Genomic DNA, 144,179 nt, shown 5'->3' with positions numbered 1-144,179 from the left:
TCACACTTTTATAACCTTAATTTTATAAAGAAAATGATCCTATTTTGGCTTATGATTATAGGCTGATTAAACTTTGCAATATCATTTATAAAATTCTTTGTAAATAGTTGGCTAATAGGCTCAAACCTATCATTGAAAAAAATGCACTTCCCTTTTTTGGGCTTCTTTTATCCTTGGTAGACAATTTATGGACGATGTAATAATATCTCAAGAGCTTATCCATGTAATAAGAAAGAAGAATAAAAGGTAGAGGATGGTGGTTGTGAAGCTTGATATGTCCAAAGCGTATAATTTGCTGGATTGGTCATATTTGTTACATGTTTTAAAGGCTTTGGGTTTTTGTGAGGAATGATGTAATATGATTTTTTAAAATATCTTCTATGTATCATTTATGACCCATTGTTACCTTATTTGTTTTGGGAATAGAAGGGTTGTATGGGCTGATGTATAAGGCTTAAAGAGGGAGAGGCTCATAAATGTAGTGGTTATTAAATGGGGGTCTCCTAGAATTACTCACATATTATTTGCAAATGATGTTCTTTTATTTGATATCAATAATTTTAGGAAAAATTCTTTCTAATTTTGGAAATTTTTATGTTTGCTATCATTACTAAAGAGATTATATCTAAGGATGTGTTGTTTGTGTTGTGTTGCCAAGGTGTGAAGTCCACAAATTACTTGCTTTTGCATCTTGTGAGATGAACATTTGATTCTTAATCGGTTGGTCATTTCTTTTTATTGTATTTGGACTGCTAATAACAATCTTATTTTTCATGATATATCAAAATTTGTATGTAGTATGCTTGATTAGATTGATGTGTTGTTTTTTAATTAATTTTTGAAAAATTCTAAATTAGTACCTTATACTTTGGGCTAATGTCACTTTAGTTCCAGAACTTTAAAACGTGCCAATACAGTACTTGAACTTCCAAAATGTGCCAATTTAGTACAAAATTGTTAATTGTCGTTAAGTGGCATATGAAAGGACACAAGTGCCCTTTGAGTGTCATCTAGTTTTCTTTATCAACCATCAAAACTAGTTTTCCTCCTTTCTTCTACCACTCTAACAATCACTGATAAATCTAACTTCGTTAGCTTGCCACCTAAACTAGGCAAGTTGTAATTAGAATCAACCAAAAAACCAATGTATTACTCTGGATCCACTGAAAATAGCCTCCACTAATTCAGGATCCTCTTCGTGGAGTTCGACTAGAATTCAATCTCCAAAATAACGGAAAATCCCTCAGAGTTGAGCTCCTTGGCAATGTGGATTTGAAGCTCTCATTTGACCGTAAAGACGATTGCCTAAACACATTTCCTTGTAAATCTTATTTATGGCTCTCCTCCATTTATTCCTTCTACCTTATCACATTGAACAATTCACTAATATTGTTTGAATCAAATTTATTTTTCAAAAAAACCAAATAACTAACTTGTCCTATATAAAGTCACAAATTGCAGTACCACAAAAGACCTTCATTTACAGTTTCATTTAGAGCTTCTTCAATGTCAAACCTACATGAAACAAGAAAATCACTTAATCCTTACATTTTTCAGCACAAAAACAAAAAGCACCACTCAATGGTAAATTCACCAAGGAATATCTAAATAACTACTTCTGAGTTGTTCATTAGTAGATTCTTTAAGATCAAGAAACTAAATAGTGTTTCACATTCTTGACTTATAGTTTAAGATGAAGATTATACACCGAAATTATGAATTTGCTTAATTGATTGATCCAAGGAGCTATTCATAGTTCCAATTATTGGAGCTTAAATATACTCCAGAGAAAGAAAAAGTTTAAGAAAAGAATTTGATGTTTGATGCTGAATATGAAAAGAGCTACATCTTTTTTTTTTGTCATCATGAAAAGAGCTACTTCAATCTCCAACAAAATTGAGATTTAAAAGCTGAATATGAAAAAAGCTACTTAAAAACAGTTTAACTTGTGTCACTAGGTAGGCTCAAAGAGCTCCAAATGCTCTCTCGTAGCATCCTATTTGGGTTGTCCCATCAAAGGTTAGTAATTACAACTTTTTCATTTGGTTGTGGCTGGGAGAGAATAGGATTGGTGGTGTGGTCCCAAGAGACCCTGTCAGTGCCACCACTTGATGCCACGCGTTCGAAGGTAATGCTAGTAGACGAACCCGATCGACATGTTTTGAAGGGTAATTTTGTTATTTTCAAAATATTTAATTTGCACATGCCATCACATGATGCACATAACTAATGATCTGTTAACAATAGGAACTAGATTGGCACGTTTTAAAGTTTGAGGAGTAAAGTGACACTAGGCCCAAAGTGAAGGGTACTAATCTAGAAAATTTCTTAATTTTTTAAATCTTGTATGGAGGTGTATGATGGTTAGTTTTCTTTTGGTGTTACTAATAGTATGTTTGAAGTCAACAATCTTTAGGTTTTAGTAAGTGAATTTTATTATAAAATGTGATACAGGTTTGAAGAATAACACTTCAAGTTCTTATAGTCATGAGGTTTAGACCAATTAACGAGGGTATCTTTGTGGTTATTGCAGGAAGTTCTTTGGAAAACAAAGAGGGTGTTTTGGAGGTTGAGATGAAAACAATTTTCAATGCATCAAGTTTTGGTAGGGATCAACGATGGAATGATGTCGAGTTTTGTCAAATTTCATATTATTTGTTTTTGTGGGTAATAGTTTTGAGCATGTAATTCCTTGGTCTTTTTGGGCCTTTGTAGACAATAATTAAGTCTTTGAAGCCTAGTTTTAATAATATTTATTTTAGGCATGTAAAAAGATTCGGGAACAATACTCATGGGGTGGCTTGAATGTCTAAGGTGGCGTTTAATAAATCTGAAATTTGAAAAGTTAAAAAGATATTATTTGTGCCTGAAATATGAAGAGCAATATCGATGTTTTTCTACGTTTTAGAGGCTCTGAATAGATAAAGTTGTTTGTATTGGATTAATGCTTCATCATATGAAATTCTCTAATTTTATTATTTTACCCCTAGAGCAAACTAATTGGTAATTTTGAGTTCATTTTGCACTGTATCATAAAAATAATTTATTAAATTCAAAATAATATTGAAAAACATGAATAAATTAAAAGACAAAAAATAATTTATTAAAATAAGACTAAAATTGAAAATAGGTATAAATATATAAATTAAAATAAATTATTAAAAGTTAAAATAATAATGAAAATAGTAATAAAGTCCATGAAGCAATGAAATAAAATTAATAATTAGCAAATTAATATCTTAAAAACTATTAAAAATATTTAATAATTAAAAAAATTGAAATAATTAACAAATAATACAAATAAAAATTATAAATTAAAATAATAATAAAATTGGAAAATACATATAAATTAAAAAATTTAAAATAAAATATTAAGAATTAAAATAATAATAATAATAGTAATGAAGTTCATTAAGCAATGAAAAATATTTAATAATTAGCAAATTAATATATTAAAAACTATTAAAATATTTAATAATTAATAAAAATAAAATAATTAATAATTAATTTTACATTAATTGCAACAACAAAGAATGGAGCGGAAATGATGATAGTGGTGGCAAGTGGAGAAGAAAGAGAGAGAAGGAAATTGATATGAGGAGATACTGAAAGGAGAACACAATTAAAAAGTGGAGGAGCAATAGTATGGTTATTCCTCGACTCTAAAACAGAAGAGGTGACTGAGGAACACAAGCAACAAGTATCTAACATGGGGGACTCGTGCACAACTTCATTACAATAGGGCTTTTTTTGCTAAGTCTTGTACAGATCTTGGCAAGAAACGGGTTGTTGTATTAGACACTAATGGGACTGAAAGCAACCTGTGCTAAATGGTAAAGGTTGTTGGTGGAAGCTCTCGATGTTGTCACCAAAAAGGATTTGTTTCCATTTCGTGGAAGGACCAGTGGATTTGATCAAACAACTCAAGTAGATAAAGACAAAGGTGTTAACCACTGCTGCTAAGAGTTGTAACAATGGTGGTGGGAAGATGAGAGAGAGAGAGAGAGAGAGAGAGAGAAGAAAGGGATTTGAGAGATGGTTCTCTTTCTCCATTGTCATCGACCAAGCTAACGAGATCATTCTTTTGGCGAGTTCTCCATCACCTTATTCCCTTCTCGTTTGATGGTAACAAATCGAATGAGCTTCTATTGGGTTTAAATGGGGGTACAATGTCATTTGCAAAAAAACGTTGAGGGTACTTTAAACTTTCGTCCAAGTTTAAAATGTGTTTGACCACGTTCAGTGCTTGGCCTAGGTCTTACTAGTTCTAAAAAGTTGTTTTAGATCATCTATTCAAACACACATCCAAACACGTTTGGCGTCTGAAAAGCAAGTTTTTTAGATGTTAGACATCTAAAAAGTGTTATCAAATGCAACCTAAATCTTTTTGTTTGGTGGTTTGACCCACTAGTTTGGTTAGATAATCCTTTTTTTTGCCTCATTTTTTTTGAAAGCATTTAGATAATCTAAACTCTGATGAATACACTTCCTAATTAAAGATTAGCCTGGCCTAGTAGGTCTGAGCCTAGGGTTATATTTCAAGCTTAGATCTAGGTTGGACTAGATTTATGCCCAAGTCAAGCCCCTGGTATATGTGCTAAGCCTGTCCTAGCCCATGACTACCCATACTTTGTTTTTGGGTAATTTGCTGAAACTTCCCATGAAGTTTTTGGGCATTGCTGGAACCTTCCCTGAAGTTTCATAATTGCAATCACCTCACCTAAGCTTTTTGACACAGTTGAAAGTAGACCCCCTCTATTAGAATCCTCTAACAAGAGTCACTAAAATATCCAAAATACCCCATTTAGTTACTTTTGACAAAAATGTTTATTTTCCAATTTTTTTTCTTCATATCAATCACTACCCCAAGCCTCTCCAATATTTTTTTTCCAAAAGTTCCCTTCATCTCAATCGCTAGTTCAAAGGTAAAACTACAACTTTAAACTCTCTTTTTTTTGTTGTTCATAAAGTTTGATTTTTTTTTTTGTAGAAATCACTCAATAGTAAATGTATAGATATTTTAGACATTTTTGTGCTTCTTATTAAGGGATTTTTAATAGAGGGGGTCTACTTGCAACTACATCAGAAAGTTGATGGGAAGTGATTGCAATTACCAAACTTTAGGGGGGTTCCAACAATGGCCAAAAACTTTAGGGGAGGTTTCAATAATTTGCCTTTTATTTTTTGTAGCTAGTAATATTAGGGTGAATAACCTTCTGTCCTTGTGTTACACCACTTGGGATTTCCTACCGGTCGTGAATTGGAGCCACACATCTCTATTATGAATTAAGAGATGTGTGGCTGCAACTCAGGGCAGGTAGGGAGTGGGCAAGAAAAGTGAGTAGGAAATCTGGGCTAATGTTACACCTTTGCTATTTTAGTTGTAAATCCCAATTGTGGTACATTTGTTTCATGATAATTTATTTGTGGTTGCTGCATAAGGAAGCTTTGTGATATGAAGTGGACTGTCGAGGCAAAGCTATGGGCAATCCTAGAATCTTAATGCAATATAAATGAATTGGATTGATGTTCGTGTGGAATTGGATTTTTTAAGAGAAAAGCTTTAGTCCCTTGGGAGTGTGAATATTTGGTTGCTTATAGGAAACTATACAATATTTGTTTTATCTATACTAATAAAAAATGAACACATGCCTTTGGTTTTGATTTTTATTTTGATCCAGGTTGATGGTGCACGATCTGGCAGCTCCTTATTGGTTGATGACTTGGATGCCAAGCTGGAGGATTTCCTGTTAGAAAGTGACTTGGATGTCGAGCTGAGTGGGGCTGAGCTAGGAGGTAGCTTGAATGTCGAGCTAAGTTGATTGGCAAGCTGTGTAGTTCTCCAGGGAGACTTGAAAGAAAACATTATTAGAGTGCCTGTGTTGCTTTTACTTGGGGTGGACACTCCGATGCTTAAGTCAGTAAGTTAGAAGTTTTTGGAGAGAATTAGAATGCTAGAAGATCAGAGAGTGCGAGAGTTGAATCGGGTGTAACTTGTGAGGTAGGAGGCGAAGCCTTTATATAGGCAAGCTATCGTGGGCCTCATGATGCATGTTCGAGATCATCGACCCGCCTAACCCGAAGTTAGTTCCGCACCTGAAGATGGACTCCGAGTAAGCTGATAAAGCTTATCCTAGTCTGTTTGATTCGGGCAGGATGAGAATAAGATCCGTTGACATGTGGTGTGATCTCGAGGAGATCGGAGACAATTGGCTCACTTCTAGAAGGAGGCTACATAGCACATCGATAGGTCGATAAGTGTGGCAAGCTGCTGGGGCCCCGGTGTCTTGGTTGAGTGACTCGAGGTGACTAAGACTGCTGAGGTGTCTGGGGATGTTGAAGTGTCACCAAGTCGATGGATTGCTCCATGTGTCATCGTGTAATTAGACGGGCCAAATTATCCTTCATCACAGGTATAAAAAATAATTAAATCTAATAATATATTGCAACTTATATCTTTATCCTTAATTGTACACGTACATGACACATGCCCTCCACTCCAGATCCAGTGCGTTTGGAAGAGACCGAATATGCTCCTCACACATGGCGCCTCACACGCACATCCTATCATGCATTGAAAACATCTCCCGTACTTATTAGTTATTATTCACGGGAGATGTTCCCAATGCACAGTGGATGTGCATGTGAGGTGCCCATTTGTGAGTAGCAAATCCCGTCACCGTTTGGAATGGATTTTCTTAAAAATTTTGACACGTCATTCGCTACTCAACTGGCCATGAGGCCATCACCTGCAACTGATTGAAGCTTTATGACTTATTGTTTGATTGATAGTGGAAGCTTTATGACTTGATAAAAATAAGATAAAATTTTTATAAACAAAGCATAATACTGATAGAAAATCTTAAAGCCCTCACCTTCTTTGTTTTCTCTTTCTCTCGCTCTCTCCCAACCTCCGTTCTTCAACATCACGAGCTTCCATAGTCACTAGTTGCATCACCGTGTTTTATCTCCCCTGTTTTTTTTGTAGTCTCTCTCTCTCTCTCTCTCTCTCTCTCTCTTTCTCTCTTGCTCTGAATCAACAATCCAACCCTCCAATCGGTGCCGCTGCTACAATCTTCATTGCCTTTGCAATCGATGATTGAACCGCACCGATGCTGCCACCGGTTATTCTCAAAGGCCAAAGCACATGACAAAAAATGAACACTCCCCCTAGATTCCACTTGTATATGACTTTATAACTCTTTGTCGTTGAATGAAATTCATTTACTACCACAAAGAGAGGTGGTTTGTGGTAGTGAAGGTTGCAACAACAAAACCGATTGGAGGAATGGGTTGCTGATTTGGAGCAAGAGAAGAGAGACAGACACACACGCACACACACACATTGAGAGAGAGAGAGAGAGAGAGAGAGAGAGAGAGAGAGAGAGAGAGAGAGAGAGAGAGAGAGAGAGAGAGAGAGAGAGAGAGAGAGATTGAACACTGGTGACGGTGGAAGCTTGTGAGGTTGAAGAAATGAAGTTGGGAGAGGGTGAAAGAGAGAAAAGAATGTGAGGGCTTTAAAATTTTGGATTATAGCTGATAAGGGCAACTTTTGGCCCTAATATCAATAAAAACAATACTTTTAATATAAATTTTAAAATAGTTTTTTTTTAATATATCAAATACGAGCAAACATACTGTTCATCTTCTTCCTCTTCCAAACCACTTTTGTCCCAACCTAACCCTACAAACCATTCATCAGCGTCGTCGCCTCCGTCAACGCCTCCGCCCCAGCCCTACGAATCTCAATGACTACCATCCACCAGTGCCTCCGCCCACCTCTGCCTCTGCCGCCTTCACCCACCTCCGCCCCATCCTTGCAAATCTCAATGACTACCACCCACCAGCGTTGCCGCCGTTGCCTCCGCCTCTGCCTATCTCTAGCAATGCCAATTAGACAACATGAGGTGGCTAGTGGCATTGCCAGAGGTGGGCGGAGGATTTGCTACTAGAGGGTGGTGGTCATTGAGGTTTGTAGGACTGAACTAGGGCGGAAGTGGTTTGGAAGAGGAAGAAGACGAATAGTGTTTTTGCCCTTATTTGATATATATTTTTTAAAAGTTAACCTATTTTAGAAATTATATTAAAAGTATTATTTTTATTAATATTAGGGCCCAAAAGTTGCTCTTATCAACTATAATCCCTTAAAATTTTCCATCGATATTAGCTTTTATTTATAAAAACTCTATAACTTATTTTATTTAAAAATATTGTTATCAAAGTCATACCGCTTCAACCGATTGTAGGTGATGACTAGTTGAGCACCGAATGACATGTCAAAATTTTAGTGGATTAAAAAAGAAAATCCCTTGAATCGAAATGCACCAGATCCGGAGTGAATGCCCTCACAACAAATGAACAATATGATAGTGCATATAGGATTGGGAATAGACTTGACAATTGGGTCAGGTTGGATCAAGGTGATGTTAGGTAATTTTTTATTCGATAAATTTGGGGTTGGACTAGCAACAATAATTCACATCTGCACCCCACAGAGGGTGAGCCACAAACACCCCCTGTTAGACAGTGTAGGCCCTTAGCTCCAATCAGAATGATGTACATTATGGCATTTAATGTAAATGAATAATGTACATATTTGATTCATGTTATTATGGTGTGCTTCTGTGTAATACCCTTAAATTGGACACATACGGGATTCGTGTTAGTTTAGAATCTTCACAATCGTTGGATAGATCTAGAGAGATTTATCCTGCCAAGGCTGACACTGATGTGCCGCCAAGTTGGTTGGGGTGACTTGTCTCAGCTATCGGGTGAGACCTAAGGTACACACAGTGTGAATTTTCTTGAAACTCTGAACCGGACCAGAATTCCAGTATTGCCCTGGACCTTGGAGATAGATGAACAAAACTGGAATGTTACACCTGACCCTAGACTCAATTATGATACTACACTACATGTCAGATTGGGTTGTCTTTGATATTCCAATCAGTGAGATCTTTAGAGGGGGTCAAAACCTGGGTATGTTGGAACAGTTTGAGAATTCATCTAAGTGGGTGATCATAGTGACATGATCAACCCCTCTGTTGGACAAAGTGAATGATCAGGGATGCATTCTCTCTGATGGAAACCAAAACTGCTAGCAACTGATTTCTACCGTTGAAATTTGTTTTGCAAAATATATTTATTTAGAGATATATATTATGGTTTCAAAATGTTTGCAATAGGTTTTAATTCCCGGGATCCATATGATTAGAAAGTGCAACACTATACCTTGCAGCCAAGGGAGAAGTCCTCTCTTGTAGGGCAGTGTTTGATCATTATGGACTGAGAGATTAAGTGTAAGACCATTGAGGGTAATACCTGATGGGCTAATCTTGCATTTGCCCACAGTCCTTGGGTTTTTATAAGGTGTCTTGATCCAATGACCATTTAGTGTAAATGTTGAGCCCATTAAGAGCCCATGGTGATGGACTTAGGGGTTCACTGTCTCATACTGTGTATTCGGTCAGATCTTATAACAGAGGCTAGGATGAACCCATGTGGCTGATGTGTAGATCAATGTTTGGGTCCACACCATAAAAGGATATCCAACTAGGCAGCAGTTTAGAGGGTAAGTGAGTAGATGGAATTAATGGGCCTAAAGCCCAATTTGAATTGGCTTAATGAGATTAATTAAAAAGGGGCGCTTCTGGGATTTAGATTAGCAGATAGGATAAGATATTGTCCCTATTGACTTAGAGAGTCCAGATCCAAATAGAGATTTGGATCAAGAAGCTCCTAATTAGATTGGGAGGGCTGATCTTTATCTATAGATAAGATAATTGATTATCCTTATCTCTTAAAGAGAGTCCAGATTCAAATACAATATTTGGATTAGGAAACTCCTAATGAGATTAGGAGAAACTCTCTTTAAGGCTATAAATAGGAGAGCAGGGCGAAGCCTCAGTACAACAAAAACCAATATGACTGCTGAATTCAGAGAGAGACAACACAGTTAGACTGCACAGTTTCCTTCTCTCCTGCTCTTGTCGCCATACCAATTCGATCTCCACCTATGGGAGTGATCAAGAAGTGTTCTTGATGTTACCTTTTGGCAGAAAAGGTAATCAGAAGTCGTGCTCACTAGCCCTCCATTAGATTCTTGCTGAAGAGCCATTCTACTGATTCTACTTCATCCTGCACCATGTCATCTTTGGTGGAAGCAGTCTTTGGATCTTTCCTTGGGCGTGAACACCTTCATCGGAGGTTATTGTTACTTCGTATCAAGTATAACCTTCCACTCCCCTTTGGTTTTAGATCTGGTATGGTTAGGTTCAAGATTGATCATTGAAAATGCAATTTTCTAAAATAGGGAATGTGATTCCCACATGGGAGAGAGAGAATTTTTTGAAATTTCGCCCAACCTTCCTGCAGGGTTTGTCCATCCATATGATGGATCTCTCATCCCTTCACCCACAACATATCCCAACCGTGTATTTGAAACATCTTCCACTAACAACTTTGGGAGAGTTAGATGTGCATGAATGTGGGGCGCTTATAGGAAATGTGATACCCACGTGGGAGAGAGAGAAATTTTTGAAATTTCGCCCAACCTTCCTGTAGGGTTTGTCCATTCATATGATGGATCTCTCATCCCTTCACCCGCAACATATCCCAACTGTGTATTTGAAACATCTTCCACTGACAAGTTTGGGAGAGTTAGATGTGCATGAATGTGGGGCGCTTATAGAACACCCTTTGTAGAGGGTAGATGTGATCTCCGACAACGACTACACTCTAACCCCAAACATTCAGGTAGGGTTGAATGGTTGATTCACAAGTCTGATATCATACATGGTTATGGTTCAACCACCAAAGTCAATAGACTTTTATGCTTAGTTTTGGTAGGAGTACTAATACAAATGTGTGTTAGACAATGTATGTCCTTAGCTCCACTCAGCATGATGTACATTATGACATTTATTGTAAATGAATAAAGTACATATTTGATTTATGTTATTGTGGTGTGTTTCTGTGTAATACCTTTAAATTGGACAAATATGAGACTGTGTTAGTTTAGAATCTTTACAGCCGTTGGATAGATCTGGGGAGATTTATTCTATCAAGGCTGACACGGATGTGCTGCTAAGTTGGTTGGGGTGTCTTGTCTTAGCTACCAAGGTGAGACCTGAGGTACATGCAGTGTGGGTTTACTTGAAACCCTGAATCCGACCAAAATTCTAGTATTGCCCTAGACTTTGGAGATAGATGGACAAAACTAAAATGTTACACCTGACCCCTAGACTCGATTATGATACCGCACTAGGTGTCAGATTGGAATGTATTTGATATGCCAATTAGTGAAATCCTTAGAGGGGGTCAAAACCTGGGTATGTTGGGACAGTCCGAGAATTTATCTGAGTGGGTGATCATAGTGATAGGATCAACACCTTTGTCGGACAAAATGAATGATCGGGGATGTACTCTCTTTGATGGAAACCTAATATGTCGGCAGTTGATTTCAACCGTTGAAATTTGTTTTTGCAATATATATATATATATATATGTTTGCAAAATGTTTTAATTCTCGGGATCCATGTGAGTAGAGAGTGCAGCACTACACCTTGCAGCCGAGGGAGATGTCCTCTCTTGTCGGGCAATGTTTGTTCATTATGGGCTGAGAGGTTAAGTGTAAGACTATTGATGGTTATATCTGATGGGCTAATCTTGCATTTGCCCACAGACCTTGGGCCTTCATAAGATGGTTGGACCCAAGGACCATTTAGTGCAAATGTTTGGCCCATTAAGAGCCCATAGTGATGGACTTAGGGGTTCATTGTATTCAGTAGTGAATTCAGTGAGACCTTGTAACAATGGCTAGGCTGAACCCTTGTGGCTGATGTGTAGATTAATGATAAGGTCCCACGGCATACAAAGAGAGCTAAGCTAGCCAACATTAAAGTGGAAGTGAGTCTGAAAGCTTAATGGGCCTAAAAGCTCATTTCGAACTGGGTTAATTAGATTAATTAAATGGGGGTGGATCTGGGATTTGGATCAACAGATAAGATAAGGGATTATCCTTATCCACTTAAAGAGACCGGATCCAAATAAAGATTTGGATCAAAGGAACTCATAATTTGATTAGGAAGACTGATCTTTATTTGTAGATAAGATAAAGACCTATTCTTATCACTTAAAGTGTCAAGATCCAAATAAAAGATTTGGATCAGGAAACTCCTAATGAGATTAGGAAATTGTCTCTTTAAGGCTATAAATAAGAAAGCAGGGCGAACTTTGAATTTATACTCACTCAATACAAAAAGAAGACAACTCAGTTAGACTGCTCTTGCCTTCTACTCTTCTTCTTCTTGCTCTTGCTGCCCTACCCTGTTCGATCTCCAGTTCTTGGATTTGATCAATATTAGATCTTAATATTGTTTATTGCCAGAAGAAACAATTTAGAAGTTTTGCTCACTGTCCCATTCGATACTTGCTGAAGAATCACAAGTTCTTGGTGAAGAACTATTTGTTGATCCTGCCTTATCCTAAGCTGTGTCATCTTCAGTGGAGGGAGGATTTAATACACTCTTTGGGTGTGAACACCTACGTTGAGAGGAGCATTCTTGCGTGGATTCCGTATCAGGTATATCCCTTTCTTAAGTTGGTTTATAATTTGGTCTAGTTTGGTTACAAGAACAAACTTTGAAAATGTAATTTTCTAAACTGGGAATAGGATTCCCGGATGAAAGTAAAGAAATTTTTGAAATTTCGCCCAACCTTCCTACAGGGTTTGGCCACCCATATGATGGATTTCCCATCTTTTCAATATGTACTGTGAAAATACATAAAAAATAATACAAAATACAAGGTTTTGCACTCTACAAATTTGTATTTGTACTCCTTCCAAACTGAGCCTTACTAAAAATTTGGTTTAACCATCCGATTCCAACAATTAAGGTGGTGTGGAAGCACCACGAGATGTTGTGTTTTCAAACAAGCCACATCAAAACTATTAGTTTGATTGCACCGTGTTGTAGATTAAACCATACTATATCGTGGATTGGTCTACACCACAAGGCAAAATATCATCCATAGTTATTTCTCGTGGTCAGTCCATTGCTACCGTGGATATTTATCTCCAATTTGTTACTATATTTTTTGCACTACTCTATAATGTGTTTTTTTATGCTTCACACTATTCTCAATATATTACCATTGCATTTAGGGCTCATCACTATGAAGCCCGTGTTTGCCACCTCTCTATCTCACGTCGGGCACTACTACTACTCCGAACACCACTAAATCATTGGACTATGAAATGTAAGAACGATTTTCAAAATCAGACCGACCTCTCTATTACGTGACACGTGGCAGAAACAACAGCTCGGCAAAAGGGGCCAAGCCTAGGCGGGAACAAGGGGACACTAGCGGACTGAGCTCCCTACCGGGGCCCGAACTGACCCACCTTGTAACAGCTTGGGACACACTTCGCCGAACTGACCCACCTTGTAACAGCTCGGGATACACTTCGCCGAACTGACCCACCTTGTAACAGCTCGGGATACACTTCGCCGAATTGACCCACCTTGTAACAACTCGGGACACACTTCGCCGAACTGACCCACCTTGTAACAGCTCGGGATACACTTCGCCGAACTGACCCACCTTGTAATAGCTCGGGATACACTTCGTCGAACTGACCCACCTTGTAACAGCTCGGGATACACTTCGCCGAACTGACCTGCCCTATAGATACCTCCGAGCTCAAGACCGCCTCTCTCAGCACTTCGCATCACTTGGCACCAAAACCAAAACAAGTCGTACCACGCCTGACACTAAGGAAGTTCATGCCCAAGGGCGCCGCGCCTGACTGACTTGGGATCTGACGTTTGGCGGCAGCACCCTAAACGGCCACTTGCCACCGCCACTGACACTGCCATCTCCAGTTAGATGACGGTTAGGCAGCGATGGTTCTGTCTCAGCAGAAAGGACGATGGCCGAATTGACAAGCACAAGGGTAGTCACACTTGACCTGACAAGGGCCCCGGGACGAGTGCACGAGGTGACTATAAGAGCCCCCTGCCCCCCGACAATGGAGGTAAGCAAACTTTGCGCTATCTGGTATTACCTTGCTTTTGAAGGATTCTAACTTGAGCTTCGGAGCCTCTACACCGGGTCCCCCCTGGAGCTTCTCCATCTCCTCCGTTTCAGGTTCCCTACTACCCTGTTTGGAAGCAAGGCAGTGGACAGCTAAGACCGGCCGGAACGCGCTCCATCAATTGGTGCCGTCTATGGGAAAATGCTTAAAAAAGCCTCCCTCCAAACTTCGATAACCCCTTTTCTCCAAAAAAAAAAAACCCAACACTCATGGCCTCCTCCAGCAACACCGGACGTGGCACGGAGACAAACGCCACCGGGGAGCAACTTCAAGTCCCCGTAGTGTGCGTTGGACAGTTCACCATCCCCCTTTCGGCGGATGGGATCCCCAGCTTGAACGCGCCACAAGCAGTGGCACCTGTAAACCCTCCTACCACAAGCATCCCCTTTCCTCTCCCCATTGAGACAACCTTCACTGAACCGGCTGCCGTCCCCCTGGTAGCTAGCCAAAATCGGTTGGAGGACCTGATGCAGTGCATGCGGGCAATGCAATCCCAAATGCAACAGTTTCAACAACACCAGCTTCACCAGCACCAAGTACTGCACAACATCTCCCAGTATCACTATCAACAACAGTTCCCCCAATTGCCACTGAACCAACCACTACTTCTGCCTCGCCACCCCGCTCCGAGGCCGGTCAAGGCCTCCCGTAGGATGGGCGCCCCCACCAGGCGAAGGCCTCCCGGCCCCACCCCAACAGCCATGCCTCGTCCCCAGGCCGAAGAGAGAAAAATGTCATCCCTGCCTCGCAACCCGCGGGCGGGTCGGAAACCTACCCCGCGAGGTCGGCACCCCGACGCTCCGAGCCCGAGCTCCCGCTCACCGAAAATCGATTCAGCGCCCTGGCGGCAGACTACCAGCATTCCGGGCCCATCGAGCTCGGTAACACGGAGGCCAGCAGCGCCAGTACAAGGCCCGCTCAACGGCGAAGGCGCCGGCGAAGTCGCCGAACCACCACCCGTGCCTTGTCGGAATTCAGAGGCAAAGACATGAGCTCGGGCAAGGTAGGGGCTGCCCCGGCTCTCTCTGTTCCTTCCCCCCTCGCATCGGAACTCTTGGCGGTCCCCTTGCCCAGAGACTTCAAGCTCCCACCTCTGGACAAGTACGACGGGTCCTTCGACCCGAACGACCACGTTGACGCCTTTCAGTCGCAAATGCACCTCGCTAGGGCCAGCGAATCGTGCATGTGCATGGCCTTTACCACCACCCTCAGGGGGGTAGCCCGCACTTGGTACAGGAACCTGGCCCCCGGGTCGATAAAGTGTTGGGCCCAGTTCGTGCAAGTCTTCACCACACACTTTGTCACCAGCCAACGGTGCCCCAGAACGGAGGAAAGCATCTTCGGAGTAGTCCAAAGAGAAGGAGAATCTATTTGGGGCTACATCAAGCGATTCAACGAAGCATGCTTGCAGATACCGCGGTTGGACCCTGTAGTGCAGCTTGCGGCGGCCAAAAGAGGGGTGACGCACAAAGAATTGAAATGGCACATGGTGGCCAACCAGCCCGTGACCGTGGCCGAATTCCTCAAACTCGCGGATAAGTTCATGAGGACAGAGGAAGAAATCAACAAACGAACCGAAGGCGGGAACGAGAAAAGAAAGAGAGAAGGCGAGCTCTCCAACCCAGTGAATAGAAAAAACCCGACTCGGGAGTCGAAGCCGAACCAGTCCTTCCGGGCCCCCATAGCAGTTCGGACGGACTACACGCCGTTAAACACGTGGCGGACAGAGATCTTAATGACGATCAAAGACGCTCCGTACGTTAAGTGGCCACCTCGCCTAAAGGGAAATCCGAACGAAAGAAATAAGAATTTGTATTGTAGTTTCCATAGAGACCATGGTCATAGCACCGAACAGTGTAATAACCTCCGGGACGAGATAGAGGGGCTCATCCATCGCGGATACTTGAGAAACTTTGTACAACACAACAATAACAATAAAGCAGGTCGGCAAGAGGAGCACGAAAAGGATGCCCCCAAGTCTAGTAACAGACCTGCCGAACCGTTGCAGAAGCAGCCTCCGGAAGAGAGGCTAGTTCGGGGAACCATCCATGTAATAGTGGGAGGTTTGGTGGTAGCGGGGTGTACCTCGGCAGCATCCCGGACTTCAGTTCGCGAAGCAGCCCTCGAAGAACGGAACCCCCCAAAGAGACCAAAGACCGAAGAACCAATCTTTTTCACGGAGGACGACGCGCGAGGAGTCCACTACCCCCATGAAGACGCGCTTGTCATTAAACTAAGGATCAGCGACTTCGAGATCAGGCGCGTACTCGTAGATTCGGGCAGCTTAGCGGACATCCTCTTCAAATCAGCATTTGACCAGCTGCAGTTACAGAGGAGCGAGCTGAAGCCCGCAAACACTCCCTGGTGGGTTTCAGCGGAGAGGAAGTCAGGCCCCTCAGAAAAGTAACTGTCCTTGTGGAAGTCGGCACATGGCCTTGTGCGGTCAGACTCAACCATGATTTTCTGGTAGTCGCGACCCCCTCCCCATACAATGCCATAATAGGGCGGCCGATCACGCATATCCTACGGGCGGCAGTCTCCACCTACTATTTGGCCATGAAGTTCCCTATGGACTTCGGTATAGGGGTAGCGCGGGGCGACCAGCTCAAGTCCCGCAAGTGCTACGTTGCCGCCCTGAAGGGAAAAACCAAGGCGGCCGACGACCTCAAACTGGAGCGGCCTGCGGAGCAAGGTGAGGAGCGAGCTTCGCCCACGGAGGAAACTGTCACAATCCCGACTTCAGCTACGGACCCAACTCGCACACTAAGCATCGGAGCTTCCACCGAAGACCCCCTACGAGCCGAACTGGTGAGTTTTTTACTTCAAAATTTAGATATTTTTGCCTGGTCTACGACCGACATGCCCAGCATTAGCCCCAGACTGATAACTCACAAACTTAATACTGACCCTGTAGTCAGACCTGTTAGACAGAAGAAACGCAACTTAGCCCCAGAACGCTGGAGAGCGGTCGACGAGGAGGTCGAGAAGCTCCTCGCAACAAACTTTATAAGGGAAGTCCATTACTCGAGCTGGGTGGCCAACCCGGTGTTGGTAAAAAAGGCAAGCGGCAAGTGGCGCATGTGCGTCGACTATACCGACCTGAACCGAGCTTGCCCGAAAGATTGCTTCCCCCTCCCCAGAATTGACCGCCTAGTGGACGCGACCTCGGGAAATGAGTTGCTAAGCTTCCTGGATGCCTACTCGGGCTACAACCAAGTTAGGATGAACCCATCTGATGAGGAAAAAACTAGCTTCATAACCAAGTTCGACCAGTATTGCTACAAAGTCATGCCCTTCGGACTAAAAAATGCCAGAGCGACTTTCCAAAGACTTGTAAATAGGCTATTTCGGCCCCTGATTGGTACGAAGATAGAGTGCTATGTGGACGACATGGTCGTCAAGACTCAGTTTTCACAAGAATTAATACAAGACTTAGATTCTGTTTTCCAAATCTTGCGTCAGTTTAGCATGAAGTTGAACCCCAACAAGTGTGTCTTCGGTGTCACCACGGGCAAGTTCCTAGGCTACATTGTCAATCGGCGCGGTATTGAGGCCAACCCGGACAAAATAAAATCCATTCTAGATATGAAACCACCTCGGAAAGTAAAAGAGGTTCAGAGGGTAAACGGCCGCATAGCCGCTCTAAGCCGCTTCTTGTCTAAGTCAGCAGACCGCTGCCTACCCTTCTTCAAGGTAGTCAAAGGCAAAGGGTTTGAGTGGACCCAGGACTTCCAGTTCGCGTTCAACGAACTAAAAGGTTACCTCGCTAGTGTGCCAACCTTAGCCCGACCCGAGATGGGCGAGGTCTTAGAACTGTACCTCTCGGCGAGCGACGAGGCGGTCAGTTCGGTACTGATAAAAGAAACAGACCGGGTCCAACGACCCATCTATTATGTTAGTAAAATTTTGCAGGGAGCAGAGGCAAGGTACCCGGAGATAGAAAAACTAGCATACGCCCTAGTAATAGCAGCTCGGAAACTCTGCCCATACTTCCAAGCTCACACTTCCATCGTCCTAACTGACAAACATCTTAGACAAGTTTTACTCATACCCGAGGTCTCCGGTCGACTGACGAAATGGGCCATCGAACTCAGCGAGTACGACCTCCAGTACAAACCGAGAACCGCTATCAAGGCCCAAGCTTTGGCAGATTTTATTGCTGAGTGCACTTTCAGCCACGAAGCCCTACAGGTCGAGCCCGAGGTCCCCAGTTTGGGCGAACCCGGAGCTCCTAAGCCCATAGAGTCCGAACCCCGTGAAGTAGCAGCCAGTGTGGCATCTCTCATAGTCAGGCGAAGCGCGAACTGGGATGAGGAGCCCTGGATCCTTCACGTGGACGGTTCCTCGAACCGGCAAGGCAGCGGAACTGGAATAGTCTTGTGCGGCCCGGGCGGCACAAAATTAGAATGCGCACTACGCTTTGAGTTCGCGGCATCCAACAACGAGGCAGAGTACGAAGCACTGATCGCCGGGCTGGACCTAGCGCGAAAGGTAAAGGCAAAACACTTGGTCATCTGCAGCGATTCTCAGCTCATGGTGAACCAAGTTACCGGGGAGTACGAAGCACGTGATCTCTCCATGATCGCATATTTGGCCAAAGTAAAAGAAGCCCTGCTCAATTTCCGGTTACACATCATCAGGCAAATCCTGAGGTCAGAAAACACTGAGGCCGACGCCCTGTCCCGGTTAGCCAGTACGAGTCACAACAATATGAGAACTGTATAGAGGACTTACCTCGGCCTAGTATTCTCGGGAGGACAGAGGAGGTCGCTCCCGTCTTAGAAGCAGAGTCGAGCTGGATCGATCCACTTGCGAGCTTCTTGATAGACGGAACCCTCCCTGCAGAACACAATGTGGCCAAGAGGGTGCAGCGCCAGGCGGCCAAATACGTCATAATAGACGAACGGTTATACCGACGGTCGTACACGCTCCCCTATTTGCATTGCCTACGACCTACCGAAGCCGAGTTCGTACTCCGCGACACTCATGAAGGCCTGTGCGGCGGACACTTGGGGGGCAGAGCACTCGCCCAAAAGGCACTTCGACAAGGATACTATTGGCCAACGATGAAGGCAGAAGTTGTCGAGCTCGTCAGAAAATGTGACAAGTGTCAGAAGCATGCTAACATCCACCATCAACCTGCCTCCGACCTCAAATACCTCGCTAGCCCGTGGCCCTTTGCACAATGGGGCATCGACCTCCTAGGGCCATTCCCACCAGCAACAGGCGGAAGAAAATTCTTAGTTGTTGCAGTAGATTACTTTACGAAGTGGATAGAAGCCGAACCTCTGGCAACTGTTACGGCTCGAAACATACAGAACTTCTTTTGGAAGAACATAGTATGTCGGTTCGGGTTACCTCGGGTACTAATCTCCGACAACGGCAAACAGTTTGAGGATATCAAGTTCCAAGAGTGGTGCCAGAACATGGGGATTCGGCAAAATTTCACGTCAGTCGCACACCCGCAGGCAAACAGTTAGACGGAAATAATGAACCGAGCCATCTTGCGCGGACTGAAAGCACGTCTGGATCGAGCTAAGGGATTGTGGGCCGAAGAGCTACCAAGTGTCTTATGGGCTCACCGAACTACCGAAAAAGCAACCACGGGAGAAACCCCCTTCAACCTCACCTACGGCACCGAAGCAGTGACCCCGACTGAAATCGAAATACCAACGTTGCGATTAGAAACATACGACGATCGGACGAACGGAGACGAGCTACGTACCAACCTCGACCTACTGGACGAGGTAAGGGACCTCGCGCACATCCGAACAGCGGCATACCAGCAGCAGGTAGCTCGCTACTACAATAGCAGAGTTAAGCAACGAAGCTTCCGAGTCGATGACCTGGTCCTTCGTAAGATTATGGTGCCCGAACCCGGCATGGGCAAGCTTGGACCTAATTGGGAAGGGCCCTATAAAGTAAAAAGAGCGCTCGGGGGCACATACGAACTCGAAACTTTGGAAGGCAAACGAGTACCTCGAACGTGGAACCTCGTGAACTTAAGGCGATACTACCTATAAACCACCAAGCGAAGTGGACGAAATCAGGCCCTATGTGCCACAAGGCAAGCCAAGAGGAACTTCGGTGTAGACAAACAAAGAAGAGCACATTATCAGCTCGGCAAAAAATCAGTTCGCGGCATAAAAGACCACGGAAATTTAATAACCCGGCAAAGAAACAGTTCGGGGAAGATGAGCAAGGGGAAAAAGACAATACTCCATTGCAAGAAACAGTACATTGGCAAAAAAAAAAAATTTACATGCCCGGAGCCACTTCTTCACCATCGGAAGGCACTTCAACAACACCCGAAGGCCCTGCCTCTCCTTTAGAGTCCGGCTTGCCATCGGCAGCATTGGCCATCTCCTGAGTTATACGCGAAGTGGTTATGACACTTACATCGAGGTCGGGGTACATATTCCGGATCATCCACCGGCTCAACTTGAACCCCCTCTTGTAAGAGTCCACCATCAGATCGTCAAAACGTGGAGAAGCAATGTAATCTTCAACTGCCTTCTTCTTGGCGTCTTCAATGCCTTGGGAAAAAATATGTGTTCTTTCCCTGATGTCCTCTTGAAGATATTTGACTTGATGCTGCAAATCCAACTTCAAGTCCGCCATATGCTTGACAACTACCCCCATGGCCTCGGCGTCACGCTGAGACCTCGCCTGTCTGGCCATCGCGACGCGAGCAGCCTCTTCAGCAGCATAAGCAGCCGCCTCAGCAGCCCGGGTATTTGCCTCTGCAGCACGGAAGGCTTCTTCAGCAGCATGAGCGGCAGCCTCAACAGCTCGCGCTTGTCGCGAGCTCCTCTCCACTTGGGCCGCCAAGGCATGAATTGAAGAATTCACCTACCAAAAGAAACAAGTGAGCAAATGACAGCAGAAGCAACATAATAAAAAAGGAAGACAGAATCTAACTTACCACCATGGCATGTGTTACGGCGCGGCAAGCGACCTGATTAAAGGGAAGATCGGTCCATGCCGTGACCTCCTCAGGGAAAGTAGCATCCCTACTCTTTTGAAGAGCGTAGTTCGGCGTCAACACGCTCCTAAACTCCCCTTGAGCTCCCGAGCCTGAGGGCCCAGCCCGCGTATGAGCAGACCCGGAGTGAGCAGGAGCACTTGAGTACGCAGGAGCGCCCGTATGAGTGGTCTCAGCGTAAGGCGCCCCGACAGTTTCGTGCACCGGTGGAGTCACTTCGGGCTCCCTGGGCAGATCCTCCGGCGTATGGTCTGGGGCTTGGGGCTCCTCACCCAGGGGCAGCTCGGTACGAGTTCGCTTGGCGACCCGCTTCCTCCTCTTCATACCTTGGAACAAACACCCCCCACGAGTTCTCTCCGCGTCCATCACACCTGCAGAAACGAGTTCGACATCAGAAAAAATGAAAAGAACAGAGCAAGCAAGAACCGCATAGCTAGAAACCTACCCGAACTCAGGCCGGCTGCAATAACCTTGGCCTCCATTAAGTAGTGGTGGCATTTTAAGCCTTGCCGCGCCCATTGCCGGAGGCCCTTAACCGTTTCTTTATCGAGAGTCACGCCTAAATCGGGAGCGGCCTCACCCCACCTGGTCTGAAAAGGCCATCCTTGTGCACTTCGCACGCCGAAGTAGTCCCGCTTCCACGCCGGGACCTTGTTAGGAAGATCGTGCAGAAGTTTAAAACCCTGGCGAGGAGTAAGGTAATACGCCCGTCTCCCCCCAGGAAGAGGACCCGCCTGTCTCTTGAGCATCAAGATAGAGGAGAATATCTCTAGGTCCAAGGGGAAGTTCTGCTCGCAAAAAAGGGAAACTGTCCCCACCAGGTTCCGAATAGAGTTCGGATGAAGCTGGTCAATGGTGACACCGAAGTGGTTTATGACTTCGACGAGAAGGGGATGGAAAGGAAGTCGCAACCCTGCAGCGAGCTGCTCTCGAAAAATCACGATATCGTCGGGACCGTGTTCCCAAGGAAAGCTACTCGAAGGGATAAAATATGTGTACCCCCCAGGAAGATTGTAAGACAGAAGTATTGATTGAAGCCCCTCAGGCGTCATGGTCGAAGGACCAAACCTGTCTAGCATCCGACCTCGGCGGGAGGTAGACGCCAAACTGCTCGAAGCGACTCGACCTACTGGTTCGTAGTCCTCAAGCTCCACCTCAGGATCACTGAGGCAGTCTGGGGACACGACTCGGTTGGTGGAACCTACGTCGGCCCTACTCGAAGAATCATCTGAGATATCAAAGCTAGACATTGGGGAAAAGACGGATTCAAGAAAGTACTAACCGGAAAGTTTGAAGAACAAGCCAAAGAACCGTGAAGATTGTATAACCAGCCTTGAGTGGGGGGCAATTGATGAAGGAAGATTTGGCCCGACCTCTCTATTACGTGACACGTGGCAGAAACAATAGCTCGGCAAAAGGGGCCAAGCCTAGGCGGGAACAAGGGGACACTAGCGGACTGAGCTCCCTATCGGGGGCTCGAATTGACCCACCTTGTAACAGCTTGGGACACACTTCGCCGAACTGACCCACCTTGTAACAGCTCGGGATACACTTCGCCGAATTGACCCACCTTGTAACAGCTCGGGACACACTTCGTCGAACTGACCCACCTTGTAACAGCTCGGGACACACTTCGCCGAACTGACCCACCTTGTAACAGCTCGGGATACACTTCGCCGAACTGACCCACCTTGTAACAGCTCGGGATACACTTCGCCGAACTGACCCACCTTGTAACAGCTCGGGATACACTTCGCCGAACTGACCTGCCCTATAGATACCTCCGAGCTCAAGACCGCCTCGCTCAGCACTTCGCATCACTTGGCACCAAAACCAAAACAAGTCGTACCACGCCTGACACTAAGGAAGTTCGTGCCCAAGGGCGCCGCGCCTGACTGACTTGGGATCTGACGTTTGGCGGCAGCACCCTAAACGACCACCTGCCATCGCCACTGACACCGCCATCTCCAGTTAGATGACGGTTAGGCAGCGACGGTTCTGTCTTAGCAGAAAGGACGACGGCCGAATTGACAAGCACAAGGGTAGTCACACTTGACCTGACAAGGGCCCCGGGACAAGTGCACGAGGTGACTATAAGAGCCCCCTGCCCCCCGACAACGGAGGTATGCAAACTTTGCGCTATTTGGTATTACCTTGCTTTTGAAGGATTCTAACTTGAGCTTCGAAACCTCTACACCGGGTTCCCCCCGGAGCTTCTCCATCTCCTCCGTTTCAGGTTCCCTGCTACCCTGTTCGGAAGCAAGGCAACAGACAACTAAGACCGGCCGGATCGCGCTCCATCAGGATATGATAGGCAATGATTTGAATTCAAATCCGATCAAAAAGTCAGATATTCGGATCTAATTCGATCTAATTTATTTTCTTTAAAAAATAATAAATTATTAAAAGAAAAATAAAATATACTAATTTAAATAAAGAAAAACAAAAAATATAAATATTTTTTAATTATTTTCATCATATCTTTTCCCGAATCTCCTTTAACGGAAGAAATAGAAGCTCAAGAAGGAATACCAAAACCTAATTCACTCGCTCGCTCAAGCCGTTGCGCTAACACGCAACCAGCGCAACGGCAGCGCGCTAGCGCGTGCATCCGTTTTGAATCTTGCTGGATCTTCTCGGATTAGATAGGGTGTGAACCGAATCCAAATCCGAAATCGGATTTCTGATCAGATCCTATTATTCAATTCAAAGATCCAAATAGGGGTGATTCGAAATTTGACCAAATATGATCAGATCTCGAATAAAATCGGATCATAATTCGATCCATTTGCACCCCTACCCTCATTATCTATCACTGCAACAACTATCGTCACCATTGGTAAGAATTTATGCACCTGCTATTGTTAAATTAGCTAGATTTTGTGAGAAGCATTCATAATTTTCCATTACCGTCATATCGTGTGTTAACCCATGTTGTAACTGAGATGCATGGAATCATAACACAAGGTGTGGACTGAAATGCAACAATCCTTGTAGAACACATACAGAGGTGTGGTGTTGTTCAATCCACACATCTTTGCCCACAGTGCAGAACAAATACCTTGTTAGGGGGGGTGGTGTGTTTTCATCCACACCACACACCACCGAATTTCTCATCTACGCTGTAGAACACCCCCTAAAATGTCCATATCAGCGTCAAACCCTGGTGTGAAAAGTGGTGACCCATGATCCAACACAACCCGACCCTAAATGGATCATGGTGTCTAGTTCGGGTCACTAGACAGGGGACCCTAACCTGGGTTTTTTTCCCGGATTGGAAGGTGTTGGGTTGATTTTTTTACGGGTTGTGAGAGGTGGGGCTCCCTGCACCTCCCATAAAGGTTGATGGACATGGTTTCTGCTGTTCCTTCGTCTTTCAGATAATAACAAGATCTTTGCATAATTTAAGCTATGTCACTTCTCACCCTCCCACCCAGAAAAATGATAAAACAGAATAAGAAACCCTGTCACACACTCGCATCCACATTGCAATCAAACAAAAAGAGGTAAAAGAAAAAACCAGAGAAATACATGTGAAAGTGAAGCCACCAATATAGCAGGGAAGAAGGGAAAGAGGAGGGGGAAAAAGAATTACATGGGATTGGCCAGCCTGTTGATGACTATTAATGACTGAGTCAGTCAGTAAAAGATACACAAGTTAAATGAAGATCAGACCACCATCATTGTCAAGTGTCAACCTCCCAAGATGCGCTTGAGACCTGCTCGTTGCTCGGAAGATAATCTTGTTGGGAACCTCACTTCGAATTTAATCCTCAGGTTGCCCTTCTTTCCTGGCTCCTTTGTTATTGGCATTCCTTCCTCTTCAACCACAAGCTCATATCCTGGGCTCAAAATATCCGATACTGGGATTGCAAGGTCACGACCATCAAGTGTCACAATGTTCACTGTGGTCCCTGACAATGCTTCTGCTAGTGAAACCTTCTGGGTCAGAATGAGATCATTACCATCTCTCTTGTACACATTATGGGGCTTCTCGTCAATCACAAAAACAAGGTCAGCTGGCAGCTGGTTCACCTGTTCATTTCCCTTGTCCGGGAAAGTGATCTTTGTTCCCTTCTTCCATCCAGGCTTCACATCAATTGTTAAGATTTCTGATTCTTGAACAAGCTGTCTGTATGTATATGTATTTTAATTTTTAATAAGAGAAATGACAATCAGCAAAGCGAAACCATATATTTAAACTTTAAGTGCATGAATGAATGTGTGTAAATTGTAAGCCACCATGATCTACTCCCTTAGCAAACCATGCAATTAATGAGTGTTGGGATCTCCTAACCCACCAAAATCTACATTCTGAACATGTTACCAAACATATAACCAACCATGCCGTAGCATTGAACTATTATCGATTTTAAACACTACAGAAGCCACAGAAGTAATATTATTAAAATAAAGTTAATAAAAACCAAGTTCTGAACTGATTTCCATGTTACGTGTTTGAGAGCAATGCTGGACTTAAATGAGCAAAGTAGCTCCAATAAATCATATTTTAGTTTGGTGAACTGTAACAATCAAAGAGAAGAAATTGCTCCAGGTTTAATCTAAAATTTTGGTTGAGCTTATAATTTTGATTTCTTTTTACACCCTGTTTCTTTTCTGCCTTTATTTGGTTGCCCCAACCAAGCAGACAAAGTTAGCAACACAGATTTCAAGGGAAAAGATTCAGTCATGCTTTACAAGTCATCTTTGGAAGCACAAATCTGGATAATCATGTATGTTTTTTTTTTGCCCCATATATTTTAGAATTCTCATGATTCCTGTGTTTACCATCATATGAAAAGCGGCATCCTACAAAGTTGGTCAAGTAAAAGGGAGATCAGGGCATCTAATGAAATCTTCCAAGACACTCCAAATTAACAAGCTTTCATGTTAACCTTGGTGCAAATTACTACGCTATGTTTTGTAATTGTTATACTAGATATCATCTAGAAATGTCAACCATGGTGCAAATACCTCAAAAAGGCTAACTTTTTTAGATGAAATGTGGGCTTTCTAACCCTCCTTGGCTTATAGATATTTTAGACAATGGCCACCTACATATTATTGTTTTCCGTTAGTTAAGTTGCAGTTACCAAAAAGAACATCATTCTTACATGACTAAAGACTCAGATAATTTATGACCAGAATAAATGTTCAGAAAAAAAAAAATGAAATGATGCTTTTAGAAATATATAACTTTATATTTAAGTTTTGCTGGCCGTGTTTTTAAATATGAAAAATAAGTACATAACCCTGCTCCAGTTGAACGTAAACAACTCAGAAAGGCAATTTTTTAAGACAAGGATACTGAATTCAATACCAGTCCATAACTCATAAAAGGTGCCCTTGAAGTAACATGTCATCCAAAATCAAAACTAACAACATAGTTTCACTAAAGCTAAAAATATGCAGAGTTGTTATTGCAAACAAGAACCTAGCCGTAAGAAAGGTCTCCAGCATATCATAATCCAACCAACACAAGAATCTTAAGAAAAGAGGATGCTACGTTTACCATTTGATAGAGATAATTTTTATAATCTGCAAAACACCCTGATAAATATGGCAAAAAATGTAAAAATTTAAGTACTTCATGGAGAGTAATGCCCATACCCATTAACATCGACCACATTTCTAGAGATCTTCATCCTCCTTGTTGACCCAGTGTAGAGCTCCTCAAGGCTGCATGGTAGCTTGCTCTCCACCGGAGGGGGCTTCCGTGGAGTAGTGCCTCCCCCAAAAACATTATCGCTCCCACCAAAACCCCCAAAAACTCCATCTTGGAATCTTATAGGCTTCCCAGGTCCCGTTGAGCCAAACCCAAAAGGGCTGCTCCCAAAAAATTCGGCGAAGATGTCCTCTGCATTTCGGGGATTGAACTTTGAAGAACTTCCATTGGGAAATGGGAATCCACCACCACCGGTACCCGGAGGGGGGGCGCCCTTTAATCCTTCTTCCCCATATTGATCATAGACTGCCCTTTTCTGTGGGTCGCTCAAGACCTGGAGCAAAATGGACAACATATGTATAATCAGAATTCAAATATCGGTCATTGTAAATTATCCGGGAAAACATGTTCGTGCATGTCTGGTTTCAGTAGGTTTAATTGCTTATTCAGCTCAGAAACCTTAAAATCCATAAATAACTAAATAAATAAACCAAGTTATTCCTGTTAAATTAAACCTCCCAATGCCCAAAATGCGTAATGAAAGTGAACATTTGCAGAAGTAATGAGCTTTTGAAGGAAAAGGAAGAAGGTAAAATGGGAGTGATAGGGAAACTCACTTCGTAGGCTTCGGAGATCTGCTTGAATTTGGCTTCTGCTTCTTTTTTGTTGTTTGGATTCTTGTCCGGATGCCATTTCATGGCTAATTTCCTGTAAGATTTCTTGACATCATCATCAGTTGCATTCTTATTCACCTTCAAGATATCGTAGTAATCGACTCCCATCCCGACTCGGAACAAGAACAATGAGCACCCAGAGAAGACCGCAACGAAACCCCGATACTATTATAACTGTCGGACCTCCAATGACGTTATTCTTCAAAAAGAGATCTTCGATCACAAGTCACAACCGTGATCTCTCCCAAAAAAACAAATATTCGGGGATCCTCCGGGACTAATGAATCGTATCCTATCAAAAACAGATTGAACTTTTTTTTTGGGTAGAAAACAGATTGAACTACTGAGAAAGACAAAAGAAAGGTACCACCATACCCCGCTTTCCCAATACAAAACCTTGAATCTATTCAATTTCTGCCCAATATAAGACCAAATTCCTCATTTCTCTCCGCAAACTTCCTCCAAAAGCACACAAAAATCCCGAGCCACAAAGAATCCCTGAGGTTTCAGCGATTCTTTGAAGCAAAACAATCAGATTATCTAAGAAGCTTCAACAAAAAAGCACCTCTCGAATTATAAACTAGGAACGTATAAATTATAAAACCTTGAAAGCATGCAAAATTGAGATTACAGGAAAAAAAAGAAAGGATTTGATATTCGTAGATTCCCGAATAGGGAAGAAATCCTCCTTAAAATCTCCACGGAGCATGTAAACCGTTTAGAAATCTGTGCAACGGTTTGAGCTGCAAACAAAATAAGAATCCTCCCTGTGTTTGACAGAGTCTTCAATTTGAATCAGCGAATCAGAAAGAAAAAAAGCAGATTCTGGGGCGAAGAAATGAAACGCGAATTGAAAGGGAAAAGCTGGCTTCCTTGTAATAATAAAGCCAGATAAGAGGGAAGGCACGTAACGAACTGGTTATTTATGGGTGTTGGTGTTAGACGTCCAACCGGCTGGTCGGGTTCTGGACTTCTGGTCTTGGCTCTTGAATTTTCGCGCCCCCATTTCCACCGGATACGACCGGTTACATAGGTAAAATTACGAAACTACCCTTTCAAGGGCAACGTTTCCGCGGGAAGACGCTGCTCCGTCGACCGGGGCCCGGGTCGGAACGCGCGAACCAACCGTTTGGAAGGGCTGAGCTGGAGATTCAGTTAGGCTCTGCTGCTTTGAAGCGGATAAGGGCCTGTTTGGTTCTTTGTGAGGGTTGAGAGCTGTTTTCAGCTACCATGAAGTGCTCCGGATAATCTATTTTACATAGGGATAATAGACTTTTCCTACTTTTTGAAGGTAAAGGTAAGGAAAGAAAGGAAAAAGTAGGGAAATCTATATAATAGACTTTCCCTCATATGTTTAAACTGTTTGTCATTCTTTATTATTATTATTTTATATGGATGGACCTTCATCACTGAGTTGTTTAATCTGTATACAGATGTATCTAGCTGATGATTCTCCAGAATCTCCACGTCTTCCAGACACCTTGGACATTGGCGATGTGCCAGATGAAGGTCCAATCCACAGGTGGTTTCCAAACAGAATTGTTTAATCTGTGCGCATGATGTGTGCCATGATCTCTTAGTGCCTATTTGGGAGGGAGTGTAGAACTTCTGGCTTTCCACAGGTGGTTTCCAGGTACCAGGGTTTCATACCGAAAGTCTATTAAGTTATGTTTGGTGAAAATCCAAAGATCCCAAAGGGTCCAGATGCCATGGACCGGGCCTAAGTAGATGAGCTTCTCAGGAACGCGGCTGTCCAAGTGGCAATAGAGCAAACCATTTATGGCAAACAGAATGGTCCTGCTTCATTTGAGTTTTTGGATCATAACATTGATGATAGAATGGTGGAACATTGTGAATATTCCAATTCTGAACTTCTGAAGTGAATTGATGTAAGGTGTTATTGATGCCAACTGCATCAAAGAGAAACAAAAAGAAAGCCAAAATCAGAAGCAAAAATTCCATCTGAAGCTCAAGTTCTCCTTTGTGTCGCAGGCAGGGAGCTATTTTGTGTTATTTGATTCTTCATCGCTTGATTAAATCATTCTCATTTCTCTTTAGTATATAACTAGAAAACCGGTGTTGCTCTCTGCATACCATTCTCAAAGGTGGGGAAACGTAATAGGCCCACCAACGCCCAAATCTCTCTTTTGATGATGCACTTTTTTTTTCTTCTTTTGAAAATTTTGATGATGCACTTGGGTATTATTATTATTTTTTGTGGAACACTTGGTGGGTATTATAGCACAGACAATGACATGTTAATTTAATATTATTACCAATAAAATGCAGTTTAGTTACTAATAATTCAGCCACGTCCACAACCGATTATGTAATATAGAGTAGGAAATCACATGGCACACATCATGCGCACAGATTCCGGACCCCACCAATCAAAGTATCTCCATCTCACCAATGGGATCTTCCAATTTTGGTCCTACTTCAACTTTCACAACCACCCAATTTTTGGGGGTACTTTTTTTTTTTTTTCTTTTGCTTTCAATGAAAATGACTTTCTACCCAATTCACTTCTTTTTAGGATGGAACAGGACCTGTTCGGGCCCTCCGCAGGTGCATTGCAAGAAGTCAAACACAAACAAAAGAACATCAATCAAACGGATAAAGGGAGAAAAAACCATTCACTTTCATTCGAGAGGAGTGTAATCCTCACAAGGGATGAATTTACCCGGGTAAGTAACTTATCGAAAAGGACGGAGCCTAAAAGAAAAGGGAGAATGAACAAAACAGTGAAAAATTACAACATGTATCATTGTCGATATTCAACACCTCAGTTGACCTCTTTTCTTGCTTCTTATCCACACGATACAAAAACAGGAAAAAAAAAAGAGCAGAGATAACGCCTTCTTCACCATATCTTTCCACTTATTGCCCCCGATTGCGTCAGGAGGCAGATGGTGATTGACTAGATGATGATCCGCTGGCTTCCCCTAGTATTCTTCAGCCTTATGGATGGACCTTCATCTGGCACATCGCCAATGTCCAAGGTGTCTGGAAGACGTGGAGATTCTGGAGAATCATCAGCTGGATACATCTGTACATAGATTAAACAACTCAGTGATGAAGGTCCATCCATATAAAATAATAATAAAGAATGGCAAACAATTTAAACATATGGGGGGAAAGAAAATCTTGAGCTAAGCTTGAAAATGGAATGCGATTATCTAAATCTGGTTGTTCTAGACCAATTTATGGATTTAGATTGGAACATTTTGAATTGCCTTACAAAATTCACATGATATAGTTGATTGAAATAAGGCAGGAAAAGATATCAATCTAGAAAAAGATCCAACTATAAAATATAGATTAGCATGTATCCTGGTCAAATAATTAAGTGAAGAGTGCATTTTAAATAAAGCAGAACTAAATATGCCTAGTAGGTTGAGGTTAGAGTTAACAGGATAACATAAAATGTAATGAATACCAATTAGCTGCCTAATCCACCTACAATGTCAATTAAATGGATAGAAATGGTGTGCCTGGTATTATTATTTTTGTTGTTTAAATCTTCTAAGGCTGCTGAGGTGCATCATAATTGCATATACTTGCATATTCTTCCAAATCTTGAAACAGATAAATCTCCCACCAGAACAAAGAAAAAAAATGGAAAAAGGACAAATACTGAATCGAACCAGAGTAGCAAAATGGTGATTATCATGCTTTATTGGTTGAAGACATGCATATTCAGGTTCAAGGAACCAAAACACAAAAGAAAGAATTTTTTACAGCTTCCAATGAATTAGAACTAATCAACTTTGCTACTTTCCTTATTCCTATTTGGGAAATTGAAACAGGAGAGCTAGTTTAGAACAGAACTATAGTACCTCAAGTTGGCGGAGCATGTCAACAGAGGCTTCTAGGTCACCTGCATTTGCAGAGTATACATCAGCTAGTGACTGAGCTGATATACTGGGAAACATGGATTGTAGATATGCCAGATCCATCTCATAATCATCATGTGGGTTGTGCTTTTCTGTTGAATAACTGGGACTGCATGACCATGAATCACGAGAACCACCAACCATGTGGCTTTTCTTAGTTAAATCCAGGGAATTGAGTAATTCTTCAATACCACAAACATTATAGTCAAGAGAAGTTTTTCCTGGAAACTGGTTCTCTTCTGCATCCTTCTGGCTCTTATGTGCAGACCACACAGCTGTATCACCAGTATTAGAATCATCACTTGTTATCTCAAGAACTTTATTCTCAGCATCCTCTCGTTTGGAGAGTGGTACATATGATGCTGCATAAGGATTCAAAGAAGAATTTCCTGGCTTCATTGTCTCAGCTCATAGAAGAGATTCTCACTGCTCAATCATAATGGAAGCCATCATTATTAGAAGACAAACAGGTAATACACTAATTTAACAAAGAATACAGAGAATCAAAAAGCATAGGAGCTTTGACAAATAAAGCAATAGTCTCAACTATATGAATGTTCTCTGAAGATCCCGGACTACACACAAGTTGGCACATTGACTGCCCAGAATTTCAATTAGCAAAAATTCCTCTTTACTGATCTTCTGGATTTGAATACTGGTATGCATAATAGATAAAGTTACAGGTATGCTAAAAATCATGCTTACTGAGATATCATCCAGATCTTACTGAAGCCCCTCCAGAGGCATGTAAAGCACAGAAATTTTAAGGACCAAAGGAAAAAGGACCATGAAGACCAATCATATAAAGTAATGAAAAGGAGGACTAGAGCCCACCAGTATAATTAATTATCAAAATTCGCTTCCTTCAGAAACCCTGCTAATTTGAATAATGGTGCATATTTAAGATACAGAATAGCTAAAGATGTGCACATGTCATACCTAATAAAGGTGGTAGCAGAATCGCTTGAAAACCCCATCTTATTTATTTATATTTACATGTATGCAATATAAAGTTAAACCACATATATGCTGGTAAAGTAACTGTTTAATTAAGAAGAGTATCAAGGTTGAGTATGTGTAAAGGATGCCACCTGATAAGTCTATCAAGGCTCCAGAATAGATTCATGATTTTTCAAAGAATTTTCAGTCAGAAATAAACTCTAATATTGTGGTAAGAACTTAGAACTAAAAACAAAAACAATGAATTTTAGAAGCAAAAGAGTTCTTCCTATATATCTACCGTACTACAAGTTTACATGCTGTTCTGTCCATCAATACAAATCATATTGACATATACGCATGCACATGTAGACAAAGAGAAACTCTGATGATAAAGTGATTCATAAATTCAAATGAATAATGCTGATATGGGTTGAAAACGCAATTAGCATGTGATCGCATCATCTTGTCTTTCTGCAACAAATCAGCTCTGAAGAAAAAAGTTGGACAGGGAAAACATATTAATGTTCAAGATAACGACCTGCTACGCACCCAAGATCAACAAGAATATGATCCATATAGATGAAACATACTTCTCAAGTGAAATTGTACGTGAACAACATGAAATCTAACCAAAAGAAAGCAGAGAACTATATTCTTCGCATCGAAAGGTAATGGTGGCAAAACCAGGAAATTTCGGGAACAGAATCTAACTTTTTGCAACTATCTCCAATTTAAAATGTTAAACCAGACATTAACTTTTAGTAGATTAGAATCTCTTAATAAATAATGGCTGTCAAAAGAAAAAGGCACAAGTGCTCAGAAAATACACTTGCATTCAGAAATACAGGAAAAGAAGAAAGTCAATATAAAATGGTACGATTTTATTATCTCAAAGGAGTTCTTAATATAGCTTACTCCAAAATAGAGCACGAAAAAAATACAGTAATTCAGAACTTGTATTACCGCGGGAAGAACCACAATATCAGAAACAATTATAATTAACTAAAATATATAAAATTAAGTGAATTAATGTCTAGAATTCCAAGAAACCATTAATTTCTCGAGGATTCATCCTTTTCTTTCTTACTCTAAAGAATATCAACATCTGTATATAATCAATCATGGAAAAAGAAAAATTCAAGAAAACATCGCACATCAGGCACCAAGAAAATCAAAAGAATGAACAACAGGCACAATAAGGCGCCAAGACCTCCAAGATAAAAAACAGATCAGTCCCTCAATTATGTAAACGTTGGAAAAAGAACAAAAAGAATAAGCTAACAAATGAAACAGACGAAGAGGACGTTCGATCAAAACCTACCTGTACAGGAAGACGAAAAGCTTAAGACAATCACTCTGAAACCCTAGTTTGGCACCGTTTGATCCCGAAAGAACCAAAGATTCGTGAAAGTTCGCAAGAATTATTGGTTGCGTGTCGAAGAATTCGGTTTGGGGAGAGGATGCCGGAGATCACGCCAGGAGAGAGCGAGACTGCAAGAGTTCAAGAGGAGTTACGAGATGCAAAAAAAGTAAGAAAAAGAAGAGGAGAAGATTTGTCGAGGGAAGGATGAATCGAAAAGTGAGATGAAAATAATGGAAGTATCTTTCATTGATGACGCTGATATAGGAGTTGAGACTCAGAAGCTGGTAGATCTATATATATTACAACGAAATTGAAAACCCAAACTTTAATACCAAAAATATCCCTAGCCTTTCTACGTTACGACACATAAGTAATTAAGTATAATTTTGTAAGGAAGAATCTTAAGGGCATATATGTCATCCAGTTCTCGTGGGACCATTTGTTTGCTTGCTTATCTGAGACACTGAGAATTCGGTTTATCGAATGGTTCTTGTCCAGCGGTCCAAGTGTCCAACCAATTTGATGGTTGGTTATTTGGTGGGCCAGGGCATTAACAAATAACTGTCTATGATTATGGGACTCCTCGGATCATCGTTAATTTGTAGTCATAAACAACGGTCCAACCAAAGCAAAGACTTGGTCGAGAAGAGGTAGAGCATCAACAAAATGAGCTGTTTTTGGTTTGACTCATGCTATCAAGCGCGAAGAAGCTGTCAAATTTGGAACGTAAAATCAATGTTGTCAAATTTTGGAAAACAAAAAACAAAACTCGGATTAGACCGGATGGTTGAACAGTCATTTAAGAATCAGCTGTCAAAACAGTTTTTAGGCTGCCTAGTTGACTGGTTCTTAAAATTTAACTAAACTTGTTTTGATATAAAATAGCTTTAAAAATAACATAAAACTATTATTATTATTATTATTATTATTGTTATTGTTATTGGTATTATTATTATTATTATTCAAACGGTCGAACTGACAACTAGACGATTTTGTGTTCTGGTCCGAGACTGGTAACATTGCCATAAATTAAAGCAGATATGTTGATCTGGATATATAATGGGACCATCAACCAAGAGAGAGAGATGGTCAATGGAATTGTGGTTCCCATTGACCAATTTACGTACTCTGTGAAAGTGATACCTTTTTCAGATTTGGGTAAGTTGAGTTTACTAAGTAGAGGATAAATGATAAAAAAAAAATTAAAATGGTAAAATATGCCCTCACACAAGATATATTTACCCAGGTAAATTAAAAAAAATGGGTACGTGCATTTAAAGTAGGTTCCTAAACAAGACCCAAAACTTATATTTGGTCACTGCACAAAATGGTGTTCACAGTTCGGTTAATTGAGCCCTGAATAGATTTTGAAAATTGAACCGATCCTATTGGTTTTTTAAAATTTTAAATTGAAGCTAAATCAAATAAGCCAGTTACTAGTTTTTTGAGTTTTTCTTTTATTTTTTATAGTGTTATTAGTATGTGTGTACACGCTTTGAATGTGACAAATTTTGTGATAATGATAGTATATAATATGTTTCCAAAAATTTTCTAGAATGTTTTATATTTCTATGTCTATAAAAATTGTTCTTATTTGTCACACTTATTATGCTTTATTAATACAGAGATATGCCAAAATGCTTTTACATAATTTATATATTTTTCTATATTTTTGTGTTTTTATCTTTTTAAAATTTTATTATTTACTTACAACTTCACGAATTGACACATTTGACCCGAAATGTTGAATTTATCCACCACCAAATTGGAAAACAATTTCACTTTTGTGTTAACTTTGAGTTTTACTTAAATTATCAATAAAAAGCTAAAGATAATTCTTGCTTATCGTGTCTAAATTTTAATATGATTAACACAAAAAATTAGAGATGTGTCCAAATGTTTTTATATAGTTTCTATTTTTTTTTTCATATTTTTTTTTGTATTTTTATATTTTTTAACTTTATTATTTAATTATGAAATCAATGGTTGACAGATATGACTTAAAAGGTTGAATTGTTGACCCATCACCAAGAAAACAATTTCATTATTGTGTTGATTTTAAATTTTAAATTTTATTTCCAACATCAATAAAACAATTATTATTTATCACACTTATTTTTCTTTAATATGGTTAATATAAAATATTAGATAGGTGCCTAAATGTTATTTACAAAATTTTGTATATTACATAATATTTTTGTGTTTTTATGTTTTTTCATTTCTTATTCAATTATGATATCAAGGTTTGACACATTTGACTCAAAAGGTTGAATTGTTGACCTGTCACCACAAGAAAAATTTTGATTTTCGAATTGATTTTAAATTTATATTTTACTAGCGAAGACCCATGCGATGAATGAGATTTATCAAGGAAAAGTGAAACAATGAAAGTTGATTATTATATTAATAATTTTAGTAATTTGTTATAAAAATAATTTAATAATTTAGATTATATAATTTCCAACAAAAATAATAAATTATTATTAATTACTCAATAAATAATTATTTTTTTCATATTATCTGTTAGTGTTTTATTTTATTTATTTTACTTTATTCATCATTAAATGTTATACTTAAACTAATCTATAGATTAACTTCTTTAGTCATAAATAAATTAATCTAAACCCAAGCTCAAGGTTTAAGACTGTGAAACAAAACCTCATCCCCATCTCCGTCTCCATCATCAATTGGGTGTCATTATCAATCCCCATCCTTGCCAAGGCAATATCCATCCTTAGCCCCATCGAGTCGAGGAAGTTGAATATCCGATGGGATGGGGAACATTGTCATCCCTATTCACATTCAAATCCTATTAATTGGTTGATTGTCATAGAAATGAAATTCAAAACCTAATAAATAAAATTGAATTTTAGCAAATTTTATCTAACAACTATTAAAAATTAATAAATTAATAAAAACTACTAGTTCATAAAATAATAATAAAAAGTCAAACAACTTACATTTCATATAAAAACTATAAAGTTTAATTAAAATATTAAAACTAATAATGACCTAATTATAAATGTCTTAAGACTCCTACTTAGGGATGGCCACTTATAACTTAGCCTAAACCTGGCTAAACCAACAAAATTTTGGGCTCAAGCAACTATTTTCTTTTGAACTAGGTCTAGCTCAAATGTGCACCGACCCCACACAATTTAGATAGTAAGATTGTAAACGGTTTGGATTTAGATCAAAACCAACTGCATCCGCATCCGCATTCGATTATGAAATTTAGATCCACATTCGCATTTGACTATTATGTTGGGTTTTGGATCATCTCCACATTTAATATGCAACCATCTTATTGTGTTTAAAATGACAAAAAAAATAAAAATAAAAAAGTTAAAAAAACCAATTATTTTTAAAGTATATATGTATAATAAATGTATATAAATATAAAATATTAACTTATAATTATAAACTTTATATAGTTATACATAATATATATGTATACATAATTATTGGATTCCGATTGCAGTTGTTTGGTTCATTTGGAGCTAGAATTGGAATCAACTAACAATTGTATTAATATTTTATTTTTAATTAATAACATTAATATTTTTATTTTATTATTTACTTATTACTTAGTAGTAATATTATGACAACTAAAATTATTTTTCCTACCCCAAAATATATTGTATTAATATTTTATTTATACATTACTATTATTATAATATTTAATAATTAATATCTTTATTTATTATTATTATTTTATTATTAATTTAATAATATTTTATTACTTTATCAATATTAGGGTTTTGGGTGTTTGGTATCATGAGTTCTTTAGTTCTTAAGGGGGCCTAAAATACCCAAATGTTCTTACATGACCCCATCTCTCTTTAATAATATAAATTCTCTCTCTCTCTCTCTAACACACACACATTAATATTGTCTCTTAATTGCCTCTCTTTTGTAATATAATCTCTCTCTCTCTCTCTCTCTCTCTCTCTCTCCCTTATAATAATATAATATCTTCGTAATAGTGCATAACTTTAAATTTTAATGATATACAACTTTGTTAATGGCAATAATTATTATTTTATATTTTTAAAACAAAAGAAAATAAGAAAAATACAAAAAAAGGAGAAAATAGATAAATAACTATGCTGATTTTTATAAATACAAATATAATTATTATTTTATATTTTAATAAATGGTTATTTTATTATTTTTATAATTTTTTACTTTTTATTATTAATTTTAATTATCTTATTACTATTAATTATACTATTTTTTATAAATGGTCATCTATAAGTACAAATTAATACTAATTTTTATCAATTTCTTAAATTTTAATAGTTGTTAGATAAAAACTTGCTAAATTTTAATATTTGTATTAGCTTTGGTAGTTTTTATTAATTATAGTTATTAGGTTTCAAATTATTATTATTGTTGTTGTTGTTGTTGTGTATCACACGTTATACGTTTCTAGACAGATCAATTTAGCTTGTCTTCTTCGTATAAGTGATAAAATGGGTCTCTTGTGTAGTCTCAACTCATAAAAGTTGTTAATTTTAACAATATTATTAATTAATACAAAGTTATACAATAAAATAAGAAAGAAAAAAAAAGCAAAATACAACATTATATCAACCCATATTTAAGTCATAATATTATTAAAACCATCGAATATTTTTTCTATTTTTATTAATGTTTATTAAGTTTGATTTTTAAGCGGAATTGAAATGTATTTAAATCACTCTCTCTAATTTTCTTATTATTAAGTTTGATTTTTATTAGTGTTTTTAATTTTTACTAAGTTTTGTTAATATTTATTAGTTTTAAGTGGCAGTTCAGTGGATTTTTAAATTAATAATTTTTAAAATAATATTTTTAATTTTGTTATTTTATGTTTGATTGTTTAACCTTAACCTATTTATATTATTTGACTTATTAATATTTGACTTTATTATGTTGTATTACTATTTCCTCTTTCTCTCTCTCTCTCTCTCTCTCTCTCTCTCTCTCTCTCTCTCTCATGTCTTTTCTAAATGTAAAAATAACATGCATTAAAATAAAAGGCCTTGAAAAACTCAAAGGTCTCTCTTTTTGTGATAGTGTGCATCTTTATTAATCTAGTCAAAATAGGCAATGGCTACCTTTTTACATTTTAAAACAAAAGAAAATAGGAAAAAATGCAAAAAAAAAAAAATAAATAAATTCTCTCAAAGGAGAGATATGCTAACATGGACCTTCCAATTTTATCATACTTATTTTTCTTTAATTTGATTAATATACATAAAACATTAGATATGTGCTCAGTTTTTCTATATTTGTTATTTATTTATATTTTAAAAGTTTTTATTCCAATTTTGTGTGAATTAAAAAAAAAACATGTATTTTACACCGTTAAAAGTATTGGATGTAGATCCAATTGATAGAATTTGTTTGTTTTTATTTTGTAAAAAATAATATCTTAATTATATGATTCAATAAAAGAATGGGAGTTAATACCCTAAGATAAGACTTAATGAGAGGGAATTGAATGAGGAAAAATGTAGAAGTTCAAATTACATTTTGTGCCCTCATAATTAGAGAGGCACAAGGTTCAAAAATTGGGGTATTCTAGACAAGAAAAGGATTCAATGAATGTTAATGGGAGTTAATATTTTAAATAAGAGACTTAATGAGAGGGATTTGAATGAGGAGAAAAGTGATTTTTCAAATTACTTTTCCATCCTTAAAATTAGACAAAGGGCCTTTTTGCATATTAAATGACCAAGTTTGGTCATTTGACAAAGTCAGTCACGTTTTCAAAATAATTTCAGAACCAAATTGCCCTTAATTTAAAACCCATCCATAAGACCATATTCCTCTTTCCACCCAATCTCTCGTTTTCTCCCCCTTCTCACTCTCTTCGCCTTCTCATTCTGAGGGCTCTTGCTCTCGCTTATGTGAGTTTCCCTCTCTATCTTTGGATGCAAGATTTTTTCTCTCACATTTGTGAGGTTCTCTATTTTCTTCTTATTGGTATCTCATAGTGAAGTCCTCGTGGATCATTTGGAAGGGAGTCTTTCGTTTTCCAATGGTGCAAAGGAAGTATTAGGAGATGACTTTTGTTTTGGGGGTAGCATCGTTGGGTGTGTGCGGATGGAGTCATTGGGGGTAGCATCGTTGGTGCCTTTTGTTTTCCTTGTGATGCTTTTCTAGTTGCTGCTGTATCCGGAGTCCATAAAGCTGCTATTAGTGTTGGCCAATATTTGATCCGAATTTCAAGCCACTCTTCTCGTGATTGTTTCCAATGCCTTCTTTTCTTTTTAAGCCTAATGATGGATATGTTGTGCAATTGTTTTGGTATAGTTGGAAGATTATATGGCAACGATAATGGGCTGGTTACTGATAGGATTAATTGTTTCATAGTTTCGACAGAGGATTACTGAATTGGAGAAGATGACTTTTTTGATAACCTATTTCTTGATGTTTATTTTTTTGCGGACCTTAAACCAGGTGTCACCATACGCGTAGTTTGTGCCCATCTTTTTATTGTGGGAGGGTTCTAGATGCATTTGATAGTGTAAATACTATCAGATCACCTGGGTGATAGATGTTGCAACTATAATTGATAATTCAAAATTATAAGAAGCCATTTGTGCCGGATTGTTTCCAAGTCTATAAAACACCATCCAATCTCCACTATACCAGATGGCTTGTACACTTGTGAGAATCATATGCAACATTGTGGTCTATTGGGTTTTAGATGAATTTGAGGGTGTATTTATTATTTTATCACCTATGTAATTGATGAATCAAAATTGTAAGCAATCAGCCGACTTGTGTAATGTCGGATGGTTTCTAAGCCTGTAAAACACCATTTGGTCTTCCCCGTACTGGATGGTCTATACATTTGTGAGAATCATATACAACCTTACGAATTTGAAGGTGTAAATACTATTTTATCACCTGAGTGATGGATATTTGCAATTGCAATTGATGATTCAAAACTGCAATAAACCATCTAGATTTGGTGATGCCAAATGGTTTCTAAGTTTGTAAAACACCACCCGGTCCACATATATGAGAATTATATAGAACCATGCTATTTATTGGGTTCTAAATGCATTTGATGGTGTAACTACAAGTGGATCATCTAGGGGAAAGATGTTTGTAAGTATAAGTGATGTTTCAAAATTACAACGAATCATCCAGTTTGTTTAGTGTCAAATAGTTTTTAAGTTACAATCATCAACTATCCGACATTGTACAAGCTTGATGGTTCCTTGCACCTCTAAATTACCAACATTAGTGGTTAATATATATTAATATTGCACATACAATCAAATGTTAGATAGAGCCTTATTGATATTTAACATAAATCAAGTTGGTTCTTAGCCTGAATCACGGCATCTCAATCATGAGCCTTATTGATACAAACTTTGAATCACAACATCTCAATCTTGTTAGTTTTTCATAAACCTGGTTCTCAGTCTTAATCCAGACTCGGTCTTAGAAGCCAATACATAAAAAGAAAGAAAAAAAAGCACTTGAACAATAGATCAACCTTTGTGTGTGTGTGTGTGTGTGTGTGAGAGAGAGAGAGAGAGAGAGAGAGAGAGAGAGAGAGATGCTTACATGTACGAAGATAAGAGAAGATAGTGACTCTCAAACAATGAAGACAATGAGAAAAAGGAGAATGAGATTGAAAAAAGAAACATAAACCCAGGTTTCATTGGGTCACTCTTTTCAGTTAAGGTCAGTTTGGTTAGAAAAAAATAAAAAAACTCTCCTCACTCTTTTTGCAATAAGTTTGAAAGCGTAACAGATTTTGTTAATGTGGAAAACTTTTTTAATTTTCTTACAAAAAGCCCATTAAAAAATTAGGGTAATTTAGTCAAAGTTCCACACCATTATTCACACTTTTAATAATAGTATAAATAAGCATTAAATGAAATGTGAAATGACATTTTTTCTATAATTTGTTTTTCAATTATTGAACAAAAGTACTTTTTATGCCTTTTTATCAAATAAACAATACTAAATGAAGATATAAAATAACAAATTTGCCTTTGCTTATTTTCCAATTCAAACTTTAGAGAGAGGCATTTATTGTCCAATGAAAATTCTAGAAACTAGGGAGACCTATTCACACTTTTATAGATGGTATAGACATATAGATAGACAAATCAAATGGTTCAATTAATTAACCCTTTTTTAGGTTAACAATTGAATTGATCAATTTGGTTAATAGGATTTAGGGGTGGATTCGAGCCAAGCCAAAAATTGAATGTCTAGCTATTCAAGCTTGTCTCGATAGAAAAATATGAGGCTTGAGTTTGGACTTGAACTCAATAAAAACATTAACTCGAATTGGGTTCAACTCAAACTCATATGTCGAGCTTGGTTCAACTCAAGCTCAATAATGAGTAAGCTTCATACAAATTAAAAAGGGGAAATTCCCAACTAGTACCTTGTACTTTGGGCCTAGTGCCACTTTGGTCATTGAACTTTAAAATGCGACAATTCAATACCCAAACTTTCAAAATATGACAATCCATTACTTGCTATTAACCAATCCGTTAACCAACCATGACATTTGAAAAGACACAAATGCCCTTCAAGTGTCATCTAATTCTCTTTATCAACCATCCAAATATTAATAAAAAATGAACAATCCCAAATTCTCTCTTCTATTCAATAAAGTTAAGGTCATGTCTCAATGGGTATTCAAGAAGAGTTAAGAATTTGGGATTGTTTGTCTTTTATCAATGTTTGGATGGTTGATAAAGAGAATTAGATGACACTTCAAGGGCATGTGTCTTTTCAAATGGCACTTAAGGGTAATGGGTTGACACGTTTTGAAAGTTCAAGTACTGAATTTTCGTATTTTAAGGATCAAGGACCAAAGTGGCACTAGGCCCAAAGTACAAGGTACCAATTGAGAATTTTCTCAGTTAAAAATTTATACATATAAAAATTAAACATTAGGTATAACATAAGCTCGATTAGGCTCACAAGCTTTAGAAGCCAAACTTTATTGGACTTAAGATCAGTTTGATTATCAAATGAACCTATATATTAAATTCGAGCTCAGCTCAAAGTTTGATTTAAACCTAACCAAATCAAGCATTTCATAGCTCATAAAAGCTCGCTTCGTGTCCACCCCTAATCAGATTTTTTTTTTTTCTGTTGTTTCTCAGTTTGTAAATTTTTTTTATAATCAATCCTACTTGGCAGGCTTATTGTGCATGGCAACCAGTTATGAAACCTCAACAAGGACTGTCGAATCTAAGTGCAGTGCCGGCCATCTAGTTGCAGCGAAGACAGCCCAATGATGGACTAATCCAGAAGCACAATCTTGATTAAGAATCCAAATCACCTGATTAGGGATCATCTTGTTGCACTATATGGGAAAATGAAATCGGTTTAACAAGTAGTCATCAAGACTACCTACTTTCATCTTACTACATTGTACACCCAAGTGGTAAAAACAAAAGATGCCGCCATTATTGGTAAAACGATTTTCCTTAGGGGCAAGGCTTTTCATCCTCCTCTCCAGTTAAGAGACATTTCTATATGAATGAACTTTGACAAGGTCATATTTAGAGAAAATATTTGAATAGCCAAGTGACAAATAACATTAGGGGCTTACAAGCTTAAACTATCTACATGATGCTGATGTTAGAAAGCTGGGCCTTTGATGCATTGTGTACAAGTTCACTTATTTCTGAGAAAAACGATTTTTTATTGATAAGAAATAATGAAATATATTTACACATGACTTTACATTTGATTTAAAATTAAAAAGGAGAAAATATAACAGAAGAATGAATTGACATGTAGTACATTATACCAGTGATCACCATGCCAGTGTCTACCTTCTAAGGATCAATCCGCCCCATAGAGAATGTCAATTGGCTCGGATGGCACTATGAAAATCAGTCTTGAGATGTAGCAGAATACTCAAAAAGTAGACGTTTAGAAGGAGCAGATTGCAGTAGAACACGAAGGCGACTTGTAAGCTGGTAGATTAGGGTAAACTGCATCGCCATCTCTGAGTCCTTCATCTGTCTAACAACAGAGGCCTGGAAAACAAACCAAGAAAGAAAGGAAGTGGTTGAAGCAGAATTGTATTATAGCATTACATAGAGATGATCATGTTGATCGAATTTTCCATCAATAACTCATATCTATGATTACAAGATCCAAGATCAACAACAAACATGATCAGGGAACTCTCATCATGCAACCAGTACAGTGTAAACTATCTCCAAGAACATGATGGTAAATGTGAGGATCATATGATCAATTTAATGTTATGCCCAAGAAATCCCTTGGAGGACATCAAGCATATGAAATTTCTGGACAATCTTGGAAGTCCCAGACAAGGTTTAAAAGGTCGATGTCAGTGCAAATGTTGGTCATCCAAATATAACACGTCAGAAATGTCGGAAATATTGTAAAAAGTATAGACATGGTGGAAACATCGTAAAATATGCAAAACATAAAATGGTATTTTATTAAATGATAAAAGCATAGGCACACCTTTTTAAATTATTATCTTGTTCCAAATCACTAAATAAAGCTAAAAAACTAAGGTTATAGACAAAAGAATATGTTCTGAAGTTGCCCTGTAAACCATTCAGAGATTCATGATAGAATGAGATAAAGCAAAATTTGAATTCATAGAAAATGTACATGGTTGTAATAGATCAACCAAAAAATCTACTACACAAACAAAAACTAATATTTAACTTCATGTTTGAAATGAATATTGAGCTAGCTCGAAGTTGTAATCATGTAAATTAGGTGGAGACTATATTACTTCACATGTCTACAATATTGTCACCAACTTATGTTATAATACTATCTCTTGTACTCCACATAGTACTAGTAGTATTCACTAGGGAATGTGTCGATTCTAGTAAAATTTCATGTAGCTACCCATGGAAGTGGAAATGAAAATATGTTGTGGAAATCATCTCTTGTACTCCACATAGTTCTGGTAGTGTTCATTGGGAAAATGTTGATTCCAGTAAAATTTTGTGTCACTACCCATGGAAATGGAAATATTAGGGGAATTAGAGGCATTTTAAACCATGGTCCCAGATCTTAAAATCAAATTTCATGGTTTATTTTCTTTTGAAAAACTTACTGAATTGCATCAAACAAGGATTTAAAAAATGAAAGACTTGCATCAAACATACCTGGAGGCGTTTTCCAAGCTGGACTTCAACTTCAGTAACAAAAATAGTATTTTGGAACAATTTGACTGGATCAACTGTAGGATCAGCAGAGAGCAAACTAGGGATCTGTGGTGCAGAGAGTACCCTCCACCTAGCCTGTCCAATTTCCCACTTTCCTTCTATTTTTGGCATTAGGCTTTCTAGTGTTGCAGCAGCAAGCTTATTGAATGCAAGTTGACCATCACCTTCCAAGATAGACTGTGCCAGTTGACTCTCAAAGACTCTAGCAGCCTGAGCAGATAGGATAAACAAAGATGTCAGTTCATTGCAAAACAATCCGACAACTTTAATTAGGATGTAGTATTATGCATAGGTTCTGTATGAAACTACACCAGAAATCTCAGTTAAGCTAAACACTGCAGAATATGATGAAAGTATACCTTGTAGGAGTTTTATAGATACATTCAAAGACTAGATGTACATTCCTACCAAAAAAAGAGACTAGATTGACAAACATACTAGAAGAAAACTGCACAAATAAATTTAGTACCTCAGTAGGTGAGAGGACGTCTTGTTCAACAGAGCGTGTTGAGGTCACTACCAAATTATCCTGCCAATTACTGGCTCTACTCTGGATCCTGAATTGCCATTCTGAACCAACCAAAGCTAGGTCTAGAATAGGGTCTAGCCCCAGATCAGGCTCAAATTTTGCTACATTTAGATGCTCCCGTTTAAGTCTAACCTGAAATTAAAAATAGAAAAGTCTAATCAAAGCATGCAAACTTTGAATTACAAGAGAACAAATAGAAAACATCAAATTCACCTCACCTGTGTAGCGACAAGGTTGACATCACCATTCTCAAATGTTAAAATTCCTTTAGGTTTTATCCATTTAGGATGAGCCATGCCATTTATCTCAACTTCTCCACTAACAGAAAAGTTCAAAATCAGAGGATATACTATCCTCAACTCCGGTCCAAGTAGAAGTTTCAGGTCATTGAGGCGAACATCAAATTTTGGCTTGCTTGTTGCATCCTCCATTTCCTTTTCAACTTCAGCTTGTTTACTTGTAACTGCTCAATACAAGTCACTGATTTGTTAGATGCTCTGAATTGGTAGCTAGATGAGGATAAATACATTGAGGTCCATTTTAGAAGCTTGCCAAGAAAAATGAATGGATCCTGCAGTCCAGTGTTTGAGTTGCAAGGAAAAATTGTAATTTATTCAGGTTGTGTCTCCACATATTTCAAATACCAGATAGTGATCCATTGCATCCAAAGCCATTTGGGCATTTATCATAATATTTAAGTCATTGGAATGATGAAATCCCCTATACACTATAACTTCAGCTAGCATTTACGCTCATATCCGTCAGTTAAATTATTGAATAATAAAACTGCACCAGTTTCATGAACAATTTACATAAGGACCATTAACAACTATGCATGATGACTTTAGTTGACTGGCCACTCTCACATGGCAAAGATTTGAATTCTACCATGCTTTTAATATTAAGGTAAGAAGTTACTATCACACTCAGGTTGACTAAAAAGTTCTACAACAGCAGTTCAGGACCACCCCCTCCCTATCCCAAAGGCTTTGGAATTCCTTGTGCAGAAGCTTAGAGTGGTTCTTCAAGAGGCTCCTACTTGTCCACAAGCTTGGGTCTCCCACTCACAACGATCCTACCTGCACCTGCTCACAGGACACTACAGCTGTATATTGAGAACATTTTCCGCATTTACATGTTACCATTCATAGGGAGATGTTCCTAATGTACAGCTGTAGGGTCCTGTGGGTAGGAGATCTAGATGGCTTGCCCACATTTCATGACCTCAGTACTAAATTTTAGTAAATAGCCCTCTGTGACATGGTAAAAGGAGCTATCCTTTCTCTTTACTTTTTTATAAGAACCAAAATCTTGAAGGCTGCAATTAATGGGGTAGGGAGTATGAGTCTGAATGGATGTGATTACTTTGCATGTGACCAGTGTCAGATGAGTTGTGCCAAGAGGGTTCCTACACCTGTTACTCAAAACCCTTTTGCTTCCCACTGTATCTAGAATCATACATTACCTGATGATTGAGTAAATTTGGTGCTTGAAGTAGGTTCTGAACTGAAAAACTGTGAAACATGTCTAGAAGCAGCCATTCGGTTGTAAGTGCTACTTGGGAAACTTGAGCGGGTTGATGTCAATCTATTCATACCAGCAGCTCCACTACCCTTATCATGGGGTAAATATGCTTCTCCATGGCTCAATTTAATCATTCCAGAAATATTTGGTTGCAAGATCGAACCAGTTATTTGTATTTGGCTGTCAACCTGACCACTGTGATTTAAGACAAGTTAGATGGTTCTCTCTTTCCCATGCACACACATGCACATTCATTGCATATTACAATAAATGTGGAAAACATGTTTTCAAAGAAAAGGAAACATCATTAAGATGGCAAACAAAAAAACATCATGGTTAAAAGACAGTAGAAAAAAGTTATGAAATAAGAAATGAGTATCGGTATTAATCGTTCAATATTTAATCAACAAGTGGGAAATAGGTCTGCAAAAAGGGTAATTTAAATATTTCTTATAAGGTTCAAATGTTGGAAAGAAAGAAACCATACCTTAAGATATTTTTTGCCCGTACTTCCAAAACTTCACATTTCAAATCAATTCTATCACCAGGGAATGATTCACTAGTTCTAAGTGGCAAATTTCCTCTTATAGTTACCTTTCCCCTTCTGCTAACTCTGCTTTCCAAGGAACTTATGCACAATCTATTAGATTTCACATGAACTGTACCCCCAAAGTTCGTAAGTGGTTTTCTTAGTACAGGTGAGGTTACAGATGCCCTGTGGAATGACGCATAGCCATCAAGAACTGGCTGTTCAACTGTACCTCTGACCTATTTTCAAAAAGATCACAAATCTCAAAATAGTAAATCTGATCAACCACATAAACTCACTCTAATATCTTATGTACTAAATTTTAAAAATGTGGCAAACTAAGCACATTAAAGAACTTTCATCAACTTGACCTACCTGGAGCATAATATCAGCATTGCCATGAAGCCATTTGGCATAGGGACACAAAGCTGTTAACAACATCATACCCCCATCTTTAATATCTGCATCAACCCTAACATCTCCAACATCTAATATGTTCCAGTTTAAACCTTTGAGGCTTTCTGCCAGCTGAACATCCCAACCTTCTTCATTTCTATCTCTAGAGGCCTTTTTTTCATTGATTTCATCACCAGAACTTTTTACCTTTTCCTTTGCCCAACCAGGTACCCAAACCGATCTGTCTTTATCCATTTCTTTCTCTTCTTCCAACATGTTGTTTTGAATAGAAGCTACAGGAACACTTCCTTGAATATGTACATGACCACTTTGGATAATAGGCTCAAAGTTGGCATTGAAAAGAAAACGACTGGTTGAGGTTAGGGAAGCAACAATTTCAGCTCGTCCAAGATCTATACCACCAACAGCACCATCAAGGAGCCTTACTTGTACATCACATTCTGGCTTTGCAAGATTTCCTCTAAGATCCCCTTCCATGTGTAATATACCTTTAATGGGTGTCAAAAATTGTCGCAAAGAATGTATAGCATCAGAAGCTGAAGATTCTATAACCTGAACCAGAGTGGGGACAAGATCAACAGGGAAATTCAGGACAGCAAAATGAAGGTTAGTTTTTGGCCCAAATAAAGTTCCATCCGCATGGATAGTGGCATTATCTCTTTGGATAAACATTTTCTCAAGGCGTAGACCATCATCGTTGCTATATGCACCAACTGCCAGAACACGTTGAGTTTTGTATGTTCCCCACTCCCAATCTTCTCCATGAAAGTCAAAATCTGCCTGAGAAACATAGATATTAGGCCAAATTTAGTCAATTAACAAAGGAAATAAAGAACCTGAGAAAAGAAGGCAAGAAAAAGGTATTGATGAAATCTCTTCTTAATCTATAAATGATGCAGTAATTTTATCTTATAGGAAGACATCAAAAAAGCAATGTTCAAATATTCCTTCACAAACCCACAAATATAAGCATTTGCCATGTGTATTATTTCACAAAACACACTCTTATCAGAATCCAAGAAGTTTGTCATAAGGTAAAGAAGAAAGTTCAATAGTCCATGTTTAGGTCGCTGGCAACATTTAGGATGTTGAATGGGCTGAGTCTTTATTAATGGAGTACTCATTTAGAAAATTGAGTTTTTTTTTTTCCATATATTCTGTATTGGAAATCCAATGTGTAAGCAGACAGCCCTGGATTTCTTTTTTATCATAAGTCTTGGGGCTTTGTTAGTTTTTACATCCATGCTTTAGATTAATACAATGCTCCTTCCAGTTACAGATAAAAAGAGAACAAAATAATTATAAGTAAAAACATGACATTCTTTCCGCATTGGTAACTGTCAAAATTATGTTGATTGCAAAATAAAGAATTAAGTATATACATAAAATTGCAAAACACCTCTTCTTTGTTAGGTTAACGTCTGCCACCCAACCCCCTTTCGTTTCAATTAATGACAAACATTATGAAATAGCCAACCAGAAAAGCTGATTCCTAGTCAGTATTCACTGTTGTTTGGCCATTGTGTTGGCCAAACTGTTTGCTGATCTTTGGATCCATCTGAAGATAACTTTCAGTTCCCTCATAATATGTCTATATTGTCATAAATATTGACAATTGTTCTTTAGCCATCACACTGCTACAGTACTTCTCAGGAGTTTCCTTCCACCATTATATTTCTGAAATTGAGAGATATGCCCAACTTCAACCCCTGTTGGACAGCTCATAGTTCAGCTCTTGTTGAGCAACCAACATCTATTCGTTAAAATCTAACATTGTTAATTAGTTGAAAGTTTGAAGCAAATACTGCTTCAAATAGTTGAAAATTTAAACTGTTTTTGCATCAGGAAGATACATCGTATCTAACCCTCTAAATTACTTGCCTCAGACAGTCATCAGGATGAAGGAGAAGCCATCACCTGTATGTTGGAGGCAGTTAGTGGGTTTGGATGATGCTTGCATTGCTATAGATAACAAATTGTGTTGATGATGAAGAATGTGGGATCAAGAATGACACCTTGTTGAAACCAACTTCTCCTGAGAGGTTGACAAAATATAAACTCAGGAGGTTGGTTAGGACTGAGGAATTTAATCATAATAAAGATAAGGACACAGTCAATTTAAGGAACTGTTGGGCTATGCGAGAAGCTGGGAGTATCTTTGTAATGGGACATAATCAAGCAGTTGAATATTCCAATAAGTTTCAGTAACTGGATCATTGTAATTGAGAAGAAAAGTTTACCATTAGAGATGAAAGGTTTAGTTATGAGGATGATGAAGAGAGGATTGACAGCAAGCAATGGTTTGGCACTCCTTCAACCTAGTGATCCTGCTTAAAATAGAAATGGAATAGACAAGGCAGATCTACTTGTTGATGACTACCATTCTAAGAGTATCTGCCATGGTTTTGTCCCTCCCTCTCTCTTACTCTCTCCCTCTAAGATTTTAGTGATGAAGGGGTAATCCTTGATTTGAGTTCATGACATGTTTGACTCTAGAGTTCACAATATTAAACAAAGATGCATCCTAAATCAATTGTGATTCTTTGAATGGTTTGGAGTCAAAAAAAAAAAAAAAGAAAACAAAGAAAGAAAAACATAGTGCATAGGCAAATTTCTATTGTCTGGTTAGAAAATTTATAATTTTAGTTTGGTATAACCAAACATTTTATCTATGTTTTGGAATAAGGAAATCCAATAGCGGCACCTTCATTACCTAAAGCACACCAGGTCAAAACACTAATGCTGAAAAAAAAAAATGAAAGGTCAAAACCTATGATACCCAAATACTTCTATGTGCCAAGTGTACTGGTGAAGGACACGGTAAAAAATATTTTGTGTATATCTATTGTATAAGCTTATTTTGATTTAATAAAAGTTATTTTATTACTGATCAAAAGGGGAAAAAATAAAATCAAAGGTGATGTTTTTATTGCCCCCACCCCTAGCATAAATGCTTTATCCTACACAAGAGATGCAATTGTTTACCATTGTGTCTCCATTGCCCCCACCACTAGCATCAAGAGAGCCATTCCAGCGACCTTTAAGTTCAGCTAAACCTGGAAGAGTTATCTCTTCAAGAATCACTTCATCTGATGGAGCATAATGCCCCCGTACTACCTGTAGATACACCTATTTTATTTTCAAAGCAAAACAACTCAAAGACAAACTGAAACAAAATGATTCATAGAATGTTTCTAGTACAGTTCAAATATCAACATGAGGGCAAATAACAAAGTAATTCTGCATAAGCAAAACAGTGTATAATTTACTTTTGACATGAAATACCTCAAGCAGATCTCGAAGACTTTCAGCATACAATCCTACAGACTGCAAACTTTGTATAAAAAGATCCTGCAATGAAGTGACAGCACAACAGACAGAATCAAAATTTGTAGCATGCTAAAAGAAAAAAAAAGTGCATTCTTTCTTTGAGACACTGAAGAATACATAGTAGAATATTGAAACTGGCAGCTTTAAAACAAGACAACAACCAAATTTTGTATAACAAGCAGTGAGGCATCCACTACAACCTGGGAAACCAGGGTTCAGATCTTGGAAACAGCCTCTCTGCGTATCTGCAGGGGTAAGGTTGCATACATCTGTCCCTCTGCAGACCCCGCATTTACAGGAGTCTCATGCACTGGGCTGCCCTTATTTTAAGCAGTTAGGTTTTATAAGATGTAAAAATAATATGCAACATAGTTGATCATGATGCCAAAATTTGGATTTCATACCATACAACATCATGAAAGGGAAGACTATACCTGTTTATTTTAAACCATGATGAAAAATTAGAAAACTAAAAAAACAGCCTACTTAGTTTCAAATCAAAGGATGTATGCATGTATAAAATGGCAACAGCAATACTCACAATCAACTATTTAGAACAAGAGAAACCAACATCATAATAAATTGTCCATGATGATCATGATGATGTTATGCACCGACCATGAAGCATAAGAGTTGAGATAACCTCTCTGGAGTGCTATTATCATTATTATTATTTTTTACCATGGGTTTTGGGATATTCCTGTATATTTGTGGCTTCTAGGCCTCTGTCAAGTTGGAGGAAGAGGGGTAGTTATCTTTTATCCTTTGCACTTACTTCATTCTCAGTTGTATACAGTTTGTGAACTTTTTGTTTTGATACAAAGTATATTGGTACCCATGCACCAACTACATTTTACTTTAAACAGATAGGTCATCAAATCAATGCCTATTTTTGGAAAGGATCCAAACCAAGACCTTAAAAAATCACTTTCGTGTATTGGACATGTTCATCTGAACTTGTATTTCAACACATTCATTTTCATCTGGGTAGATATTATGCCAATTGGATTTGTAGAAGCTGTTTGGGAAGCAAAAGTTTTAATTGCCATTGTTGTTCTGATTTTTTTCTTTATTCCCATTTTCATCTGGTCAAAGTTTTTTTTTTCCCCCTTAAACTACATTGTAAAACTGGATATGCATGTTTAAACCCTGCAGAGCCTGAATTTCGAGATTCTCAAGCAGGAATTTGTAGTGCACATTTATGATCATAGAATTAATAATATTTTTCACATCACAATACTATTGTAATGGTGGTTTCAGAATATTGAGTTTCCAAGTGTCTGTCTTATTTGTACAGGGTTCCATGCGTTGGCTTCTATTACATAATAAAATACTTTCTATGAATTGTAGTTAATCAAAACCTTTGATCTGGAGCGAACAGCAGGATCTGTACTTCGAGAAAGAAGTCGTAAAAGGGGAAGCATTTCAGCAACTTCAGCTCTAGGGACTTCAAGCCTCATCCGCCACCTTCCCATGGAAGATATCACGCTACCCAATTGCCCAGCCATTGCCCTCTTCAACAAGCCACTCCTCTCTTTACCTGTTGGGTGTCGATCCCGTGTGCCAGGCAACACGTATTCACCTTGAAGTTCATATCGACTATTGTTCTGCTCCAAAACTGTCTTTTCAACAGTAATCTGCAGCACATTTTAAATATAATATCCCAGGTAAACAGGAGCACAATTTCATTTACTAGCATTGCAAAACAATCATCAACTAAAACAAACCTAAAGCTAACAGATAAGGATATAAGCACCATAAAGGTTATTTTCTTTTTCCATAACAAATTATAAGAGGGAAACAGAGTTAGTTTTAAGTTTATGTGGATCACAAAAGAACTTAGATGGTACTAGGTATATTTTAGTTTTCCTTGCTTTTGACGATCACTGTGTTTCCCTGATTTCTAAGAGGGTGAAGGGAGTGTACCTTACTCTTTTCCTCTTAGGCCTCATTTGCATCTTAGTAAGTCATTTACTTGGATAAATGCACTTATCTAGGCAACTGTTTCCTAGGAAACACTTACCAGGATAAGTGCATTGACCAGTGTTCTTTTATCCCCAAGTAAAGTTGTACAATGACTGTTTTATCCAAAAAGTGACTATTGAAAGGACAATATTGTCTCATAATGTATTAGCAAGTTTCTGTGCAGAAGGGTAAGTGATTTACCTAAGTCTCAAGAGGGCATTACTTGCCCAGGTAAATGAGCTGCTTGGTAATCGTTCTTTTCTGTGAGACCAACTAATACCAAAATATGAAGACGGGATTATTTCTTTTCCATGGGACCCACCAACTTACCCGCCACCACCCAAAAAACGAGTGAGGCCTTAGTGCCAGGGACGGGGTATAAGGTGCCTTCTACACATGATGGAGTTGGATACTATAGAAGTAATTTGGGCTGTTAATGGGTTAAGCCAACCCGAAAGACCCAAACCAAATTGTCCCAATTATATAGTCTGGGTCCGTATTATGTGTCCAGATTATAATTGGGTCAAGAATAGTCTTGGTTGTTCAAAACCGTTTAAGACCCAGATTGATAATTGTACATATGATAACACCAATGCTATCATATCAAGGTTGCCTCAAATCCATTATTTTTTCACAAAAGAGCTAAACATATTGAAGTGGATTGTCACTTTATTAGAGACCTATTTCTTGTTGGTTCTATTTCACTTCCTCATGTGGCCTCAGATATGCAAATTGTTGACACAATTACTAAGGCCATCACGGGAGCAAGACATCTCTTTCTTGCGAGCAAACTATTGCTTATGACTTCACAACAATTTGAGGGGGAGTGTAGAGAGTATTGATGTATTCCATTATAATAGTCCTATTGTATTGTATTTTATTCATTTATTTGCAATTATGCATAATATAATAAAGGCTCTTTGGGGGTGGGGATTGATTCATTCATTTTGACACCCTTGAAACCTTGTTTTAGATTCTCTTCAATTCATTCATTTTGATACCCAAGTCCTTCATATGGAACAAACTATGAAGAAGGGATTTAAGTTCTTTAATTGCATCTTCATCATCCCCAGTCAACAACATATCATCAATGTACAAGAGGAGGATTGTGATGCCTTGAGATCTTCTATGAACAAAGAGAGAATAATAAGAAAAACTCTGGCTATAACCGGTAGCAACAAAGATATCACTGAATTTTTTGAACCAAGTTTGGGAGCCTGTTTTAGACCATATAGAAACTTCTTCAATCTATAGACAAGAGAGGGGTCACTACAATACCTAGGATGTTTCATATACATTGTCACCTTTAGTTGGCCATGAAGAATAGCCTTCTTCACATTCAGTTGATAATAGGAATGGCAACGGGGTGGAGGTCATATTCCCCATCCCTGACCCCAATTCTGAAATTAATCCTTGTCCCTGTCCCCAATCCCTGATGGGGATAAAATTTGTCCTCCATCCTTGATCCCTAATAGGGACAGGTTGCCCACGAGGATCCGAATCCATGGAATTTTTTAGATAACAATATTTTTTGTAAAACAAATTTACTTACAATAGAAAGAGGTGGGGACCACATTAGTGGTTTCTACACTGCCCCTCAAATTGGGAATTATATTTATCATTTCCAACTTGCATAGATCTGCTTCTAACTTCATCTTTGAAACTGCCTTGGTGAGAAAATCAACGAGCTGCATGTTGGAGTTGATATATGGAAGACAGACTTCTTGAGATGCAACCCTTTCCCTAATAAAATGTCGATCGACTTCAATGTGCTTAGTTCTGTCATGTTGTACCGAGTTATGAGCTATATTAATAGTAGCCTGATTATCACAATACAACATTAGAAGTTTCTCATAGGTAATACCCAATTCATCAACAGTGATTTCAACCATAGTATTTCAGCCACACCATTTTCCATGGACCGATATTCAGCTTCAGCACTGAAACGAGAAACAACATTTTGTTTCTTACTCCTCCAAGAAACAAGGTTACCTCCTACAAAGGCACAATATTCAGAGGTAGACATTCTATCATCAACACAACCGGCCCAATCTGCATCTGTGTAAACTTCTATCTTCATGTGATTATTATCCTTAAATAGTACACCTCTGCCTGGACACCTCTTTAAATATGCCAATATCCTCTCAACAGCAAGTAGGTGGGTAGTTCTGGGAGAGTGCATATACTAACTAACAACACTGATGGCATAACTGATGTTTGGTCATGTAAGACAAAGATATAGTAGTTTACCAACTAATCTTTGGAACATAGCTTTATCTTCAAGAGTCTCTCCACCTTCTGCACTAATCTTGTGATTCTTTTCAATAGGTGTATCAGTTGGCTTAACACCCAACTTTCCTGTTTCTTCTAACAAATCAATGACATACTTCCTTTGAGAAACAAAGATTCCATGCTTGGACCGAGCTACCTCAATACCCAAGAAATATCGTAGCTCTCTCAGGTCCTTTACCTCAAATTCTTGATGGAGAAGTTTCTTAAGAGACTCAATTTCGTTGTTTTCACTCCCTGTTACTACAATGTCATCCACATATACAACAAGTAGAGTCAAGGAAGTATCCACTTTCTTAATAAACAAAGTGTGATCTGATTGAGCCTGCACATAGCCAAACTTTTCAAGGGCTTGTCTGAATCTATCAAACCAAGCTCTAGGGGACTGTTTTAGTCCATACAAAGCTTTATTCAACCGATAGATCTTCTTACCTATCTCTGTACTATAAAAGCCAGGAGGTAGCTACATGTACACTTCTTGCAAGTTTCCATTGAGGAAGGCATTTTTAACATCCATTTGGAACAAGGGCCAAGAGTAACCGGTTGCAAGAGATAATAACACTCTGATGGTGGTCATTTTTGCTACTAGTGCAAAAATCTCCAAGTAATCTATACCATAAGTCTGAGTAAATCCCTTTGCAACTAACTAGGCCTTACACCTTTCAATGGAACCATCAACATTATGTTTCACAGTAAACACCCATCTACATTCAACAGGTTTCTTCCCTTTGGGTTGATCAACTAGCTCCCAGGTATTGTTTCTCAGAAGGGCATCCATTTCTACCTTCATTGCATCTTTCCATTCAAGAATGGTCAGAGCTTCTTGCACTGTTCTGGGAATGGGAATGGGAATATCAACAATTGATGCAAGAAATGACTTATAAGAGGGAGACAGATGATCATAGGACAAGAATTGTGAGATACAATGGGTTGTGGATGAGGTGCAATGGCGTTTGCCTTTACGGACTGCAATGGGAAGGTCAAGGTCATTCAATGGAAGTAAGGGCTCAGAAGATGGAGAAGGCTCAACAGCAGAAGGCTCATCTGTAATGGGAGTTGGAAGAGATGTAGTACCTGGATTTGAATCTTCAGAAGGAATTGGGGCTGGCTTGGACTGTTGATGACCGAAATCAACCTGCCTCCACCGTTTGTGATAAACTCTCAAATCCTGACATTTTTGACAACCCTCCCCATTACACTCCTCTTCACTCAATGGAATAAGTAAAGGGACTTCTGATGTGTTAACCCCAACCGTACTACTCTTCCCCTGAGAAGAAACCCTAGAGTAATAAGATACATCCTCAAAGAAAGTAACATCCATGGATACAAATCTTTTTCCTAAAGTAGGTTCGTAGCAGCAATATCCCTTTTGAGTTTGTGCATAACCAAGGAAAATACATTTTGAGGCTTTAGGGTCAAATTTGGAATAGCGAGGGCCAAGAGTTTGCACAAAGCAAGTACAACCAAAGGTTTTAAGGGGGATAGAAAATAACTCTTTATCAGGATATAAAAGAGTGAATGGGGGTTTCATGTCAAGAACCCGTGAAGGAATTCAGTTGATGAGATACATAGTTGTGAGAATAGCATCTCCCCAGAAATGTATAGGCACATTGGAGTTGAATATGATACTTCTAGCTACTTCCAATATGTGCCTATTCTTTCTCTCAGCCACCCCATTCTGCTAAGGGGTATGAGGGTAGGTACTCTGATGGATGATCTCATGATCAAGAAAGTAAGAGGCTAGTGATGTTCTAAAAATACTCTCGCATTATCGAATCTAAAAATTTTGATTTTTACCCCAAACTGGGTTAAAATCATCTAATGAAAAGTCTGGGTTAGGGTAGGGACTTCATCTCGAGAACGCATTAAGTATACCCAAGAAAACCGGGTACAGTCATAAAAAAACAACAAGAAGTATCTATATCCCCCCATAGAAGTGATGTGATATGGTCCCCAAACATCGGTATGCACAATGCCAAAAGGAACGCTACTTCTCTTATTACTTAATGAATAGGTTGTTCTACAATGCTTTGCAAGCTCACAACTTCCACACTTTAAACTGGACATCTGGATAGATTCAAATAAACTAGGAAACAAGCTTTTCAAAGACCTAAGGGTTAAATGACCCAATCGGTTATGCCAAAGCATGTCTTGACCAATAGACTGAGAATCAAAAGACCCTCTAACTTCACTACCGTCCCACTGTGAACTTCCTCCAAGCAGATAGATTCCATATGTCCCACAACCAGTCCCAATCACCTTCCTTGTCTCCAAGAAAAACACATCGATCAGGAAAAAGGTTACTGAGCAAATTGGTGCTCAGTAACTTGGTGCTAAGTTACTTGATGTCACTAGACAACTTGATGTCTCCCTTGCCAGAAATGGGAACAAGTGATCCATCAGCAATAGACACCTTGTCTTTACCAGAGGATAAGTGATAGGTAGTAAATAGTGAAGGCAAACCAGTCATATGATTAGATGCACTTGAGTCTATTACCCAACAATGTTCAATGTTACCTGGAGCTGAAGCATGATAAGTTGAGGCCCGTGTACCTGAATGAGCAAATGTTGATGTGGGAGGAGCTGATGTTGTGACTAGCTGAGATGATGATGCTGAATTACCAATTTCCAATTAAGTCAAGGCAGCTCGGACAACAGCTAGAGTGTCTAGTGGTGCTGCTCTTGTGCCTGATGAGGTTGCACAATCAGTAGTAACAACTGTATTAGCATTCCCCTTTTTGTTCCTGAGCTTTGCGGGAACTAGATGATGATGTAACTTCCAACAGGTTTCTTTGGTATGCTTAGGTTTCTTGTAATGTTCACATATTAGGTCCTTGTCTTCCTTCTTCATACCTCTCCTTATCCCCCCCAAACTTGGGTTTAGTTGTTGCCAAGGCTGATTCAAGTGGCGAATGCTGTAACATAACTTTCCTTCTACTTTCTTCACTGTGCACTAGAAAGTAAGCTTGTGATAGAGTCACACTTTCTCTTGTTAGAAGTTGTTGTCTCAGAATGCCATACTCAGAATTCAGATCTGCTAGAAACTCAAATACCCTATTAGTTTCAACCTGCTTTCTGTAGGTCTATGAATCCTTCTGGCTTTCCCACTCAATTGTTTCTAAGTGATCAATCTCATGCCACAAGGATTTCAATGTGGAAAAATAAACTGAGACTGGCTTCTCTCCTTGCTTAAGGTTATTTACCTTACATTTTAGCTCAGAGGCCCTAGCAAAATTGAGGGGTTGGGAGTAGGTTTCTTTCATGATATCCCAAATTTCTTTAGCTGTTTTTGCCCATAAATAATTTCAGTTGATATGTGATTGCATGGAGTTACACAGCCAGGTCATAACCAAATAGTTCTCCTGAAACCATTTGGTATATATTTGGTCATCTTTGGCTGGTTCCTTGACATCTCCCAGTAAATAACTTAGCTTTCCTCTACCCCCAATAGCCATCATGGCTGATTGGGCCCACTCTAGGTAGTTTGTCCCATCAAATTTTACAGTGGTAATCTGAAAACTATTCTTAGGTATGCTACCTGCATCACCAGCCCCTAAATAGTGTTCCCCTTGACTCTTAAACTCCATTCTTTAAAACCGAACCTACTTTATCCTTCTAGGTCGACAATCCACCTAAAAAAGATAACCTTCCAAGTACAACTTGGAGTGCAGGGCTGAGAGTGCAAGACTGAAACTAACTACAACCCTAGAATTGGCGACAATCAAGAAACTAGAATCTTGGACCTACAACCAGTTCAGCCGCACCTCTTAAAGTAACCAAAAAACTATTCTTTTAATGTATCAAGAACAGTTCAGGAGGAAAACACTTTTAGTCAAACCTTCGAAATAACCAAAAAAGGTAATCCTTTTAATAGAAAAGATTGACTTATTTCAGCAAAACTCTAGCCGCAACCTTCAAAGATAAGTCTAAACCCTAATCTTGAGGGTTCTTCCTTCTGACTCTTCCTGATTGCTGATCATCCTCTGATGCTTCACCAACAATCTCCAAGACTCAACCGATGGTCCCTTTTGCTGGAAATTTTCTAACCCTAGGAAATTCTTATGCGGCCGGCCATGTCAAACTATCATAAGATTTCCTAGGTTGGCTCTGATACCATGTAGTCGTATGAGACTACTGACCGCCCAAGCTGTAGTGTATAATCAACAGAAAATTAAGAGGATGAGAGGAGATAATGAGAGGAGGAAGAGAAAAGAAGAGAAGAAGATTTCGAAGGAAGGATTTCAGAAAAGAAGAGGATGCTTAATCTGCCGCCCCCCTCTTTCTATTTATATTAATTCTGAAGTAAGGATAAGACTACTTACATGGCAAAATTAAAGTCCTAATAAAAGACCAAAAGACTAAAGTCGTAATAAAAGACTAACAACTAATTGTGGACTGACACTTAAATAACTAGTAGTTGTATGTGAGTACAATAGAAAGAGGTGGGGACCACATCGTGGTTTCTACAAGTACCATTTTCTTGCATATACCCCTGGGCAACAAGGTGAGCTTTGTATCAATCTAAGGAGCCATTAGGTTTCAATTTGATGGTGTAGACCCATCGACTCCCAATAATAAAGGCATTTAAGGGTGCTGGCACAAGATCCCAAGTGCTATTCTCATGCGAAACATGGTTTGAAAGGAATATTTGTAGAGGGTTGCTACTGATTTGCTGGTAGGTATGGGGAATATTTGTAGAGGATAAGACAATATACAAGGAACTATGGTTTCAAAGGAAACCATAGAAGTTAGGGGGTTTAGAAATGCGAGTAGAATGACGAAGAGGAATAGAAGCAAGAGAGGCATTTGAAACAAGAGGAGTATCACTTGCAGGCACAATTATGGGATGATTTTAATCGGCAAGAAAGGGGGTTGTAGATGTAGAGATTGGGGTATGCAATTGCTTGCGATAGAAGACAAGATCCTTCACAGCCACTGAAGAGGAGGTATCCTATGAATCAAAGTCATACAAGATAAAAATTGATGGAGAAAATAATCTATCAATCCTAACAAAGAAATATGTGTTCAAGAAAAACAACATTACGAGAGAGATACAAATACAATGGATGGATGGATCATAACATTAAATCCCTTGTGGTCAGAACTGTAGCCCATAAAGGCACAAATAGCAGACCGAGCAAACAATTTTGAGCGCTCATGAGAAGGGAGATGTACAAAAGAAGGAATGTAGTTGATAAAAACACAAGAATATAAGCTACCTCCACCCAAAAAGAAGGTGCATGCGACTCATGTAATAAGGTCCTCACAACACTGAGAACATGTCCATTCTTACGCTCGGCCATACCATTTTTCTAGGGAGTATTTGGACAGCTTCATTGAACTTGTATACCACTAATTTTCAAATAAGATGGAAAGTCTCCACCAGTATACTCTCCCCTAAATCTAAGCAAAGGATACGTACACAAGATTGAAACCAAACTCATACAATGGTGCATGTGAAATAACCAAAATGTTGGAAAAACTTCTGATTTGTGCTGAAGAAAATAAATCCATGTGTCCCTAGTGCAATCATCAATAAACAATGCAAAATACTTGTACCCTAAACGAGAATATAAGTCCAAACATTAGTATGTATAATATTAAATAGTAAAGTAACATGTGTAGACTTGGGAGAAAAGGCCAAAGTACAATTCTTACTCAAACAACAAGAAACACATGACGTATCAAAAGTTTGCAAAGTAGGAATTTTGTTTCTTATAAAACTATAGTCAAACAAAAGCTTTAATTTAACCACAAATCCAAAACATTGTTTCTTTGACCAAAAAAGGAACTAAATGAGGACGAGCTAAAATAGGCTGATGACTTGGTAGTAAGAGACTTCTTGAACTCCAATGCAAATAGGTGGCCCTACGCTCCTCCCCTTTTACCTTCCCAGTGCATTGTTCCTAAATCAAGCAACCATAAGAAGAAAAGGTAAGAATATAACCTTCATTAACAAGTTGAACTACCAAAATAAGGTCTATAGAGAGTATTAGGATTCGGCCTGCCCTTGAATCCTATTAAGCTGATAACAGTCAAGAAGAATGAAGAGAGAGAGAGAGAGAGAGAGAGAGAAAGAAGAGAAGAGAAGAAAGGGAGAGAAATAACTGGTTCGAATGAGAGAAAAAGATCACTCTCCCATTCGACCAGAATTGATTTATATTACTTATATTCAAGGTTCAAAGTATCAATACGATACGCCTCGTATCGGGCGTATCGTATCGTATCTTTTTCAAAAGATATGGTCCTAAGTGCCTATTTCCAAGTGTCTTGGACCCCTAACTTTTTTTAATAATAAAAAACATCTTGTAAGCTTCCTAAAAAACCAAACTTCGAAAAAAAAAACTAAAAAAAAAAAGTGTGTATCGGCCTTTTCTAAGTACCGATATGATACAGCCGAAATGCGTATCGTATCAATACTTTGAACCTTCTTATATTATGGAAAAGACACATGTGCCCCTACTTAAGTAAGGGACACTAAATCTAACATAATCTTACACATCAGCACATAAACATAAATATAAGGACAAAAATACCCCTACTTATTCGACACTAACACTCCCCCTCAAACTGGAGAATATATATCATACAATCCCAGCTTATTACATATGTAGTCCACTCTTCCCCGACTCAACCCTTTAGTAAACAAGTCTGCCCACTCTGGTTCCCTGTGTTAACATATGTAGTATCTATCACTCCACTCAGCACCTTCTCTCTCACAAAGTGACAATCAACCTCCATGTGCTTGGTTCTCTCATGAAACACCGGATTAGAAGAAATATGAACTACAACCTAATTGTCACAGTAGAGCTTCATTGGAGTGTCAACAGTGTATCCCATCTCCTGTAGAAGGTTCTTCAACCACACTAATTCACAAGTAGTATGTGCCATAGTTCTATATTCTGCCTCTGCACTGCTTCTTGCCACAACTGTCTGTTTCTTACTTTTCCATGTCACCAGATTACCCCCAAGAAAAGTGTAATAGCCTGTGGTAGATCTCCTATCAAACATAGAACCAGCTTAGTCAGCATCAATATATCCTTCTATTTAAAGTTTTCCACCACTCTTGTATATCAAACCACGACCAGGAGCCCCCTTTAAATACCTCACAATCCTTAGAACCGCATCCCAATGTGGAACCAAAGGATTCTGCATGAACTGACTTACCACACTAGCTACAAATGAAATATCTGGCCGAGTAATGGTTAGGTAGTTCAATTTACCTACAAGCCGCCGGTATCTGCTAGAGTTTTCCAGCAAATCAATGACACAAGTTAGTGTTTATTTCCATAGGTGTTTCAGCTGGTTTAACACCTAACAAACTTGTTTCTTCCAGCAAATCAATGACATATTTCCTCTGACACAAGTTAATACCATGCTTAGACCTTGCTACTTCTATTCCCAAGAAATATTTCAACTTACCAAGGTCCTTTGTCTGGAAATGTTCTTGCAGAAAAGCCTTTAACCTATCAATGCCAATTTTATCATTTCCGATAATAACAATATCATCTACATACACCACCAATAGGATCTTTCTTGCCTGAGAGGCATGGCTGAAGACTGAATGGTCAACTTGGCACTGTTTCATACCAAACTTCTTTACCACCTCACTGAACCTACCAAACCATGTTCGAGGAGACTGTTTAAGCCCATAAATGGCCTTCTTTAGTCTGCACACCTTACCGTCCTTCCCCTAAGCAACAAACCCTGGTGGTTGCTCCATATAGACCTCCTCAAGCAGATTATCATGCAAGAAAGCATTCTTGATATCAAGCTGATTGAGGGGCCAATCATACATAGCAGCAAGAGAGATCACAACACAAACTGAACCAATCTTAGCAACTGGGGAAAATGTCCCTATGTAATTAATACCATAGGTTTGGGAGTACCCTTTGGCAACCGGTCTAGCTTTCAATCGCTCTACACTACCATCAGGTAAGTACTTAACGGTATAAACCTACTTACATCCAACAACTTGTGTTGTGGATGCTTTTATTGGAAAGAAATATGGGCCCTTAACAGCCTGCTTACCAGGAGGAAGAGGAGTGAGGTCCCATGTATGATTATGAGTTAAACCTGAGAGTTCTTCTTCCATTGCACGATGCCATCCTGGAGAGGCAAGGGATTCTTGGACATCCTTAGGGACAACAACAGAAGACAACAAGGTGATAAGCTGGCGATGGGAAGCAGAAAGGTGAGTGAGAGAAACATAATTAGAAATAGGGTGAAGGGTACAACTGCACTTACCTTTCCACACAACAATGGGAAGATCAAGGTCAGATACTGGGGATGAGGTTGGTGTGGGGACAACTGTCGAATCTGTTGACGATGATGGAACTGGAGGAGACTTACATGTGTGCAATGTGTATACACTTGAGGATACGTGGCCGCTCAACAGGTGGTGGCACCGGAGGCAAGGACTTGGTCACAACTGGAACAAGAGGAACGGAACCCACAACTGGAAGAGGAAGGGAAGGAGGTGATGAGGAGGAAGAAACATCACTGGACCCCAAGAAAAACGGAGTAGACTCAAAGAAGGTAACATCAACACACACAAAAGAACATCAAGAGCTAGGATGATAACATTTATACCCTTTCTAAGTCCGAGAATAGCCAAGGAAGATGCGCTTAACGGATTGTGCATCTAATTTGTCCCTTCCTGGGCCTGGATTATACACGAAGCAGACACACCCAAAAACCCGAGGAGAAAGAGGAAACGGAGACAAGGTATGGAACAAAGTGGTGAATGGAGAATGACCATCAAGAATAGACCTGGGCATCTGGTTAATCAAGAAGCAAGAAGCACCGCATCACTCCAAAAGGGTTTGGGGACATTCATGTGATGCATGAGAGATCGAGCTGTTTCCAAAAGATGACGATTCAATCTCTCAACCACTCCATTTTGTTGTGGGGTGTAGGTACATGAAGTCTAATGGATAATGCCATATTGGTCCAAGTATTCTTGAAATGATGAAGAAAAATATTCATGGCCATTATCGAAACGAAAAATTTTAATGTGAATACCAAATTGGTTGTGAATCTCAGCATAAAGTTTTTGGAAAATGGTAAACAATTCACTCATTTCTTTCATTAAATAGAGCCACGTCATCATTGAATAATCATCAACAAAAATGACAAAATATCTAAATCCATTGTATGACATTACTTTATAAGGACCCCAAACATCTAAATGAACCAAAGAAAAAGGACTCGACATACGGTTACCAACCCTAGGACTAAAGGGAGCACAATGATGTTTCCCCAACTGACATGACTCACAATCCAAAACAGAAAGATGGCTCAACGAAGGAGTCAAAGACTTCAAAACTTTCAGTGAAGGATGACCAAATCAATAGTGCCATTGGAGAGGAGAGAGAGATGACTGGAGAGTTGTTGACGTTCTTCCACCACCGTCAAGATAATACAATCCATCGGCTTCATGCCCTCCACCAATCTTCATCCTCATCTTGAGATCCTGAAAAATACATGAAGGGTAAAAAGTAATAGAGAAATTAAGAGACTTTGTCAACTTACTAACTGACATAAGGTCAAATGGAAACTTAGTGGCATACAGAACTGAGGATAAAGGTAAAAGGGTCATGTTAACATTGCCAACCCCACAAATGGAGGATGTGGAGGCATTAGCAAGGGTGACAGATTGTGATGTTGAGCAATGAGAGAGGGAAGAAAACACACCTGGAGTTCCAATCATGTGATCGGAGGCTCCTAGGTCAATAATCCAGGGATTGGGTGTGGATGCCAGACAAGCCATACCTGAGTGTGCTAGAGTGGTCGTGTTCTACTGAGATGTGGCCTGAGCAAACCCCTCTTACTCATCACGGGGAACACTCATCATCTCCTTCCCGGAAACACCTGTGAATGTAGGCAGTATCTAATTAGCTGAACGACTCGCTTGTTTGAAGCTAAAGTCACTAGTCATGGCAAGATTGGTCCAAGTTGAAGGTGGACAATGCAAGTCATAGAAATAATTAATTGCATGTCCATCCATACCACAGTGTGCACCTCCTCGGACTTGAACTACATCCTCGGTCACGGGCTCTCCTTGAATCTCAACCTCTAGTATGACCACCACCACCACTCCGGCCATATACCATATACCGGTCCACTGCTACCACTACGGCCAAACTGAGCTCCACCTCTAACACCATGACCCCTTGATACTGCAAAGGCTGATCTATTGGAAACACTAGTGTTCTCGGTAGATCCAATGGAAATCTTCCTAACTCGAGCAAACACTTCTTCTAAGGAAGGGAGAGCTGATCCTCCTAGTAGCAGGGCCCGCACTGGTTCATACTCAGATCTCAACCCCACAAAAAGTTGAGTTACATCAAGTTGTTCTCTCTGTTGCTGAATTTTGACATCAGAAGTGAGGGGGTGATAAACATTCAACTCATTACGGATGTTTCTCATACTAGCATAATACTCCTTAAGACTCTGATTACCCTACTGTAGATTAAAGTATTCCTGATACAGCTGATATACTCCGGTTGTATTGTTTTGACCCGAATACAACTTAGCATGACCCCACACTTCTTTGGCAGTGTCAAGAAACATGAAGTTTACACTAATCTTGGGTTCCATACTATTCCATAACCATGTGATAATCTGTGTATCTTCTTGTTCCCAGTCATCATACTCATGAGAATCGGTAGAGGGTTTCTTCCCTTATGTGTTTCACCTTCTTCTTTGCCTTAAGAAAAACTTCTACAGGTTTAGCCCAGGGTACATAATTTTCTCCATTTAGTTTAATGGAGGTCATTTGAACATTCAGGTAATTAGTAGGGGCCATCACATTAGTCTTGCTATCACTACTGTCTCCCATAGCTGAATTCAGCACACTGCACACTAGACCACACCACACACTGAACACACTAGTTTCAACACTTAGTACTGCTGAAAATTGCACTCTTTACACCACAAACCCTACCCCACGACTACCTGAACACTCACCACACTGTTTGAAGACCACTCCCCTTTCGAATCACACTGAAAGAAACCATAAACCATAGCACACTACAATCTGAAATCCCACCATACGATCTGAAACAGACTTATGATTTGATTCACAACACGAAATTGCATAGAAATCTCTTATCTAATCACCCGGAAATCAGACCACACAAGACATCCACTACACCATACGAATCAGCCCTCTTCTCTTCATCGATTAGGGGAGGGCTTCTTAGAAAACATAGCAACCAACCACAAACAACACAACTGGAGGCATAGAAACCTCCAAGGGAAGAGGGCGACCACTCCTTTTCAGCCCTTTCCCTTATCTCCAACAGATGGCGAATAGACCAAGAGAAAACCTTCGACTGGGTGCGCAGAGAACAGAATTCTGGGCAGGTCTGATTTGCTCAGTTATGCTCTGATACCATATTAGGATTCAGCCTGCCCTTGAATCCTATTAAGCTGATAATAGTCAAGAATGAAGAGAAAGAGAGAGAGAGAGAGAGAGAGAGAGAGAGAGAAGAGAAGAGAAGAGAAGAGAAGAGAAGAAAGTAAGAGAAAGAACTGGTTCGAATGAGAGAAAAAGATCACTCTCCCATTCGGCCAGAATTGATTTATATTACTTATATTATGGAAAAGACACATGTGCCCCTACATAAGTAAGGGACACTAAATCTAACATAATCTTACACATCAGCACATAAACATAAGTATAAAGACAGAAATACCCCTACTTATTTGACACTAACAGAGAGATTGGTGACAGATAAGGTCTTGGTAAGGGAAAAGGAAGAAGAGTGTGAAAGCTTAAAGGACAAACCATTACTACCAATGATGCTTAATTTTTCATCATTGGCAATAATAATATGTTTATGATGGATTTTAGTATAATTACTTGAGGGTTCAAGGTATGCTTCGGTCATATGATTATTAGTTCCATAATCAATAATCCAAATAGAAAAAGGGGAACAATAGCTGAAAACTCACCAAATAAGCCAATAGCAAAGAAAGCAGAAGAGATAACAAAGGATACCATTTGCCGAATTTTCTCTTCATCCATAGGTGTAGATGACTTACCTTTAATAGAACAATCTGACTTAGTAGAAGTGATGTCAGAAGCCTGGCCCTCAAGCACCTGATATGTACGATGATGGTACTTCTTTTGAACACCCTTAGCTGGTCAAACAGAGCAATCCAGAACAATGTGACCATGCTGCTTACAGTAAGTACACATTTTTCTTCTTACAAGGCAAAACAATATGGCCAAATCCTTTACACTTGTAGCATTGAACCATTGAGACATCCTTATGGTTGGTTTCCTAATTCCATGTGCAATGAAAGCAGTATTAACCCCAGTATTAGCTAGCTTTCCATCAAGTTCCGTAATAGTCGAAAGTCTAGTCTCCTCCATAAGTAGTTCACCCATCACTAAGCCCAATTTTGGAAGGGTACCTCTGCTCAAAAAATTAGACCTGATTATTTCATATTCAGGTTTGAGTCTCATTAGAAATTGATGTACCTTTCGTTTCTCAAAATGTGTTTGAAGGTACTTGACACACTCAGCAGAATCCGAAGGATCAATGTGGACTAACTCAACTCAGCCCATAAGTTCAGAAATTTGGCATGGTACTCTTGCATTCTCCTGTCCCCTTGGCAACAAGCAACAATTTCAAACTCTATTGTCTGGACATGCTTGACTAGTAGTAAACTTTCTTTAGATATGCATACATGGCATATGCGGATTTCATTCTTCTCATACGAACAACAAAATGGGTCTTTATAGAGCTCAGAATTTAGGAAACTGACTTCTCATTGTCAAGATTTCATTGCTGAAAAGCCTTCACATCAGTTTCTTCAGGTTTTAGTAACCTTATGGTCTTACCATTCAGGTAGCCTTCTAAAACTTTTCCCTCAACAAAAAAAATTAAAGTGGAACTTCGACATGCTGTAGTTATTTCCATTGAACATTACAGGAATAACATTAATCTTTTCATCCATTTTAACAAGCAGTTCATAGTTCAACAGTGTAACAATAGTGAAGCTGAGTCCACAACTAGACAAATAACAACAGTTTTCCAAGCAAAAAAAAAAAAAAAAAAAGAATCCAGAATCTTTCTAGACACTTAGAAACAGTATCTCACAACTAAAGAAGAAAGATTTTCCAGGGAACAAGTCCAAATAGTAAGGTATCCAAACAAGATTCATGTAGCCGATCCCATATAGTTGGAATAAGGCTTCGATGATGATGATTGTCAAATTGCAGGACAGGAGTATAGTTTTCAATTATAATTGAATCTTATGGTTCAGACCTGATAGCCCAATTACAGACTCTATAGGATCAAATTCAGAACTGGTTCTGCATATTTACTAATGAGGTTGGGCTCGGTTTATGCAAACCTGGACCCAACCCGATCCATTGACAGCTCTAGAAGTAATCAACAACATACAGCCATTGGAGATCTGTTCTAGACTCAATAATAATAGACGGATCATAATTATTAGATTGCATCCTCACAGAGTGGAAGTAATGGTTTGGTTCCCGTTCCTCACAGAAAGAGCTCCATCAAATTAAGTTTGAGACTTGTTCTTTAGGTAATCCTTGACCTTCTGTGGTAGGATCTTTATCCACAGAGAGCAGCTATGTTATCAGATGTTGCATCCTGGACTGATTGGCACTATTTACTTGGAAGGAGCTGAATCTCTACCCCTTATTGAGGGGAGGATGCACAAGGGTCAGATGTATGCATCCTTAGCAGCTATGTTATCAGACATGATAGACAAGATCTTTGATATCCAGGGTGAAAACTCATTCTGTTGGATCTCTAAATCAGACAAACTTACAGTCAATAGCCTACAATCAAGGCTCAGGGGTGAGGTTCTAAATCCCCCACTGGGCCCACCCACCCCACCCCCGCATGTAACCCCACTTTCTACTTAAATAAAATTTAAGCTACATCCCAACCTGGAATAGATGTAGGAGTTTAAAAAACAAATTGGGGGTGTTGATAAACAATATGAATTTTCATTACCAATTTAAGGTTTTGTTGTTATTATAAGGTGTTTTGGTACTAGATCTTGGAGCCTTTTATTGGATAAGTATGCTAGAATATTATAACTAATGTTCACATAACTAAGTTCCATTAAAACCTTGTGCACAGGTCATCCATGTACAGTATACCTGGAGGTGAATAGGTGATTGAGTTAACAAACCCTGCCAACTATGGAACCAATTGTCTGGTTGGTTGAAATCATAATCAAAGAGCAAAAACTCTTACAGAATAGATAAATTTATAAGCTTATCTAAAAGGATCCTTGACTAGAAAAGAAACCAATATAATAACTAGTGTACTTGTTCAATGGGAACTCACAACATCTCCACTCCACCGAGCAGCCACATCAAGGGCCTCACCCAGGACACCACTAAATTTTGGATTAAGTACGGATAAAATTCCATGTCCCCTTCTTTTCTGAAAATTAAGCTGGAGTTCTGCCTGGAAATAAGCAAGTAGTTAATTAATGTCTGACAAACAATTTGGACTTGCCACCAACAACCAATAAAATAGCATTAAATAGAAAATCATCCTCAAAATTTTATATTACAAAAAATGTTGTTCAAAAGACAGTTATTAGTTTAAAGAATCAACCATAGCCTAAAATAATTGAGAACAAAAGAACTACAGTGTCAATGAAGTGAAATTTGCAGCCAGAAGCCCAGAATGTAGAGTTGCAACTTGCAAGTTTCTAGTCACCTTTTCACATAATGAACTTAAAAACCAATTAAGAAGATACCAGTTAGGTTTGATCTCTTGCCATTGCAAATAAGAAATACTTTTTCTCCAACCAAATAGTGTGAACAAGCTGAATTTTAATGGCTATTGAGGGGATAATCCTGGTTCCATGGGTGGCGGAGGTGTATTTTAGAGGGCAGAGTTAATTGTTTTCATGCATGATGTATTCCCTGGTATGTTTAGTGATAACAACTAATGAATAGTGGAGCCGTGGCCATTTTGCAGGGTCATAGGTTCATCCAAGCTCTTGGGCATGACAGGTTGGTAATGCATGGAGATACAGGTAACACCTTCCAAGGGCAACTCCATGGGGATTGGTGAATTTGTTACAGTAGGCCCATGCCTTGGATTGCCAACTGAACTTGTTTTTATGTGTCCCAAGGCTGACATACGTTTTTGCAGACATTCCTGTGAAATGCAAGGCTAGGGCTGCAAGTCCGGTTACCCAATTTAAAGAAATTCAATTACACCATGCTTGGGTTAGAGTCTGGGCCCATTCAAAATTTAACAAATTCTCAACCCTACTGAACCTAAGTTGCACCCCTATGCAAGGCTCATTTATCAATATCATAGTGCAGGTTTTCATTACCAGGTTTAAGATTATCATTACTAGTTTACATGTTACATTAAGCTTTTTTTTTTTTTTTCCATTCTGTTGAAGCTCAATTAGGGTAAAAGGAAATTTTCATAAAACAGTTACAAGCCCAGCACTTCTAGATTGAACAGAGTGTTGGGCAGTCAAAAAACAATATATCCAAAAATTAGTGTAGCAGAAATGTGAATAAGGAAATGGATGTGTGGGAAAAATATAAAGGATAGGATCAGAAATGGATTTGTTTGAAGGAACCTAGGAGAACCTCCAATAAGTGATAAAATGTAGGAAAGTAGACTAAGGTGGTTTGTTTACTTGTAGACAAGGACATCTATGGCAAAAGTTTAAGAAAAAAAATGTTACCTGTTACAACTTTAAGGGTCTACAAGAACTTAAGGGCCCATAATTTAACAATGGATAAGACACTGAACAAAGTGAAATGTGGGAACTGGATTCATGTACCTGGCCCCATATAATTGGGACAAGGCTTAGTTGATTTGAGCTGAGTTGATTCCTGCGGAGCTCACTCCCTAGTTTTGACCTGTTGTCATTCCTTGCTCTTCTCTTCCCATGCACATCAAGATCAGATGATGATGATCGGCTAAGCCTTATCCAAACTATATGGGACCGGCTACACGAATCCACCAAGATCAGATGATGAAAGTAGGAAATAAAAAGCAATTCAAGAAAAAAAATATAGCGTCATAGAAAAGTTGTGCATGATGAAAACACACCCTCTGTATTGTTCCTCGAAGTGAAGCCAGCTCCAATTCATCAAGTGGTAAATTCCGCACCTACCCACATAACATAGAAAGGTTAAGAGTTGAGATCAACAGTAATTCCAAGCAAACATAACAAGTCCACATTTAGAAGATTTAATTGATATAAAAGTCAATGTACATTTTATTTACAATAAAGGGTAATTTATAGATGAGAATAAGTACCTCCAAACTAGATGAATATTGTGGCTGGTAACAAACATTAGCTCTAAGTTGCCCCTTCTGAAGGGAAAACAACAACATTCCATTTTGCAAGTTTTCTTCTGTCAGAGGTTGTAATGGACCAACAACCTCAACTGCCAAACTTTCATCTGGCCTACCCATGGCATCCAACTGCATTGCAAAAAGAAGGATTTTTTTTTTTTTATAAATGACAAAAAGGAGGAATAAAAGGAGGTACTATTCAACCAAGAATATCAGGCAACAAGTAATACCAAATAGAGTATTTGCTCAAACATGATTTGAGACATCAACAATAGTAACAGCAAAAAGAACAGCAACAGAAGAAGAATGCAACAGCAGAAGCAACAATAATAACAGCAACAACAATATAATAAAAAAGCACAACCAAAAATAAATGTTAGTCTTTTGTAGATCATTTATAATCTGGAACTCGTGTTTATTGTACTGGTAATCCAATTAACTAAATATCACTTCCACTTGTGGACAATTTTCTAGCTCATGTTTTAGGTGCTTCTCTCTCAGACCACAAGCTCCCTAACATGGATCACTCTCCTGTGTCTATAGAGTTACTCTCCACATTGTATGATTAAACAGGAAAAGTGCTAAACTACAAGATCAAGAAAGAAATCATAAAAAAATGCAGGATTTAATTTATACCTTTATATTCTCACGAGAAATTGTCAACGATCCAACCAACTGAGGTGCCAGCATCAGCTGATTTAACTTGATGCCCGAAATTGAAACCTCCCCAACAAGACTAGTTGGCTTTTCTTTACCAGTCATCTGCACATCCAACACATTATTCATGCAATCAACTACTTCCTCAGCCAGTATACTGGCAGGCTTTACAATATTTCCTTGAAACTTGATCCTTCCAGTTGCTTTCAGATGCATGGGTCTTGGAGAATCAAAAGGATAAGAAGAGATCAAGCTGAAGAACTCAAAACCACGCATGCGGAAGTCCATTTCAACTTCCTCAATGACTACAGGCACAATACTCTTAACACTATAATCTCTTCTGTTTAATGAGTAATCATCAGGATATGATGTTTGAACATTCATATACAAATCAAAAGCAACTGATGAAGAATTGACTGTAATATAATCATGTGAAATAATAATATCACCACGTGCATCACTGAATGACCCTTCAGCTTTTGGTGCAGCCCATTTGATGTCAAATCTCCTATAACCCAATGACAAATACATCTCATTGAAATTAAAAGAACATTTAAGATTAAACAAATACATCAACTTCTTAATAAAATAAGAACATCAGATGTCAGTATCTTACGGTTTTAAAAGGGATCCTGAAAGCTTAGTTTCTCCATTCAGTTCCCCTATTTTGAGTGGCATCAGTTGAAATTGACCTGGTAGATACCGATACATAACTTTGTCAAAGGACAAATTTCCCGAAAAGTTCACATCCATCGCTGTGTCATCCACCTCACCCTATCAAAAACATAAGAGTTAAGGAAATGAAACTGTTATATAGCCTGACAAATAAAAGATCAGGGGTAAACAGATGCTTATGAGACCGTAAATCAAATAAAAGTTGTAAATATAAGAAAAATCCAAATCAGGAATAGAATAAAAGTGGGAGAAGGAACATATCATTCAATGTGGCATAGAAGAACATTCAGAAAAATTGTATAGAAACCAAGGTCTTATGGCAAATATTTATGCAAACAAAAAAATATTGCAAAACCAAATAAACAAATTGTGCTTACAATATATGTATAATCAAGAGAATTAGACTTGTGTTATCATGGTAAATCTACAGGTAGTCCAATAAAAGCACTGCCCAGGTAAACTCCTTGACAAGCCAGGAACCCTGTCAACTGTAATAGGTTTGTGCAGTTGCCTGGGCAATGCCCAACCACTATAGATCAAACATAACGGGTGTCAACAAAATTCATGGGAAACTAACTATATCTTTCTCAAGTCTAGCAAATAATGAAATAACTTTTTATTCTAGTAGGGGTTGTAATGACCAATGAGTAGAATCTTACATATGATACACCACACAACTGTGCTCCCAAATCCCCATAATACAAGGAAAAGTAAGAAAATTAGGGATCAGCCTAAAGAATCTCTACATTAAATAGTTCCTCCTGTTTTTATTTATTTAGTTTTTTATAGCAACTTGAAATTATATTGACTGGTAAGAAAAAAAAAAGTGTAATTAAATACTTCCTCCTGTTCCCGACTTAGGATTTTGTTATGAATTTTGGTTTTAAATGTGGGAGGATCAAGAATGAACTGTGGGGTATAAAAAGACCACACAGGTCGAGTATGTCAAAGGGGTTTAGCATAGGTGAATGCCTAAAGATTAAAGATAGGATAATGATATAGAATCCTTTTCTCATTAACTGCTACAAAGGAAGTTTGATGGAAAAATGTGCAATGGAAAAAAGGAAAGAGATAGGAGAGCCAGGAAGGAGGATACTAATGACTTATTTTCAATTAGATCCTTCTATGTCAAATTGATTAGGGAAAGATCAGTTTTTGCATCATCTTCAGTGGATAACTTTTTAGGAAATCCAGTTTCCCATAGGGTGGAGACCTTGTTTGCCTTGGCCACCTAAATACTTTGTTATGTGTAATGAGAATGAAGAAAATACTGATCATCTTTTTCTTAATTTCCTATGTTACAAAGAGTTCTTTGTGGTTTGCAGCTCTGCTTATTCAGGGTGGAATGGAAATGTAAAGGGAATCTGCTGCTGTTAATGTTAGGTCATTTGGATGCATTTTGCATAAAGTTCACATATAGCAATGTAGGTGGTATTTGGAAAGAAAGGGGAAAGAAGGACATTATCGTCATTATAGCTCGTCATTATAGCCTTATCCCAACTATGTGGGGTCAGCTACATGGGTCCTGTTTCACCATTCCATTCTGTTTACAGCACCATTTTTACACTATCTCCTAGGACCCATTTGAACGATTACTGGCTTCTCATGGACTGGGATTGAGTTCCAATAGGAGCTTTGGAACTGCCCAGACCAATCTTCAGAGTGATTGAAATGTACCTTAGCTTCCTTTGTATATTTTTGCATGTTTCCCTTTCAATAGAAGTTTTACCACTACTCATCCAAAGAAGACAGGATAGGGGATAGATGTTAACTTTGCATCAACTTCAAAATGTTGCTATTAGCGAGACATGTAGGCGAAGAAAGAAGAGGGATATCCTTAGATTGTCAAGTGCTAAGGATATGTGGAGATTCTTTATCTTCAAGGGGGATTAGAGGCTACCAGTTATGCCATTTCTAGAAATCAAGAGTGACTATCAAGACATTTTGAAGATAAAGTGCAAATTGTATGGAAGCTCACTTTACATGCAATATTTTGGTTTAATGTTGCCAGACTCAGACCAGATAAGACAATGGTTCAAAGTATTGATACACCCTGATATGGCGAAAGGGGTGCAGTGGTACTCTGTACCTAACGCATTATTCTTTTTTAGTTTTTTTCCCAAAATTTAAGGGGGTTATTTTAATGTTATTTAACTATTAAAATTAGTGTTTCCTTAATATACCTTAAAAAAGCTGTATCGGCCACCTGCTGATACAATATGATATGCCTGATATGAGGTGTATCGTGTAGATAATTGAACCTTAAGTGGACAGCTGGTCTGTTAGAACCAAGAACCAATGACCTTTTTTTCTGGTTTTAGATTTGCCAAGTTTTCAAGTTTTTGGAAAACCAGCTCACCTATCAACTTCTGTGAACCATTGAAAACTACCAGGGTTTCAGCAACCTAACCAGTTATTAACAACCTGCCCAAGTCATTGATTTAGGCCATTATCCAATGTTGGTCCTAGCTATCTGGGGTCTTCAGAGGGGTGAACTGGATATGATCCTAACCTTTGGCAGTGGTGAGATTCAAAAATATAACCTCACATTTACAAAGAATAGCATGCTACCATTGAACTATGGCCATTACACCACTTATGTTCATTGTCTTTTCTTTAATTTCTATATTGACTTAATATGTATATTACTTTTGACAAAAGAAACCTCGGTCACTTATATGAAAACCAAGAAAATAGCACTCAAACCACAAGTTACACATGTTTTTTTGATTTGTTTATGTGCAAGTTACACATGTCACAGGTCATTGGACTGAACAAGTGATAAGACCATTTGACCAATGACCCGTAGCCCTTCTGGGTTGGTGAACAGTCCCGAGTCTGACAACATTATTTTCGTGGACGCGGGTAGAACAAAAACAGAAGAAACTCCAGAGGAACTTTGAGATGGATATGTCAAGACATACCTCATGAATTGAACTCTAGTATTGAAAGACTTCAAGTATATAAAGCCAAAAAATCTCAAAAAAAATATAATACAAGATCACGAAGTATAGATACAGGATGCAAAAATACTAAGAGAATGGTACCTGATACAATTTTAGAGGAACTTTATTGCTTACTCATGATCTGATGTATATAGAGGGAAGGAGAGAAGAAAATAGAGGAAAGCAACATAAAATAACTGTTTATTGCTGACTTACCACAACACTTCCAAACTATCTAGCCATATCATCACTTGGACACTAAACCTACACTCAGTACAATGTTGCTTATAACAGACTCCCATTTTCCAAACTGAAGTAGAAAAAATGCTGGCATATAATGTTAATGGATAAGATGATCAGCAAATGCTATGGCTGATAGATTAGCCAAGCACGGGGAAAACAGGGAACAATTGTATTGGGCATTTCTGCAGTAAGCTCTTGTTTTTTATGTCTTGGAGAGGTCACAGCTTGTGCCTCTCCACGGGACACTTGTACCTGTTCTATAGACTTTCTAACAAAATTTTTCTTCATTTATCAAAAAAAAATGTTAATGGATAATATGCTATAAGAAAGAAAACATCCAATCAGATGCCGAGATTTGATTTTTAGTTTTTTTTCTTAGTCTCTTATTTCTTACTTCTAAGATCATTTATCTAATTGAAAATATTCATCTATAGTTGTGTCCCTGTATCCTGATTTCTAGTGGTTAAGTGCCTAATACCTCAGGATACCAAAACAGTTGGGACCTATCTGATGTACCAATGCAATATTGATTTCCAGACTGAGAGAAAAAAAAAGGTTAAAAAGGAAAAAAAAAAATAGAAGTATTAATTTCTTATGAAAACATAGCAAAACTAAGGACCAATAATATGCTTCTACAGCATAAAACCACATCTTAGTTACCACTTTCACGTGCCTGCAAGACAGATTATCTAGCTAGCAGTAGTACCTCTGGACAGACCCATGCGTTTCCGGCACCACGAATTTCACCACCATCCAATAGGCTTGCTCTAATTCCATATAAGTCAGCAACCTGAAACCCAAAATACAAAAACAAAAAGTTTGCGATTTTTATCACTTGTGATGAGAACAAATGACTGTTCACCATTTTAATATGCATGATTGGTGACTTAAATGAACTTACGCAGTTATCGGTGTTGAAAGTGAAATTGGCTGATACATAGGAAAATGGAATACGATCAAAAGCTGCCACTGCCCCAGCTTCTCTATTCTTAATCAATGCTTCAGAGGCAAAGGAAGCAGGTAACTCGGAAAGTGAGTGAGTTGTTTTTCTTGAAACCATTCCACTCCCCACAAATATAGGAGCATCCAGTGGGCCTTGACAGTTGAAGACAGCTGTTATAGACCCAGCTAACTGCAGCCAAACAAAAAGAACATTGAAGTAAAATATTAAAAAAACTATAGCTGAAAAAAAGAAGAAAACAACATAATTGTTAGTATTAAAAGGCCCAACAGGTGAAAATAAAAGAAATTAAAAAAAAAAGGACAAGAAGTTCAACAGCCAAGCTTGAATGAAAAACAAAACTGCAAAACGGGGCAGAAGGCCTTCATTTGGGGTCCAATGTAGAATCTAGAAATCTCTAACAATTGGATTCCCATAAAATATAAAAATAAAAGGCCCATCTTAAGGACAATGGTCTGTAAATTTGTTAAGTGTAAAGGCAAAAGTGTGTATCTAGCATAAGAAGCATAGACGTGTTTCTTCTGCAACATAGTAAAGCATAATGAAACTAAGTTTAATTAGAAATTAAGAATAAAATGCACAAAAAATAATAATATAATATAAATACCGGGAACAAAAGAGGCTTCATTTTGAAAGTCGTCATAAGGGCATTAACTTCAACACTGGGAACCTGAAACCAGAAGTATCAAATACAAGTTAATTGTTAGATGGAAAAGGATAATCAAACAAGATGTAAAAGACAGAATCTAATAGAAGAAACAGCTTTAATTGTCAATAAGTTATCCCAAGGTCAAATCCCCTTCAGGCAGCTAGGTTAAGCTTAAGAGCGATACCACCATCAGGGCTCATGCTTGTCACAAAGAAACCTTTTCAGCTTTCAATACATAAGCCTCTGAGAAGGGCTGTCACATCAACCATGAATATTATTCACAACTAAATAAAGGAGAAACAGTGTTCTGGGACTCATCAGTCAACTGATGTGTTTGGCACATGTTATTTCCCCCTTCATTGACTAATCAAAATTTTTTCCAAGGATGTATAAAAATAACAGAAGCAATCATTTTTTTTTTTTATCAATAACACTTTCATTAATCATCAGTAGAAAATTTACAGGAGGAAGACAAACACACTTATCTCCCAAGAGTCACTAAGAGCCTCAAAAAAGAAAGAAAAAAGAAGAAAAAGAGAAAAGAATACACTCAAGTTACAGCTTAGCCCAAAACAGTGAATCCCTTTCTGCCCCTTGTTTAGCTAAACCGTCAGCTAGGGAATTAGCCGATCTTTTAAACCAACGTGTCTTAACTTCCATCTCCCGCACCAGCCACATGAATTTCCTCCTCTCATTGTTATACTTCCATAAACCATTTTGATCTTTAGTCAGCCATCCTATCACCACCTTTGAATCCCCTTCAATTATGAGTTTCTTGATGTTCAACTCCTTAGCTTTCCGGGCCCCTTCCATAACTGCAAGGATCTCAGCTCTAAGGGAGTCACCCACTCCAATTGGGCCCGAGAACATGGTAGAGATGACCCCCTTTTCGTCCCTAAAAACACCTCCAATCCCCGATTGCCCCGGATTTCCCCTACTGCATCCATCAAAGTTTAATTTCAAGAATCCTCTAGGTGGGGAGTCCAAACCACTTTCATTACTGACTTGGTCTGTGTGCAATTTGCAATTTCACCCCACTTCCTCAACATGTCATCCACAGTGTAATCTGTGAATAGTTTCAAATATTTCAGCCACTATACCGCCCTAATATGTATGATAGCCTTCAGATCTGCTGCTCCTCTTTGGGTTTCTGAGAATATCCTGGAGTTTCTTTCCTCCCACAATGTCCAACATACTGCAGCCCTTAGCCCTCTCCACATTATCCTTCCCCTTTTTATCCGCCACCGGAAAAAGGTGGGGGAGAAAAGGCCCGGCAAGTCTGATGGGAGATTCCAACTGCGTCCAAATAAGGAGGAAGCTCAATCCCAAATTGACCTCGCAAAGTGGCAAAACACCAGTAGGTGAAAACCAATCTCCCCATCCGCTTTACATAGAACACACCACTGAGGTGACAAACAAATATTGGGTCTCTTCTTTTGGAGTAGATCACCAGTGTTAATTCTTTCCAGATAGGTTTCCCAACAAAAACTACCAACCCTAGGAGGTATTGCTCTGCACCAAACCTCACCAACAGGGAAAGGGGGGAAGGTAGGACTGGTGGACTGACTTAAGACTTTGAAGAGCGAGGCACAAGAGAAGATACCATTGGGGGTAGGTGTCCAAATTCTAGAGTCCTCCCTAGTGGGGTCTAAGACAACATTATCAAGAAGTGCAATAATGCTCGAAATACTGTCAAGGTCTGAGTCCCTCAAATCCCTTCTTAAACCCAAGTTCCACCCAATCCTAGAAGTGGAAGAGGACGGGGTGACGAAAGACAAGATCGGCTCATTTTTCAAATCAAATAGAGCATACAAAGAAGGAAATTGATCCTTTAAAGGGGCGCTCCCCACCCAGGTTTGTTCCCAAAATTTTATGGAATTACCGGAATTCAAGTCATACCTGATATTAGGGGAGAAAACTGATAGCAGGTCATGAAGTGGCTTTCCAAGGAGAGTTGCTTGTGGTCTTAGCTTTGATTCCAACGTCCCATCCATTGTCCTCCAGCCCATGTATACTTGCCACTATTTTAGCCCATAGCTTCTCCTTCTCCATAGGGAACCTCCACAACCACTTCCCCAACAGAGTCATATTCCTTCTCCTGATACTCCCAAACCCCACACCACCACAAGACTTATTCCTACACACTATCTCCCAGCTAACTCTGTGATCCCTCTTCTCCTCTCCTGGCTCCCACGGGAAATCTCTCATAAATTTCTCTAATCTATTAGTGACCTTCACTGGGATTTTAAACGCCGATAGGAAAAAGATGGGTAAGTTAGCAAGCGTGGCCTTAATTAGTGTAATTCTTCCACCGAGAGAGAGGTAATTCTTTTTACAGGATACCAGTCTTTTTTCAAACCTTTCCACCACCGGGTTCCAAAAGCTCTCTCGCATGGGATTATCACCTAATGGCAACCCTAAGTAGTTCAACGGCCACCTCGAGACTTCACACCCCAACAGTTCAGCACCCTCCCTGAGCTCTCCCTCCTCCAGGTTCACCCCCACTATACAACTTTTCCCAAGGTTAACCTTCAAGTTAGACATTTGCTCAAACAGTTGTATCACCAACTTCAAGTTCCTGATCAAGCTCACATTACCACCTTCACAAAATAGAACCGTGTCATCAGCAAACTGTAGGTGAGTGAGGGGGGTTTCCACCCTCCCAACTCTCCAGCCTCTAATGAACCGCCTATCATCTGCTCTGTGGATCAGTTTCCCCAGAACCTCCGCAATTAGAAAGAACAAGAAAGGAGACAGGGGGTCTCCTTGTCTTATACCCCTACTGGCTGGAAAGAAATCTACCACTATCCCATTCACTAGTACTGAATAATGACAACTCCTGACACAACCCATGATCCACTTGCACCATCTAGCCCCAAACCCAAATTTAGTCAAAACTCTCCTCAAGAAATCCCGGTCCATCAAGTCATAAGCCTTTTCCAAGTCCAACTCACAAACCACTCCCTTCTTCTTATCCCTCTTAAAGTTCTCCACACTCTCATTAGCAATTAAAATCTGATCAGTAATTTGTCTCCCACTCACAAAGGCTCCTTGATAGTGTGCAATGATATCGGGCAATACCTTCTTCAACCTCATAGACAACACTTTTGCAATAATCTTATACAAGCTATTAACTAGGCTAATTGGCCTAAAATCCTTCGGGTGGGATGCATCTTTCTTTTTTGGAATTGAAGCTATAAATGTAGAGTTCACACCCGGATTGACAATTCCTCTCCTAAAAAACCCCTCAAACACCCGCAAGGGATCATCTTTCACGATATCCCAACAATCCTGATAAAAAGCCATTGTGAACCCATCCAGCCCTGGAGCTTTTGTTCTATCCATAGAAAACACAGCCTCCTTGAATAGATTTGAAGTGCTCCACACAGGCCCTGGCAATCTCCTCTTGTTGTACTAACTCGACTCCATCTACTACCAATTTGGAGATAACGTTCTTCCTTCTCCTACCATCTGCTAGAGAATGGAAATACCTAGTGTTTCTATCTCCCTCTTGCAACCACTTACATCGAGATTTTTGCCTCCAACTAATTTCCTCCATTTGCAGACAATCCTCTAGCTGTCTTCTCAAATCTCTCCTGAGATCATTGTCTTCCTCTCCAAATTCTCCCCTTTCTTCTTTAGAGTCAAGGCATTCAATCTTATCCATCAAATCTCCCTTTCTTTCTTCTATCTTCCCAAACTTCATCAAGTTCCACTCCTTGATTCTTGCTTTCAAGAATTGTAGTTTCTTATGAAATCTCATCCCCTCCCAATCCACCAGTGGGTTACAGTCATGCCACCATTCCCTCACTTTGTTACTAAACCCTGGATGACGTAACCACATATTTTCAAATCTAAAGGGGGTAGGACCTCCGCACCTTCTTTCCTCCTTACATAATACTATGGGCCAGTGATCTGAGGTCACCCTTGGGAGAGCTCTAGAAGCCAAGGTTCCCCAATGTTCTTCCCAATCCAAAGAGAACAGGGATCTATCCAGTTTAGAGCAAATGAGTCTAGATTGGAGGTTTGACCATGTAAACGTCTTATGGGCTAAGGGAATCTCTTTAAGCTCAAAGGCATCCACAAAACTATTAAACTTCCTCTTGCTTTTTGTCACCCTCTGGTTAACCTTATTGGACTCCTTTGAGAATCTAATCACACTGAAATCCCCACCCATGCACCATGGCCCATCCCACAACCCTCTAACATCCGCCAGTTCCTCCCACAACTCCTCTCTCTCTCTATAGTCATTCAGTCCGTAAACATTTGTGAGCACCCATGTATAGTCATCCTCTTGCTGCTTAAACTTCAGAGACACCGAGTACTTTCCAATCAACTCCTCCAGACCTTCCACCACATCCTTCTTCCACATTTGTTACAATCCCCCCGGAAGCACCCCACGAGGGAGCAGCCACCCAGCTAATTCCCCTGGCTTTCCATACACTCCTTGCCCATTTACCATTAAACTGTATTCTCTTAGACTCTTGTAGCAGCACAAGGTCTGGGTCACACCGTTTGATTACCTCTTTTATTATCGCCTTCTTCCTTGCACTCCCAATTCCCCTCACATTCCAACTAAGAATTTGCATTCCGCTTCTTGGTGAACCCCTTGCCACTTACCACTACTTTCCCCTTTCCCCTTTCCTCCCGTCTCCCTTTACCCCGAGCCTCTTATCACCTTCTACATCTCTCTTCAATCTCTCTACTTCACTCAATCTCCTCTTCTTTATTCTGATCTTCTCCTTCCTCTTCTGTAAGTTTTCTTTCAGCACATTCAGATCTTTCAATCTGCAACCTAGCTTCCCTACAAATTCTGCTATCATGTCTTCTCTCACCGAGTCCACCAGCCCTACCCTTCCTACAGGATCCCCTCCATCTCTATCCACTCCCAATCATTGCTTTACATTATACCGCCTTCTACATCCAGATCAGCATTCCAATTAAATACAAAATCTCTTCTACAAAGAGCAGCAAAATCTTTTAGAGCTAATGACCAGTTTATAATGAAGTAACTAGCAATCAGTACACAGATCAGGGAAAGATTTCTCCATTCAAAAACTTGATGGTTCCTCCCTTTCAAATGCTCCAGAAAATAGCAGATGGAACCATAGCCCATGGACAATGTAGCTGACATGGGGAGATGTGGGGATTCTGAAGGCAGCACCTCATGTTATTTCTTCTCTAAGGAGTCATTGAACTTGGACATGGAGTTATTTAGCATGACCCCTTTGTTAATTACACATCAGTACAAGAGCTTATCAAATCAAATGAGAAAACAGAACTTTTACTACAGGTAGGGACGGCCAAGTGGAGGAGTTCTTCAAGCAGCTTGAGGAAGATGATGAAAAGGCAGAGTTGAAAGCATCAAAGCCAGGGTTGAAAGTGGAGATTCAGAGTGACAGTTTGCTTATTAAGATAGAGAGATAGGTAGGTACATTTTGAGACAAGATTTTGAGGATGATCAATTCTAAATACTTGAAGACGGTTCAATGGAAAGGAGCCAGTTCAAGAAGTAAAGTGATATCAGAGAGGGTAAATCTGTAAGGGAATAAATCTGACAAGTAATCAAGGATCCTCGCCATTCCAAACCCAGATTCCCATGCATAAGAAAGTGGAGGAACAAAGTGGAGTGGTGGAGGTTGAGGCGAGACAAATGGAGATGATTGTTGAAAGATTGAAGATCCTTAAGCAAGTCTGATTGGAAGGTTTGTTGGTCTAGATTTGGAAGAAGAGAAGTAGAAGATTGGACGGGATTCAAATGGGGGAAGGAAAGAGTTATGGGTGTTCAAAAGCTGAATGGAGGCTTGCTTCTGTTTATGTTCCATAGCAGAAAAGACGCAGAGTGGGCTCTAGAGTAGGAAGAGAGAAAGAACAGGGATTGCAATTTAAGATTAAGCTAGTGGTTTCCGGCGGCAGCAATGATTCAGAAAGGCAGAAGAAGGAAAGCAATGTGGATTGGGGTCTTGGGAATCCCACTCCATGCATGGTGTACCTTTACTTTTAAAGTAATTGGGGAATTGTGGTAAGTTCTTGAGTTTTGATGATAGAAATAGGAGGTGGGAAAAGATAGTCATGGCAGATACTGGTGGAGATAGAAAATATTTCTGCTCTCCCAAGTTTGACGGTGCTATGCTTCACAAGTGAAGATTATGAGCTGAGGGTTTTCGTTGAAGGAGAGGAGCATGCTTTTTTTAGGGCTGGAAAACGTTGAGATTGGAGAGAAGGCTAGGATGAAGAAGAGAAAGGTGTGAGGGGGCTAGAGTTTCAGTAACAGAGGCTTGAGGTGCAGGGGAGGGCAAAAGATCAGTTGGAGGATAAAGACGATGGGGAAGGAAGACAAAAGGGTAGGGAAGTAATTTCAGGAGGGGAGGAATGTTCTTCAGTGGGACACATGGAGGCTGGAGAGAAAGAAATGAATTCAAGGGATATCGAGGTGGGAAGGCCAGAGGAGGTTGTTGAAGAGTCGTTCAGGGCTTTAATGATGATGGTCTTGGAAGTGGGGTCCACCTCTTAAAGTTAAAGGTTTGGTTTAAAAATAGAGGTGTTCAATGGAACAAGTTGAGGATTTTCAAAGGAAAGAGATTCAAGGTTAATTTCCCAAGGTTTGGAAGGAGAAGGGTTCAATACAAAACTCAAAAAGGATGACTGAGGAGTCGGTTTGGAAAGTCATTAGATATTGTAAATAATCCTATCCAGTTAGGTTTGAAGTATGAGAAGAAGAAGAAGAGAAGAGAAAGAGGAGAAGAAGGGTTCGGCAATAGAGGAAAAGTCCTACCGTCTAGCTGACCCACTTTGTATTTATAATGAATAAGTTGAGTTACAAAAAGACAGTATTGTCCTTTACGAGAGATGGGACACTAACTTAAACTTGAATAAAACAAACCTTTCACTTCTAACTAGACAAACTAAAAAACCAAAATACCCCTGTACTATCGACTCTAACACTCCCCCTCAAGCTGGAGAGTATATGTCATATAGCCCCAGCTTATCACATATGTAATCTACTCTGCCACAAAACAGCCCCTTTGTAAAGAGATCTGCCCACTGGTTTCCTGAGCTCACATGAGATGTAGTTATCACTCCACTAATCACTTTTTCTCTTACAAAGTGGCAATCGACTTCAATATGCTTTGTTCTCTCATGGAAGACTAGATTGGAAGAAATGAGTACAGCAACTTGATTATCACAATATAATCTCATGGGTTTGTCAACTGAGAATCCCATTTCTTGTAGCAAATTGTTCAACCATACTAGTTCACATGTAATATGAGCCATAGCCCTGTACTCAGTTTCTACACTGCTCCTTGCCACCACTGTTTGTTTCTTGCTCTTCCAAGTTACCAAATTGCCACCAAGGAAGGTACAGTATCCTGTAGTTGATCTCCTGTCTGATACAGAACCAGCCCAATCAACATTTGCAGACCCTTCTATCTCAAGAGTTCCTCCACTTTTGTATAGTAAACGATGACCTGGAGCACCCTTCAGATACCTAACAATTCTTAGAACTGCTTCCCAATGAGGAATTCGAGGATGTTCCATAAACTGACTCACCATACTTATAACAAATGATATATCTGGTCGTGTGATAGTCAAATAGTTTAGTTTTCCCACCAACCTCCTGTACCTTCTAGGATCATCAAATTCTTCACATGCATCAACACTCAGCTTAGCATTTGGTTCCATAGGTGTCTTGGCTAGTTTAGCACCTGACAACCCTATTCTTCAAGTAGGTCAAGGACATATTTCCTTTGACATAAATTAATTCCATGCCTTGACCTTACAACTTCTATTCCTGACAAGTACTTCAACTTACCCAGACCTTTTGTGTTGAAGTGATCTTGAAGGAAGTTCTTCAACCTGTCAATCCCATTACTGTCACTCCTAGTTATAACAATATTGTCCACATACACCACTAGCAAGATTTTCCCATCTTTTGAGTCATGGTTGAACACGGAATGATCTACCCAACACTGTTTCATCCCAAAGTTCTTCATTACTTCACTAAATCTACCAAACCATGCACATGGAGATTGTTTTAGCCCATAAATTGCCTTTTTAAGTCTACAAACCTTACCATCCTCCCCCTGAGCGACAAACCCTAGTGGTTGCTCCATATATACCTCCTCAATTAGATCGCCGTGCAGGAATGCATCCTTGATGTCAAGTTGCAAGAGAGGCCAATCATACATTGCTACTAATGAAATCAATACCCGAACTGAGCCAATTTTAGCCATAGGAGAAAATGCCTCCATATAGTCCACACCATACAACTGAGAATAGCCCTTGGCCACTAACCTGGCCTTTAATCGTTCCACACTACCATCTGGAAGATACTTCATTGTGTAAACCCACTTACATCCAATAACATGCTTACCAGGAGGGAGAGTAGTAAGTTCCCACGTGTGATTGTGTTGTAAAGCAGACAATTCCTCTTCCATTGCTTGTCGTCACCCTGGAGAGGTAAAAGCTTCCTAGACAGTTTTCGGAGTGCAGACAGAGGATAGCAAGGATATAAAATAGCGATGGAAAGCATAAAGGTGAGCAACTGAAAATAATGAGAAATAGGATGAGATGTACAACTACGTTTACCTTTCCACAATGCAATAGAAAGATCAAGGTCCGAAGGAGGAGGTGCAACCATAGGATCTGTCAACGAGGACTGAATTGGAGGAGGGACCGGTGCTCTTCTGTGAGTATACATACACTTGTCGGATTGATGGCCTCTCAATAGTAACCTACACGGGAGAGGAAGGAGAAGGAACAGGGAACCACGGGGGAAGGAGAAGGGACCTCAGTACTTGAGAAAAATGGGACTGATTCAAAGAAAGTGGCATCCAAACACACAAATGACTTATGAGAGTTAGGGTTATAGCGCTTATAGCCTTTTTGAATCCTGGAGTATCCAAGGAAAATGCATTTAGTAGCATGTTGTTGAGGGCCCGGGAATAGGATCTCGTCACGAGTCGGCCCACGGGGAAAACCTCCTGTTTTCCCTTGTTCCTTCCTGCTCGTGATGAACCTATCTTGGCACCTTCGGTGATTTGTCCAAGAGATCACCAACTCTCCTGACTCACTCTTGACTGAATAATTTGATATCTCATTCAATAATGGGGTCTCCTTAAATAGGAGATTACAAGAGTCCTAATCAAAGGGAGTCTCCTTGCTGAATAGGGAGACTTCCAGTTTTATCTTGCTAAGGATAAGATAAGCTAATCCTAATCTGATAAGCTACTAACAAGATAAGATAAGCTAAGCTAATCCTAATCTGATGAGCTATTAACAAGATAAGATAAGAGATAAGAACAAGATAAGAACAAGCAAAATGAGCTAATCTAATCTAGATAAGGCTGATGTTGCCGAACTGGGTAGGATGCGCATCACTGAATCCTTGTTGCTGCTGGCGGTGGGCCTGGGGCCTGTTGCTGCCGGCGGCGATGGTACGTCTTCCCGAGGAAGGCGTCCATAACATTACTCCCCTCCTGGACTACGAGCTTGTCCTCAAGCTCGAAAGCTAGATATGTGGCTTGGAACTCTGCCAATGGGATCCATGTGGCTTCTATTGGTGGTAGATCACACCATTCCACCAAGACTTCAAGGATTCCACGATTAAAACGAGAGCGGGTGACAGTTTTAGGCTGGGGGACCAGTTTGCCATCTTTCAAGGGTGGCAGGGAGGGAACTTGGTTCGGGGGAACACCGGTAAATGGTTTTAGCAAGGAGATGTGGAAGACATCATGAATTCAGCTAGTCTCTGGCAATTCCAGCTGGTAGGCCACACTGCCAATCCGTCGCAGAACCTTGTAGGGCCCATAGTACTTAGGGGCCAGCTTCGGGGCAGCCTTGTGGCGCAAGGAGCGCTGCCGGAAGGGCTGGAGCTTCAACCAAACAAATTGTCCTAGATCGAACGACAGTTCCCGATGGTGCTTATCATAGTGGAGCTTCATGCGGAGCTGGGCCTGCTGTAAGCGAATGCAGACGTCGGCGAGGAGTGCGTCGCGGTCCTGTAAGGAGTGATCGATTGCGTCCAAGCGAGTAGATCCAGGCTCGTAGGACAGCAAGCGGGGAGGATCCCTGCCGTAAACGACGCGAAAGGGAGTCATGCCGAGGGAGGAATGGTAGGTTGTGTTGTAGCAGTACTCGGCCCAAGGAAGCCATTCCAACCACCGTCGAGGTTGATCGCCTAAGAAACAGCGGAGATACATCTCTATAGTGCGGTTAACCACTTCTGTCTGACCGTCGGTTTGTGGCCGGTAAGCTGATGAGTAGGCCAGGGTGGTGCCGTGTAGTCGAAATAACTCTTTTCAGAAGGCACTAGTGAAGATCGGGTCTCTATCGCTGACGATGGATTCCGGCAACCCATGTAAGCGAAAGATATGTGTAAAGAAGGGGAGGGAAACCGAAGTGGCACTGTACGGGTGTGATAGAGAAATGAAGTGCACGTATTTAGAGAAGCGGTCGACTACCACAAAGAGAACTGATTTGCCCCCTACCTTGGGAAGTCCCTCAATGAAGTCCATGGAGATGTCGGCCCAGATCTGCGATGGGATGGAAAGGGGCTGAAGGAGGCCTGCCGGGTGTAGGTTTTCCCATTTGTATTGTTGGCATGTGGAGCAATTCTGGACAAAATCTCGAATAGAAGTCTTCATACCTCGCCAATGGAAATCAGTCCGGACGCGGTATAGTGTTTTTTGAATGCCCTCGTGGGTGGAGTTATGGATGCCGGTGATGATGGTGGGAATCAACGGGCAGTCTGCTAGAAGATGGACTCGTCCCTTATACAGTACCAACCCGTCGTGAAGTGACCAATCGGGGTCGGATGTGCCAATCTGGATCTTCTGCAGTAAGAGCGACCATTCTGGGGACTGTGGTGCTGCCTTCTTAATGTCGTCAAACAGAGAGATCCGAGATTGGGAAATGCTACATAGAACCATCATGTCTTCTTCTCGCCTAGACAAGGCATCAGCTGCGCGATTAGAGGATCCCGCTTTATATTCCACCCGGAAGTCAAACCCGAGCAGTTTGCTAAACTATGCTGCTGAGGGGATGTGGTGAGACGCTGCTCTAACAGGTATTTGAGGCTGTAATGATCAGTTTTGACGATGAACGACCGCCCCCACAAATACAACCTCCAGTGCTGGATGGCTCGGGCAAGGCCGATTAGTTCGCGCTCATAGGCTGGAAGCTTCAGATGCCGGTCAGCCAATCTGCGGCTGAAGAAGGTGATCGGGTGCCCTTGCTGCTGTAGTACGGCCCCGATACCCACTCCGGAAGCATCGCACTCGACTGTAAATTCGAGGGCAAAATTAGGTAATTGCAGGACAGGGGTTGAAGACAGTGCATTTCGCAGTGACAGAAAAGCTTCATCAGCTGCGTCGTCCCACCGAAAGGAGTTTCTCTTCAATAGGTTGGTTAACGAGGCTGCCAACACTCCATAGTTCTGTACAAATTTGCGGTAGTAACCCGTTAAACCGAGGAACCCGCATAAGGCCTTGGCGGATTGAGGTTTGGGCCATTCTGTTATAGCCTGAATCTTGGAACTATCAACTGTTACACCATGCCCATGGATGATGTGGCCGAGGTAAAGAACCTGTCGCTCCCCGAAGGAGCACTTGGACCGTTTCAGGAATAAGCTGTGTTGGCGTAGGAGTACGAAAACGGTCCTCAGATGGTGGACATGCTCTACCCATGATTTGCTGTAAACGAGGATATCATCAAAGAAAACTAAAACAAATTTGCGCAGATGGGGCTAGAATACCTTGTTCATTAGTGACTGAAATGTAGATGGTGCATTGGAGAGTCCGAATGGCATGACTAAAAATTCGAAGTGGCCATGGTGGGTGCGAAAAGCAGTTTGCTTCACGTCACCGGGAGCCATGCGAACTTGGAAATATCCGGACATGAGGTCCAACTTAGAGAAATACTAGGCACCATGCAACTTGTCCAGCAGTTCGTCAACAACGGGAATAGGGAACTTATCTTTGAACGTCCGGTCATTGAGTTCTCTATAGTCAACACAGAACCTCCACGTTCCATCCTGCTTCGCCACCAACAGAACCGGTGAAGAGAAGGGGGAGTGACTTTTGCGTATGATCCCTTGGTTTAGCATCGCTGTACATTGTTTTTCTATCTCATCCTTCTGTAAGTGAGGGTAGCGATAAGGCCTGACAACGACTGGTGCTGAACCCGCCACCAAAGGAATACGATGGTCGCAAGCTCGGAAAGGGGGAAGGCCCTTCGGTTCCTGGAACAGATCTGAAAACTCGGCGAGAAGTTTTTCCATGGCTGTTGGTTCTGTCTGGAGTGCATGAACCTGCGGTGTCTTTTCTTTAACCCTGCAACCGTGCCATGAAACTTGCTTGCCATTCAGATGGAAGGTCATGGTGAGTGCGCTGAAGTCCCACAAAATAAGGCCTAGGGTAATTAACCATTTGACACCAAGAACAATATCGAACCCATCCAATGAGAGTACAAATAGATCAACAAGAATTAGTTCAGAATTGACCTGTACTGGGACGTCCTTACAAATCCCTGGACTGTGAACTTTTTCACCATTTGCGACGGCTACCTGTAGTCGCGGCTGGAGTTCCATTAGTAGTTTTAATTGCAGGGCTGCATGTTCACTTATGAAGTTGTGTGTGCTCCCTAAATCGACGAGAATGCGCACCGGCTGACCTGCGATCTGTGCCTGTAACTGCATGGTCTGAGAGGTTTTAATACCGGTGATCGCATGGAGAGAGATCTCTGGTTCGAATATGACGGGTTCCCCTTCCTCCTCCTCTTGCTCATCTATGAGAAGGCAAAAAAGCCTCTTACATCTATGTCCTGCCGAGTAGAGGTCATCACAGTTGAAACATTGACCTCTCGCTCGGCGCTCTGCCATTTCTGCCCTGGTCAAGCGCTTGATGGGAGGAGTGACCATGTTACTGCCTGTACTTGTCACTACTCTAGAGGTGGTGGTCGTGGGAGGCTTCATTTCCCGGCTGGTAGCAGAAGAGGGGGTCGTTGTTGCTGGTCTTGGGGGTACCCACGAGTTCGGTGGACGACCCACATTAAAGATTCCGCGGCTGAACTGCAGCTTGCGCTCAAATGCGCGGGCTAAGTTCATGGCTGTGACCAAATTTGGGGGATTCTGCATCTCGACATCCACTCGCAGGGGTTCTGCTAACCCTACTGTGAACATATCGACCTGCTGGTCTGGTCGCACGGAGGATGCCCTCGCGAGGAGGGTTTGGAACTGTCGCTGGTATTCAGCAACTGTTCCGGTCTGTTTAAGGTTAATTAGCTCGCCCAGTGGGTTGTTGGTCAATGGGGGTTCGAACCGAAGAAGGCAATAGGATTTAAACTGGGGCCAACTGAGCCCGGGTTCTTCTTGCTCTAACCGATAAAACCAAAGTTGTGCTTCTTATATTAAATGAAAGGCGGCTAGGCTTACCTTGTCCTGGTCATTTGTCAGTTGATTCCGAAAGAACTGCTCACAGCGATACAGCCAGCCTAGGGGGTCTCCGTTGCCGTTGTACGATGGGAACTCTAGCCTGCTGTACTTGGGGATGATGGTTGCTCCATGGCCGACGGACTGCTGTTCGCCGAAAGACTCTGGCAGATCTGGCCGGCGGTCGTTAGATGATGTCCCTCCGTCAGAGTTCCTTTCCCTGCTGGAAAGAAACATCTCCATTAGTCGTCGCAGTTCTCGCACTTCACCTTTGATCTCACGAACTTCGGAGCTGATCTCCACAAGTTGGTGCTCGAGGTCGTGGACCCTGGAAGGTAGCTGTTCCAGATCTCCCATGACGCCTTGCTCTGATACCAAGTTGTTGAGGGCCCAGGAATAGGATCTCATCACGGGTCGGCCCACGGGGAAAACCTCCTGTTTTCCCTTGTTCCTTCTTGCTCGTGATGAACCTATCTTGGCACCTTCGGTGATTTGTCCAAAAGATCACCAACTCTCCTAACTCACTCTTGACTGAATAATTTGATATCTCATTCAATAATGGGATCTCCTTAAATAAGAGATTACAAGAGTCCTAATCAAAGGGAGTCTCCTTGCTGAATAGGGAGACTTCCAGTTTTATCTTGCTAAGGATAAGATAAGCTAATCCTAATCTGATAAGCTACTAACAAGATAAGATAAGCTAAGCTAATCCTAATCTGATAAGCTATTAACAAGATAAGATAAGAGATAAGAACAATAAGATAAGAACAAGCAAAATGAGCTAATCTAATCTAGTTAAGGTTGTTGTTGCCGAACTGGGTAGGATGAGAATCATTGAATCTTTGCTGCTGTTGGCGGTGGGCCCGGGGCCTGTTGCTGCCGGCGGCGATGGTACGTCTTCCCGAGGAAGGCGTCCATAACACATGTGCATTTAACTTGTTTAAACCAAGCCCCAAATTTTGAACAAAACAAACACACCCAAAGACTCTCGGGATAAGAGGAAACGAAGACAAAGTGGGAAACAAAACTGAGAAAGGGGATTGACTTCCAAGTATAGACATGCGCATCCGATTGATGAGGAAACATGATGTTAGGACAGCATCACTCCAAAAACGCTTTGGAACATTCATATTAAGCATAATGGACAGGGCAGTTTCAAGTAGATGTTGGTTTTTTCGTTCAACCATACCATTCTGTTGTGGGGTATAGGAACAAGAAGTTTGATGAATTATCCCATGGTGCTATAAGTATTGCTAAAATGGTGTTGAGGTGTACTCTTTTGCATTATCGGAGCGAAGAATTTTAATATGAACTCCAAATTGGGTACGTATTTCAGCATAAAATTTTTGAAAAATAGAGAACTATTCACTACGATCTTTCATAAGATAGAGCCATGCCATCCTTGAAAAGTCATCAACAAAAATTACAAAATACTTATAACCATTGTATGACATTACTTTATTTGGACCCCAAACATCAGAATGAACTAAAGAAAAATGACTCAAGACACGACTATCAGCTCTTTGACTAAAAGATACTATATGGTGTTTCCCAAGCTGACACGACTCACAATCCAACGATGAAAGATGACTTAAGGACGGAACCAGCAACTTTAGAGCCTTGAGAGATGGATGACCAAGTCTACAGTGCCATTGGAGAGGTATAAGAAACGAATGAAATGCTACCGGCGGGCCACCACCATTAAGGTAATACAATCCACCTACCTCATGCCCTCCACCAATCTTCATCCCCATCTTTAGATCCTAAAACACACAGGAAGATGTATAAAAAGTTATAGAACAATTAAGTGACTTGGTTAATCTACTAACAGACATAAGGTTAAACGGGAACTTGGAAACATATAAAACATATGATAAAGATAAGGAGGTTAGCAAGGGTAACTGTTTCAGATGTGTAAGACTGAGAAAGTGAAGAAAATTCATTTGGAGTCCCATATGATCCAAGGCTCTAGAGTCAATGATCCAGTGTGAAGGTTTGGAAGCCAAGCAAGCCATACCTGAATGGGCAAGAATAGTTGTGTTCTGCTAAGAGGATGTCTGAAGGAACTTCTCATATACCTCACGTGGTACACTCACCATCTCCTTTCCAAATGCACCAATAGATGTGGAGGGAGTTTGATCAGTTTGTTGATTTTCACTAACTGTACCACTGCCACTAGTCACAACATGGTTAGCCTAAGTGTTGGGTGGACCATGAAAATCATAGCAAAAATTAACAGTGTTCCTCTCTATTCACAGTATGTGCATTTTCTAGGTGCATTACTTCTTCATCTACCACGACCTCCCCCTGACTCCTGACCTCCGTTGTGGCCACCAAAACGATTAAACATAAGACCACCTCGGTTTCCTAGAAACCCACGACCACCACCTCTATTTCTACGACCTCCCCCTCTAGTCACCACAAAACCAGATCTGTCCGAGAGAAAAGAAGACTCTATAGACTCAATAGATATCCTCTGAAGACGGGCAAACACTTCTTCAAGCGAGGGAAGAGCATACCCCCCAAGTATTTGTGCTCGAACAAGTTCATACTCAGCCTTCAAACCCACTAGGAACTTTGTCACATCAGGTTTCTCTCGTTGTTATTGCTGAACCTGAACATCCAGTGTCAGAGGATGATATACATTAAGCTCATTTCGGATATTTCTCATGCTTGCATAGTATTCCTCCAAGCGTTGGTTACCTTGCTTCAGATTAAAGTACTCTTGGTACAGTTGATATATCCTAGTAGTATTATTTTGGCCAGAGTAAAGTTTCTTAGCACGGTCCCAGGTTTCTTTAGCTATATCTAGGAAAATAAAATTCATACTGATTTTGGGTCCCATGCTATTCCACAACCATGTCATGATTTGTGCATCCTCCTGTCCCCAATCACTAAACCCTAGAGAATCAGAGGGGGGGGTTCCTCTCTCACATGTTTTACCTTTTTCTTGGCTTTTAAAAACACCTCCACAAATTTGGCCCACAGCACATAATTCTCACCATTCAAATTAATAGATGTCCTTTGAACACTTAGGAAGACTATGGGCGATGGGAAAAGAAAAAAAAAATGGTTTCTTATTGCTCTAATACCATGTAAATAATCCTATTCAGTTCAGGTTTGAAGTATGAGAAGAAGAAGAAGAAGAAGAAGAAGAAGAAGAAGAAGAAGAAGAAGGGTTCGGCAGTAGAGGAAAAGTGTTACCCTCTAGCCGGCCCACTTTGTATTTATAATGAATAAGTTGAGTTACAAAAAGACAGTATTGTCCCTTACAAGTGATGGGGCACATAACTTAAACTTGAATAAAACAGACCTTTCACTTCTAACTAGATAAACCAAAAGACCAGAATACCCCTGTGCTGTCGACTATAACAGATATGATAGTGCAGGGAAGAAAAAAAAGTGCTCTTGAAGCTAGAGATCACTCGAAGCAGTGGTGATAAGTACCAAAGCTCTATGTAGAGAACAGAGATAATTAGCTTGTGGCCCCACTAGTCTGTTCGTCTTTTATTTTTTTTAATGTTATTGGCGGCAGGGGTATTCCTATCACTGTAACCTTTGATTTCTTGTTTAGTATAAATAGCAACAAATGGGGCAGCAGAACAAATTAGATTTCTGCACCCTTCTCTCTCTCTCTCTCTCTCTCTCCTTCCTCTTCCTCTGTTTCTTGCAATTTTTTTTGAGAAAGGCAAATTGATAGTATTCTGTATTAATATCAAAATGAGGTCCTTTGTACAATGAGTGACTGTACATAACAACCATTAGGAACCCCCAAAAAAGTCCACTCTCAAAAAAAAGAAAAGTTTTCACTTCTCAATACATTATGGACAGACAACCAGCTCTTCAAAAAACCTACTGCTCCATTGATTACTACTGTCTCTGAAGTCATCTTCTGTTCAAAAATTCTGCAATTTTTTTCCCAGCCAGATGGCCCACAAAACTGCAGCTGGAATTGAAGACTAGCATATCTTCCCCGTTTTAGACATACCCTGAATTGGCCAACCTTCTAACAGGGCCTTCACGGATCCTGGAGCACACCAGTTTAAATTTACAGTATTAATGAAGTGGTTCCAAATTGAAGCACTGAAACTACAGTGCAGAAATAGGTGGCTCGATGTCTCCATCTCTTGATTGTAGAGAGCACAGAGCATGTCAGGGACATTAAACCCCTTCTTCATCAACACGGCTTTAGTCAGGCATTTGTACAAAGCAGCCACCCACAGGAAGAAATTTACTTTAGAAGGGCCTGCTGCTTCCCAAATTAATTTGCTCAGAAAGGGCTCTCTTGCCTCTGCCTCTCCTACAAGGGTCCAAGTAGAAGGGCTTGACAGAGAATTCTCCAGAGCTTGCCCATTTCCAGCATCTTCTTGCAGATTCAGCTGCTCATTCTGAAGGATTTCAAAAAGATGGGTCACCGGATCCAGCTCCCAACCATTGAAACCTCTCCTGAAGGAGGGTATCCAAGTGATAATATTATTCTCCACCACAAAAGAGTCTGCCACTAAAGCTGACTTGTCTGTAGCCGCAGCAAAGAGGGTCAGGAAAACATCTTTTGCAAGAAGTCAGATTTCTCTGTGATTATTGTCAACTTGGTATCAGAGCCAAGTCTAAAGATTGATTAGGGTTCTCATGTAGGCCTTGTCCAGCCAGCTACATGAGAACTATTTAGGGCTGGAGTTTTCAGTTCTTTCTTGCCTGATTCTTGGAGGTCATTGGAGATTGCTGAAGGTGCCCAAGGTGAGAGAGATTTGCCCAGTGGCCAGGAACAGTCAGAGAAACAGGTCGGTTTGTATTCTAGGGCTTAAATCAGTGGTTGGAAGTGGTACTCAGACTTTTCTGGGTAAGTTTCACATTCTTTTTCAGACCAACAGCTATTAGAAGTGTTTTTGAGTCCTCTGGAGAGAGCGGTTATCAGTTTCAGGTTTTCTCCAAGGCTGATTGTAGGGTTTCAGCATGAAAGAGATCAGATAAGGGCTGTAACCTTCTATTCATCTCCTTACTCTTCTCTTTGGGATTCCAGGAGAAGCTTGTGAACTGTTTCTGTTGTGGAGATTCAGAACAGCTCCTGACAGAACTGATTTGTGAGAAAGGGCGAGTAAATTTGTGCTGTTTTTCACTATCCTATGTTTTCTTTGGGGTATATTCAGCATGAAAACTATGACTCTAAATCCTATGGAGAAGGATCTGTGGGGGCAGGAAGTGTTGTTGACAGCAACTTTTCAGATTACAACTGTGAAATTTCATGGAACAAATTATTTAGAGTGGACTCAATTGGCTATGATGGCCATTGGTGGAAGAGGAAAGTTGGGATATGTGACAGGAGACATTAAAAAAAAAAAAAAAAAAAAAAAAAGCAAAGGAGGATCTATCTCATGCTAAGTGGATTCAAGAAAATTATCTTGTCATGACTTGGTTATGTAACTCCATACAGCCCCATATTAGCAGGAACTACCTTTGAGCAAAGACAGCTAAAGAAATTCAGGATAATATGAAAGAAACCTATTCTCAGCCCCTTAATGTTGCAAAAGAATATGAGCTGAAAAGTGAGGAAAACAACCTTAAGCAGGGGAAGAAATCTTTTTCTGTTTATTTCTCCACCCTAAAATCATTATGGCACGAGCTAGATCACTTGGAAACAATCAAATGGGAAAGCCAAAAAGATGCAGCAACATACAGGAAGCTAACTGAGACAAATAGGGTGTTTGAGCTTCTTACCGGATTAATTTCAGATTATGATATTGTGAGACAACAATTTCTTACTAGGGATAGTATCACCCTATCTCAGGCTTACTCCATGATACACAGTGAGGAGAGTACAAGGAAGGTTATGCTTCAAATTCCACCTATAGAATCAGCTTTAGCTGCTATGAAGCCAAAGATTGGAGGAAATAAGGAAAAGTGAAGGAGGAGAAGAGATAGGTGTTTTGTGATTACTATAAGAAACCAAAACACACTAGGGATACTTGTTGGAAGCTTCACCCTCAACTTATTCCAGCAAAGCCAAAAATAAGAAAGGGAATGCCAACACAGCCGTGACTACAGAGGCTCCATCCACATCCAACACAAGATCCAGTCCTCTTGATGCCTTGGCTGTAGTCAGAACTGCCTTGAATCAGTTGAAGAATGATTTTGGTATTACTGGACAGCCCCAATCAGTTACTGTTCCTCCTACTCCCACTTACTGCTTTTGCTCACTCAGGTACAAAGGCTACTGCCTAGCATGCCTCTGCCCCAAGTAACACTAGTCTTTTTTGGATTATAAATTTAGGTGAATCTGATCATATGACTACTTTGTCTTCCTTCTTTTCTTCCTATTGCCTGTCCTTTGGTATAAACAAAGTATCTATTGTTAATGGCTCTCTTGTCCCTATTTCTGGCAAGGGAGACATCAGAATCTCTGATGCCATTTCTTCATCCTTAGTTCTGCATGTTCCTAATCTAAGTACTAATATACTTTCAGTCAGTAGTATCACTAAAAATCAGAATTGTTCAGTAACATTTTTCCCTGATCATTGTGTTTTCCAAGATCTAGCGACAAGGTGATTGGGACTGGTCGTGAGACGAATGGGATCTATTTGCTTGAACATCCACCTGGGAGAAATAAAGAAGTTGGGAAGTCTTATGTGTCATAGTCTATGAGTCAGATTATGCTTTGGCATAACTGATTGGGTCATTTGTCTTTTGGGTCTTTAAAGAGTCTTTTTCTTGCTTTGTTTGAGTCAATCCAACTGTCCAATTTGAAGTGTGAGAGTTGTGAATTGGCAAAGCATTGTAAATCAACTTATTCATTGAGTAGTGAAAGAAGTATTATTCCTTTTGAAATTGTGCATACTGACATTTAGGGACCATACCACATTATTGCTATGGGAGGGTACAAATACTTTCTGTTATTTGTTGATGACTACTCTCGGTTTTCATGAGTTTACTTTATGCACTCTCGAGATGAAATTCCTACTTTGACCCATGCTTTTCATCAAATGGTTCTACCCATTTTAGAACTACGATAAAAAAATCTCAGATTTAATAATGCCAAGGAGTATTTTGCAAAGCCCTTGGCCTCATATCTTCTTAAGCATGGGGTTATCCATCAGAGCAGTGGTTTTTTAATCTAACTGTAAATCTCTGATAGACAATCCTTTTTATTCTGATCTGAACTGTCACCGTGATCTATTGTTTTTATGCATGGATGTAAGGAAGCTGATTCAAGGAAGATCTTTTGATTTTTGTTGGGTGCCTCGCTCTGCTAATGGGGTGTTACATAAGCTAGCTATCCATGGTTTGTCTTCTTAGAGCTGTTTCGCTGAAGCTATGCCTAGATGGTTGGCGGACTCTGTGGTGTTTGATCAAGTTAGTAAAGAACCTTAGTTTTGGCGGTAGTTGTTGTGTGCGTCTCTTCTCTTTTCTGTTTTTTTCTGGTTATGTTTCTCTTCCTTGTTTGTTGCGGGTGTGTTGTCGTTTCTTTTCCTGTGTCACAAGTTTAGGTCTGTGAGTGTCTTGCTTTTGCCTTTTGTTGTATCTGTTTCTATTGTTCTCTTGTTTCTGAATGAATCGCTCTTTTCACCCAAAAAAAAAAAAAAACATTTCTTGCGCCAGTCTTCAAGATCCTATCAGGCTATTAGCTTCCTCTACGGAAGGGAAAATGAAGAGATATTTGCCTCTGTCCATCCTTCTGATCCTCACCCCCAAAGCCACTTTCCAAAAGTCACCGTCCACCTCTGCAGTTCGCTGATTGAGAGTCTGGTCACTATTTCCCCCACCAGATCAGCTTCCAAATACTTCACCTATGCATTTCTCCCTTTCCATCTGGAACCAAGTAGAAACATTTGCTTCCCACACCCCACTTTTAATCTGGCCTATCTGTCAGTTGTCCACTTCTACAGTTTTTGCCTTCTCCATATAGGAGCTTCTCTCTCCACTTCTCTTATCCCCACCTTTCTCAGTATCACGTTTTCAGTATAACCACCAGCAAACCTGTTTCCCCAATTCTAAACCATGAATTTCGATAAGTATATTTCAGATAGCAAGGAAAAAAATGGGAAGATTGGTGTAGATCAAGGATTTCGTTGCAATAGATGCAGAGTTGGGGCGGCAAAGAGTTTGGTAGACAAGCTTTTGAAGCATTTGAAAGGAGAAAGAGGGAGAAGAATCTAAAGAAGGGTTCAGTAGGGAAAGGAGGAGAGGCATGGAACGAGAAAGGAGACGGGCAGGAAGAGGTGTTTGAAGGAGATGATCAAGGTGTGGACAAGTTGGCAAAGGTCTTCATGCATTGGTCCGTGAGTCTGTGGTTCCAGAACTATTAGGAAGAAGATTAATTTTTCGGGAAGAGATTTGGAGTCTGTTTTTCTTTTCCTCTTGTTCGATGTAATTTTGTTGTGATTGGGTATTTCTGGTGTTGTCTCAACACCCTCTAATGATTGTATTCAGTTTTTATTTAAATGATTTCTTTTCTTTCTACTTTTCAAAAAAAAAAAAAAAAAGCAAAAGGCTATCAATCTAATATGTTAACTGTAGTACAAACTGGATATAAATTTGACTTGGTAGGCATGGAATAAAATCCTTCCATAGCTTCAAGCACATAGTATCTTAATGTCATGATGTATGATAAGTAACTGTCATTTTTTATGGGCATTAGTTTGTTCTGATTCAAGTATGGAAAATGTTCCCCCCAAATCTAAGAGCATGCAGATATCAAAGATTATGACCTGGCACATCAGATGGAACTCCCCATATTCAGGATTAATACCAAAATCTCCAGAAGCTTCTAAAGGAACATTGCCAAACCAGCCACTTGCATTGTGCAAAAATATTCGTTGACCCCGAAAACATAAACTTGCTGCCATGTCCTGCATGTACGCAACCACATACAAATATTATTAGTGCTTCCAAACAGGCCATCAAGTAGTTTTAGAGTTCATACTTTTTTATAGAGAAAGCATCAACCATTCTCTAAAAGCAATCATCATGTACAGTTCTGAGCACAATCCTGAAGACTTGCATGGAAGTGGAAATACCAACTTAAGATATAGAATAATAATTGTGTAGGCCACTTAAACAGGGAACGCACAACTATGCAGATGGTGGATTTATGTAAATAGATAATAAGAATGAATTCTAAAATGAAAAATAGAAACTATTGGGAAATTTTCAATATAGGATTTGCTAGTTGGGTCATCTTCCACATGGCAATGTTAAAATAAAACCATGAACTGTTAATATTACTCATGGAAAAAAATCAATATAAAGTGTATTCTAGGGTTGATGCATGTGGATTTAGGGATGAAGACATTGATTCAAAGGTACTACAATTTAGTACACAGTTCAGATCAATCACATTGACCGTCCATATGGCTCATTTAGGGGATTTTCCCACTTGACTTGACTAAAAATTTTTTCTACACAGAACATGAGTGATAAGATCTAGCATGAGTGATAATTCAAAGAAAACAAATGTTAGTTCAACAATATAGCTTAAAAGTCATGGTAAGAGCTTAAGCCATTGGATCCAATGAGATTTTCCTTTTCGTTGATAATAACAAATATATTATGTATAATTATAGAAAGACGTACAACAGGAATATAACAAGGGATCCACCTTTGCATATTGAACTCTTCATATAAGTGCCACAAAAACATAAAAAAAAGGATGAAATAAATTACTGCCTTGCTAGTACTGCCATATGAACAACTTTTGTCATTATTGCAAAGATTTAGGTTAATGTATTCACTACATAATGACTACCCCGTACTAAATCCGGAGGCATTATTCGGACTTTATCGACACCTATTATCATTTTTTTTATCAATCACCTATTACCATTATGTTAGGCTTTTTTTTTATAGGTAAAAAACGAAAATTTCATTAAAATAAAAGAAAATACAAGAAGGTGACGAGTCATCACTCATTACAATCAAGAATGTAGGACCCAAACTCAATACACATTTTTCCAGATTAAAACCTGAATTTCCAGCACTTCCCCTAAATTTTCCCCCAGATCCCTTCTATCAATATGTCTAAACTCTGGATCCATAACCCAAACAGCAATCGACTTGCTTACAGCAGCCACAATCCTATTCATGTTATAGATTTTGGCTTCAAAAATTCTTCTATTCCTCTCCTTCCACAAGTTCCAACATATTGCAAAGGGTATGCAGCTCCAAAACACCTTAGGATTTTTTATATATAGGTTTTTTTATTTAAGAGATGAAATCAGGTTTTTGTTGTAAAAAATAACCCACTTTATTGAATTCACCATTTATCTATTACATATAATTTGAATTCCTTAATTTTAAAAATTAAAACAAGTTTGTAATTGATAAGCTATTTAATTTAAAAGAATGGGACCCACACCATTGAAAGTCTTTACAATGAGTCCTTTATTTGAATGAGGAAATTAAAATAGAAAGATTAACATGGATCCTACATCTTTTGAAGTGTGTACTTTTATTGATAGGCAGCCACATGTCTGAAGTTAGCTTTTTTTTTTTGAGAGTGGGTAAACACATGTCTGACGAACAAAGCTTCTATTTGAGAGTGGAAAGAACCACTCTCTGAATACTCTTTCTTAAGAATATATGTCACTTATCTGAAGTAGAAACCCTCTAGGCTCCCACATTTCTGAGGTTAGCGTTTTTTTTTTTTTTTTTTTTTTTTCTGAGAGTGGGTAAACACGTCTGAGGAACAAGGCTTCTATTTCAGAGTGGAAAGAACCACTCTCTGAATACTCTTTCTTAAGAATATAGGGTGTCACTTATCTGAAGTAGAAGCCCTCTAGGCTCTAGTCTGAGGGCTTTCCTTTAATATATATACTAGATAATGACCCCCCATATGGTCACTAATTTGACTATTTTGTTTGACATCCATTATCTATACTGTAAATTTAGGTTAGATTCTCATTTGATTGTTTTTAGTAAAGGATTTTTTTGATAGATAGGTTTCTTGTTTGATTTAAGAGATTAAATCAGGTTTTATTAGTAATTTATAACCCAGTTTCTCTATAAGAATGGGTCCCACAAGACCTGTTCATGGACCAGGCTCAGGTTTAGCTTTTGCCAAATTTAAATGGGCCCAGCCTGAAGCTCGACCCATGAACAGATTTAGGTCCACACTATTTATTATTTCGTTCGAGATACCCTACTTGTGCTTATGTGCTAAATTTGATTTGGGTTTCTTATTTCATTTAATAAATTAAATCAGGTTTAATTTATAACTGATGACCTATTTCATTTAAAAGAATGATCCTTCTATTTGAATTTCGAAAACTGAATTAGAAAGGTTAGTATGGGCCACAATCATTTTAAGTTTTTTTTTTTTTTTTTTTTGATAAGTAGCCATGAGTCTGGACTCTGGAGTACTTTTTTTTTATCAACAACAGAATTTCATTGGAATTAATTAGGAGGTATTACAATCAAACAGAGGGAGGTAAACTGTCTTAGCTCCCCCACAAGCAAAAAACAGAATTAGAAAGAAGCCCTATACACCCCTTGCTTAGCTAGCCCGTCAGCAATGGCATTTGTAGTTCTTTTAACTCAGCTGTACTTAACTTCAATATCCTTTGCCAGCCATTTAAATTCTTTCCTCTCATTGTTGTTTTTCCACAAACCAGGCTTGTCTTCTTTTAACCAACTTACTACTATCTCCGAATCTCCTTCAAGAATCAGTCTCCTAATATCCAGTTCTCTTGCTCTTTGGATCGCTTCCAGGGCTGCTAATATCTCAAACCTGAGGGAATCACCCTCTCCAAATGGACCAGAGAAAAGGGCTATAGTATTTCCTTCCTCATTTCTGAAAACCTGTTAAGCCCAGAGAAGGAGACAACCCAGATGGAGAAACTCGGGCCCAGCAGGCCCAAGTATCAGCCCAGAACACCACACACATCACGCGTATGGCACCACCCGTTAAATTCGTGTATACCCGGCGACGTCCACGTAATGGGAAGAAATCAGTCTGTGTAAGACGCTCAGAGTCGGTTACAAGTTGTTAGCTGGCCATGCACTATATAGGCCAATCAGCAAATGCATGAAAGACAGTGAATAATTCCCTCTCTCTCTCTCTCTTGTCTTCAAACTCACGTCCATTTCAGGAGGGCAAGCTCCCTCGAACCAGCTCACCAAAAGCAGAACAGAAGTGAAACCTATCAACTGGTATCGGAGCCCAGCTGCAATGCCAACCACCAGGTCTTCGTCTGCAGAAGAAAGGATCGACCGCATCGAAGGAGAAGTGTGGCAGACCACCAGCGAGTTGAGAGAAATCAAAGAGACCCTCTCGGCTCTGGTAGGTCAGTTCGAACGGAGGTCATCAGCTTCAAGACCCACTGATATTGAAGGATCTAGCAGCAGCGGCGTTAGGAGGGGAGGAGTGTTTCCAGTCAAGGCTGCCAAAATTGATTTTCCTCTTTACTCAGGTGATGATGATCCCATTCCTTGGATTTATCGGGCCAAATGCTACTTTGAATTCCATGAGACGCCAGCAGATCAGAGGGTCTCCATTTCCGCCATACACATGGATGGAGAGGCTATTATGTGGTACCAATGGTAGTAAGACCCACCCCCAAACCACCTGGTTGGATCTAACCAAAGCCTTGCGCGTGAGGTTCGGTCCTTCTAGTTATGAGAACTTCAACGAGTCACTCTCCCGGGTGAGACAGACAGGAACAGTGAGGGAGTATCAGAATGAATTTGAAAGGTTGGCCACCCAGGTTCATGACTGGCCGGAGGCCACTCTGGTGGGAAGTTTTATAGGGGGCTTAAGGAAAGACATCCGAATAGAGGTGAATACCATGCAACCGACCACCTTGATGGCAGCAGTGGGATTGGCTAAGCTCCATGAGGAGAGACTGGACCAGCTTAAGAAGCTAGGGAGTCCTATTGGGCCTCAAGCGGGCCTAACCCAAAAGGGACCCTATCCCAAGACTAAGTCGAAACCTGGGCCTCTTCTTCCAACCCCAACCTCGGCTACCCTCAAACCGGTTCCCTTACCAGTTCCACCTAACAAGAGGACTGGAGCTCTAATCCTCCCTTACCGGAAACTATATTGGACGGAAATGCAGGCCCATAGGGAGAAAGGCCTCTGTTATAATTGCAACGAAAAATTCATCCCGAACCACAAATGCAAGACCCATCATGTGTATCTTCTACAAGTAGAAGGAGAGGATGATTTTGAAACCCAAACCGGTGACCCAGGGATTCAGCAGATGGAGGTGGTACCGGAGATAGAATACTGTGTTATATCCCTTCAGGCCCTAGCTGGTTACCAGGTCCCAAGAACCATGCGGACACGGGCCAATATCAGGGAAGAGAGTGGCTGTCTTGATTGATAGTGGAAGCTCTCTAAATTTCATTACTCCCCGAATAGCCAAACAACGCGGGTTAATGATAGAACCCGTCTCCATTTGCAGTCAACGTGGCCAATGGCCACCAAATCACTTGTGATGGGAGGTGCAAATCAGTAGAATTAAAGATTCAAGGGTACCAATTTAAAGTGGACCTACATCCGTTAGAATTCACAGAGGCAAATGTTGTCTTGAGCATACAACGGCTACAGTTGTTGGGCCCTATGGTTTGTAATTGGTCTGACTTGACAGTGCAATTTACTTATGGGTGGAGTTCCTACACATTAAAGGGGATTAAGGCCCAACCCATAACCACTAACAGTTTGGAGGTTGTACTTAAGACCTATCAACATGACTCTATTCCAGTATTGATGAGCATGGGCTCTAGGCCTATTATTACTCCCCTCACAGGAAACACTAGCCCATCCCCAAGCCAAGCCCAACAGCTCCAGCTATTACTACAGACCTACTCCAACAATTTCCAAGAACCTACCTCATTGTCACCCACTCGGGCCCATGACCACCAGATTCCCATCCAACCCGGAGCCCCACCTGCCAACGTCAAACCTTACCATTACCCCCATTACCAGAAAGTTGAAGTGGAGCGTATGGTGATGGAACTGTTAGACAAAGGTTTTATTCGGCCCAGCAGCAGCTCATTTTCATCCCAGGTAACTTTGGTACGAAAGAAAGATGGTAGCTGGAGATTCTATGTGGACTATAGAACCTTGAACCACATCACAATCAAGGACAGGTATCCAATAACTCTGATTGAAGAACTATTTGATGAGTTGGGGCAAGCTAAATACTTTTCCAAGATGGACCTACGGTCAAGCTACCATCAAATCCGGGTCCACCCGGCCCAGCTCTCCACGGGCTCTTAGAGGGTTCATTGGGTTAACAAGCTATTACTGCCAGTTCATAAAGGGGTATGGGGTCCTTGCTACTCTCACCCAGTTGTTGAAGAAGCACTCCTTCAAGTGGGATCAAGAAGCTGAAGAAGCCTTTCAGACACCCAAGGAAGTCGTAACCACCCCATCTACATTGGACCTCCCTGATTTTGACCTAGAGTTTATAGTGGAGATTGACGCCTCAAGAAAAGGCATAGGTGCAGTTCTAATGCAGCAGGGCCGACCCTTGGCCTATGTCAGCAAGGCTCTCTCTCCACAAGCTCATGCTAAGTCCACTTACGAGAAGGAGCTCATGGCCATTGCTCTGGCGGTTCAAAAATGGAGAGCATATCTCTTGGGCCAAAGGTTTATTGTCAGGACGGACCACCGCAGCATTAAACACCTTCTGGAGCAGTGAGTGGCCCTGACTAGCATAAGTGGGCCTACAAGTTAATGGGGTTCAACTTTGCTATTGAATACAAGCTCGGGCCCTCTAATGCGGTGGCGGATGCACTCTCCAGAGCTGATAACTTTCACATAATGGGCTTGTCACGGCTGAATTACCAACTATCGGCCCACCCAAAACAAGAAGCCCACAATAACCCCCATTTAACCCAAATCCGGGCCCAGATCCTTGAGGATTCTGCATAAACTTCAGGATACACAGTCCATAATGGCATTCTCTACTACAAAGGTCGTATGGTGGTGTCCGGAGAATCCAAATATCATCAAGAGCTACTTCGGCTATTCCATAACTTGGCCCAAGGAGGACATTCAGGAGCTCTCCACACCTACAAACACCTGGCAACCCACTATTATTTGAAGGGTATGAAACGAATGGTACAAGAGTTTGTGGCCCAATGTACTATTTTCCAACAGCAAAAAAATAGCACCCAAACTCCGACCGGGTTACTGCAACCTCTACACATCCTAGAGAGGGTGTGGGAAGAAGTCACCATGGACTTCACCCACGTCCCAAAGGAAATCAGTGGTGTTGATGGTGGTGGACCAACTAAGTAAATATGCTCACTTTATAAGCCTCTCTCGACCTTACTCAGCAACCACAATGGCCTAGGCTTACATTTGGGAAGTAGCCAAGCTCCACGGAACACCACAATCCATTTTAACATATCAGGATCCTCTCTTCATGAGTGCTTTCTGGAAGGCCTACTTCACAGCTCAAGGGGTTCAGATGTTGCATTCCACCAGTTGCCATCCTCAGACGGATGGGCAATCCAAAGTGGTCAACCGCTGCCTAGAAACATACTTGAGATGTCTTGTGGGTGATAGACCCAAACAATGGGCCCAGTGACTACCTTGGGCTGAATATTGGTATAATACCACGTTTCAGATTTCAGCCGGAACAACTCCCTTTAAGGTGTTGTACGGATACGAACCTCCTTCTATCTTGCCTTATGAGTCGGGCACTTCGCTAGTAGCCAAGGTTGAGGCACAGTTACAGGCGAGAGACAGCACACTTAAGCTCCTCAAATTCCACTTACAACAGGCCCAGCAACAAATGAAAGCCTATGACAAGAAGCATCGGGAATTGGAGTTCTCTATTGGGGACTGGGTCTGTCTACGGCTCCAACCGTCTAGACAGGCATCTCTGGTTCGGAGAGCATCCCAAAAACTATCTCCAAGATACTTCAGCCCATTTCAGGTGGCAGAGCGAATTGGGCTTGTCGCCTACCACCTCCACTTACCTGCAAAATGCCAGTTGCACCCCATCTTCCATGCCAGCCTTCTGAAGATGTGCTTGGCTTCCACTGATGTTATCAGCCCCACTCTCCCTCAATTCATAGAGGCAAGAGAAGTAATGTTTGAACCTCTAGTAATTAAGGATTTACATTGGGTTCGCAAGGGCAGCAAGGTTCATAAGTAGGCTCTGATCATGTAGAGTGGCTTGCCTCAAGAAGACACCACGTGGGAGGATTATGACCAACTCCGGAAGCAGTTTCCCACCCTTGACCTTGAGGACAAGGTCATTCTTGAAGGAGGCAGGAATGTTAAGCCCAGAGAAGGAGACAACCCAGACGAAGAAACTCGGGCCCAGCATGCCCAAGTATCAGCCCAGAACACCACATGCATCACGCGTATGGAACCACCCGTTAAATTCGTGTATACCCGACGTCCATGTAATGGGAAGCAATCATAGTCAGTGTAAGATGCTCAGAGTTGGTTACAAGTTGTTAGCTGGCCATGCACTATATAGGCCAATCAGCGAATCCATGAAAGACACAGTGAATAATTCCCTTGATATTTCTCTCCCTCTCTCATCTTCAACCTCACGTCCATTTCAGGAGGGCAAGCTCCCTCGAACCAGTTCACCGAAAGCATAACAGAAGCGGAACCTATCCAAACCCCTCCAATTCCTGATTGTCTTGGATTCCCAATGTTGCTGCCATCAAAGTTTAACTTTATATACCCAGCAGAAGGGGGGATCCAAGAAGGACTAATGACCCTCTTGACCTGAACTCATTTTGCTATTTCTTTCCAATTTCTCAACAAAACATCCACAGAAAAGTCTGAAAACAAATCCATGGATTTCATCCAGTGCACTACCCTTAAGTGGATCATCTCCATAAGTTCTCAGCTTCCCTCTCCTTTTCTGAGAAGATTCTGGAGTTTCTTTCTTCCCACAAAGACCAGCATACAGCAGCCCTAACACTCCTCCACATGATCCTACCCCTCTTTGCAGGCCAACTGAAAAAAGATGGGAAAAATAAACTCTGCAAATTCAAAGGGGGGATCCAGCTACACCCAAAGATGGACAAAGCCCAAGCCCAAATAGTTGTTGCATAATGACAAGACACTAATAAGTGGTACCCAGTCTCTCCATCAGCTTTGCAAAGAACACACCTGTGCGGGGAAAGACAAGTCTTGGGTCTTTTTCTTTGAAGAAGATCACAAGTGTTTATTCTTTCCAGAAAGGTTTCCCAGCAAAAACTCCGAACCTGAGGTGAGATAGGCTTGCACCAAATTTCTTTAATAGGAAAAGGCATCCCAAGGGAAGTAGGATGCTGAGAAAGGGACTGAAAGAATGAAGCACAAGAGAAAGAGCCCAAGGGGGATGAGGTCCATATTCTGCAGTCTTCCTTTTGGGGGTTCAGAAACACATTTTCAAGGATTGCCAAGAGGGACATAGTATCTTTTAAGTCAATGTCCCTAACAGCCCTTCTCAAATTAAATTCCACCCAAAACCAGAGGAATCATCTAAAGGGACTATGGAGTACTTTTTGTGAGAGGAGTTTACTACAACCACATCCACGTTATTTAAGAATGGAAAGAATCACTCTTTGGATACTCTTTCTTGAGAAGATAGGCAACTACTTGTCTGAAAGAGAAGCCCTCTAGTTTGCATATATATACAGAGAGAGAGAGAGAGAATCAATAGATACACACGTTAACCACATATGGTATATGGAATTTGGATTTAACAACTTCTATGACATGCAATGAAACAATGGCAAGTATCCTCTTTATATAATATACATACATGTATGCATGAATGCATGCATAAATATACATATACATACACATATGTATGTATATATGTATGTATAGGTGGAGGGGAATTGGGATCTGCTCCTCACACAGGGCGCCTCACACCGACTTCACATGCACATCTCACCATGCATTGGAAACACCTCCCGTGAATAATAACGTATAAGTACAGGAGATGTTCCCAATGCATAGTTGATGTGCCTGTGAGGTCAGTGTGAGGCGCTCTACGTGAGGAGAAGATCCTTTCTTGGTGGAGGGACCTTGGGAGATGGAGTATAACATTTGGAACCTCCCATCTAGAATGAATATCTCATTCGCATGGGTGAGGAGATCAACAAACACTTCAACCAATAGCTTAGCAGGATTTATGGTGGATAGCACAGAATCATTTTATGGGAAGGCATGGGATCATTTTATCCATTGGGCCATGTTTTGTAACTTGTGCTCTGTACTTTTCATTCTTCAATAAAGAACACCGTTACTAACTTTTTTAATCCCAAACATTTTTACTAATTAAAAGAGTTGGCATCTAACCAATTCCTCCCATTTTCAAACCAGCATTTTATCCAGCTCGTTTCCTGGAATTTTTTTTATCAATAACAGAATCATTTCATTAATGAAAGATGAAGAAAAAGTACAATGGTAGGGGGAGATAAACTCTCATAACTCCCCCAAGGAAAAAGAAAAATTACAAATTGGCCTAGAACAACTGATTTCTTCCCACCCCTTGTTTGGCTAGTGCATCTGCAAAGGAATTAGCACACCTCTTTACCCATTGTAGTCTCACTGTCATATCCCGAGTCAGCCACTTAAATACTCTTTTTTTTTTCATTCAGGTAGCTCCCCATGCTACACTCCTTTTGTAGCCAATCTAGAACTAACCTCGAGTCTCCCTCAATAATTAACCTCCTTAAGTTAAGCTCCTTAGCCTTTTTGGCACCTTCCAAGACTGACAAGACTTCAGCTCGAAGTGAGTCTCCTTCCCCAACTGGACCTGAAAACATAACAATAATCATACCCACCTTGTTCCTAAATACCCCTCCAATGCCTGAAGGGTTTCCTTCACTGCTACCATTGAAGTTCAGCTTTATAAAGCCGAGAGCTGGAGGAGTCCACAGTGGTTGAGGGACAGTCTTCTCAGGAGCTGAACAGGCCACTTCCTTCCAATTGTTCAACAGAGCTGATGTGGATATGTCTTCAAATAACTTCAAAGACTTCACATTGCATTACCCTTGTTGTAGTTACTTCAATTATTGTCGCTTTGTACCTTTTCTTATCAACAAATGTTCTTTGATTTCTTTCATCCCAAACTGTCCAACATACTGCAGCCCTTGTACTTTTCCATAAAGCCTTCTCCCCTTTCTTTGTACAGCAACCAGTAGCAGGACCAAAAAGGCATTGAACATCTGGTGGAGGAATCCATCTGCAACTAAACAAAGAGAGAAACCATTCTCAAATAGAAGAAACAAACAGATAGGACATTAAAAAGTGAAAGAAGGACTCACCATCAGCTTTACAAAGAACACACCAATTAGGAGATAAGCACCAAAAAGGCTTCCTTCTTTGAAGGAAATCACCAGTGTTAATCCTTCCCAAGAAGGCTTTCCAACAAAAAGCCCCAACCCTAGGTGGAACAGTTTACCCCGCACTTCTTTAACTGGAAAGGTTTGCCCAACACTATCAATAGGCACAGTTAAAGCTTCAAAGAAGGAAGCACATGAAAAATACTGGAAGAAGAGGGGATCCAAATGTGTGAATCCGACTTTGAAGGGTCCAAGCAGACTCCTTAAAAGTAGGGGAGGATTTGAGCCGAGCTGAGCCGAATATCTGCCTATTCGAGCTCGGCTCGGTCATAAATTATCAGGCTTGAGCTTGAGCTCGAGCTTGGTTCGAACTAGCGGCTTGAGCTCGAGCTCTACTGCCTCTGATTGCAAGTCTCCCTATCAATCGAGGTCTCCCTATCAATCGAGGTGTTGAACTGAGGTCTCCCTTAGTTGCCGAGGTGCCGAGCCGAGGTCTCCCTTAGTTGCCAAGGTGCCAAACCGAGGTCTCCCTCAATAGTCGAGATCTCCTTCAGTAGCCAAGCCAAGGAGACAACCTATGTACATATACTCAACTAGGCTCGTGAGCCTCACGAGCTGAGCCGTATTAAGCTCGAGCTCAGCTCGATTAGAAAACGAGCCCATATGTTAGGCTTGAATTTGTCTCGAAGCTCGGTATAGACCGAGCTGAGCCGAGTTCAAACAGCTCATGAACAGCTCGACTCATGGCCACCCCTACTTGTAAGATATGAAGAAGAGACAAAAGGCTATTTGGATCTGAATCCCCGGTTCCCCTTCTAAAACCCAAATCCCAATCAAGCACAAGACCCTCAGCATGAGAAGAAAGGAAGGTGGAAACCGGTTTATTCTTGTAATCAAACAATGCAAAGAGAGAGGGAAAACAATCTTTCAAGGGTAAGTCTCCCACTCGCAAGTGTTCCCAGAAATTAACCAAGTTCCCAGAGCAAAGATTATACCTGTTAAAAGGTAGGATGGCATCTATCGACTTCCAAGGAGAAGCACTTGTAGCTCAAGCCAACACTTCCGCATCCCAACCTTCAGTCGTCAACCCATGAATACTCAAAACCACCTTGACCCATAACCTATCCTTCTCTATCAATAGCCTCCACAACCACTTCCCTAATAGAGCCGCATTTCTTTTCTGAAAATTGCCAATTCCTAATCCTCCAAAGTCCAAGCCTTTAGTTACAGTTCCCAATTGACCCCGTGGTCCTTTCTTTCCTCCCTTGGTTCCCATAAAAAATCTCTAACTATTTTCTCTAAGCTTTTGGAAACCCCCACTAGCATTTTGAATACCAATAGAAAATAAACGAGTAAACTGACCAAGGTCAACTTGATTAAGGTTATCCTCCCTCCCAAAGAAAGGTAATTCCTCTTCCAAGAAGCTAATCTCTTTGTGACTCTCTCCATCATTGGGTTCCAAAAATTGCCATTTCTTGGATTGTCTCCTAGAGGAAGGCCAAGTAATTCATGGGCCAGTTTGACACTTCACAACCCAAAATGGCTGCACAATCTGACATCTCCCTAGCATCCATATTCACTCCTACTACACAAACTAAGATCACCTCCTTCACAAAATAGAACCGTGTCATCAGCAAATTGCAAATGTGTGATAGGCACTTTATCCCTTCCCACCCTCTCACCAAGTCCCTAGAATCTACTTTTTGGATTAATCTCCCCAACACATCAGCTACCAAGGTAAAAAGAAATGGATAGAGGGTCACCTTCCCTGATCCCTCTAATGGCTGGAAAGTGATCAACTACAGTCTTGTTCACCAGAATTGAGTAGTGGCAAGTCCTCAAGCAGCCTCGAATCCATTTACACCATTTCTCCCCAAAACCAAAGTTTTTCATGACTTCCACCAAAAAGGACCTCATTTCCTGGAAATTTTTGTGAACCAAATCCCAATACAAAATGATTCTTCTCATGCTCCTCTTTCTTCAAATCTCTTGGTTGCACCTCCAACTCTTCAAATTTTCCAGCCAAAGCAATATGGTCAGACTCTATCCCATTAAAACTGGGAGTTTTTTGTTTTTGTTGAAAAGCAGTACAAAAGTAATGCATGTAAAATGCTCTAATACAAGCAGAAAACTTGGGTTCTGATTACTGAATTCTATTACAGCAGACAGCCAGGAAGCTAACCTAGCAACAGTACAATAAATCAGCTCATCAGGACTCGATCTGTTATTCCTTTTTGTCCAGAACTCCAGATGGAGCCAATCACAGCAGCTGGAATAGTTTTCTAGATGCATTTTCCTTTCTTAGATCCTTCACCAGGCTTGGCATTACCCAACAAATCCCAACCGCTTTCAGGAAGTGAGACCATTATACCCAAGCAGTCAGGCAATGAATGCACATTCCTCATCTGCCCGCACACCCCCCAACTCAGATCTTCAATGGGAACACCTCTCCTTGCTAAGTTGCCTCTAGTCAGACAAGACATTTGCCAAGAGCTGCTGCCCAAACTAAGGAGTTGATTTTTGAAGGAGAAGGAACCAATACTTGTTTTACAGGAAACTCATACACCCTCAAATCACTTAGACTATCAGCACTCCGTTTCCAAGTCCACTGATCGTGTAGAAAAGGATCAAAAGAGAAGGCACTTAAGCAATTGAGACACTTCCTCCAATTCCCAGTCCTGAAAAGCTCTTCAGGACCTGGGACTCTAACCACCTCTCCCCTGACCAGATCAAAACACTCAGCAACTGTGGCCTCTTTGTTATCCACCAAAGAGAACATATCACTCAGGAGGAAGCAGAACATATTCCATACCAATTCATCATTGAGGAAGCAGAACATATCACTCAGGAGTGGGGCTTTCCTTCCAAGGAAGCTAATAAATCATTTCATATGGTTGATTCGTTAGAAACTTGAATCTTTCTGGTATAAGAGGGACTATGGATGGTTCTTGCCTCCTTGGAGCCTTAAAGCACAAAATAAGGGAAACAAGATCATTGTGTCTAAATATACAAGCAGAAATTATTCATCAAAAATATACAAGCAGAAATTGACTGGGTTTAGAGCTGAGCTAACTCACTGGATGACTCCCTTGGAGCCTTAAAGCACAAAATAAGGGAAACAAGATCATTGTGTCTAAATATACAAGCAGAAATTATTCATCAAAAATATACAAGCAGAAATTGACTGGGTTTAGAGCTGAGCTAACTCACTGGATGACTCCCTTGCCCCAACAAGGGTAAATAGACAGAAATTAAGGTGGAGAGAATAACCCTTGGCGCAAAGCTGTAATTGGGCATGCTATGTATATTTGATTATGTTATTCTATCTTCTGCACTTGTAATTCTTAAACTGTTTCTATCTTTGATGTACATCTTGTACACTGTTTTAATATCAATGAAATCTTTCCTGTTGCTAATTAATAAAAAAAAAATCATAGGAAAACACAAAGAATTTCAAAACAACAAATGTAATTAGAACATACCGAAAAAGATGATGGAGCATCATGTATCTGGAATCCCAGTCCCTTCACATCAAGCTGCCCATGAAGATTAGGAAAAGCTTCTCCTCTTGACATGCATATGTGAACCTGTAAAAGGTGAAGCAGATGAAGTTAAAAAAAATGTTGGACACCAGTCACATAGACAATCTTCTATTGGAGTTTTGTTACTCAATTGAATATTAGCCATGGGGCCATTACCCAATGATGGTCCCAGGTCCCAGCTGTGTTAGGAGGGTAGACTGGATACAGGCCCAACAGTTGTTTTTTTTTTTTTCATAGTGGTCATTGTCTGACTCAGAGCCCATGTTCTCATGATTGTCGGCCCAAGATTTTACCATTGCACCATGCAATGACCCCCTATATTATGTAGCCATTTTGTTTTTTGGAAAAAGGTAAAGTAATTTTATTCAATGAGAAAGCCAAATACAACAAGACTCGGGCCAACTAGGCCTTCCTGAGCCCAAAACATATTACAAGAACATCCATGATTTAGTACAAAGAAGGAGAGAAACATTCTGACTTTTAAACTCCTCATTCGCCGACACCCAGGAGCAAATCTTTCCCACCACTTTCTGCACAATCTCATCTGGACTTTTAGATTGATTACAGAAAATTCTATTGTTTCTTTCCATCCAAATGGACCAAAGAACAGCCTGCGGAATAATATTCCAAACAAGCCTGCCTTTCATGCTAAGACCATCCAATCTCCAACTCATAAACAGCTCCTTCACAGACTTAGGCATAGCCCAACACACCTCTAGTTTCTTGAAGAAACGTCCCCAGATTGAAGAGGAGATCGGACAGTGAATGCACAAATGACCTATAGATTCAGCACCCATGCCACATAAGACACAGGAGGGATCAGGAATCTGCATACCCCTTCTCTCCAAGTTGACCCTAGTTAGACATTTATTCAAAACCATTGTCCAAACCAGGAAGTTAACCTTGGAGGGGCAGGTGGGGTTCCAAATCTGCCCATCCGAGAAGTTCTCCTGACCTGAGCTGCACATCTTAAGGAAAAGGGATTTAACTGTGAATCTACCATCTGCATTCCACTTCCAAGTCCATTCAGCTTCCATACTCGTATCAATTCTCTGATTTTGAATCTGCCCCAACAGACCTACATACTCCTCCACTTCCCAATCTAGCAAATTCCTCCTACATAGGGGAGTCCAAGAGAATGAGCCCCCAACAGTACTAATGTTATCAGCAACTGAAGAATCTTGATTCACTGCAATTTGGAACAGCCGGGGAAAAGCATCAGCCAAGGGGCCTTCCTCACGCCAGGAATCCTTCCAAAACTTGATTCTATCCCCTTTTCCAACTTTAAACTTGACCCCGTTCATGAAAAGAGTACTGATCTTAGAAATACCAGATCAGAGAGAACTACCCCCAAATGAAAGGGGACCGAGAGTTTTCCAATTTCCCCAATCCACACCATACTTAGCCGCAATGAGGCACCTCCACCAAGCATTTCTCTCATAAGCAAATCTTCGTATCCATTTGCTAAGAAGAGCAGCATTGAAATCTTTTACTTTCCTAACTCCCAAACCACCCTTCTCCTTAGGCTTACACACTCGCTCCCACTTAACAATGTGAATTTTCTTCTCATCCTCCCATCCCCTCCATAAGAAGTTCCTTTGAAGCTGTTCCAACCTCTTTGCAATTTTATTTGGAATTGGAAAGAGAGAAAGAAAGTGTGTTGGGAGATTGGACAGAGAGCTCTTAATCATTGTAACCCTACCACCAAAAGATAAATATTTAGCCTTCCAAAGAGCCAACATCTTCTCCATTCTCTCAATGATTGGACTCCAGATTGAAGAAGAGGAACATTTTGTCCCAAGAGGCAACCCCAAATACTTAACCGGAAGGAGCTCCATATGGCAGGCCATTATCTGTGCACAATCTTCCAAATTTACAACTTGACCCACTGGGATGATCTTACTTTAGTTCAGATTGACTTTGAGACCCGTAACCACATCAAACCAACTCAGAATTCCAAGAACTGTTTCCAACTGAGGCAGAGATGCATCCACAAAGCAGAGGGTATCATCAGCAAACTGAAGAATATTAACTTTCTCTTTACCTGGATAGATAGTAAACCAATTCCATAATCCCGATTCTGCAGCCTTCTTACTAAAAAGAGTGTGAGGATTTCCATAACACAGATGAACAGCAAGGGTGACAGAGGACCTCCCTGTCTCAGCCCCCTAGAACTACCAAAGAAACCCATGGGCTGCCCATTAATTAGGATTGAAAATTTAGAGGTCTTAGTACAAACACTAACCCAATTGACATTGTCATAAGCCTTCTCAATGTCAAGCTTACAAACAACCCCCGGAATACCCTGTCTTCTCCTTGAGTCAATTAACTCATTAGCAACTAAAATTGAGTCTACCATCTGTTTGCCTGGAATAAATGCACTCTGATTATTTGAAATAACATTACCTATCACCCCTTTCATTCTTTCTGCCAAGATTTTATAGAAACCGTGAAGTAAGCTAATAGGCCTAAACTCCTTAATATTCACAGCCCCCTCAATTTTTGGAATAAGGGAGACAAAAGTGGCATTTAGACTTCTTTGTAAGGACGCATTTGCATGAAACTCCTGGAACACCTTCGTCACATCTTCTTTCACAAAGTCCCAGCACTTCAGATAGAACAGATTGGTAAAACCATCCGGCCCAGGTGATTTATCACCTTCAAGCTTCTTAATTGCTGCACTGACTTCCTCTTCTGTAAAAGGCCTTTCAAGCCAACTTTTCTGGGTCTCACTCAGTTGCCTAAAGGAGAGATTGAAGGGAAATGATCTCAGCTTCCACTTTTCCTTGTAAAGTGCTTTATAGAAAGAGGTTGCAACTGCTTTAATCTCTGAATCAGATTCACCACATCTCTCATTCCATGTCAACTTCTTAATAGCTGAAACTCTAGCTCTAGCATTAGCCACTTTGTGAAAGAAATGTGTATTTTTTCACCTACCTTTAGCCAATTAACTTTAGCCCGTTGTCTCCATTTCACTTCCTCTTTCACCACCAATTTTTCCATGTTTTTTGCTTTAAGTCTTTTCAGCCCTAACTCTTCAGAAATTGGACCCATTTCTTCTGCTTTATCAATCTCTTCAATAATACCCAATAAGGCTTTTCTTTCAGTCTCCGAACTTAACTTATTCTCCAAGTTCCAAATTTTAATTCTTTTTCTATAGCCATCATTTTTTTTTCCAGAGCAAAGGAACTGGATCCCTCCACTTGAAGTTCTTCCCACACTTTCTTCATCAATGATCTGAGAGTTTCCTCCTCATACCAAGAGTTTTCAAATTCAAAGGGAGTTTTGACCTTCTCCCTCTCCCCACAAATAAACTGAATAGGACTGTGGTCTGAGACAGGTCTGGGTAGAGATATCTGCCTAAAGTCCAGAAAGATGTCCTCCCAATTTGAGGAAACAAGAAATCTATCCAATCTGATCAGGGTAGGGGTATCCTGGTTATTTGTCCAAGTGAACCTGTTACCTTGAATGGGAATGTCCATTAGATCCATATTATTAATGAAATCTGCAAACTGCCTCATCGATACAGTTCTGCCACTTCTTGTATTCTTCTCTTCCGCCGACAATGTGACATTAAAATCTCCCCCAATAACCCAAGGATGAGTCAAAGTCCCCCTCATATCAGCCAGTTCCTCCCAGAAACTCCTCCTAAGATTAGAAACTGTTGGACCATACACGTTTGTGACTTGAACTATATTACCATCCTGCAGCTTAAAGACGAGAGATCGAGAAATTCCCACTTCTGCAAGAAATCAATCTACAAACTAGGGGGTCCCAAAGACATAGCAAGCCTCCCGCACTCCCATTGGCTGCCTTTGCCCTCCATCTTACCTGACCATCTCCCCAAATACTCCGAATAATACCAGAATCAATTTTCTCCAATTTGGTTTCTTGAATCAATACAATTCCCGAATTTGAAGCCTTTATGGGATCACAAACCACCATTCTTCTTCTCCCAAACCCCAGCCCTCGAACATTCCAAGAAAGAATTTTAATATTCATTGATATAACAAAAAAAGAGCCAACACCTCCCACTCCTAGAACTCACTACCCCCACCCTCTCAGTTTTTCTTCAACCCCCTAACTGCCCCAACACTGCTCCCAACCTTCTCATTCAAGCCCCAAGAGAGACGCATCATTTCTCTGCTCCTCTTGGAGTTTGTCCCCCCTCTTTTAGCCCCCATATTACCCCTTTCCAACAGAATTCTTTGTTCTATCTCTTCCAAGAACTTCACTGTCTCTGCTTCCATTCCCTCCATTGAGACCCCCAAAAAGCTCCCCAACCCTAGAAGTTTAGAAGTGACCTAGGAAGAGGACTTAGAAGTGCTGCTACTAGACTTACCTGCTTCAACAGTCCCAAGATTTGAATTTCCCACACTCACTATTTGGCCACTTTCTTCTCTCCTCTCTGCCGCAGCATGACTTAGCTCATTTTCCTCCGCCACTCTATGTTGATTCTGAGCATCGCTCTTAATTGCAGACTAGTCTTCAACTTCCATTACTGCCAGCGGCATCACCTCCATCAACTGCTCGTTCAAAGGAACCATGGAAAGGGGAGGTTGGTTCAGCCTTCTGCAATCAGCTTTCACCTTCTTCACCATTTCAGAAGGACAAGATTGGGGGGCCAAATGCTCCAGGCTATCATCACCAGGCTCTACTTCAGGGGAAGGAGAGGTCTGAATCTTCGAAGTGGCAAGCCCAGTCCTCCCCACCTGTACACAAGGTCGGGTGAGCCATGTCAGTTCAAACCGGTCCGGAGAAAAGGCTGGATCAAGGCTAATCAGGCTGAAGTGTCTTGGTCTACTTCCGGCCCATCTTGGTTCACTTGCAGCTTTAAGGTTCTTTTTTCTACTAGGCTTCTGATTAGGCCGGGTAAATGGATTTAGCTGACCCGAATCTAAATCCTAGACCCTCTTTGAAATTCCCACATCTGCACCATCCCCAACTTCAGAGAGAAGTCTTGCCTCATTAATTGTCGTCAACGAGCATTCTTCCATAGGCACCAATTTTAGGTCTCTTAGGCACTCTTTTATTAAATTTTTAATATTATCGACCAACTCACCATCTCCAAGAAGACCCATTTTCAAAACAGAGGCACTTCCCTCAAGGCCCACCCTAACTTTTGAATCTTGGCCCTCTGTTAGTATTGGGATCAAACGGTTCCTATCAGAACAGCAGGATCGATCTTCTTCTTCTTCCTTCTTCGGCAATCTGACCCACTCCAATCCTCCTCCCCCTAGATTAACTGGATGAGCATGCAGTGGGGAGCATTCACTGACGTCCTCTAAGACTATTGTCTCCGAGTCCATCGAGTCCTCCCTGACCTTTTGAGTTCCCTCTTCTATGAGCCCTTTCGTCTTCCACCTCCGAACTGACGGAAGGACTTCTGATCAGATGGAAACTGAGAAGAGAACTTCCCCAGCAACAATCTCCACCTTCTCCGGAATCAAGCCACCCTTCTTCGCCTTCATTCGAATCCATTCGCAAGTAGCCAGCTCAGAGGGAGAATCATCTGTTTCAAGGAAACCACCGCACGCATCCCCGATTGCTCTGATGACACTCAGACACCATAGAAGCAGAGGCAAGCCGAACACCCTAATCCAGATATCCTCCGACCAGTCAAAGTGCTTTTCCGACTCTGGATAAAAACAGCCCGCACTAGCTCCCCACCAATCGAGAAGAAGAGGATTCCTCCCCATTGACCATGGACTTTTTTCAAGGAATCATCGCGCCTCTGATCTGGAAGACAGGATGAACAAGAAGAGCTCATCCGCCAACTTCTTCACCTTCACTCCCCCCACCTCCTTCCAGAATTGATTAGCCCAGATCTCCACCTCCTTTAACCCCACCTTCCACCCAAATCTACCAACTAAAGAATCCCTTAAAAACTTCCTTCTTGCTTCCACCCCGTTCATCTTCGTAAATATCATAAGCTTACCTTCGACAGTTTTCAGATCAGAACGTTTCAAGTCCGGCCAAACTCCTGCTTTCAACACTTTTCTGTAGGAGAAATTTGGTCTTGGCCATGCCCCCATGCCTTCTCTCTTGTACCAGTTCTGAGCTTCCCATCTCTTTCCTCCCCTTTGGACACTCCTAGGAAAACTTTTTTGGAACATTTTCATCGACCACCTTCTGCAACTTTCAGCCACGACTCCCAATCCTGGTTTCTTTTCTTGCTTCCATATCTTAGTCTGATTCGATCTGCTACTATGTATCCTCTAACCTGGGAATGAAACGGAATAAAAGATTAAGGAGGTGAGCTAGAGGAGCTGAGTCAGAATGGGAAGGGATATCTTGATGCTAAAACTGGTTCTGCTCAAACGGGGAGAGAAGAGAATCGAACAGCTCTGGTTCACCGCTGCTGGTTCCGTTGGAACAGGGAGAGAAGAGAATGAACAGTTTGGGTTCGCCGCTACTAGTTTCATTCGAACAGGGTGAGAAGAGAATGAACAGTTTCGCCGTCGCTGGTTCCGTTCGAACAGGGAGAGAAGAGGAACAGTAGCTTCGCCGCTGGTTCCATTCGAACAATAGCTTCGCTGCTGCTCAGATGACATGTTTTTAATTTAAGAGGAATTATAGTAAACAACAACTTTTTGCAACCCTTGGAATTTTTTTTTTCTACAAATGTGACGAGACCCATGAAAAGACACATTACAAGACAAGTTGGTAATGTTTACTAGGTTCCACCTTGTCTATAGGGCAAGAAATTTTGAAGTTGCACAAACTCATTGTTTACTAGCGAGTAGTACCTCTTCATTTAAAGCTTACTTATAAAAGATGTTTACTTTGAACACAAGGCAAAATACCTAAGGCCAAAATTTCTCCATACGGATACCCCTTTTTAGCTCCAAAATGAATTGCCTTTTGAAAGATTACTGGGTTGTTTAGGAAAACTGACTAAATGACCTCACTAGCAAATCCATCTGCATGGCCATTTCTGACCTTGTGGCTGTAAACATGAGAAGAGAACACATGCATTCAAAAAGGAAAATGTGAAATGAAACAAAAAGATGTTTACATATGAGATGGTGTACAAGAATGAAGAAAAGGTATAAATGTTCATCACCAACCAACCACCCAAATACAAATAGACACTCATAAATACATATATATAGACATATTCAAAAAATATATATATATTAAAATACAAGAATATATGTGGGACCTAATTGTGGAATGGTTTGAACTTATCCACTTGGAAATCAAAGTATGTCTTGAAAGGGTGGAAGCTCACATTGATTAAAGCACACTTGATAACCTCCCTATGTATTATTTTTTTCTCCCTTTATTTCCATTCCTGCAAAGGTGGAAAAAAATGCTAGAAAGAACTCTTAAGGGAATTCTTGTGGAAATGGTGCAGGGAAGAATATAAGTACTACCTGGTATGCTCCCTGACAGAGGATGAGGGATCTAGAAATCAAGAGATTGAAGGCAATGACATGGCATTGTTGAGGAAGTGGCATTAACAATTTAGAAATGAATATGAAGTTTGGTGGAGGCGTTCATTGAAGCTAAATATGGCTTCCAAAATATTTGAGATATTTTGGAACTTAAGGATAATACTTCGCACACAAACATTTTTCTGTATTCAGTGGGCTATAATTTATACACAGGGTGCAACCCCAAAACTTCCTTACACCTTGTATATTTCCATTTTTTTTTTGTTAACCAACAGGGTGAATTTCATTAGATAAGTATAGACAGTGGACCAGACCTTCTTGTGGCCCCATTCATTGTGTTTTTTTATCATTTTATTATTTTGTTATTTTCTTTCATCTTTTCTTGCTGTTTAATGTACTGTTATAGGTGGCAGGGTATTTCAGTCTTTTTATATGTTAGCACATATAAATAATACTGTTTAGGGAGGCAGCAACATAACATTCTCCCCCCCCCCAAAAAAAAAAACATTCTGCCCCCTTTCTCTTCTCCTTTTTTTTCTCTTGTACTGTTATAGGCGGCAGGGTATTTCAGTCTTTTTATATGTTAGCACATATAAATAATAATGTTTAGGGAGGCAGCAACATAACATTCTCTCCCACGCCCCCCCCCCAAAAAAAAAATAAAAATAAAAATCTTCCCCCTTTCTCTTCTTCTTCCTTCTCTCCTTTTTTTCTCTTTCTCTCTTCTTCTTCTTTTCTGGATTGTTTTTCATCCTAAATCTGTTCTGCTAACAACAGTAAATCCAAGTATAAGAAAAAAAAAACACAATGCTCAAAACCAAAGCAGGCGGGCAAACTTACAAAAGATCCTCAGCACAGGCCAAAGAAAGCACAAAAACAACCTTGTATATTTCCGTCTTTTAAATGAAATCTTTCTCAGCATTCATCAAAAGAAAAGTCAAAACAGCAATAACAATATCCTACTTTTTAAGATGACCAAAATTTGTGGAGCAAATGAGCAATTGTTGCTTTTATATCAAACTTAAAATGTTTCGTATAACCATAAAAATAGAAACAACTATTCCCACATTAAAATTCTTAAAGACCAGGAGAATTGAGGATACTAGTACATAAATGACAAAACCCCCCAAAGGTTTACAGTCAAAAATCAAATTGAAGTTAGAGAAGCACCTCACCACTGGCTCTCCCTTTAGACCACATAATTGGAATTTCTAAAATCCTTTCAAAAAGCTGCACAACAACACCATAAAAGTTTCAGAAGTTTATAGATGAGAAGGATACTCATTATTTTTACTTTTTCCATGTAAAAACCAGCAGAGAAGCACTAAATACCTTACCGGAGCAAAGAGGTTTTCAATCTTTAAATTAGCATGCCATTTCTGCTCAATGCTGTCAACAAACACATCTGCAGACAACCAACCACCATCTCCAGAAATGATATCTGATCTCCACTCCTTGCAGGCACCACTCAATTGTACGTGGACACGGCCATAATGATTTTGAAATTTTACATGCCCATTGACATTATCCATCTCCCTAAAGACACCAAAACCAAAAAAATATATAAAGTAAATAAAAGGGGCAACAAATCAAAATTTCAAACTGCATTTTCTAGTGCAAATCATTACACAATAGTAGTTTCCTTAAAAAATAAATATATCCACTTAATTGAAAGGGAAATTCAGGTTAACAGCCTTCTAAACAGTACATAGATTATTGAAAGATTGGTTGTGTTTGAGTATGGCCTGGTTTAAGAAATATCATGGTTTTTTACTTTCCCAAAATTTCAGAAAATTCTTCCAAAACTTCAATCTAATTTGCACTCATTGATCAAAAATAAAAAAAGAAAAATCTTATTTGCACTTGTCAAAAAGGAACTTCAATCTTATTTTCCATGAACAAAAAAGGAAACAGCATGAAGATTCTTGAAAAGTTGACAGTGCTTGAGTATGGCATGGCTTAGGTAAGATTATGGTTTTTATTTTCGCCAAAGTTCCATAAATTCTTGCAAAACTTTGATATTGTTTGCAGGGAACAAAAAAAAGGAATCACAAGAGTTTGGCCTGAAAAGGTTTCAAAGAAATTTTGAAATTTTGCACAATTTGTTGATGCAACTAAGGTAAGATGTTTGCAATAATTAATAAAATAACCAAAAAAGATCTAATATTAAATAATGAAAATACAAACATATGTTGAATAAATAAATATGTAAAAATATATAATGTTCAACTAAGGTATATATAGAAAACATAATTAAACAGTAATATCAATAAAAAAGGGCAGACCAGTTCATGAGGCTTCCACCAATGGGGGCTCTGGGGAGAGACAGATGTACACATCCTAACCCCTGCACATACAGAGAGGCTGTTTCCAAGACTTGAACCCTGGTCACCCAGGTCGCAATGAACGACCCAACAATTCTGCCAAGGCCCACTCTCAGGAATATCAGTATAAAGATAGAAATAATAAAGGTTACAGGAGATATGGGGAAGAACATTAAAGTCTCTAGAGGAAAGTCACCCATGAGAAGTACAGTAAGCCTGTGATTAAGAGTGAGCCCCATCAGGAATTCATATGGATCCAGCTTACAGAAAGTTATTATGAGTGGTAGTAATCTTTTTTCATCGTTATCATCAAAAGTGATAGAAAGGTATTACAAATGGTGGTAATCCTTCTTCTCAATTCATTTGGCATGAACCTGGAATTGGAGATCACAGCTTTTTTTAGATATTTCCTGTAGTGTGGGACAAAGATCTCTATGTGAATCATACACCTCTGTTCAGCTTGGCGCAAAAACAAAGGCGTTACCATCAAAGAGTACCATGAGACTATTGGCAGCCAATTGTGTAAATGCCAACTTTAAGGTGTAGCAGCTTTAGAAGGGGTTTAAGGGATAGAGAATGTGAACTTGTGATAGAGGGTCAGTTTTCCTGGATTCAAGGGTGGATGATAGTAGAATCGGGAAACCTTCACCATCTAGTTTGTTTTCTTGTGCCTCTTTCCTTGACTCCCTAGTTCTCCTAGGTTCAAGGGAGGTGGATGAACTTTTCCCAGCGGAAGAGATTTGGAGCAAGCCTATTCCTCCAAAAATTCAAGCCTTCTGTTGGGAAGCTTTCCTTGGAAAGATAAATACCTGTGATGTGCTTCAAAAAAGGGCAAACAAGTGCCTGACTCCTCATATATGTATCTTATGCAAGGTGAATGGTGAAACAATCCCTCATTTATTAATTCCTTGTCCCTTTGCAAATTGTGTTTGGTCGTGCATTTCTTCTCTCTTTGGTTGGGACCCCCACAAGATACCACTATGTTGTTCAGACTTGTTCAGACCAAGTTTCTTTAGGCAAGCAAAAAAGAGACGAAGATTGCTGTGGAAGACAACCAGGGAAGCAACTATTTGGACATTGAGGGAAGAAAGAAATGAAAGATTGTTCAAAGAAAAATCCAGGAGTTTAGAAGACATTGTAGAAGGTATCAAGATCAAAACAGCAAATTGGGTAAACATCTTCGAAGCTTTCCAATTGGTGACAGTGGCTGATATTAGTAGAGTTCGGGTTGAAGTAGCAAATTCAGCTTCTATGAAGGACAAAGTAGTAATGGACTAGAAGCCTCCTCAGCCTAACAGACTAGAGTTCAACTTTGGTTGATGCTCTGTAGGAAATCCAGGGCTGTCAGAGATTGGAGGTGTCTTCAGGGATGATGCAGGATAAGTGGTAACCTTGTTCTCAGGGCTGATTGGGGTAGGGAATTCTGTAAGAGCAGAAATAATAGCCTTATATCAAGGTCTGAAATTAGCAATGCAGCAGGGGTTTAAGAATTTGGAAATAGAAGGTGACTCTAAATTAGTAATTTCTTGGATGAATGACGGCAGCCCAGATGTGTGGAAGTTCAGACATCTAATCAGATAAATCAAGAGTTTAGCAAAGGACCTTGAGGCAAGCTTCAACTGGGGCAAGAGAACAGCAAACGGATTTGCAGATACTTTGGTAAAACAAGGTGTACACAGGTATCAATTCTTTTGGGCAGATTTGGGTTAATATGTATCCTTGGATAAGTGGTCATGTTTCTAATCTGTTCTTAATTCTGTGATGTAACTTCTTTCCTCACACCTAATTAAAATTACTCTGTTCACTGATCAAAAAAAAAAAATGATGGCAGTTTATGCAACATAGTAGAGGAATCACCCAATCACATTTCGATGCACTGCTCTTTTGGGTAGGGTATCTGCCTACACTTTATTCAGCTACTCAACAGAATCTGGGTGATACCCAGGAACTTGGCAGATTTGGTAGCAGCATAGCCAGCTTCAGATCTTTGTAGCAGAGGCAAGATCCTTTGGAACTTGACACCATATGGCATAATGTTGGGCACTTGGGAGTGAATGAAATAGCAGGATATATTACAGGATATATTATAGGAAAGCCAAATCTAAGGAGAATATCATTGCTAAAGCAGAGACTTTGTACAATGGGTTTGCATCTTAAAGTAATTCAGATGCCTCAGTTCCAACATTTCATGGGTCAATGAGTAATTGAGTATATATAGTTTTTTTTTTATATTCTAGCTCTGAAAGCTGATCAATAGTTTGATACTTCTCCTTTTGTTTTTCTTTCATTTTTCTAAGATGCTGTTTGATAAAAGCTCAAATGGCTGAACTGAAAAGCTTACTGGTTTAAACCATACGCTTGAATATTTTATTATTTTATTGTTTTATTATTTATTATTTATTATTTTACCCACTAAAAGACAAAGCAATAGGTTGTTCAGTTCAGCAACTTCAGCTGTTATCAGATGACCCCTAAGATGCATAGACTGGTTTAAACTTGTATCTTTCTGCACAAATTTTATGGAATCTCTCACTTGTTTTAATACATAGATCAATACAATTTTTTTGATAGGTAACATAAATCAATACACTTACCATTTATCAAAAAAAAGGATAAAAACTAATTAAAAAACATTGAAAAGTTGGCAAAGTACCCAATACTTCAGAGAAGTTTCTTTTACACGGTCCACAGAAAATGCCAAGTTTTTATGGAATTAGACACCACGGGTAAAATAACTCGGGTAACAAACAACTGCTTTCAGAAATAAAGACAGTGAAATTGAAAAAAGAAAGCATCAAAGATTTCTTTGTTAATCTAATTGTTATCTCGTATCTGGAATGTTTGAAATCAGTATTTTTTTTGTCTGCAAAAATACCACATGACCCTATTCTTCTGCTTTAACGTGCTGATATACCAGATAAGAGATTCTGACAAGCAACATTACTTCACAGCAGATCAGCCTACAACTAATATCAGTCTAATTCATTCTGTATTTGTTTGATTTATAACAAAAAGTTTAAGAAAAATAAAGGAATTAGATAGAAAATCCTGAAACAAGGGCCCAAAATTCCAAGGATGGGCTGCCAGTTCTATCAAAAAATGTGATCTACCGAGAAAGAGGAAACTCCCTCCTGAAATCATCTCCTATAGTATGCCCAATCAGGTGTCAAAACTAAATGATTTAAGAACTGTAGTGAACAAGGTCTTCAAACAGGAGACCAATTACTAGATTGTGTACTCATTGCTAGTGAGCATACAGATTTAGAATTTAGAAATGACAGGAGAGATGGGCCTAATTTGAAATAATTGGTTGTAAAGAGGCAAATGACCATATGGAATAGGGTTTCCTTGAGTAGGAGAGAATTGGCTCTAGGAGAGGTGGAAGATAAAGATATCAGTTTCTTCTTTTTTTATCAATAACAGAGACCTCCTATTAAGAAATCAGAAGATACAAAGGATACTCCAAGGAGAGATAAAATGTCTTAACTCTCCCCAAGAAAGTCAAGAAGCAAAACATTACAATATAGCCCAGAACATTTGTTCCCTTCCCACCCCTTGTGTTGCTAGACTATCCGCAAAAGCATTTGCACTTCTCTTCACCCATAGAATCTGAATTTCTAGCCCTCTGGTTAACCATTTGAACTCCCTTCTCTCATTGGAAACTTCCAAAGTCCACTGTCCTTCTGTAGCCAACCAATAACCCTCTGGTTAACAACTTCATAATCAAAATTACCCCTACACTCAATACTGTAATCTCCCAAGAAAACGGGATATGGAATTGATGCTACATCAAACTTTCAACTCCAACCAATAAATAAAAAGCTACAAAAGAAAAGTTTCTTATACCCTCAGCAATGTTTTGTTATTGAAGAGAAATCTCAGATTGTCTGAGAGGTAAATCAAGTTGCCCATGGAGAGATTAACTTACTGGATTAGAGAAGTGCAGACTCTGAGTTTGGAATGCATTCCTAATCTTTTGGCCTTCAGATCCACCAATTCAACAATTCTTTAACCAATTTACTATACTGTTAGGGGTATTACATTGCTGGATTAAGGTTTTTAAGGACTCAGTTGGGTATACTCTACCCATATGTTTTGATAATTAACACTTTAAATTACCAAAAAATAATGAAATTAAGAAAAAAAAAATAGATAGTAATCAAACACCGAAATCCAATTAAATAATATTACAAAACATAACCATGAAGAACATTGATCTTATTTTCTGAAGAATGAAGTTTTGAATATAACTGAGATGACCCGCACCTGGGCTCCCTGTCTCCGTATGCTAATAGCATCAATGTTCCCCCAGTGAAATGCACAGAATCCAGCGTAACTGGAAGTGTCTTTCCAATACCCTCAGTATGCACTTCATCCATCTCTTCTGCAAGTTCAGCAACAAGATCTTCAACTTTTAGACCCATGATTGACTTCAGCTTCTGAACATTACCAGCCAGCCGATCAGATATAACTTCTCCAATAGCTCTGGAGAAAAAGGGTAAACCCGATTTCAAGCCCAATGGCCAAATGGGAATTGAATGGTTCATTGTTAGCCATGGCTCAGGTTTAATGGAAAATGCACCTTGAGATTTAAAATTACTGTCTTTCTCAGAACTGTCATTGAAAGACTTCAACATTTGGTCTGGTAAACCATCAGAACCAACTATGGACTCATATGGAGTATCCCCAACATTAAGTCCTTTTAAGTCCTTGATATTTGCATCACACTTATCAACTTCCCCTGCATTGGAAATGCTGCTACTGAATGGCAAATTTTCACCAAATGTTCTCAATCTGCTAATTTTTCCAATAGTTGAAAGGAAAGGATTCCCCATGAAACTAAAGCCATTAATATTTACAGTCTTATGATTGTCTCCTTTGTGATGTTGATTCCCTGAATCAGCTCCGTATCCAAAACTATTACCCAAGTTGTTCACTAACTTTGCATTTCCCTTGCTTCTGGTGTATCTAGCAGCAGTCTCTAAGTTTGTGTGCTCAAATTCTTTCTCCTTTTTCATGTTAGATTCCCCATAAGGGTCAACAGACCTTCTATTTCCATCAGTACCACTCAGTTCAGTTTTACCAGCAATAGCAGCGTCCTCATAATTCCCAACAAGAGCCTCAAGATGAGTAGCACCATAGCCTCCTGATGAAGGTTCTATGCCTGATTGGAATGGTTTGCTATGCTTCCCATCAGGTAGTCCTCTGAAATATGAAAGTGCAGCTGCAGCACTTCGCTCAAGGTTTTTCTTTTTGGTAGTAAAAACAGCTGCAGAGATGTATTTTCCATTGGCTCTGCGTTTAAATATGTGTCTGATAGGACGTGATATCATTTTAGACCAGAACTTAAGCCCAGTTCCAGGAACTTTCACACCAAATGATTTCTCTATATCAGCATGCTTCATGCTATATTCAATTCCAGTGTCCATGCAATGATGATCCCTCCAGTGCATCCGCTCATCCATGCAGAAAAGTGACTCAGGTTTTGTTGGGCCAGTAGAATGACCTAAAACCTCTATCTGTACATCAGCTCCCAATGAACTGGAACTGTGTTGTGGAACAATATAACCAGTCTCTGCAGCTTCCCTCGCTGTTTCAACCCTTTCTTTTGCCCAGCAAGCAGCAACTTCCTCTCTAGCAATTCTCCTGGTTTTTGTACGATAGTCTATCCCTTCTTCAGTTGAGCAACGCCTCTGCGCATTACCTTCAGAGAAAGGAATACCTAACCAGGAAAAATCCTCCTTTTGCACAATCAGCACATTCGGATGAGACAAAACTGCATCAATCACAATCTTCCCCCTCTTCAAACTCGCAAAAGGACGGACACGAAGCTTCATAGTATGGACCTCACCACAGGAAAACTCGTTGTTATGAGGCCCAATAGAACATGACTCCAGTGTGATGCTCAAAGGTGATATCCTTCGAACCTTACCAAAATCAAGCTCACGCTGAAGGTATTCACCCAGTGTTGAACAAACTGAAGGCAATAGCCTGGCTTCAATAAAACTCCTGGCTTTGACCTGTCCACACCATAACAACATCCCTATTGCAGAAATCACAGCGAAGAAAACAGAGCACCTGATGAACAGCAACCCCTCCTTCCAGAAGGGGACAAAATATCTAACCACAGCGCTGCTCCCGGAAAATGGCTCTCTTACACAATTCATCTTAAACCTATCTCTCAACCCAAAATTCTTCCTTGCACCCTCATCATTTCTCCCATAGAAATGTGAAAACCGAACCCTTTGATACCTTCCATGGTTCTTATATGTGCACAAAAAGTTGGGGAAAACCCTTGTACCCAACTTCCCTCTTTCCACAAAAGATAAGTTACCATTGCTTATCTGCTTCGCGGAGCTTATGCGTGGAAACCCTATAAATGGGCTACGCAGATGCTCAATGCTCATTATTTTCCCTTATAAATAACTCCACCAAAGTGCACTCATCTGCCGGGGACCAAGACCCAGATCTCAGTCCCCTCCAGCTTCAGAAAATTACAGGGTCCCCAAACATTTACACCCTGCAGAAGCAGAAAGAAAGAATTAGTAAACAATTTTTCAATTAACCATATTTTGACTGTTGGGTGAAACTCAGAAAAAAAAAAACGCACCAAATATCAAGGAGAAATATAAAAACCTTAGAAATCATGATTAGACCAAAAACATACTGAACACGGTATTTAAGAGGGAGAAAAAAAGGTAGAAATCCCCGTGGAACTAATGTGCATAATAGGAATTTATTAACAATAAACTGCAAGAAAGAGGTAGAAGATGATTCGTCGAGTGATCAAACAACCTAAGTCTTAAAAGCTACAAAATAAGCAAGCGTAATCTGAGCTTCCAGTTGCGAGTATTAAAAACAAAAACAAAAATACTGTTGTAGAAAGCCTACCCTTCGAATTGCATTCTGAATCTTGAAATTATGATCAAATTCTTTCTGAGGTCTCCCTAGCTCGCTCGCTCTCTCTTTCTCTCCTCGTTTTGTCTCGTTTTATGCCCTGTGTCTCTCCCGCTCGGCTATGTGAAGAAAGAACGAGAAGGAAAAGCTGGGGAGAGGAACTGCTGTGCTTGGCTCGTTCGCTCGTTGATTGAACATTGATTCGTTACTCAACTGACGAGAAAGAGCGAAATATTCAGTGTAAATTACAATCCTACCCTTGAAATTGTGAGGCAATATCAAATGTACCGTTATCTAGTGTATATGTAGCGCCAAAATAAATCACGCCACCTTTTGAACCACTGATCGATATTTGCCGCTAATTTTCCCGCTTTGTCAGGAAAACAGGGCCACACGTAGCTGCGCTCGACCGCTGACGAACGTGAGCAACCAGAAATGAAATGACAAATGAGGGGTGTTTTAGTCATTGGAGATTTTTACTGATGAAAATGCCCCTTGCAGGAAGTAGGAACTCAGGGTATATAGGGCCCCTCTGTTCGTGAGCAACAGAGTGATTGCTTGCTTCAATTTCTTTTAAAATGGACTAAGACCTCCCTTCTTTTGTGATATTATTGGACAAAAATCTCCCCTCAATTTAGCAATCCATCAAGATCCATTTGGAAATAACATATGGGTGGGTGAAATTTTTATAAAAACCCAACTTTGCCCCTTTTATGGTATTAATTCTGCCATTTTTTTCTTACGATTTCTCTCGAGGTTTCTCTCTTACAAATCCCTCGCATCAGTAATTGATTCGTTAAAGAGGCACACCAAGTTAAGCTGAAAAAGAATTTCTGCCATTCATAATCACGCGAGTTTATGCCGGAGGAATTCGTAATTCATAGAAAATACTACTAGGCAAGAATAAAGAAAACAAAGTCTTCAGATGTATAAAACAAAGTCTTCAGATGGATATTTTGAAATCCCACAAGTTTATCGTTTTGGGATCGGTGCCGTGGTTATTTGAACAAGCCTTAATGTGGACTCAAAATGGATACAGCTTTTGATTGGTTCTTTTGAAATTTTAAAAAATGACAAAGGGTGAGAAAGTCTTTTCATCTATTTCATTAAATGTAATGAGAGGTTTAAATCGTATGATAAAATAGAGGGGAGGTATAAGTATTTATCCAAACCTCAACCGAGCTTTTTTTTTTTTTTTTTTGGCAATTGAGTGCTTCAACGTTGATTGAGATTTGAGGTGTTTCACTAAATAAAACATATTAAGGTGATGTTTGGAAGTGCTTAAGTGAGAAATAAGTGTTTATTCAAATAAGTACTTATTTGTATTTGGCATCCCATTTTTTAAGTGTTTATTTTTTAAAAATAAGCACTTATTTTATATTGGGTATTTTGGTAGTCTTTTTCTCTAATAAATACTTAAATAAGCATTTGTGACTATTTTATCATTCATTTTCATTCAAATGTTCAAAATATATCCTTTGAAAGTACTTCTATTAAATTACTTTTATAAAAACACTTTTATTAAAGTACTTTTATGAAAGCACTTTTAAGAAAGTACCCTTATAAAGCAATTTTGTGAAAGAACTTTTATGAAAGCATTTTTGTAAAAGTACTTATATAAAAATACTTTTATAAAGTACTTTCATAAAAGCATTTTTATAAAGTGCTCTCATAAAAGTACTTTCGTAAGTGCTTATGTAAAAAATATTTTTGTAAAAGTGCTTTCATAAAAATACTTTCCTACAAGTGCTTTTATAAAAGTACTCTTAAAAGTGATTTTATAAAAGTGCTTTCATAAAGTTCAACTAGGGATAATTTTATAAGTGATAATTTAAAATTCAATTAGGGATTTTGGAATAAATAAATTGAATAAGTGCTTATTGTACAAGCACTTAAAAAAAGCTGGAAATTGGACTTCAAAAATAAGCCCTAATTTTTAAAATAAACACTTATTTCGGGCTTATTTCCTAAATACCAATAAGTGCTTAATGGCCCAAATAAACACTTATTTTTAAGCACTCCCAAACATTTGGCCTAATGCTTTCTCGATCTTTAACCAAATATAGCTTTGCTTGGCTTTTTGCCAAACATATTTGGGCTTTTTGCTTTCATTCAGCCAAAAGAGAGAGAATTCAATATTTCAATTAAGATGTTTATTCAACCAATAACGTTGAAGTATGCTTAATAATTTTCATTTCATTGATTCATGTTTTACTAATTTCATGTTTAATAAGTTACTAGTCATCACCTTCAATTAATCATATTTTGGTTGCATGGTGCATCATATGCATCATAGATTTTGCAATCGAAAATTAAAAAAAAAAAAACAAACAAACAAACAAAACAGAATAGCATTTTAAGAAGTATAGGTAGCTTCTTCAAAGTGGGTCAAGTAAAATAGCTCGGTGCCTATTTCCAAGAGCTTTCATGCGACAGCTTAGTGAAAGCAGCTCATTAAACATGAAATTGACTTTTTTTTTAATAAAACTAGTTTTAGTAGCTTATTTAAAACGATTTAGTGAAAATAATTCAGCCAAAGCTTCAGAGCCCATTTTGGAGGGCTTCTACATTGATTGAGCTGTGGAAACTGAGCCACTCTGAAAAAAGCTACCTGAGATAGCTTCATTGGAAAGTTTATTTTGCAGCTCATTGGAAGCTACTAAACATGGATTTACGAAATGGTTTCAGGACATTCTAAATTTGTTCAGCTCATGAAACGCTAGAAGTCACTGTTTAAAAACCCTCCAAGAGGAGCTCAATCGAAACTTCAACCCACCCAAACGAGGACCTTCCCATAGCAGCTTTTAACTTTTCAAGTTGACCCTCACCCAGGCAGCTTATAAGCAATGTTTGGTGAAATTTTCATATTACAATCTTATTTGCAAATGCTGAAACCATAACTGAGTTATTGAACCCCCAACCAGGCAACCATAGCCCTAACATAATCCATTAGGTTGGACTTGAGTTATCCCAATTTATTTACTTCTTGATTCTCTTAAAAATAATGTTCTCACTTAATTATGTTATTGCTCATGAACATAACTGAATGAGGAAACATGATTCATGTAGCTGGGACAAGGCTTGGATGATTATGTCCCCTTTCAAGCATTGAGACCATTTGGTAACAGCTTATATGACAAAATTAATCAGCTTATTGCTTTGTCTTTTAAGTGGATACAATGATTGAACAACAAAAGCATCAATGGCATAGTAATCAATCCAAGTTTAGCTTCATCTATTAGCTATTAAGGCCATGTTTGGTTCATTACTCTGGGATTCATTCATTTAATTCTTGCTTGTTCTGGGTAAGAATAGCTGAATAGACAAAAATAAATAATATTAGAATGTTTGGTTACAAAATTCTTGCCATGGATTACATTTTTTTTAGAATAAAAAATCAGTCCATAGCACAAAAACTGAAGTAACCTGAAGCATGAACAATAATCATGCTCCATCTTGCTCATTTCCATTATTTGAGGAAACTCTGCCTATAAAATCATTATCATATATGCATAGAGATTTACTATTGGACTAGCATGAAAACTCACCTCGACAAACATTGATTGTCAGCCATCCACCGGTAAACATCTATGCTAACAATTTTGCAAACATAGGCTGGCAATGAGCAATATAAGACACTTGTCATTCTGAAAATAATTCATTTATAGGGAAAAAACGTTTAGTTCATATCTATGCTAACAATTTTGCAAACATAGGTTGGCAATGAGCAATATAAGACACTTGTCATTCTGAAAATAATTCATTTATAGGGAAAAAACGTTTAGTTCATATCAAAATTTTCTCATTATGTCCATTCTTACTCGTTCATGTCCATTTTAGAATTTCGTCTTCGATAAGAATGAGAAAGAATGAGAATTTAACCAAACTATATACAATGACAAAGTCATGGTGTTTAAGGGGTGCCATACTTATGTTAGGGTATTTTATAGCGAAATTTACATACAACTATCCTCTACTTTGGGGTAGCGATACTTGAGGGCCCGAACTTTACTTGCGACAATGAGGTGCTTTGTACTTTTGGATTCCACCATTCCAGTCCAACTCCACTGACGTTACAATAAAAATAAATTTACCAAAATGCCCCTTTTATCACATTATATTATTCTCCATCATCAATGGAACTTATAACTATTACAGTCATTTGCTCTTCATCAAGGTCCATTGGGGTGAATGGAGTAAATGGATTACTATTTGTGTGCAAGAGTATCGTATTAAATGGATAAGACGCACCATAACTATGTTAGCATAAGAGGAGTGAAGCTCCATATTGCTAAGATTGGAGCTAATTTTCTTTATCAACTATCCAAACATTGACAAAAAATTAATAGTCTCAAATCCTTACCTCTTCTATCCAAGAAAGTTGGGGTCACCAGAATGCCCACACAAATGTGACTCCAACTTTCTTGAATAGAACAGGCAAGGTTTTGGAACTGTTAATTTTTTGTCAACATTTAAATGGTTAATAATAAAAATCAAATGTCACTTGAAGGACATTTATGACTTTTTCAAATATTACTTAACAGTAGATTAACATCTAATTAACGACAGACGTTTGATTGTCACACTTTAAAAGTTTGGATACTGAATTGTCGCATTTTAAAGTTTGGGGGACCAAAGTGGCACTAGGCCCAAACTATAAGGTACTAATCCGAAGTTTTCCCTTATCAAAATTAGTTGGTGGATTTTAATTGGTAACCAACCAATCAAACCAAGCAATCCCATGGTATTACCGGCTCTTGTGAGAAAAGAATGGGAGAGTCAAACTCTTTTAGTTACAGAGAGAAGCCAACAGGCAACCAACCAAAACCTTTCCAAAAGGTCTGACTTGGCAAAGCAAGTTTCAATTAATCTTGCTCATGATTGCCCATGATGAGTTTTCTACCTCGTTCTGCATTATTTTTTGTTTTGTTTTGGTTTTTCCTCTAATAATTTCTATTAATTCAATTCTAGACTATAATAAATCAAATGCTCACCCCTACCTATTATACAAAACATTGATCTAATTTAATATATATTTATTTATATATTCCCAGATGGTTGAGAATTGTGAAAACTGAATTAGTGGCCTTTTTGGGTCCTGGTTAAATGATGGTTTTTACAAGTTAAATGGGCTAACCACTTGGTTTTCCAAAACACCCACATTTTTTTTTTGTAGCAAATGAATAGTTAGACACCCATTTCCATCCAAACAAAGTTACCTGAATAGATAAAGAGCATTTCATTGGTTGAATTATCTAGAAACAAAAAATAGCACTTGGCAAGGCCTGTGAATAGAGTTCAGATCTACTAACCACAATGTGCTGGCTAAGATATTTGGATTAACTAAAAGCCTTGACTATGTAGCAAGCTGTGGAACCAATGATAAATTGGTAATACCCCACACCAGTGATAAAATACATGAATCGCACAGTGAGGGGTTGAATGTCTATAGGTCCCATATATTTTATGACCCATGTTGTAGAGCGTTGTTGTTGGTTCCACAGCCTGTTGAACAGATATAGTGTTCAGCTAAAACTATCTCTAAATTTGATTGGATAAGCTAGACCACCATACTACAAAGGAAACTTAGTTATACCAACCACGCTAGTTGGTACATCAAGGAGAGAGAGAATGTCCAAATACAACATTAGGAATCTTCCTAATAAGTCATTCCATTGAGTCGGGGTGTTATAATTAACTTGTTTGCATCACTTATCTTGTACTTTGAGCCAGTTTGTAGTAGATTCAGACCTCATACAATCTCAATTCTGAAACCCAAGAACTGTTGCATATTTCCATTGAGGGCCATTCTTTTTTGGATTTTGAGAGGGGAGAAAGTTGGCCAATGGGATTTTTTTATTCCCATTGACCAAAACGTTCATTTTTAAGATTTATGTGGGGACTGAGGAAAGTTTATTTTCCTAGATACCACTTACCTAGGTAAGTGGAACCCATCTCCTAGGTGGGTAAATAACTTTGCCATAGAGAGGGAAAGTCACTAACACTTGAACGGGACACAAATGTTCCTTTTAATAATGAATTTTTATGACTAAAATGGTCATTGTCTTATTTACTTGGGAAATAAAAGAACAATGGTAAATGCACTTACCCGAATAAGTCCTTCCTACGAAACACTTACCCACGTAAGTGCATTTACTTCGGTAAATAAATTACCAAAAATCGAACAGGGCCTGAAAAACATCATTTGCCAGGTCATTATAGTTTGAAAGCGAGATTAAGACTAAGAATTACATAGGCAAAAAGATGATTCTTGCAAGAAATGCAATTCACAAATTCTTTAGCGGTTGCAACGTAATCCAATCCCTAAAAGTAAACCAATAAATCAAAAGAGTGAGTCCAACTAAAGGCGTTGATAATCGAGCCAATTTTGATAGATAAAGCCCAATATGCTTAGGTTGCATTTGGCATTCCTTATTTTAAGGACTTTTCTTCTTTTGCAGTTAAAACGCTCATATGAATGCTATGTTTTAACAACAAAAATGAGATAAGTCCTTAAAATAAGAAATGTCAAATGCAGGCTTAGCCCGAATCATGAACCCTTAAATCACAAAATGGGCAAAATAACAACACCCCTTAATTTATATCATTTTGCGAGTTAAGTTCTCCATCATCCAAACCTTGTCATTGCAGTTTTTTTCTGCTTGGAATATCATAAAAGCCCATTGGCAAAACTTGACAAATTGTCTCAAGTTAAGGCAGGCCCAAGTTGCGTATCATATAGGATAGCCAACTGATGTGGCTCAATTGGTAAGATCTCTAACCTTGTAGCAGAGACCTGGAACATTTAGACTATATTTGGTTTGATGGATGTAAGAACTCTTCCTTAAATTTCTATTTCTTTCATTTTTTTAAAGCCAAATATTGGCTTAAGAATCTGAAATTGGGACATAAGAGGAAACAAACCTACCCATGTCAATTAATTTGTGTTTTACTTACTTTAAATAGTAATTAGTTTGACCACGCAATGCAAGGGCTTTGTTAAGCATTGAGGGAGAGGAATTTGAATTCAGATATGGTCCTTACAAGACCATCTTCGTAGCCCCTTGCAGCTGTGCATTGGGAATATCTTTCCATGAATAAAAATGTACAAGTATGAATATGTTTTCAATGCATACCTGAAAAAAGGTTGTGAGGACAATTACATGACCAAATCCGACCTCAAGGAAGCCATACGATATTTTCTATTGAACCATGTCATCTCAACTCCAATTCAAGTATTATATACCATTGTTAAGGTTCAAAATATCAATATGCCCGATATGTCGGTATGGGCGAATCGATACTATTTTTTTTAGTTTTTTTTTTTTTTGAAACCGGTTCAGGGGGTCTGGTTTAGGGCTCCTCCATCCCTTGAACTGGTCAAACCCCTGATACACCCACTATAGGGGCATACCGGAGGGGTCCTGGAATGATACGTATCGGCTGATACATGTCGATACTTTGAACCTTGACCATTGTAAGCCCCTAATTACTAATTACTTTCATTAGGTGGTGTTTGACGTGTCTTTTCAACAAGTATTTTGATTTGTAGGAAACTTAAAAGACCAAAAATGGTATTTTCCCATTTAGTATTGCATATACTGAAAAATCCAAAGACAAGCATGCAGAATGACCAAAAAAGACAAAACCAAGAAGCTTCAAATGAAGTTTTTGGTTTTTTTGCACTGAAAATAGCCTTTTTGGCTGTTTATAATAGCCCCATAGACCACAATGGTTACCAAACAATATTGGTCATTAAATACAAGACTTAAAAAGCTCATTGCATCTTCTTGTCTACTATGTTGTTGAAAGTTCTATGTAGAAAAAACTTGTCAAACAGCCCCTTAATAATTAGTTCGACCATTCCAAATATACGAGCTTTGTTAAGCATTGAGGAGAGGAAGTCATTAGGGGTTAGCATGGACCGGTTTGGTTTAATGGTAGAACCTGGAACATATTCTATAAGAGTCAATTCCAGGTTTTTGGAATTGGAATCTACCTTGTAAAGGTCAGTTCTAGTCTTGGCAATTTTGAGGTTAGTTGTAGGGTGATTCTAGCCTTGGCAATTTTGGGGTTAGTTCCAGGGTCAACCTCTAGAACATGTTCTTTCTTACTAATTTCCTTACAAAAATGAAACATGTCCTTTAAAAACTTAATTTTCAATAATGATGATATATAGTTTAAAACTTATATTATCTTTATTGATTAAATTGAGTAATTTAATATGTATACTATCATTATATATTAATATATTATTCAAATTTTGTAAATATTACCTTTTACATTATTTATTATACACATCAAAAAATTAAAACGAAAACAAATGATCAAATCACTTAAGTATCTCAATGGTAAAGTAAGACCATGGCTTTTGTGATCATGAGTGCTTGGGTTCAAATTTTCACATCCTTAAAAATATTTTGGGGTTTATTTCAAGGCAAGTTCGGCTCCAAGGTTGGTTCCACCAAAACCAACCAAGACAAATTCATCAGGTTAGTTCAGGTAGAAGGAACCCCTAAACCCTAGAACTGAATCCCACCATATAATAGATTGGGTAGGGTGGAGAAAAATTGAAGATATACATGCATATTGGATAAAAAAAAAGAGTATTCAAAGTATCGGGATAAGTCTTGGATACATATGCATATTGGAGAAAAATTAAGATATACATGTATACGCATGGAGACACTATAAATACTTCAATAAATCATAAAAACACATCAATAACACTAAACATAAGACCTCAATGAGGTATATATACATTAAAATATATGTAGTTAACTATGATTTCATTAAAAAAACTATGCTTAACTATAATTTATAAATTAAATTCTTAGTTTTATGGGATGGGAAAAACCTCTCTCTCTTATCTAGCCATAAAACATGCATTGGCACAACTTATAAGTGAAAAATATAATTAATGATTATTTATTATTTAAATAACATTTATTTATTATTTATTTTAAAAATAAAAATAAATAAAAATTACACAATATATTCACAAAATAGTTATTAAAGAAGAATTTTAATTTATTTAATTTGTGGATATGATAGATCATCCATAGAATTATAATATATTTAGTCATTGTGTTCAAATGATAAAATATAATTAATAATTATTTATAATTCTAAAAATATAAAAAATAAAAAATAACTATTTAAGAATAAATTTCAAATGCAGTGTGGATATGATAGATTATCCATAGAATTATAATATATTCAATCATTGTGATCAAATGATAAAATACAATTAATTATTATTTATTTTTTTAATTCTAAAAATATAAAAATAATAAAATAAAAAAATAATAAAGAAGAAATTTTAATTGCTCTATGAATATGAAAGATAAATCCATAGATATAAAACATATTAAGTCTTTATAGGCAAAGAAAACTTTACAATTTCAAATTTGTTGTTAATTTAAAGTTTCTCCAAATATTTTCATGAAATTTCCACTCATAACACAAAAAAATTGTGATTTTGAATGTAACAAATGTAGATCAACATAGATTTAAACATTTAAGAAAAAAGAAATCACAAGATATTATAAAAAAATTGAAAAAAAAAACTTTTTTTGCCATATTTTTTCAAAATTTTAAAAATCTTCTAAAAAATTAATGATTAGCGGTTGTTTCTTGCAAATTTTTGCATATATAGTACTCTAGGAATGAGGTATGGAGTTTAGAGTCATTCGGGGGTAAAAGAATGCTTATTTTAGGGGAAAGAAGCTTGCTTTCCCCCCCTTTATTTTTTTTTCAACTTTTGACCATATATTTTTTCATAGTGTATCGCTCTGATACACCTCGTATACGGCCCAATACGATCCAATGCAAGTTTGGTATGGTGGAAAAGAATATGATATTGTCGATTTCCCACCATATCAATCTTGTATCAGACTTTTAAATATACGATATGGTACACCCCGTGTTGGGTGCATCATATTGAAATTGGAAACCTTGGTTTGAAGTTGGTTCCAACCAATGATCAAAGTATTGGTATCGGGTACGTATCAAACAACTTGATAGTGCATCAATCAAGAATCTAAGACATATTATATAGATTCTTATAAATTAATACATGCACAAAGCCATTATTATTTTATTTTCTATTAAAGTCCAAGGCATAAAACATATGCAACTATTCTATTTGAATTACTATATCAATATTTCTATTTTACTATTTTTATTTTCTTAACATTAATGAAAAATCAACAAAATAATCAATTCTCAAATAAATATGTTATTATAAAAAATTAATATGTTATTTTCATTTAAAAAATAAATAAATATGCTATTATAAAATATAAAGTACTAATTAATAATTTATAAAAAATATATAATCTTAACTTAAAATATATCAAATCTATTAATTTTTTGAAGATACATATCATATGAAAATTCATAAATTTTAATTACTAAAATAATTATTCCATTATTAATATTTTTATTTTATAAAATTTCTAAGATACAAAATTATTTTATTTTTACATAAATGTGGATTAGTGGAATTGACCAATCCAATTTATGTTATATTCTCAAGTATTTTGTAAATAATGATTTTATTTTTTAAATAGTAAAGACATTATTATTTAGTGCAAATTAAAATATTATTTAATAATTTATAAAAAATTGAATATACATATAATGTGCAAATTTATAAATTTGAAGTATTAAAATAATTGTTCTATTAATTATAATTTTATTTGTATAATTTTTTTGAAATTAAAAATCAATTATTGGTGTATAAGTAAATTTGATAAATTATTTATTCTATTGTTCATAAAATACTAACTTTATAAGTTATTCTTTTTAATTTATAGCTGGAGTTGTTGAATATTATTATATATTGTTTATTTGGGTTGTATGTAGGAGACCGGATCAGCTCCTCACACATGGGCGCCTCACAAGCACATTCATCGTGCATTGAGAACATCTCTAGTTAATAATAACTTATATATATGGGAGATGCTCCCAATGCATGGTAGGATGTGCATGTGAGGCAGGTGTGAAGCGCCCATGTGTTGGGAGCAAATCTAGACTCTGTATGTAGACTACTAGGCTTTAATATGATAAAGGTTAATATATTTCTTTTATTATCAAAAAGTGGTAAATGGTTTAGTGCTTGAAGGGGCATATGCTCTTGTTCATTGGGTGAGAAACGGTTTGAATCATGGCATCCTCAATTTTTTGAAGTGAGACATAGTTTATAGTTGTAGATGAAGGCATGGACGCGCGGTACCTTGTTGTATCGGTGTGTATCAGATCGTATCTTTCGATACTTTGCGATATACGCCAATATAATAGCATATCGGTTACGTGCGACTAGCAGGTTAAGTATCCAATCATGACATATCCTATGTCGGTGAGGTTTGATACCAATACGATACGCCCTGTATCGAGCATAGCGTATAGATATTTTAATCTTTGGTTTCAATTGATTCCAAGTAGAATCTATCCCTTTGTTCACCCCTAAAAGTCATATGATATGTCTCATTTGATGCAAGTGGGTTAAGTCCAATTAAGTATTATTTTGTGGGTTATGTTATTGTAAGTCTATTCCATGTTTGACCCATTTAATGAAAAAGAATAAAAATATCTCCAATAACACTTAGACCATGTTTGGCTTGATAGTTGTTAAAACATTTCCTAAAACTTTTTTATTCTCTCATATTTTGTATAAAACAAAACATAACCTGAACCAAATCAATTTGACTTGAACTCTTGGATTTTTTTTGGCTAAATTTAGCATTCTTTATTTTAAGGACTTGCCTTCTTGTTGTAGTTAAAATGCCCTTATGTACATCGAGTTTTTAATAACAAAAACCAGATGAGTCCTTAATATAAGGAATGCCAATTGCAGCCTTAATTTTTTTTTTTTTTATATGGACAAAGAGACTTTCAAAATACATTTAAAAATGACATCCATTTCTCAGGGATGCAAACAAATCGAATTGAATTAGAATAAGGGTATACTTGAATACGATTAGATAACAATATCTGAGATCCAATTTGAAAATATAATCTAAGATCCAATCTAAAGATCTGATCGAATCTCACAAATAATGATTTAAATATAAATCAATTAATCGTGTTAGATATTTATTTATGATCTAATAGAATCTCACAAATAATGATTTGAATATGAATCAATTAAGGATGTTAGATATCTAAATGTGATCTGATCCTATTCGAATTAAAAACAAAATTTAATAAATTATTAAAAAAATAACATAAAAGTTTATATAAAAAATAATATAAGTATTTTTCAAATATTTTTGTTTTATATATTAATATATACATATATTTTTATAAGTATATATACTCAGTTAGATTGGACCGGATATGAACCGAACGATTTGAAAATCTGACAGAGGGCTATCTGGACCCGACAAAATATAAAATAGGATTCATGATGGGATCCATTTGCAATTTTGCACTCTACCGTTTCCGTCACTATCATTGACAGTGATGGTTGCGGTCATGGTTAGCCTAACCATACGGTACAAGCGTCAAACTCGATGTTCATGCCGTGTGCCCGTGTATTGTTTGAAGCAAGTGCAGGAATAACGTATCTAGAGTTGAGAGTTGCCGTGGCGTATGGTTATTCGCCAATTGTTACGAGTAGAACTGTGGATAATTGAAACTAGTTGATACCTTAAAAAACTTTGTAAGAACGACGGAATTTTTAGACCCAAAATAAAATTGAGGCAGGTGTCAATTCGAAATTGATGCTAATCAAGTGTGCGTATCGATGTATCAAGTAAGAGTTTTTGACATTTTGAATGTTTTAAAACACTGCAGTGGAATTTAGAAATCTGCATTGAGACTCGTTATTATTTTCAAAATTTTGGCTTAGCATGTATCTTATGTTACTGTTATTGTTTTGTCATTCAGAATACACATATTGGTCTTCTAGATTTTCACCAAGCAGCTTTAGAAATTTTCAAGTGAGACTTGACTCGAAACGCCGTATCTTGTAAGTCCTTCCACACATGCAGACTACATCGAAATTGCACTATTCTTTGCAAAATTGCAACGAAATTGTAAATGGATCGCTCGTTGTTGGCTCATTCAACATGGGAAAGATCCAAAGTACAGAGACTTTTTGTATTAGTATAAATGTATAAAAATTGTAAACCCTAATTTAATTCATTTTTATGTTTTAACTTATTTCACTTATATTATAATCGTAAACTAAAAGTTGAAATAAAAATAAAACAAAATTTACACTCAAATATTTGCATTGTTATAATTTTACATTAATACAAATTTATTTGCATTGCATCCAAATACAGTCATTAATTCAATTTGGAAAGAGTATAAATGTAAATATATGAAATGCAAAACTTTATATTTTGTATTATATATATTTCTTTCAAATTGAGACAAAAATTAAAAATATAAAATATATAAATATAAACTTTATATTTCTTTTTTCTGCGGCCTATTCGCCCTTCTGGTT

At 39.3% G+C, this 144,179-nt stretch overlaps 4 protein-coding genes across 6 annotated transcripts; all 4 read right to left on the bottom strand.

The window, feature by feature from the left end:
• Window positions 1-20,356: 20,356 nt before the first annotated feature.
• LOC148869247 (uncharacterized) lies at window positions 20,357-21,602 on the bottom strand. The gene is made up of 3 exons (XM_088969904.1): window positions 21,554-21,602; window positions 21,024-21,454; window positions 20,357-20,950 (listed from the first exon to the last, which is right to left on the bottom strand). The coding sequence occupies exons 1-3, from the start codon at window positions 21,600-21,602 to the stop codon at window positions 20,357-20,359; spliced, it is 1,074 nt and encodes a 357-aa protein (XP_088826030.1).
• Window positions 21,603-24,538: 2,936 nt separating this feature from the next.
• LOC148869246 (uncharacterized) lies at window positions 24,539-28,321 on the bottom strand. Its single transcript, XM_088973403.1, has 3 exons — window positions 27,366-28,321; window positions 26,694-27,082; window positions 24,539-25,215 (listed from the first exon to the last, which is right to left on the bottom strand). The coding sequence occupies exons 1-3, from the start codon at window positions 27,528-27,530 to the stop codon at window positions 24,777-24,779; spliced, it is 993 nt and encodes a 330-aa protein (XP_088829529.1). The 5' UTR covers window positions 27,531-28,321; the 3' UTR covers window positions 24,539-24,776.
• Window positions 28,322-30,039: 1,718 nt separating this feature from the next.
• LOC148869245 (polyadenylate-binding protein-interacting protein 6-like) lies at window positions 30,040-33,892 on the bottom strand. Its single transcript, XM_088967449.1, has 3 exons — window positions 33,582-33,892; window positions 31,262-31,744; window positions 30,040-30,471 (listed from the first exon to the last, which is right to left on the bottom strand). The coding sequence occupies exons 2-3, from the start codon at window positions 31,715-31,717 to the stop codon at window positions 30,343-30,345; spliced, it is 585 nt and encodes a 194-aa protein (XP_088823575.1). The 5' UTR covers window positions 31,718-31,744; window positions 33,582-33,892; the 3' UTR covers window positions 30,040-30,342.
• A 9,392-nt stretch (window positions 33,893-43,284) lies between these two features.
• On the bottom strand, window positions 43,285-130,921 carry EMB2410 (embryo defective 2410). Of its 3 annotated transcripts, XM_088974098.1 has the most exons (25): window positions 130,712-130,921; window positions 128,087-130,340; window positions 123,782-123,916; window positions 122,834-123,032; window positions 122,667-122,726; window positions 114,037-114,141; window positions 100,009-100,149; window positions 77,836-77,898; window positions 77,169-77,399; window positions 76,974-77,057; window positions 73,021-73,178; window positions 72,384-72,912; window positions 71,709-71,876; window positions 71,499-71,558; window positions 69,753-69,875; window positions 52,518-52,793; window positions 51,112-51,177; window positions 50,812-50,943; window positions 47,785-48,606; window positions 47,368-47,648; window positions 46,822-47,075; window positions 45,575-45,819; window positions 45,297-45,488; window positions 44,768-45,037; window positions 43,285-43,645 (listed from the first exon to the last, which is right to left on the bottom strand). In XM_088974098.1, the coding sequence occupies exons 2-25, from the start codon at window positions 130,225-130,227 to the stop codon at window positions 43,499-43,501; spliced, it is 6,882 nt and encodes a 2,293-aa protein (XP_088830224.1). In that variant the 5' UTR covers window positions 130,228-130,340; window positions 130,712-130,921; the 3' UTR covers window positions 43,285-43,498. The 3 variants fall into 3 exon arrangements, with proteins under 3 accessions (XP_088830224.1, XP_088830225.1, XP_088830226.1); XM_088974099.1 differs by lacking the exon at window positions 50,812-50,943; XM_088974100.1 differs by lacking the exon at window positions 123,782-123,916.
• Between the last annotated feature and the right edge of the window lie 13,258 nt (window positions 130,922-144,179).

Source organism: Nelumbo lutea, chromosome 2 (genome assembly GCF_056320005.1).
Source record: "Nelumbo lutea isolate HS-2025 chromosome 2, American lotus-T2T, whole genome shotgun sequence".
Lineage (NCBI taxonomy): Eukaryota > Viridiplantae > Streptophyta > Magnoliopsida > Proteales > Nelumbonaceae > Nelumbo > Nelumbo lutea.
This window is presented reverse-complemented; position numbering and strand designations above follow the sequence as displayed.

Coding starts and splice junctions, on each gene's coding strand:
- LOC148869247 (XM_088969904.1), bottom strand. CDS start 21,602: ATGGGCGCGGCAAGGCTTAAAATGCCACCACTACTTAATGGAGGCCAA. Junction 21,455..21,553: donor ACTACTTAATGGAGGCCAAG/GTTATTGCAGCC, acceptor TCGTTTCTGCAG/GTGTGATGGACGCGGAGAGA. Junction 20,951..21,023: donor CCGTAACACATGCCATGGTG/GTAAGTTAGATT, acceptor TTCTTTTGGTAG/GTGAATTCTTCAATTCATGC.
- LOC148869246 (XM_088973403.1), bottom strand. CDS start 27,530: ATGGGAGTCGATTACTACGATATCTTGAAGGTGAATAAGAATGCAACT. Junction 27,083..27,365: donor AGATCTCCGAAGCCTACGAA/GTGAGTTTCCCT, acceptor ATTTTGCTCCAG/GTCTTGAGCGACCCACAGAA. Junction 25,216..26,693: donor AATGTGGTCGATGTTAATGG/GTATGGGCATTA, acceptor ATATACATACAG/ACAGCTTGTTCAAGAATCAG.
- LOC148869245 (XM_088967449.1), bottom strand. CDS start 31,717: ATGAAGCCAGGAAATTCTTCTTTGAATCCTTATGCAGCATCATATGTA. Junction 30,472..31,261: donor ACATGCTCCGCCAACTTGAG/GTACTATAGTTC, acceptor ATCTATGTACAG/ATGTATCCAGCTGATGATTC.
- EMB2410 (XM_088974098.1), bottom strand. CDS start 130,227: ATGAGCATTGAGCATCTGCGTAGCCCATTTATAGGGTTTCCACGCATA. Junction 73,179..76,973: donor ACGCATGGGTCTGTCCAGAG/GTACTACTGCTA, acceptor TGTTTTTGATAG/GGTGAGGTGGATGACACAGC. Junction 50,944..51,111: donor GTCTTCGAGATCTGCTTGAG/GTATTTCATGTC, acceptor GTGTATCTACAG/GTAGTACGGGGGCATTATGC.